This window comes from Dermacentor variabilis, chromosome 3 (assembly GCF_050947875.1).
Source record: "Dermacentor variabilis isolate Ectoservices chromosome 3, ASM5094787v1, whole genome shotgun sequence".
NCBI classification, from domain to species: Eukaryota; Metazoa; Arthropoda; class Arachnida; order Ixodida; family Ixodidae; genus Dermacentor; species Dermacentor variabilis.
In genome coordinates, this window is record NC_134570.1 from 58,097,189 (window position 1) to 58,241,367 (window position 144,179).

The 144,179-nt window shown below is 47.5% G+C and overlaps 3 protein-coding genes and 2 pseudogenes across 3 annotated transcripts; 4 read left to right on the forward strand and 1 right to left on the reverse strand.

Moving 5' to 3' along the window:
- The first annotated feature begins 28,609 nt into the window (after window positions 1-28,609).
- LOC142574532 (uncharacterized) lies at window positions 28,610-32,683 on the forward strand. Its single transcript, XM_075683593.1, has one exon. The coding sequence runs from the start codon at window positions 28,610-28,612 to the stop codon at window positions 32,681-32,683; it is 4,074 nt and encodes a 1,357-aa protein (XP_075539708.1).
- Window positions 32,684-59,131: 26,448 nt separating this feature from the next.
- l(2)gl (LLGL domain-containing protein l(2)gl) lies at window positions 59,132-117,288 on the forward strand. Its single transcript, XM_075685265.1, has 23 exons — window positions 59,132-59,273; window positions 63,646-63,744; window positions 72,775-72,872; window positions 73,684-73,765; window positions 74,520-74,632; window positions 74,999-75,139; window positions 75,721-75,877; window positions 76,981-77,104; window positions 77,768-77,822; window positions 78,780-78,934; window positions 80,964-81,181; window positions 83,891-84,121; window positions 87,617-87,769; window positions 88,831-89,006; window positions 89,426-89,514; window positions 89,930-90,077; window positions 96,956-97,152; window positions 99,021-99,137; window positions 103,355-103,506; window positions 105,653-105,879; window positions 110,409-110,825; window positions 112,073-112,282; window positions 114,011-117,288. Exons 2-23 carry the CDS (start codon window positions 63,661-63,663, stop codon window positions 114,027-114,029), a joined length of 3,363 nt encoding a protein of 1,120 aa, XP_075541380.1. The 5' UTR covers window positions 59,132-59,273; window positions 63,646-63,660; the 3' UTR covers window positions 114,030-117,288.
- A 5,290-nt stretch (window positions 117,289-122,578) lies between these two features.
- Window positions 122,579-123,718, reverse strand: LOC142575701 (protein D3-like). Its single transcript, XM_075685266.1, has one exon. The coding sequence runs from the start codon at window positions 123,424-123,426 to the stop codon at window positions 122,773-122,775; it is 654 nt and encodes a 217-aa protein (XP_075541381.1). The 5' UTR covers window positions 123,427-123,718; the 3' UTR covers window positions 122,579-122,772.
- A 15,118-nt stretch (window positions 123,719-138,836) lies between these two features.
- Window positions 138,837-139,985, forward strand: LOC142574533 (putative ATP-dependent RNA helicase DDX5 pseudogene; annotated as a pseudogene).
- A 2,197-nt stretch (window positions 139,986-142,182) lies between these two features.
- On the forward strand, window positions 142,183-143,595 carry LOC142573969 (putative ATP-dependent RNA helicase DDX5 pseudogene; annotated as a pseudogene).
- Window positions 143,596-144,179: the final 584 nt, after the last annotated feature.

Below are 144,179 nucleotides of genomic sequence, written 5' to 3' on the forward strand. Positions count from 1 at the left end.
TACAGTTGATGCGCGAATACCTATAGATCATCAGCGTGAACGCTACCATAGACTTATGAGCTGGTATTCTCGCACCTCTGCAAAGGCGTGGATGACGAACAGGCCGATTTCTGACCCTGAGGTACTGCGGCTGGCTCGTGCGTCCAGCAAGAGGCAAAATGGCAGTTCTTTCATTGAAAGGGTTTTAATAGAAGATGGCACAGAGAGCGGAGCGGGGCGAGATATCGAAAGAATTTTTTGGAACTGGTTCTCAGATGCATTTTCATCGGAAAAGATTTACAATGCAGAGCTCTTGAGTGGAGAAATTTCGGACTTTTGCGCTAACCTACCTCAAGTGGAAGATACAGAAGGCCAGAACTTATTGTCTCCAACAAATTTGCAAGAGGTTTTTGACGTTATACGATCTATGAACAGCGGATGAACACCCGGTCCAGATGGCTTACCAGTCGAATTTTACCGATCTTGCTGGGAGGAAGTAGGCAATGCCTTAGTGTCGCTCCCGGAAGGTATTCCTAAATCGTTTAATCGGGGCCGCGTAATGCTCTTGCCAAAGCCAGACTCCAGCCTTGCAGAACCCCATCCTGGAGGCCTATAACGCTGCTCAACACAGACTATAAAATATTGACAACCCTTCTTGTAAATCGCATGAAGATATTATTGCCGAAAATAGTCAGTGTACATCAAACATGTTCCGTGCCGGGTCGGAGTATATTTTCATCTCTCAACTTAACACGTGATATCATACAATACACAACAGCGCGTGAAGCTTCAGGAGTATTAGTTAGCTTGGACCAAGCCAAAGCGTTCGACCGCTTAGAACACCAGTACTTATTTGAGGTTTTACGATGCTGCAACTTCCCTGAAGAGTTTGTAGACATCCTGCGGATGTTGTATTCGCGAACAACAGCTGAACTACAGCTTTACAGCATTTTAACACCTAGATTTGATGTGACAAGGGGAGTGCGGCAGGGTTGTCCTTTGTCACCCATATTGTTTGTGCTTCGATTGACCCGTTGTTAAGGCGGTTTAGCGAGAGCCCGCTGTTTGGATCGCACCGCTGGTACGATCTGTTGGGAACTCGGCGCTGACGCCCGTGGTTGTACCTGGGTCGCAAGCCCCAAGGGTAGCGTTGGCCTGGCGGCCTGGGGTACAACTGGAAGCATCCGAAGGTCCCGGCAAAGCATGAGTCGACTGGTAACAACAAAACAACTTGTTTATTTTAACATCGCAAAGAGTTGGCGGTCAGGTTGACCGAAGTAGAGAGACGGGAGAGCACTTTATTCAACAGAAGAAATCGGAGCCCTCCTTTTGGCGTCCGGGGGCAGCTGTTTTTATACTCTCGCAGTTGAGGGCAAGAAGGAACCCCTTAATAGACGAGCACGTGAATGTACAATGGGCTAATGGTGACGCACACTGTCGTAGCGCTGCCGGTCGGGCACAATGACTGTAATGAGAGGGTGATCCCTGCTTTCGCATCGCCTGGTTCGGGCACAATGACTGGAAGGAGAGGGTGCCCCTGCTGTCGCATCGCCTGGTTCAGGCACAATGACTGGAAGGAGAGGGTGATCCTTTGCGGTCGCATCGCCGCAGTCGCGCCTGGAAACACCTGGCGGGGAGCGTTGCGGCGACTACGATCGGGCCAAAATGTCTGCCGCCCCGCCGCAGTCGCGCCGGCAAAACCACGTGTCGCAGGCGAAACGCAACAGACCGCCCCGCCGGGGAAAGGAGATCCCGATGGACAGGGGACTGCATCCGCTGTCCGGAGGGATGTCGCTCGATGATGCTCATAACCGAAGTCGGGCGTCCCTCGACGTTTCTTGAGCGCAGCGCACAGAGAAGGCCTCGTTCTCTCGTTCAGGTTCGCACGGGACACTGCAAAGTGACTTCGGGAGAGTTCACATTTTTGTTCTCGTTCCCGGCAAGCGTTAGAACTACGCTGAAACTCAACCGCTCAGTCAGCAAGCACGGCACAACCCTCACTAAGCCCTACCAGGCTCTTTCCCCTTTTTATACCACTGCCTAGTTCCTTACAGTAGTCTAGCATCACTCAGAACGCGTCCACAAATTGAAAAATTGCACTAGAAAGCATATCATCACTTTGAAACACGAAACAAAAGCAATATGTTAAAAAAAATCCTGCCTCAGGAAGAAAAACATCAGTAACAAACAATTTTGAGGCTGATTCCTACGTTAGGGGCTTCGACTTAAGCCATCGGCGTTACCGTTGAGACTCCCCTTTTTGTAACGCACCTCAAAGGAATATTGTTGTAAAGCGAGGCTCCAGCGCAGGAGGCGGCCATTTTTGGGAGAGATGGTCTGCAGCCATTGGAGAGGGCAGTGATCCGTCTCAATGATAAACCTCGAGCCGGCTAGATAGCATGACAATTTCTGAACGGCCCACACGAGACATGCACACTCTTTCTCGGTGGCGCTATACGCCTGCTCACGACTGGTCAGCTTACGACTAGCATACAGGACGGGGTGTTCTACTTCTCCCTTTTCCCGTTGGCACAGTACAACGCCCATGCCTCGCTCACTAGCATCGCACTGAACAATGAACCCTTTTGTATAGTCTGGCGATCGTAGCACAGGCTGGTTTGTTAGGGCACTCTTTAGGGCGCTAAAAGCTCTTTCCTTTGTCTCGTCCCAGACGACTGTTTGAGGCTCTGTCTTTCTTAGAGCATCCGTCAGGGGAGCCGCGATATCAGAGTACCTAGGGATGTACCTCTGATAGTAGCCGGCGACACCTAAGAACGACCGAATATCGGTTTTTGTGCGCGGTTGCGGAAAGTCTCGCACAGCGGCCACTTTTATTTCAGAGGGGCGGCGACGACCCTGACCAATCACGTGACCGAGGTAGACAACCTCGGCCTGTGCTAACTGGCACTTAGGAGCCTTGACTGTCAAGCCCGCTTCGCGCAGGCGGGTTAGCACTGCCCGCAAGTGTGTCATATGCTCAGACCAGGATGCGGAGAATATCGCTACGTCGTCTAGATACGGTAAAGCGAATTCTTGCTGTCCCCGCAACACTTTATCCATGAGGCTTGAAAAACAGTATGGCGCGTTCTTCAAACCAAAACTCAACACTTTAGGACGGAATGTTCCCATTGGTGAAATGAACGCCGCATACCTACTAGCCTCTTCTGTAAGTGGAACCTGCCAATAACCCCTGACAAGATCTAGGGTGGAAATAAACTGAGCGCTACTAACTTTCTCAAGGCGCTCCTCGATGTTAGGGATCGGATAAATTTGATCCTTAGTGATGGAATTAAGCCTGCGGTAGTCGACGCAAGGACGAGGTTCCTTGCCCGGTACCTCAACTAAAATCAAAGGGGAGGTATAATCACTCTCACCTGCCTCAATAACACCGAGCTGTAGCATTTTCTTTACCTCAGCCTCCATAATATCGCTCTGGCGGGGTGACACCCGGTACGCCTTGGATCGTACTGGCTCTGGGGAGGTAAGTTCTATGTCATGAGTAAGGACAGAAGTCCTACCAGGCCTCTCAGAGAACAGACCTTGAAACTCTTGTAATAGCTGGTGTAGTTCGGTTTTCTGCTCGGGCGACAGCGGTGCTTTACTGATAAGGTCACTAATGACTTGACCGGTGTCTTCCCTGTTCGTCACTGAGCCTAGTCCCGGAAGCTCGACCGAAAGCTCTTCAGGAACGTTTACCATCATGCACACCACTGCTTCCCTTTGTCTATAAGGTTTGAGCAGATTACAGTGGTAAACTTGCTGTGCTTTCCGCTTTCCTGGCAGACTTACCACGTAGTTAACGTCCGACAGTTTCTGAACAATTCGTGCTGGGCCCTCCCACTGCACGTCTAGTTTGTTGTTTAGCGATGTGCGCAATATCATGACCTCATCGCCCACCTCAAAACGACGGGCCCTGGCTGTCCGATCATAATAAACCTTGGCCCTCTGCTGGGCCTTTGTCATTGCTTCACCTGACAACTCCTGTGCCCTTCTTAAGCGTTCGAGGAGCTTAAGTACGTACTCCACCACGACTGGGTCGTCGCCCCTGCCTTCCCATGATTCTCGAAGCATGCGAAGCGGAGACCGAAGCGAGCGACCGTACACCAGTTCAGCTGGCGAAAACCCCGTAGCCGCATGCGGCGCGGTCCTTAATGCAAACATCACCCCAGGCAGACACAGCTCCCAGTCAGTTTGATGTTCAAAACACAAGGCTCTCAACACGCGCTTCATGACGGAGTGGAGCTTCTCAACGGAATTCGACTGTGGGTGGTACACTGAGCTGTGTAGCAGCTTTACCCCACACCTTTCGAGAAAAGTTGTCGTCAAAGCGCTAGTAAACACTGTGCCCTGATCTGATTGGATTTCCGCAGGAAAACCAACCCGCGCAAATATGGACAGTAGTGCATTGACTATCTCAACTGAGCTGAGTTCTTTAAGCGGCACTGCTTCAGGGAACTTTGTCGCTGGGCAGATCACAGTCAAAATGTGTCTGTACCCCGTGGCTGTTACCGGCAGAGGTCCCACTGTATCAATAACGAGCCGTCTAAAAGGCTCCGTTATGATAGGTACCAATTTCAACGGCGCCCTTGATTTGTCCCCTGGTTTGCCCACCCGCTGACAAGTGTCACATGTCCTCACGAAATGGTCTGCGTCCCGAAAACACCCTGGCCAATAGTACTCTTGCAAGAGACGGTCCTTAGTTTTCTTAACTCCTAGGTGTCCGGACCACGAACCCCCGTGTGACAAGCGCAACAGATCTTGACGATAGCATTGAGGCACGATCAGCTGATCGAACTCCACTCCTCTGCGGTCTAGATACTTCCGGTACAGGACTCCACCTCTTTCCACAAAACGCGCAGTTTTCCTGGCGATACCTTCTTTGACATTGCAGCGCACGTTTTCCAGGCTGCCATCCTTTTTTTGCTCGGCTATCAAAGCCGACCGGCTGACTTTTAGCAACCTATCAAGTCCGTCTGACGTAGGCGCGATGAGCAAATCAGTAGATAGCTCTTCTAACTTTCCCGTGTCGGGCATTTCCTCTCCAGTATCTGGCGCCTTCAACGCTACAGACTCAATTTGATTCAGTTCGGGCGTGCTCTGAATATCAGCTTGCTGCGCCTCTGACCCTTTTTCGTTGTTTGATAACGTCGGCCCCGCAACTACCGCCTTTGCAGCGAGCTCCCGAACCTTCGATCTGGTTAAGGCCTGAACACTAGCTTCACCAAACAAAAGCCCCTTCTCGCGCAGGAGGTGATCGGACCTGTTTGAAAATAGGTACGGGTACTGGGGTGGCAGCATAGATGACACTGCCGCCTCCGTCTCAAGCGCTCCGAAAGGTCCTTCAATAAGCACTTTTGCTACCGGCAGACACACGCTATGAGCTTCCACGGCTTGCTTGATCCATGCGCACTCGCCCGTGAACATATGGGGTTCTACGTAAGACGGGTGAACTACATCCATCGTAGCTGCGGAATCGCGAAGCACTCGGCACTCTTTCCCGTTCACGAGGAGGTCTCGCATGTAAGGCTCGAGAAGCTTCATGTTCTCGTCAGTGCTGCCTATTGAAAAAAACACAACTTTTGGTGTTGTTTCCGGACACTGCGCCGAAAAGTGACCCGGCTTCTGGCACGTATAACAAACGCGCGCTCGCCTCATCTCGAACCGCTTTCTGCGTTCGGCTTCGGCTGCCGCCGTCTCCTTAGGTTTGGTCGGACACTGCGCCGAAAAGTGATCCGGCTTCTGGCACGTATAACACACGCGCGCTTGCCTCATCTCGAACCGCTTTCTGCGTTCGGCTTCGGCTGCCGCCGTCTCCTTACGTTCTGTCGGACTGCTTTCACTCGCATCCGCACTACGTGTGTCCCCCTTTAATCTCATGGGCGTGAACTTCGGCCTCTCAAACTTCGAGCCAAATTCACCCTTTTGACCGTCCTTAGCTCCGCGAGCCCGACGCGTCACAAACTCCTCGGCTAGCTCAGCGGCTTTAGCCACCGTACAAACGTCTGGCCTATCCAAGACCCAGTATCGCACGTTCTCCGGTAACCGACTATAAAACTGTTCTAGCCCGAAACACTGCAGAACTTTATCGTGGTCACCAAACGCTTTCTCTTCTTTGAGCCACTCCTGCATGTTCGACATAAGCCTATACGCAAACTCTGTATATGACTCACTTCTGCCTTTCTCATTTTCCCGAAACTTCCGACGGAACGCCTCCGCAGACAGCCGGTACTTTTTTAGCAGACTCGATTTTACTTTGTCGAAATCCTCTGCCTCCTCTCTATCCAAGCGAGCGACTACGTCGGCCGCCTCGCCGGGTAACAAAGTGAGCAAGCGCTGTGGCCACGTTTCCCGAGAGAACCCCTGCTTCTCGCACGTTCGCTCAAAGTTAACCAGGAACAAACCAATGTCCTCTCCAAGCTTAAACGGCCGCATCAGGTCAGTCATTTTGAACAATACTCGTTCTCCTGCACCGTGTGCCTGACTTCCATTACGAGCGCGTTCCATCTCTACCTCGAGACGCTTCATTTCCAAAGCGTGTTGACGGTCACGCTCTTGTTTTTCTTTTTGTTCTTTAAGTTCGCGCTCTTCTTTTTCTTTTTGCTCTTTAAGTTCGCGCTCCTGTCTTTTTGCAGTCTCCCTCTCTTCAATGGTCTCAAGGCATTCCGACAGCTCGTCATCCTCAGCCTCTAACTCAAGAATAGCCTTTATCAGTTCTGGTTTTCTGAGTTTGTCCGAGACATCCAGACCCAACTCTCTTGCAAGCTCCAACAATTTCGGTTTGCGCAACGACTTCAAATCCATGGCTGCTCTGAATGCTGCTTTCTCTACTGCTTACTATTGTCTTGCCGCAAACTAACCCGGCAGCAACGACAACCACAATTACCAGCTCTGTTTCTGACACTAACAAAAGCCTGGCAAAGCTCAGAAGAAGAAAGTCCCGCACTCACCAAACCTCGCAGCCAAGAGGCCAGCGCAGTCGTTCCGCTGCAGGCAACCAGTCATCACACAGGGCTCGTTGCACTGCTCCCGGATCGTCGTTGAGCTGCTCAGCATACAGTCAACTGCATCTCTTCGCTGCTGGCCTCCGTTGTCGCGATCTCACCGCTGGCAGACAGTTGTTTGAAGTCGGAGGCGATCCCACCGCTGCCACCAGATGTTTGGATCGCACCGCTGGTACGATCTGTTGGGAACTCGGCGCTGACGCCCGTGGTTGTACCTGGGTCGCAAGCCCCAAGGGTAGCGTTGGCCTGGCGGCCTGGGGTACAACTGGAAGCATCCGAAGGTCCCGGCAAAGCATGAGTCGACTGGTAACAACAAAACAACTTGTTTATTTTAACATCGCAAAGAGTTGGCGGTCAGGTTGACCGAAGTAGAGAGACGGGAGAGCACTTTATTCAACAGAAGAAATCGGAGCCCTCCTTTTGGCGTCCGGGGGCAGCTGTTTTTATACTCTCGCAGTTGAGGGCAAGAAGGAACCCCTTAATAGACGAGCACGTGAATGTACAATGGGCTAATGGTGACGCACACTGTCGTAGCGCTGCCGGTCGGGCACAATGACTGTAATGAGAGGGTGATCCCTGCTTTCGCATCGCCTGGTTCGGGCACAATGACTGGAAGGAGAGGGTGCCCCTGCTGTCGCATCGCCTGGTTCAGGCACAATGACTGGAAGGAGAGGGTGATCCTTTGCGGTCGCATCGCCGCAGTCGCGCCTGGAAACACCTGGCGGGGAGCGTTGCGGCGACGACGATCGGGCCAAAATGTCTGCCGCCCCGCCGCAGTCGCGCCGGCAAAACCACGTGTCGCAGGCGAAACGCAACACCGCTCGTAAGAGGTCCTCCTATGCCGGGAACCGGGTGCATAAAAGTATCAGCGTATGCGGATGACATCACTTCGTTTTTACGGGATGGGGACAGTCTTGTAGAGGTGTTTCGTATTTATAATCAATATGCTTTAATGTCAGGGGGCAAAATAAATATGAGAAATTGTGACTGTGTCGCCACTGCCGCTGGCAGAAAGGGCTTTCTTCATTAAGAACGTATTGTGCAGTAAACTGTGGTTTGCTGCTAGGGTAGCTCTCCCGCCGTCACCAACAGTACGAGTAGTAAACTCACTTGTTTTCTCATGGTTCTGGCTAAACAAGTCGCAATACGTAGCGCAGCAATTTTTGCGTCTGCCGAAATCCAGCGGAGGATGGAGCTTGCCGTGCATAGTTACATTCGGTAGGCTTTTGTGCACTAAGAGTACATGTGATCTACTTGATGATGATGAGTACCCTGGTAGGCCACTGCTCCTTTATTGGCTGGGCCATTACCGTCGAACGCTTATGCCGCAATGTACACGCAAATTGCTTCCGACGGCGGTGACGCAAGCACCGCAGTATGCGGCCGCTGCGCGCTTGCAAAGCCAGCTTGTACAACTAAGAATTACAAAGTGGCGTGCGACACCAGTTTCCAGGCTTTGTGAAATGTTCTGTGAGACAGCTGTACCTCCACGGACAGCTACTACACAAACATGGACAGCCGTGCTCTCACCTGATTTGCCCTCTCAAGTGAAGGATTTTCATTGGCAATATCAGCGGGGCATTACACCTACAAGAGACAGGCTTGAACGCTGGCATATGGTAGCGAATGATAAATGCATATAACAGAGACCAACGCGCATGTAGTAAAGGACTGCGTTGTAGCATGCACCTTCTGAAAGCTAGTTGCAAGAATGTTCGGAATACCCATCGTGCGGCCACCACAGCGCCGAGATCGGTTTGCGAGTCTCGTCTACTACAGCGCTAGCTACGTTTTGTGGTGCTTCCGCAACATCGCAGAGCGATCTCGGCAGTCAGATAGAGCAATGTACCCAAGAATGCGAAAACTACGGGTGATAGTATGGGGTCATCTTGAAGAACAGTTGTTCAAACTCGGTGAAGCCGAGTTTCTTCGCCGCTGGTCTACGCGGTACATAACCGTCTCCCGAGGCAAAGTCTTTCTACAGCCAGAATAATGCTCAATTCTGTTGCCCGAGTTCAGACTGTATCTGTATGTGCCCCGGGTACCTTTCATAAATTCGAGGCTGACAATTATGCTTTTGCGTGGACGCTGTAATGAGTTTTGTTGTTGTTGTTGTTGTTGTTGTTGTTGTTGTTGTTGTCGTCGTCGTCGTCGTCGTCGTCGTCGTCGTCGTCGTTGTTGTTGTTGTTGTTGTTGTTGTTGTTGTTGTTGTTGTTGTTGTTGTTGTTGTTGTTGTTGTTGTTGTTGTTGTTGTTGTTGTTGTTGTTGTTGTTGTTGTTGTTGTGTGGCAAAGCCAGAGTCAAGCAGACACCATTTATTATTTCGCTTGCTAATCTGTTCTGTTTACATCAAGTATGATGTATTACATGTGCTGTACCTTATATTGTACTTTTCGTTCATACCACAGTTGTAAGCGTGCCTACGGGTGAATAAATTTCCTTGTCAGCAAGCCATCGCCGGTCGCAAAATATTGCGGACCATGAAATCTGAGAAAAGCCTAATATCTCCGCAGCCTCGCAACGCAGCCTCATATTTGCATGTCGGGTCGCGACTAGAATATGTTAACATTGACGTGTAAAGTTTTTCTGGCTACTGTTACAGGCTGCTCGGGATTTGAACGCTTTCTGACATCCCGTATAGTCCGTAAACTTTTGGGGCCGGGCGTACGTAATCGTATACGGAACGCCACGGCGAAAATTCGCCTGGAGTGTCCACATGATTCTTGTCGCAATAAAATCGTTCGCGTTGCCGACAGCATTGGAAAGGTTGCGAAAGGTGAATCGAAATCCTAAGCGGTGGCACGTGACAGCTGGCTTTGCTGGCAAGGAGAGAAATAGATACGTTGCAGAAGTACTTGTTCGCAGAAAGAGAGAAAAAAAAAGTGGAGTGTGACAGAGTGAAGGGGGACGAGAAGTGGCGATGCAAGAAAAAAAAAAACAATGAAAGGGTGGAAAGCGGGTAGCAGGAAATTGCTATTTATGTACGCGCGTGGCACACAGAAATACGTAATCTTCTAAGTGTATGCGTCTGAAGCCGCTGCAGCGCGGTCGTTTGTCGCGGAAAGACGACGCGCCGACATAGCATTTTTTTTTTTTTGTATGTGCAGAGTTGACAAGAGCAACGCGCTTACGTCGAGAAATAGACACGCGATGACGCGCGTTAGTGCCTTATTATTATTATTATTTATTTATTTTAGTCTCGCCTTGAGTAACTCTGGAAGCTTTCACATTTCGAGATATACCACGTTTTTCTTGGCAGAGAAAAAATTGTGCGAAAATTTAGGCGTATCGTACTTCTCTTTTTTTTTTCAAAAATCATAAATGGGAACCTAGTTCTAAGGTGACGGGAAGGTAAACGAGCTGAAATGTGTAGACAAGAAAAGAAGTAAGGTTGCTTTTAAACGGCGAGAGAATTATGACTTCCGATTACAGCAAGTTTCCGTGACTCTTGCACATGCAGCCACTGATCTATAGGTAAAACTAGCGCAATTAGAGTCTATGGGCCCTACCTATGCAACGAGTCGGAAAAAATAAGGGGAACCGAGGGGCGTAATTTTCTTTTTTGTTTGTTTTGTTCACAACAATCATATGAATCATAAATAAAGTGAAATATGTCTTTTTCTTCCATCTTCATTTTCATTTTCCCATGTTTCAACGATACATTCACAATCTAAAACACAGTTAATGTCTCTCTATGCTTTTCCTTGATATTACTGTGTGTTGGTTTCGTGCGGCTCTTACTAGAAACCGAAAAAAAAAGAAAGCGTCCAGCCTCTCGGTTCACCTGGTTCTTCTCGTTCCCTCGCGAATAACGCACCTATCCTGCGACGACGCGCCCCTTTTGGTGCACACATATTTACACTCCGACCAGCGCAGCCTCGCGAGATGGCGTTTCGAAGGAGATGCTCCCTCAATGCGCATTTCGTTTGCAGACCTCGCTCGCAGGAGGCTTTCGTGTCCCGTCACCCGTGCGTACCTCGATCGAGTCCGGAACGAAGTCTACATCATACGCTATAAAGAAAGTCGAGCCCGACGCATAGATGCCCTCTCCTTCCTCACAACTAGGCTCTCTTTCCCTGCATGCTTCGTTTTTCTTTCCCCTCCATCCTCCTCCTCCTTTTCGCTTTTCTTTAACGTGTGTCGTCAGCGCAGCAGGAGCGGCATTCGCGAGCAGCTGTTCGACCCCTGGGTACGGAAACCTTCGCCTTCTCCTTCTGCTTTAGCCTTAAGTTTTGTTTATTTCTTCATTGTGTATACCTACATGGCAGATACATATACACGCACGGCATACGAGACGTGCTACCGAAGACGCTGCAAACAAGTGTAGGCCCTGTTCGCCGATTTCGCTCTCCCCGCCAACGGCGTGTTGCCGACGGTGAAGCGATTGCACTGCTAAGCAAGAAAGAGGTCGCGGGTTCGATTCGCCACCCGCTGCGACCGCGTTTCGAGGAGGGAGGAAATGTGAAACGCACGCACACACGCACATACACACAAACACACACACACACACACAGACACACACACAGAGAGTGTGTGTTTAATGACCGCAAGGCGAGATATCTCAGCCGTGCTACGTATTATTGCTCGCCTATCATTTCTTTTTTTTCAGTTACATCCAAAACTCTACATCCAAAACTCATGTCACGACCACATTACTTAGCACATTGATCACCAGCGTAAAGCTAGGACACGCGCGCATGCAACGTACGCGAACGTTCTTTTGCAGTAAATCTTGCTACGAACATCGAAAGAATGGAGAGAACTTCCCGCTGACTTCGTATCCGTTGATGTTTGCGAGAATTTTTCGAAAAGCACATTAGCTTATGTTTGTATAAAAGTGCGCGTTTCAATGAAATAATGTTAGTTTCTTTTTTATACTACCTATGATGTGTTTTGATGCTGTGTTCAACAAACCCTCAGGTATACCACTGCTTAATTATCAAATAATGTGTGTAATCTTATTCCTTCTGTAACTCGTCTAATGTCAAAGGGCTCTGAGAGGCACATAAACAAAGTTAAAATACCTGCTGCTACAGAAGGAGGTGATTTAAACAACACGAAGGAAACACGAAAACTGAATTTCAAAAATGGCGTTCACGTCCTCCTGTAATGACCAACAAATAAATGTCAGGCCAGGAGCTGCCGGACAGTGATGACATCCGATTCGCGCGCCAATGAACTGCAGGGCTCATAATGCGCCGGACATCGGTACTCGTTTAACCGTGGCCTGCGAAATCGCAACGTCGCAAATTTGTTCGTGGGTACAGTCTCGGAGGCCACGGTTAAACATGGCGTCACGCTGATGGATAGATTGGTCAGCGGTTTCTCGGTGTACTAGCGCGATCCACACTGGTTTCGGAATCGGCCGAGAATCAAGATGATATATGTATATCACATTTGTACAGACAAATTTTGCACGAAGAATTTATCATATGAATCTCTTACAAACAACTAAATATACCTACATGGATGAGCAAGCATTTATCATATGAATCTCTTCCAAACAACTAAAGATCCCTACCTGGGTGAGCAAGCATCCTAATTAATGGCAATGTCCAAGAGTAAAGGCTCCAGGAGAACAAAATCTCTGGAAGGAAAATATTATCAGGATGAGTGACTGGACAAGTTGGTGATCCATAATCGTAAGTGTACAGTGCGAAGACTAAAGGTGGACAAGATAAGTCACAAGGACAAGCGCAGACTACCGATTGGACTCTTATTATACCAGGTTGTCTAAACGATGTTTTAAAAATGGCTGAACGGCTGTTCTTTTTCCTCTTCTCCTGCAGCGAAGCTGTTAATGCGACAAGATGCGGCGAAGAATGGTTGCTTCATAACATCCGCTCAAACCATCGGCTCCTCCCAATGTCGAATAAGATATGTTAAGGGAACCACTCTATTTAGCTCTAGACCTCAAGAAAATCGAAATGGAGGAATATCGGGGGCGACAGCTATTCAAAGCTACAAATGCGGAGTGTGGGCTGATTGGGCGATGGTGAGTGGGCTAATTAGCCACGTTGAAGACAATTACCAAAATAGTAATTATATTTTCGAGCTTTATAGCGTTGGGTATTATTCACCGGTAAATAGTGAACCAAGACAAAACTTGGCAAACCAGGTAAATCGTTTTTTTACCGAAAATATGATGGAGAATTTTCAGAACTCTGAGTGGTGGTATGGGGACGCTGCGAGAATTTATTGAATTCGGGCTAATTGGGTTTCTAAATGCTTGTCGGGGTAGTCAATGGTTTGCCGGTCGCGGACTGTTAAGCGTATCGGGATGAAACGACATAGAAATAAGAGCTTGCTCAGAAACGGGAACCTGCTGGAGAAACCTTAAAGCTGTAGCCGTCTTTAGGAACGCCTTTAGAAAATGCTAATTGCCATCGGCGCCCTAACATGCTTATTCGTAGTAGTAGTAGTAACTGTTGTTGTTGTTGTTGTTGTTGTCGTCGTCGTCTTCGTCGTCGTCGTCGTCGTCGCGGTAGTACGAAGAACGGAGGCCAGCGTTCGCAAACGTCGAGTCCCCTGTCTTCGTCAGCGCCGTGTAGGTGTCGCTGCGCGTACACCTGCGGAGGCGGCTCGTTCGCAAGGTGGTCGCTGCTGCTGCCCTGCTGCTGCGTTCGCCCGATGCCCTGGCACCCTGCACTTCCCCCTTCTGGGAACGCGCACGATGGCGGAACGGCGCAGCTGCTGCACGCGTTCTCTGCGGGATCCTCGTCGCCGACAACGGTTCCGTCAGTTCCGACGGCCCTTCCACGGGTCTCACGGCGTGAGCTATACGGTTTTGTGGGCTCGCTGCCAAAAACCTTTTCTTCGAGTCAATGCAGATGGCGTCGGTGGCAAAGGGCTATAGTACAGTTCGTACCGGCTGTGATTATGTGTCTGTGATCTATCTATCTATCTATCTATCTATCTATCTATCTATCTATCTATCTATCTATCTATCTATCTATCTATCTATCTATCTATCTCTGCTTGCTTGTCTATTTACGACCCCCTCCCCTCTTCCCCAGTGTAAGATAGCAAACCGGATTTTCCCTTGACGTTAACCAGCCTGTCTTTCCCCTTTGGTATGTGCGTTTCTCTCTCTATGCTGCCGCAGGGCTTCGGTGCAGAGAGAAAAAGGGATTTTGTTTACAGGAAAGGCATAAGCGCCGGTTTGAGCTGGAGTGCTGTAGCCTTCATTAATCTGCACTGGGGAAGAGAGAAGGAAAGCTCAAGCATACTTGATGAATGACGACGAGGAAAAAAAGGAAGTGGTGGATGCGCATGTGCGTACACTGCATAACCGCCCAACCAAATCCGCTCGGCCAGTACCGTGGCATGCCGGATCTGCAATAACGCCTTCGTTGTCCGCCTCGCAGTTGTAGCATCGAGTTGTGGGCCGAGGTCAGGGCCCTCCTACAGTGGCAGTCCGCCGCCGATGGTTAGTAAACCGTTCCGCGTACGTCCCTCGAGCGCTTCCACTGGACGGTCACATAATACGTGTTCTAGAGTTTCAGTCGTCTGTCAGCGCTCGCCGTCAAGAGTACGCGATCGGTCGATGAGACGTTCCTATAGGGACGGGTGAAACTTCTCCTCTGGGGGCATGCATAGTTACCCTGTTACGTTCGGCGTTGTACGTTCGGCACGAAGAGATGACTCATAAGGAGTTATGGCGGGGGAAGGGGAAGAGAGAGGGTTGATGGACGAGCTTCCTTCCTCGGTTTCCAGCACAGACAATGACGCCTGTGTGCGTCATTGTGAGTCTTGCGAGCAGACGACAGTGGCGCGGAGATCCATTTGAGGCTGTGGGGGAGGGCTACAAATGGATTGGGAACATTGGATGCAGCGGCCTGAGTTATCGATCCTCTTTCTTCGGAAACTAGAACACCACTACGACGAAACATAAACTACGAAAAGGACGCACAAACCTGCACTCAAGCTTCCCAATGGTGATATGTACCAGATAGCCCAACTACTGCGCTGTCCAACCCGCTTTTCTCCGACCTCAGGTTTCTAAAAAAAAGATCCATTTTAGCTTGTAGGTTTTTGCGGTATACTGATTCGCGAACGTCGATAGATCGTATCGTCATACAGACAGTCTGAATTGCCACACAATCACAGTAATATAGGTAAATGTAAAAGAAGCGAAAGGGGGTCAAGTTTGTACAGACGCATAGACCTGCTCCAAGAGATGACGGCATACAGAGAGCTACCTACCGTTGCTTACCGCAAAACCTCCTGGATCTGGCAGGCGTGCGTTGTTATATTAGTCCTGATCCTTTCGTAGTCGTACACGAAAACAAGCTAAGCCGCAGATTACTGCGGCCACAGACTCATGCGGCTCAACGAGAAATTGCATGTGCATATATATATATATATATATATATATATATATATATATATATATATATATATATATATATATATATATATATATATATATATATATATATATATATAGATATATATGTGTGTGTGTGTGTGTGTGTGTGTGTGTGTGTGTGTCATCATCATCATCATCATCAGCCTGGTTACGCCCACTGCAGGGCAAAGGCCTCTCCCATACTTCTCCAACAACCTCGGTCATGTACTAATTGTGGCCATGCCGTCCCTGCAAACTTCTTAATCTCATCCGCCCACCTAACTTTCTGCTGCCCCCTGCTACGCTTCCCTTCCCTTGGGATCCAGTCCGTAACCCTTAATGACCATCGGTTATCTTCCCTCCTCATTACATGTCCTGCCCATGCCCATTTCTTTTTCTTGATTTCAACTAAGATGTCATTAACTCGCGTTTGTTCCCTCACCCAATCTGCTCTTTTCTTATCCCTTAACGTTACACCTATCATTCTTCTTTCCATAGCTCGTTGTGTCGTCCTCAATTTGAGTAGAACCCTTTTAGTAAGCCTCCAGGTTTCTGCCCCGTAGGTGAGTACTGGTAAGACACAGCTATTATATACTTTTCTCTTGAGGGATAATGGCAACCTGCTGTTCATGATTTGGGAATGCCTGCCAAACGCACCCCAGCCCATTCTTATTCTTCGGATTATTTCCGTCTCATGATCCGGATCCGCCGTCACTACCTGCCCTAAGTAGATGTATTCCCTTACGACTTCCAGTGCCTCGCTGCCTATTGTAAATTGCTGTTCTCTCCCGAGACTGTTAAGCATTACTTTAGTTTTCTGCAGATTAATTTTTAGACCCACTCTTCTGCTTTGCCTCTCCAGGTCAGTGAGCATGCATTGCAATTGGTCCCCTGAGTTACTAAGCAAGGCAATATCATCAGCGAATCGCAAGTTACTAAGGTATTCTCCATTAACTTTTATCCCCAATTCTTCCCAATCCAGGTCTCTGAATACCTCCTGTAAACACGCTGTGAATAGCATTGGAGATATCGTATCTCCCTGCCTGACGCCTTTCTTTATTGTGATTTTGTTGCTTGCTTTATGGAGGACTACGGTGGCTGTGGAGCCGCTATAGATATCTTCCAGTATTTTTACATATGGCTCATCTACATCCTGATTCCGTAACGCCTCCATGACTGCTGAGGTTTCGACTGAATCAAACGCTTTCTCGTAATCAATGAAAGCTATATATAAGGGTTGGTTATATTCTGCACATTTCTCTATCACTTGATTGATAGTGTGAATGTGGTCTATTGTTGAGTAGCCTTTACGGAATCCTGCCTGGTCCTTTGGTTGACAGAAGTCTAAGGTGTTCCTGATTCTATTTACAATTACCTTAGTAAATACTTTGTAGGCAACAGACAGTAAGCTGATCGGTCTATAATTTTTCAAGTCTTTGGCGTCCCCTTTCTTATGGATTAGGATTATTGTGTGTGTGTGTGTGTGTGTGTGTGTGTGTGTGTGTGTGTGTGTGTGTGTGTGTGTGTGTGTGTGTGTGTGTGTGTGTGTGTGTGTGTGTGTGTGTGTGTGTGTGTGTGTGTGTGTGTGTGTGTGTGTGTGTGTGTGTGTGTGTGTGTGTGTGTGTAAACTTCAAGCAAAGGTTCTGTAGGTCCGGTGCATAGGTAGTTCAAGAGACGAAGGAGCAGACTTACGAAAATTTAATGTTCTTACGGCCTTCGTCAGAATTCATTCTGACGAAGGCCGTAAAAGGTAAAACATTAAAAATGATATTTTCGTAAGTGTGCTCCTTCGTTCCTTCAACAAACTACGTATATATACATACATATTAAATTCTGCCATGCGCCTGCGTGCTAGCGACGTCACAGGTTACTTGTTTACCAACATGAAGCTTGTCCGCACATTCATCTTCGTAACAAAGGGCTGACATACATATGACGTCTGCCTGTCTAACGTCTGTACGTTTTCAACCGTCTCTTGTCTGTTGCCACTTTGTTGTCAATATGAATAGGCAGACGATCGAAACCCCATCCACCTATACCGAGCACTCGAAATACCTCTGAGGATCAGCAAATCCTTGCTGCAGTTCTTGCAAAAGCGGCGCTTCGTACAGGACGTATACGGCTACTGACGTCGTATATACGAACGCGAACGTACGTTACGGATTACTACAGCGTGACGCCTACGTGACGCACTGCCAGCGTTACACCACGTGTTTCAAGCTGACTGCCCCGAACATACTTGGAGATCTTTTCACGGGGAGCGTCTGGCGCGCGCACTGAGTGTCATTTGAAATTTGGGGTCCAATTGCGAATGAGCCTTGACGTTTTCTAATTGTATCTGTAACTGTAGTCCGTAGCTAAGCGCCACCTTTTTCTAACTGCAGCAGCCAATGCACGGTACGATATACTATACGGTGGATACGTGCACGAAAGAGGCACACTGCCGGCGCAATCGGTGTTTAACGACTCCGGCAACTCGACAACACTGCGCAGAATTTCTTTGTCTATATATAATTTTTTAAACAGCCCAATGGGAGTCGGCTGCCGTGCAAGGCTGATCCCAAGATCTCGTTCACAGGCTGTATATTTCTCCCTCTTAAGTGCGAACTCCTCTCAGGAGTTCAAAGAACAACTCCAAAAAGAATGTCACGTCTTCGTAGTTCCTCCGGGCGAGCTCCCGCCGCTGAGGAGTAACGCGCGCATTGTTCCCGGTGTCCCCCTTATACGTGACTATACACGGTAGTATCGGGCTACGTCGGGCCTCGGTACGAGCAACAACACAGCAGGCCACGGGACGAGTGTCAGGACGTCGCAGTTGTATAGTGCGACCACGTGATCAACCTTCTGCCTCGTGACGTCGCGGCACGCACAGCTCCCGAGAGACGAAACCAAAACCGGTTCGTTAAAAAGATATTATAACTAAAATATTTAGGGCCCTCCAATTCAAGCCAATATACCTGGGTAGGGGGGGTAGGACCATCATTTACCCTAGTGAAACGTTCCGTACGCTATTACAATTATTCAATATGTTTCCGTATAATTCTTACGGAATCTATATGGATTCCGTATAAATTCCGTAAAGCTTCCGTGAGAATCACACCGAAATATAGGAACGCATACGGAACGTTTCAATAGGGAATTAACGCAAAGAAAACAAAGGAAGTTCGAAAACGTCGTATCAGCTGTCCTTCGAAAATCCAACGCCACAGTCCGCAGAATTAAGCAGGACAGGCCGCTTATTAGCCGGCAAATACGGTACACGTAGAGAAAGCGCACGCGCACCGCGTGCGGACTCGTACGTGTCGTCAGCTGGCAGCGCCGGCGCATGGAGGACGCGTCGCCGGCTCTCCTGTGTGTGTACGTATACAGGGTCTGCGTTGCGGGGAATCCGCGAGTATAGCGGCAACGCGCGAGCGTGCGGGCGGACTTCCCGAAACCGCGGCGCCGTTCGCCGCGCAGCGGCTGCTCGCCACTTGCACGACACTTCGTTGGAAACGGGTTTCGCGTGCCGGCCGACTTGCTTCTAATACCGTGCAGCACCGTCCAAATCTATGCGGTGGGTTTCACAACCGATGAGGGGGGGGGGGGGGGGGGAGGGTTTCCGCGCATTCAGCTTGCATGGTTCCACACGCCTGTCCGTCTCCCGTTAGGCGTAATTCTCCAGCAAGTCAGTAAGTGAGTAACAGGAGTGACAAAGCGACAAAGGTAACGAGCTGTTCAAGTTTTGTGCCAGTTTCCCTCAAGCATCCTGTCCAATTCTATACGTAAGCCACACGCTGTAACGAAAAATAATACAAGCTGTTATCGCGCGCGTCACCTTGTATCTCATCTTGTCGCTAACCTATACCAGCATTTGTTACGCTACGAAGCAGCACTTCTAGCCGCGTTGTAGATTATACCAGCGCAGCAAACAACTTTTCCGGGAATCCGCAACGTAGGGGATGTTCAGAACGTGACGCCCACAACATGCTTCTGGCTCTGCAATCGATACCACGCGCTTCGAGATCCGTTTCCGCTACTCTGAGGCAGCCGTCGCCGGGGCTGGAATTTAGCAACTCGGTACTTTCAGGCAGATGACAATTTATCGATTTCAGTGCAACAGTGATAAACAGTGGGAAAACAAGGAAACCCTGAGCCCGGAGAGAACGTTTATAGAAGAGCTGTAACGCGATCGATTGAACCTCCGCTTGAAGTCGATAAAAAAACAACGTCTTTCTGAGCATGTTGGGGGTTTGATGTGCCAAAGCTACGATCGGGTTTTGAGGCACGACGTTGTAGGGAAAAATCGTCTGTTGGGCAGTCATTACAGCAACAGGCTTCTGTGCTAAGGTCCTCTTTCCGGATCCGGCCGCCGGATAATTGTATTGACTTACTTAATCTAAAAAAAAACTGGCAGTATCGCCTAGGGCGAACCATTGATAGCGATAGCACGGTGCTTTCACTACGCGGACGTGTTATATATATATATATATATATATATATATATATATATATATATATATATATATATAATTATTTATATATACGCGGGTTGCGACATGTCGCCGCGACGACGCAGCACGCAAGGCGACCACCACTGCTGCGCAGAAAGAACAGCGCCCTGGTAGCAACCAGGCGTCTCACCACGCTGACGGCGTCGTCTGGAGCGCACCATCAGTGGCGTTGCAGGCATATCGCGCATCGATGGCGCACGATATGGGACAGACGGGAAACCGCGAGAGTTGGTCGGCAGCTAGTGAAACTATTGGGCAACGCTACCCCCGACGTTCGCTGCCAAAGCTTTCCCCTCAAACCAGTTACACAGCAGCCCGGCAGGAACGCTAGCGTGCGTGTAACGTGCGCGCGCGGTGAGTATGTGCTCGTGCCGGCAGCGGAAGGCAAGACGCTACACTTGCTCCGCCATCGAGGCGACTTGCGAACCTCGAGAGCGAACGCACGGCAACGGCGACGCCTCGAGCGTCCGTGTTATTTGCTATCGCAGTATATAGCAAATGTTCAAACGATAGCTTTAAGGGCCCCGTTGCACAGAAAATCCGGCGTTGACCGTGCGTTGACCGTGAGCGAAAATGTTCTACCAATAACAGCACGCGGCGCATCGCGTTTCTGCCAATCACAGAGCGGCGCGCGCCACTCGGTTCCTTGAAGCACCACCAGATGGTGCTCGCCTCGGCGCATTCGCGGCAGCAGCGGCGCAGTCCGCCCGGGGGGAGTACAAAAAAGAAAAGAAGCAGAAAGCTCGCCTTCATAAACGGCGTTCGTCGCAAGCGCCACGCTTTACCACATAACCTGGGAGTGTAAACGTAACTACGCATTCCACCAACACAAAACCCCCGAGTGCGGAGCAGTGGGAGAGCCGGCTCACCAGCTGCGAGCTCGCCGCCCAAAGGGCAATGGTGCAGCACGCAAGCGAAGCAGCGCGGCTCAGTGGAGCCCTGGACTAGGGGCCCAACCCTGCTAAGAAGGTCAAGCGTCTGCAGCGACGAAGACCGAACGCTAAACCCTTAATGGACCAAATAAAGTTTTCTCTCTCTCTCTCTCTCTCTCTCTCTCTCTCTCTCTCTCTCTCTCTCCGGTTAAGATTGCGGTTGCATGAACTGCAGTTGCCGGGACGCGTGAGAAGCAGTCGGAGGAACCCTTGAATGCTATAGCGTTCTACCATAGGTTCAACTCTTAAAGGCGAAGCTTAAGTGCCGCCCAAGTTTATTACCTCACAAAATAAAAAGAGTTTCAGCAAGGACACGTGTCAGCGAAAGTGCACTCGAACGTATATGCATGCTATCTTGCGCCACCACAGTAGTTGCTCAAGTTGCATTGGAATGTTTGGTCAAATTGTTTCTTCAGGGAATGAGAGAAACACGAATTTTACACAAAATTCAAAGCTCGTACTCTCTTGGGCGTATAGACGTTAAATTATCATAACTCAAATGCAAACTAATGCAAAAAAACAAGGTGTTTTTCAGCTAAAATTGCATTTGACTTTGCGAAATCTGCTGGACAACATGACAGCTAATGCTGCGAACACAGGTCGGCGACAACCTAAGAATTCAGCACAAGCTACATAAAAAAAAAAAAAAAAAAAGCCGGCACACCTGCCTTTCACCTCCGAAAGCGAGCCGAGCCAGCTGGAATCCGCTCACAGCTCAATGACCTTGATCTGCTAATATAAATAACAGGCTGATTGGCAAATAAACCCTCGTTGTTTCAAGCTAAAATGTTATACCTATATTCTGAGAACTGACATCAAGACCGGCCATAAAATTTGCCCCAGCGTTGGTTTCACCCTAAAACTGGTGACACAAGGACATGGGCGCGAAACGGCTGTTTTTTAAAGCGGGATAATCGTTTGACGTCACATAAGCAAGCGAACCTATCTGGCTGTCGCAAGCACGCGTGCCTACTGGCAAATAAATTTTCTTTTCATATTTGCAAATTTTGTTTGAGTTGAACAGCGTACATTAAAGCCTTTTCTTTGTTAGCTTGTTGGCAGCTTATAGAAAATTTATATAACAGCTGTCATTGTGAAACATGCATTGGTCAAGGCTTAGCAGTGCAGGAAATGTTACCAAGATAACCATTCGTACTGTTCGTTCGTAAACGTTAAGTTGGTAGAGCATACGTGTTATATGCCGGCGGATTCCGTTTAGCTTAATTTATATGGCGACCTTTATCCACCATGCTTAAGAAAACGTTACCTCGGTAAGAGACGCATACGTGATAACGGGTTTGTGGATCGGCAAGTTCGAAATATGAGGCGTTTTGGCAAAGCAATGAATAAAGGTTACCTTGCTAATCTCGACTACAGGTTACCATGGCTAATATTATTCTCAAAACTGTAGCAAAAGTTACCTTGGTAAAGGCGTAACATGAAATCGGGTTTGGGGATTTGGATGACGAAATAACAAAGACTTACCAAAGTGGTGCAGAAATGTTATTTTGCCGACAGTGTCCAGACAGCATGCTAACGGGAAACGAGAACACTTTCATCGAGCCACTAGTACAAAGGATAGAGCTGCAGAGGAGCATCATGCTATACCTTCCGGTGGATGACATGTTTGTTTTTTTTTTTTTTTCCTTCCGTAAAACTTGCGAATTTCCGCACAATTCATTTGCCTTAGTGCGCTAGCTTTCGTTTACTATTTGTTAGGGAACGCGATCATTTTCATAAAAATAGACGCGACTACGAGTTTGCGCCCTTCGATGCTAAAATAGTAAATGTTTAGCAAAGTACAGCATGATAATAATAATATTTGGGGTTTTACGTGCCAAAACCACTTTCTGATTATGAGGCACGCCGTAGTGGAGGACTCCGCAAATTTTAACCACCTGGGGTTCTTTAACGTGCGCCTAAATCTAAGCACACGGGTGTTTTCGCCCCCATCGAAATGCGACTGCCGTGGCCGGGATTCGATCCCGCGACCTCGTGCTCAGCAGCCCAACACCATAGCCACTGAGCAACCACGGCGGGTTGTACCGCATGAGGGTCACTTTATTAACCGTGACTAAGTAACCATTTATTTATTTATTTATTTATTTATTTATTTATTTATTTATTTATCACCACCTCAAGGGCCCCATCAAAGGGACGTTAGATGAGGGGTGGGCACTAAAAAACAAAAGGACCGGAATCGATGGCAGTGATGTCTTTGTCTGTCGTAACCCTTACTTACAGCGCCTCGTAGCAAAGGTTATCTCGGTGACAGTGTAACGCGTCGCTACAGACAGGCCAACACGTATCTCTTCACTCGGGTCATCTCCACGCTTTCGCAGCACTGCGCGCACACTTATCCAAAAGGGAGCGCGCGTTTATAAAGCGCGAGCCTTTAGCGAGAAAGGTCGATCGGGGGTTACGCCGCAGCGGTGCCTCGCGCGCGGTTTCGTGGAAATGCAGCTGCGCGCATCGCATGCGTTGACGGGCCGGCTCGCCCAGGAGCGGACCGCCGTCGGCGTGCGTGCAACGCGACCAAATAAAATGGGATCCGGCCCGCGCTGGACTGGCCTCCGCCGCGCGGGGTCGAGAAACTGGCTCCGTTATCGCCGCGCCGCTGACGCGTCCGAATGCGAGTTCGATCGCTCTGTAGCCACACGGAACTTTTTTTTTTTTTTCTCTTTCTCACGCGGCAAGAAGCGCATTGCGCCGATCGGTGGCAACGCTATACGCGCGCGTGCGGGATGTGCGTGTGTGCGCGCAGTTGGAATTTTAGTTCCGTTCTGGGAATTACTCATCGGCTGTGCGTTAAACAAAAGAGACGCGGATATCGAAGAAACGCGCCGCGTCCACCGCTACGGAGGCGACGACGTCTGGAGCCACGGATTGCGTGTGTGCAAAAGGAGGCATTGGTGTGTGGAAGCGCGAGCGCCGTGCTTCGTGCAAACGCTCTCGTGCAAAAGGTGTCCGTGGAAGCGCGCCTTGATGTAGCGTTGAAGAGCTCGCAGCAGCTCAAGCTTAACATGAACTGCGGCAAACTAATAATTCATTAATGTATATATCGCCATCGTACGCGTGGTGCAAGGCACATTTACGCGGAAAGTAGAATAAATGCTGAAGTAAAAGAATATATAATACCGTTTAGAACTACGATATGACGACCGTGCACATTTTAATGCACGTTGCACTCCATCTTTCTTTTTTTTTTTTTTTAGCTAGAGCGCAGCTCTTAGGCGCCCATTCCTGTGACGAGCATCGGCGTTTGCCGTTGTGACCGAGCGAACGAACACAGTGAAAGATGAAAGCGAACGCGGTACGCAGCGAGAGATGAAAGACGACGACGAGGAAAGCGGAGGAAGAGGGCATGGCGAAAGCTTGAGAAGTAAAGCCCCTTAAAGGGACACTAAAGGTTACTATTAAGTCAACGTGGACTGTTGAAATACCATCACAGAAACCTCGAAACGCTTGTTTCGTGCCAAGGAGAGACTTATTTTAAGAGAAAATGCGTTCTGAAGCGTCCGCGTACCTCTAGCGCAGTTCAAATTGCCCGCCCTCCGATCGAGGAGCACTGACATCATGGTCTCATAGTGACGTTGCGCCATCGGTGAGTAGAACGGCGTCCGCAGACGGCGCTACGGCTTTTCTGCGCAAAACGCGAACGCGCGGCCAGAAACAGAGCCAAGACAGAGCCGACAGCAGAGCGAAAGCGGGAGTATGGTGGCTAGCGGAAGGAGAAACGAATTACGTCCCACATTACGTCCCACGGCACACGGAGAGTCCGTTTTCGTTAAACTATAGGCTGCGTCGAGCTCGCAGCGTGGTCGGCGTGGTCTATGAGAAGCGATGAGCCTTTTCGCACTCGCAACAGGGCATAAAAATGTGCGAATCGGCGCAAAACTCGGCCTAGAAACGTGCTTCGCCACAGCCAGGGCTCAATACGACCCAAGCTGGCACGACCCAGATGTCGTTTCCCGCACCGCCACCAGGCGCCGCTACTATACCTCAAACTCCAGCGCAAGACGCCCATAAGCTGGTACTTCATTCTATGACGCTAACTTCGACGTTCGTCGCAATGGACCCTGACACCGACAGATTGGCTCGCGATGGTGGGCTCAACTTCAGCGATTTGAGCACCGACGAGCGCGACCTGCTTCTGAGGGCTCGCACTGCCGGCGTCGTTGCGTACTACGACGGCGGCCTCGACACCGGCTCTCCGGAGCGGGAAAGCAACGAGGGCTTCCCACGACATCACATGGACGTGGCATTCTCGCTGCTTGTTCCAAATGAAAGTTTCGCGAGCCAGCAGAACCCTCACAGCACGACGCGATAACGAAACTACTGAAACTCCAAAGCGTGCGCGGCGCAGAGTCGAGCGCGCAGAGTCGAGCGAAAACGAAACCTTTCGAACACCCATATTACTGAAGGGCAACGTCAAATTGTTATTTTTTCTTAGAATCGAATAGACGTCGACAAGTAGCATTTTTTTCCGTCTTATAATCAAATGAAATGATAATTTTAATACGAGTAGTTGAGTATTAGTAACACAAATTATGAGGAGTCCTTTCGTCATCGGGCTAGTACCGGAATGTCGCTGGGGGGTCTCAAATCGTGTCATGCATTTACCTCAATTTCTCGGTTACTAAAGCTCTGTTCGCGATTATATTGACGCCTTAGACCTTCTAGAACATTGCTCTACCACTTTAACTTGAGTTTCTGGTAACCTTTAGTGTCCCTTTAAACTTCGTAAATTAGCGACACTCTCCTCCTCCGCCTTTGCTCCTCTTCGTTTCTCCTCTCTTTTACGCTCCCTCCTCGACCGTGGCGCCTCCTACAGTGCTCGAGCGTAGCAACGGCGCCAACATGCGCTCCTCGCCACTCCGTAGACGCTTCTCGAGCAAAGATGGCGCTGATGCACGGCGCGAAGGACCACGTGATGCTATTAGGCCAATAGCGACGCGGCGTCGGCCAGAGCGCGCGAGGAGGAGGCGGCATCCTTCAAAGCGTGGCACTACTTTACGAAGTTTAAGGGGTTTTATTGAGAAGAAAAGCGTAGTGCGGCGACGATGACTCGGAGGTGGCGCCAGAGTAGCGCGCGTCGTCTGTATGGAAACAAAGCGCTGCATGAGCGGAGATCTGTCTGCGGCGGCCACTGTGAATCGCGCCCGCGCGTCACCCACGCGCCGCCTCTCGACATCTCTCGGTTAGCGAGGCAGTCGCGCCTCACATCGTTCCGTTTGCAACGAGCCGCACGAGCCAGATTGTCCGCGCCAGCCAATATATCGCTAAGTGAAAACGCGTATATAGCTGTGCTCAAATTTCGCACTAGGGAACATCGCAATCGTCGATGATTTTTTCCATTCTTTTTTTTTACAAGTTAACTCGCAAAAGATTACGCGAAGCATTGGCCCTTAATGGAAAGTCGGGACGAATAGGCCGAACTGGGTGTGAGGGCTGTAGTTTGCTTTCGCGAAAATCGACGTCAATTTGGTCTGTAGACTGTTGTGTCGTCACAGGCGACGAAAAACGCCTGTGACGTGCGTTACAGTTACTATACCGCGAGCAGAGAAGAAAATGAAGGCTACAGCATCAACACGCCAAGCTATATATAGCACGCAATGTTATACGTCTGTGCCTGCGCCAAGGAAAGTTGTTTTTTACAAGAAACAAAAATACGTCGTCGTCGTCGTCGTTGTTGTTGTTAATTTCTTTCATTTGTTTTCTCCGCGTGGATGGGAATGTTGTGGTGAAAGTGGTATTGAAACAAAACACAGATTTTCCACGTTAGCAGAGCGTATACCCGTCGGTAATGAGAACCGACTTGAAAAGCGATGCCTTTGAGCTTTGCCTTCGGGTTTACTTAGGACATATGTGCGCGAGAGTGTCCGAGAACTCGCGATGTCGAATATCCCAAAATACGATAAATCATCCTGCCGCCGCAAGCCTGACTTCTCATTGCAAGAGCGTAGGTTAGGGCGTGTTGGCGCGTTGCGACAGCAACGTTTGTTCTACATGGTCCAGAATAACCGTAATGCCGCTCTTATCACGGCACCTGTTGTATATCCTCCATTCTGGAGCCAGGGTCCCCCTCCCCAAGCGGCGCCAGACAGTTGTTAAACCCCCGCGCTGCGGGCCACCGACGAAGTGGCAAGGAGAACTTCTTCTCAGAGGCGCCGGACACTTGATACCCCTCAAACTACGTGCCTTACTGGCGGGCGCGACGTATACCAACGAACTGGCGGTGCGGTGGTGCGTTCCAAGAGTGGAGGTGGTGGTGATAACTTTATTGCACACAGGGGAGTTGCGGACACGCAGGTCCTTGGGCCCCCGCACGGCCCCACTGCACTCAAGCGTTCATGTCCCGGAGGCTCATGACCCTGGCAGCCCGGCCTGTGGCGATGGCTTTGGTGCGTGCGTGGTGCAAGAATGCTTGTGTGGCATGGTGTATTATGTCTTTCTCCTTCTCAGTACTCTCTCCCATTTCCTATACCTTCTAGTGAAAAATAAAGCAGTCTTCTTGATGCGCTCGAAGCGAAAGGACGTCTGTCGTTTTTCCATAAGCTCAAAGTTCTCCGTCTCTTATTCCACAACATTTTTTGGTGCCGAAACCCGGGAATAGGGACGTCAAAAGATGGACATCGACAGAGTCAAGCGAAAAAGGGCCGTGGCGCGATCATCTACAACCAAGCTGATCAATGAAGTATCCACCATGGACGACAGCGCATCAATCGGTGAGCTGGAAGAAAAGCTAAATCTTCTTACTCTTAAAGAAGACTCACTGAAAGAGCTAGATCGGGAGATAGAAAAAGGCGTTGAAGATGAAGCTTTCGAAGAGGAAATTGCATGCTCCGAAATGTACAGAGAAAAGATCATCGTGGCGAAAACAAAGGTACAACGCATGCTACGCGACTTTAGCTGCACAAATGTTTCATCAGATCGCACACTAAACTCCTCAGATCAAAGAGAATCTAGCGCAAACGATTCGCAAATACGCCCCACCGTTAAGCTGCCAAAGCTCGAAATCAACAAATTCAACGGAGAGCTTCGAGAGTGGCAAGGGTTCTGGAGTCAGTTTGAGTCGACTATCAACGCTAACCAGAATCTCTCAAACGTAGACAAATTCAAGTACCTCAACAGCTACTTGACAGGAAAGGCGGCGGCTGCGGTAGCAGGACTTGACTTGTCGGAAGGCAACTACGATGTCGCTCTCTCGCTATTGAAGGAGAGGTTCGGCAGAAAGGAAGTTATTATAGAAGACCACATGTCACGGCTGCTTAACATCAAGCCAGTGCGTGACTCACGGAATCTCGGTCAACTGCGCAGCCTCGTCGACGAAGTAGAGACAGGTGTACGCAGCCTCACTTCTTTAGGCGTGAGTGTTGGCACTTATGGAACTTTGTTACTGACCGTAATAAAGAAAGCGGTGCCTGCCGACCTTCGTCTGGAATACCAACGAAAAAACGAGGCTACGAACGAGGGAAGTGAGCTGGAGGAGTTCCTGCGTTTTTTGAGAAAAGAGGTTGCGACGCGGGAGATCATACAGCGGGCCGAAGCTCCGAGAGACAACAGTGCCGAATTGGTAAAGGAAAGGCGCAACAGCAACACTAAAGCGGCGAACATGCCTACTGCAGCGGCACTGCACACCACGATCAAGGACAGCACAGCATGTCTATTTTGTAATTCGAACGGCCATGAGACCGGCAACTGCAACGCAAAGATGTCTGTGGCGGATAAGAGAGAGGTGCTGAAGCGTGACAGTCGATGTTTCCGGTGTACAACAAAAGGGCACGAGGCAAGAGAATGCCGTAAAGCTAAGTGGCTCAGGTGTGCGCATTGCAAGGGCAGACATTTAACGACAATGTGCGACCCTGACTTCAGGAGACGCCGCGACACTGATGAAGGGGATGCATCTTCGTCGACGGTGATTGAGCAAGCCACGGTGTTGAAGTCCTCATTAGGCACGGGAGATGACTTGATGTGCACTGGAGAGCAGCAGTTTCTCCTGCAGACAGCGCGAGCTTGGACAGAGGGTCCACATGAACGTACGCTTGTCCGGCTTCTCCTGGACGGTGGCAGTCAGCGAACCTTCATCCATCGCAACCTATCCGAAAAGCTGCAGTTAAAAGTGCTGGGAGAAGAGGAACTTAAAATATTTGCCTTTGGTGAGACATCAGCCACCACACGCACAAAAACGCGTCGAGTGGAGCTGTGGCTCGGAAGCCAGTACGACGGAAAAGGGGTGCGAGTGGAAGCGCTGGAGGTTCCTTGCATCTGTGCAGATATCATGGCTGCTCCATCAAATTCTGTTCTACTTCAACTTTCAAAATTTCACTTCCAAGTCGCAGACGCCTCGCGGGGCGACGAAAGCGAAAATATTGACCTTTTGATTGGCGCTGATCATTACTGGGAAATTGTCACGGGATCCACTAAGCGTCTCAGCTCCAAATTGATGGCGGTGGAGACTGTATTCGGATGGACAGTCCAGGGCCAGGTCGGCACAAGGAAGTCAACAGGAGTCTGCTCCTCGGCTGCTGGCGTGATGCGGATAGGAGTGAGTGAACAAATTTACAAGGAAATATCAGCACAGCTAAAGTCTTTCTGGGAGCTCGAGCACATCGGTATCAAGGAACATGAGCCAGTTCGTCACGAGGACGCAGTCCTTCAGCACTATAAAGAAACCGTCAACTTTGAGAATGGCCGCTATAAGGTGTCGTTCCCTTGGAATTCGATGGTTTACGAGCTTGGCGACAACTACGAGTGCGCAGCAAGGCGTCTTAAAGCACAGACAAAGCGACTCTTGGAAGGAGATTCGTTGATTAGGGAATACGACGCCTGCATAAGAGACTACATAGAAAAGGGCTATGCAGAGCCAGCCAGCAAGGATTACGGCACGTCGGAAGGTCCGGTGTACTATATGCCACATCAGGCAGTTGTTCGTCGCGAAAGCCAGACGACAAAACTGAGGGTAGTATTTGATGCATCATCAAGTGCCAAAAATCGCCTCTCACTGAACAATGTTTTGGAAAGTGGCCCAAACCTAAACCCAGAGCTCATTGATCTGCTGATCAATTTCCGCACTTACAACATTGCCATCGTTGCGGATATTGAAAAGGCCTTTCTCCAAATATCACTATCAGAGGGCGATCGGAACGCTGTGCAGTTTCTCTGGTACGCTATGACGCCAAAGAAAGGGGAAGAGCTTCCAGCTGTGGTGACCTATCGCATGACTCGCGTGCCGTTCGGGGTCACGTCGAGCCCATTTCTCTTGGCTGCAACGTTGCAACATCATCTTGAAGGCCTGCCGGAACGGTATGCTGAAACTGCAGGTATTCTGCGCAAGCATCTTTACGTGGACGACCTTGTAACTGGGGTTGACAGCATTGACAAGGGTAAAGTCTTGTGCCAGGAATCCAAAGATATATTGTCTCAAGCAGGGATGCGGCTACACAAGTGGATGTCGAACGACCGCGATCTCGTCAACTTCTTAGAGAATGGCAATGTGGAGAGAACGAACGCTGATGCTGGATATGCTGCAGCTACAAAGGTATTGGGAGTTGGTTGGAATGCTCAGACTGACCACTTTGAATACAACCTAACTTCACTCATCGACTTCCTCTCCGCAAGAGCCGACAACAAGAGATTTGTGCTGCAGGTCTCGGCAAGAATTTTCGACCCTTTTGGATTTATTGCTCCCACCACATTGTGCGTAAAGGTAATGTTCCAGAAGTTGTGGGAGTTGGGAATTGGTTGGGACGATCCTTTGCCTGAAACCTTGCAGCCTGAGTGGGACTGCTGGTGTAGGGAGCTTCCACGCATCGAAGGAGTGTCTATTCCAAGACTGATAGCGGCAGACTTTAGAAACGATGATACGGAGAAAGTGGTGCATGTTTTCTGTGACGCAAGCCCGAAGGCCTATGGTGCTGTCGCATATATTGTGACCAAGTCTCCGTTCGGACTAACAAATGTCAGCTTGGTCATGGCTAAATCAAGAGTGGCCCCTTTGAAACGCCTCTCGCTACCCCGATTGGAGCTGATGGGAGCCCTTATTGGCGCGCGACTATGCCACTACGTTACCAAGGCCTTGGATCTGAAGAACGTTGCTACCATCCTCTGGACTGACTCTACAGTAGCTATGTACTGGATCAAGGGAAACGCTGCCAGATGGAAGCCCTTCGTGGCAAATCGAGTCTCAGAGTTGCAGGCGCTGACAGATCCCAGGGATTGGAGACACTGCCCAGGCTCAGACAACCCCGCTGACCTAATCACCCGCGGCATTCTCCCATCGGCCCTGCGGGAAAGCGAACTGTGGTGGAAAGGACCCCGTTGGCTTCAGGAGGATGACACGTGTTGGCCAACGATAAGTGAGCCGAGCTCGAAGGTTGGGGAGTGCCAAATGGAAGAGCGAAAGGTGACGGTGATGCCCATAGTATCATCGTCATCCATGGCAATTTTCAATGTTGAGAACTATAGTTCATTCAGCAGAGTCGTGCGAGTAACCGCGTGGGTCCGCCGCTTTGTCGACAACTGCCACAACAAAGAAGGAAGGACGATCGGCCCATTACGAGCTGAAGAAATAATCAGCGCCGAAAGATACTGGTTGGCTAGAGCTCAACGAGATGCGTTCAGCGACGACATTTCAAACCTGAAGAATCAAAGACCGCTGCACAAGAGCTCTCCTGTTATGCCTTTCAACCCATACTTCGACAAAGAGGGCCTCATGCGAGTTGGTGGACGCTTGCAATTCAGTGATAACAACGAAGAGACTAAGCATCCCATCGTTCTCCCTGGCAATCACCCCCTCACGTCACTGCTCATACGGAAGGAACATTTGAGAATGCTGCACGCGGGCGTACGCGATACTCTAGCACAGCTGCGAGAATCGTATTGGATTATCCGAGGACGTCAGGCCGTAAAGAAAATTATCAAGCAGTGCCTCGTCTGTCACAGGCAAAGTTGCCCTCCCGCTACGGAACCAGTAGCACCACTTCCAGCTGACAGAGTGACAAAGGGAAACCCGTTCGACATCGTTGGCATCGATTTTGCAGGGCCCTTGATTTGTCAACAGTCCCGCGACAGCAAAAAATGCTACATCGCTATTTTCACCTGTGCTGTGACACGTGCCGTCCACCTTGAGCTTGTCAGCGGCCTGTCGGCTACAGCCTTCCTGTTGGCCTTTAAACGCTTTGTGGCACGCCGTGGAATTTGCTCGACGGTGTATTCGGACAACGCGCTCACATTCAAGCGTGCAGCCAGGGATCTAAAGGCAATGTTCATGCTGTTGCAGGTCGAGGAATTGCAGTCATACTTCGCCGGAAACCAGATCAGATGGAAGTTTATTGTTGAACGGGCAGCTTGGTGGGGTGGATTCTGGGAGCGGATGGTGCGATCTGTGAAAGTAGCATTGCGAAAGGTGTTAGGTCGGAGCAGCTTGAGTTTCGAAGAACTGACCACCGTTCTTTATGAGGTGGAGGCCGTGATCAACTCACGCCCTTTGACTTTCATATATGATGATGCTCAAGAGCCAGAACCACTGTCACCGGCTCATTTCCTTGTCGGAAGAAAGTTGACGACCCTTCCTCCACACCTGCTGCCGGACGAAATTCCTGGCGGTGGCATGCATCTCTCACGACGCTGGAAGTACCGGACTGCCATGGCCGACAGTTTCTGGAGACGGTGGCGGAAAGAGTACTTATTGGAGCTCAGATCGGCACATATGTGCCGACCAACGACATCGAGTGATCTGAAGAAAGGCGCATTGGTGCTCCTGAGGGAAGACCGCTTGAAACGCCACATGTGGAAGACCGCCAGAATTAAGGAAACATTTAAGGGTAGAGACGGCAGGGTGCGGTCCTGCAAACTGGTATTAAGTGGGGGAACTGAGGTGAAGCGACCGATACAGCTGCTGTATCCCTTGGAGATTGTAGAGCAATGAGCTCAATAATAGTTCGCTCATCCGGGGGAGGTTGTTGTATATCCTCCATTCTGGAGCCAGGGTCCCCCTCCCCAAGCGGCGCCAGACAGTTGTTAAACCCCCGCGCTGCGGGCCACCGACGAAGTGGCAAGGAGAACTTCTTCTCAGAGGCGCCGGACACTTGATACCCCTCAAACTACGTGCCTTACTGGCGGGCGCGACGTATACCAACGAACTGGCGGTGCGGTGGTGCGTTCCAAGAGTGGAGGTGGTGGTGATAACTTTATTGCACACAGGGGAGTTGCGGACACGCAGGTCCTTGGGCCCCCGCACGGCCCCACTGCACTCAAGCGTTCATGTCCCGGAGGCTCATGACCCTGGCAGCCCGGCCTGTGGCGATGGCTTTGGTGCGTGCGTGGTGCAAGAATGCTTGTGTGGCATGGTGTATTATGTCTTTCTCCTTCTCAGTACTCTCTCCCATTTCCTATACCTTCTAGTGAAAAATAAAGCAGTCTTCTTGATGCGCTCGAAGCGAAAGGACGTCTGTCGTTTTTCCATAAGCTCAAAGTTCTCCGTCTCTTATTCCACAACAGCACCACTTGACGTCTGGAGACCGGAGTGATATCTGGAGCTGCACGCGTGCCAACTAAAATAAAACGTCGCGCATCTGGCGATATACACGGAGGGGTTGTCGAAAATATACGACAGCGAACGTCGCGAAATGCGATAAACGATTCTTTTCTCGCCGTATTAGCCCGGGCGTCATGTCTAGACGAGCAAGTTTCCTTTTGCCATTGTATTGACGATTGGCCAGTAATCGAACGAATTATTCAAAATGAGGAGCGCAAATAAACTCTTAGGACTGATACAACGGAAGCGATGCGGAAAGGAGAAGTTCCGTGATAGTATAATACCCCTGTCAGCAAGTGCAAGACAAGAACAATTAGAGATCGCTGGGAGAGACCTTGGTCCTGCAGTGGGCATAGAGAGATGATGATGACGACGACGAAGACGACACCAGCAATAAGGAAATACATCGGCAATCATTAACTGAAAAACGCGGGAGAGAAGAAAGAAACATGGGGATCCAAATGCATGCACCTGTTGGAATATGATGTGAAGAGAAGCGCAGCAGAACTGATAGTTGGGCGAGTCGGTACGAATTCATAGTAAAATATTTAGATCGTGCTTGTGTGTCTTCCTTCACTGTGTCCTTGTGAATTGTGCGCGCTAAACATTTTACTATGAATGAAGAGAAACTTTTGTAAAGTGGATAGTGTCATAAAACAAGATACGATGCGTACAATTGTCTTTATTATCATCCTGCGCAACGTTCAATCTGATGCAATGTTTATGCACCACACTCGTCGCAAATTTAACGCCATTCAACGTTTATGTTTATCCACATCACGGTTCACAGGGTATTATTAAAAGCAAGGGGCAGTTTCCATGCGAATCCACGTCGACACAACGTACGACTCTTGTCGACGGTATCAGCTTCTCATACAATTGAGCAATCTCGGAGGAAACGATCCTGGGATCACGGCCTACGCAGCCTTGCACGCGAAAGGTCATAAAAGCCTTTCTGCGGTCCTTGAAGGCTATTGGAATGTACGAACGCCTGTCACAGCGGACACTCGTCTGCGAATGTGTTCACAATGGCTGACTCTTTCTTATTTTTCTTCCCTTTCCTTCTTTTATATTCTTTCGCATTCCGCAAATGTAGGGTAGCCAACCGTGTACATCCTTGGTTAACTCCCCCCCCCCCCTACATTTCCCTCGTCATTTCTCTATCTCTCTTTGTCGAGGGAAGAATTGTGGGGAGAGGTGTGCACTGAGACAGATGTACGGCGCTGAATACAGTAGGCAACGTGGACTGTCGTACGCCAATTTTATTCCCACGTTTTTGGCTTTTAGCGGAAATCGGAGCGAGAGCACATTCTCTATGAATGATGTCCAAAACATGCAGGCGATGACGTGTTTACGGCTCCGCAATTGCTTCCGGTGCAAAAAGCCCGCGGAAGCATCGCCTTCTAGATCTGTTTCTGTTATTCCGAAGCAGCGATCTCTGGGCGCTTTGGTTTGGACAGCTCCTATTCGGCAAGGCAATAGCAGACATGGACCGCAAAGTCTGGGAGGGTTCGCAAGGAGAACTGCTTTTGAAAAATTACCTAGTCAATCGTCGTGCCGTCATCTTCGTCATCGGGTAAGTTGTACGAGTGCAGTTCGTTTCTTTATATTTTTTTTAAAAGGCAACGTACTCCGGCGATTTTTCAATATCCACTGATATTAATAGAATTTTGAATATATATTCTCTTTTGCATTCTGATTAACTGAGCCTGGCTATATGGCTGTAAGTCATTTAGTTTTCATGAAAATGAATTTTAAAGCTTGGTTACGTTCCCGACTCATGGCTTTCTGCTGGCCACTCTATGTTTGTGACGTCAGAGTCTACACCACCACAGTCGCTGAAATCGTCGCTGAAATCGTCGCTTAAGTCGCCGCTGTCTAGTTTGCAAACTCTGTAAAAGTTCCCTGTGTCGTCGGGAGACGTCCTCAGCTTTGCTTCTTTAGCGTTAGCGCCCCGTGTACTGCGTGTTTAGCATGGTTTCTGCGTGTTTACATTATGGTAGTGTAGGGTCTGACGTCACTGACTCTTCATGACGTCACACGAAGCAGCTATCCGTTTCGGTTTCGGCATTTCGTTTATTGGTTACTTAAAATTCTTGATGAATTTCTAAGCAGATTGCGCCGCCCTGTATACTGGTGACAAGACTGTCAATGACATTTGAAAATGACAATATCCTAATATGGTTAAAGAAACGCCGAAGTTGCCCTTTAACGGGCAGGCCGTTTAGCTGGGAGCCAGCGGCGCTGGCTGTTCGTTGGGCAGGACCATTGTTCGCTGTCGAAGCTGAGCCCACGCTGCCTCGCTGTTGGGCTCGACGGGCAGAATGCCAGGAGCGTCGCAATTTACGGAGGGCGGGACCACAGGCATCCTCTGTACGGGCGGGGCCCCCTCACGGCACGTGAAATGGGCTACGAAGAGTTGTGCAAGAACTGCGATCGGATCACTGACACCGCCTGGGCGCAGATAGCTTCGCCAGAAAGATGGTTGGACACAGCGCACAGCGCACACTGTGGCCGAGATAACGACGAAGAACAGGGGTTTGGTGGGTCATGCAGTGGTGCAGGACAGATATATGGGGTTGTTGGTTAGGGAGATAGAATTAATGCCGAAGGAAGGGGAGAAAATGCAGATCATTAGCTGGGGATATGACATCAGGAAATTTGCACTCATAGCATGAGGTTGACCGACGCGTGCAGAGAAGGCGCAACTGAAGATATCGTTGAAAGACAACGTCTGAGCAACGCAAATTGTATGGGCGAAAGGAAGAAGTAATGCACACACAAAGGCTCCTCGCGCGCCTTCTTTTCACCCATGTATTCTGGGTACCATCCCTAACGTCGAACCAACTATGTATGTCGGTTCTATGTTGAGGTGCTGTCTATGACGACTCTCTCAACTGGTGACACGCACACACGCACACGCGCACACACGCAGTGTTTTCAACTACGCATTATCAAACCACAGGTCCCGAGAGGAGCTCATTTTACAAGGACACCAGTTATCATGTCCAAAAAATAAAAAAAAATAAAAACGGAGGCATCCAATTTTACCGCTTCACGACTTTCATGAGCTATATATGTGGATAATGCCATATAACATAAGCTTGCTCGCAGCGCTAATTTATGCACTAGTAATCCAGTCTTGAGAAAGTCACTATCAACCCTGGCATCGCTACGCAAGGATTAAGGCCTTCCGTATATCTGCGACGGTTGGCCAAGTCGCTTAAAATTCTTCGCCAGCCTCTTGACTGCGCAAACCTTCCTCAATAGTGGAGCGTTAGCGCAATAAACCTTCCTCACTGGCCACTTGCGAAATACCAGCAGCTTGCCATTGATGCAATAATTTCTTCACTTTAATCCGTCAGAAACCGTGGCGCACATATTATGGAGGGGGGGGGGGGAGGAAGGGCGATGTCCAGGTTACGGAGGCGAAAGGGCTCGTTACTTATCAATATGATTAGCTCGGCTTCACAAGAGAAACACTACATCTGGGAAGCGTACTAGGTCCTATCCCTTCTCCTCCAAGGCAACGTTGAAGTTTAAATTTTCTATTCTAATTTGTTCAGAACATCGTCTTGATTGACAAGCTGTAGCCTACATACATAAACGCCAGAACCTTTGTTTCACCCCTATATACATACGACGATCATATATCTTCTTGCCCTTCTTTTCTTTTTTTTTTCTGCCCTCCTCCTCCTATAAGGCGTTTCTGTCCCCGATCCCCTTCCGTATGCATAGGCGCATGTAGGCGCCTACATACCACACGGGTATATACGCCGGCATGGTAGGGTCCAATCTTTCGAGTCCTCTGCAGCGATTATCCGGATGGTCCCAGTGCTTTTCTGTCGCTTTTCGGATGATCGACAATTGAGAGATGGCAGCGGGCGCCCGCTCCTGAAAAACGAATTAAACTACACCAAATTTGGCGAGGTTTGTTGCATTTAAAAGAAAAACTTAAAATCTAGTGACTGTTGGTTTCTAACTTTTGCTTCAGGTCGTCAATTTTTTGTTAAGATTTGGCAAAAATCGAAAATTTACAAAAAACGAAACGATCAAGTTTATAACTCCGTAACTCAGCAACGAAAAATGATACCACAATTCTGTGAATTGCATCTGATACTAAATCTAAAGCGGAAAAAAACTGATGTGTTACACATGAATTCAAAAAAAATTAAGTAATATGGAAATGCGGCTTTAGTAGAACCTTTGTAAACAACGTAACAAATTTGCGTTAGTTATAAAATGACGTATCGAATTTGTCCGCTTTCAATGTTCTCATGGATTCCGCTTGCAGAACCTCGATATCAATTCTTGATGCAGAGCTATTAATTTGTAAACTTCGTGCTTATATTTCTTTCTAATTTTCAAAATTTTGAAAATTCATTTAACAAAATCCAGGCCCCAAATCGAAATTCTGCTTCCAACAGTGACTAGAATTTAACTTTCTCTCTCAAATGCAATAAACTGCATTAAAATCGGTCCAAAGGTTATCTCAGAAAAGCTTCTTTTGCGTTTTACATGTATTTGAATGGGCCACGTCGGAGTTCGGCCCGAGCTAAAGCTTCCTCTTAAGCCCTTGGCCAGATGTTAAGTCGAGTTTTAAGGCTATCCAGGCCTCACTTTAGTTTTTAAACAGCACGGGCCTGGACTGTAGGCTCTGAGCAGACAAAATTGCTTGCTTTTATGTTTTACATCCTCCTTCTCTCGTCGTCGTCACCCATCATGCCCCTCGTGCCTGCCTCTTTCTTTTGCCCTTCCCCTTCCCCGAGCACAGAGTAGCTGGCTAGAGCAATGTACCTCACGCCGACCTCTCTGAATTTCGTTAAATATCACGCTCTTTCTCACCATAGTGACGTTAAAAGGACTTCACAAAAACTACGTGATATTGCATAGTTAGGTTAGTCGAAGCTCGTTCCTTCCGACCCATTCGACCTATTCGACCTATTCGAGCAGTGACATTTACACGCCGGCTGTCACCCGTACTTTTCAATGGATACAACGTCCTCCAAATTGTCTCACCCGCCATGGCTGTTCAGTAGCTATGGTGTTAGGCTGCTGGGCACGAGGTCGCGGGATCGAATCCCGGCCACGGTGGCCGCATTTCGGTGGGGGGTGAAATGCGAAAACACCCGTACACTTCGATTTAGGTGCACGTTAAAGAACCCCAGGTGGTCGAAATTTCCGGAGTCCTCCACTACGGCGTGCCTCATTATGAGAAAGTGGTTTTGGCACGTAAAACCCCATAATTAACTTTTTTTAATTGTCTCCTTCCAAGTGACGCAAGCAGATGTTTGCCGCCTAACACGAGCTTGTCCAGAAAGCGGAGAGCTGCCGTCTGTTTCCGCAAAGCAGGCCTCCCCTACAGTGCCGCGTCTGGCCGTGATCGCTTGGTAAACCACCTCGAATGTCACAGAACATTGCTCGAATTCACACACGACACAAGCCTTCCCACACAGCTACACAGAGCGCGTACAAAAAAAAAAAAAAAAAAGCGGCTTATTGCAAGCCTTCATCGAAGTAAAAAGAAAATTCATACTGTTTGATTAACCTTTTGAGCAGTCTCACGTACGGTTTAATTTAGCTCGCGGTTGGACCACGGTTTTTTACCCCAATATTTGAAATACAACTCGTACATCAACTATATAATATGCTACACTTATATAGAACGGCCCCCTACCACGGCGCCAAAGCAAATCTACACGGACCCACAGACAGTTTCAAGAAACCAAATTAAGGGAGAGAGAGAGAGAGAGAGAGAGAGAAACTTTATTGCAATTGTAAAGATTTGAAGGAGGGGTGGTCGGAGCCTCTCAGTCCAGGGCCCCACTGGCCTCTGCCGCCTGCCTGACCTGGCTAATTAAGGACTTTTGTCCTGCCAGGTCGGAGCGGGCGAGCTGTGCCTCCCACTGCTCCATTGTCCTACTGGTATTTAGCCTATGAGGGTGCTTAGTGCACTCCCAGGTTATGTGTATTAGGGTAGGTATGCCACCGCACCAAGGACAGTTGGCCCTATAACGAGTGGGATACATGGCGTTTAGCAATGTTAAATGGGGGAACACCCCGGTCTGTATTTTACGCCAATCGGCGGCCTCTTCCCCGTTAAGTTGTCGGTGGGGCGGCGGGTATTAAGGGAACATTCTTTAGTAAAGTCGAATAGATGCGTTGCTCTAGCATGGTCGAACGGGAAGACGGGGTTCACCGTTTCGAAATATTTGAGACGCAACTAGAGCAACGAATACTTATTTGCGCAGCACAAGCTCCTTGTATCCCGAGCTAATAAGTTTTCCATCAGCATGTACGGCGCATGCATTCTAATTCGGAGATGTAGAAATAATCAGTCTTCGAAGCCTGTGCGTGTAAACAACGAGACAAAGCAAAGAATGGATTCACTTTACTAAACGTAAACGTGTTCACGTATAATATTGTTTCTTACTTTTCCTCAAATTGATTCACCTTGAAACATTCGCTCGTTTTGAGCGCAGGTGCGTGTGAAAACAGAAGTGTTGGACGAGACCGACGGGTACGGGCTGCAGCTGGTCTTTATCCGTGTTCTTCCACGTATTCCCCAAGGCTCGATTAATTAACACCTTCAACTAGCGGTCCCCTCCCAGTGTACCCGCCCTCTGCGCCAAGTTATGATGGCTGCGTGATACACCTACCTCCTCCAAGCTGCCTATTATACCCACCGCTACATATGCATAAACCATTAACTATATACGCAAGCGATAAACGCATTTACTCATTAGGGAAAACACTAAAAAAAAAAGTGTGTTCTACCCTACGAGTCGCAATATAATGAGCATATATATATGCAGCGACGAAAGCGACCGAGAAAAGAAAACAAAGCAACTTATTATCGATCTAAGAAATCCAGGCGAGACTGGAGAGGCGACGAAAGGCAGGAAATAAACGCTCTGTATAACAGGACGGCCACCTTGAGGTCCTGGAATGCCGCTAAATACAAGTATGAAAGGCTGCAGATTCGCTCCCTCTTTTTTTCGTCATCTTCTTAGAAGTATCGCGTTTTTTTTTTCTTACGTTGTTGTTGCGTTTCAATAGATGTGTTACAAAGAAAGCCACAGTTCTTAACGCAAAAATTTCGGGTAAGAATTATTATTATTATTATTATTATTATTATTATTATTATTATTATTATTATTATTATTACTACTATTATTATTATTATTATTATTATTATTATTATTATTATTATTATTATTATTATTATTATTATTATTATTATTATTATTATTATTATTATTATTATTATTATTTGTTGCTGTAGTTACTGCCACCGTATACGGCTGAGCAGCGATACCTCGTCCCTTGCCAATTTCGACGTCCATACACACACGACCGAGTCCTCAGCATCCTTAGCATCTCTCCACGTTCCGATTCTTCAACTTCTTATATATCGAGTGGCGTCGCTGACCGACGTCGGTGCCTGATCGGCGTCGGCGAGCCTCTTCCTTTCTTCCTTCCTTCTGTCTTTCCTTCCTCTCTCCTATCTTACCCCTTTCCTCCGGTTTATGGGCAAGCAAACCAGGCGCGTGTCTGGTTTAAGTCGTATGACTTTCTTTCTCCGGCGAAGTAACACTTGTCACAGCACAATACTATCTATCTATCTATCTATCTATCTATCTATCTATCTATCTATCTATCTATCTATCTATCTATCTATCTATCTATCTATCCCTGAGAACACACCGCGTCCTTACAGCCTTATTTTCATAAGCCGCCCGGCTTCTTTTGGAAGTTCCGCAACAGGCGCAATTAAACACCTCCGACGGGTGATCTATGCGCTGGGCGGCGGGAAAGGATTTGGGCGCGGGCGCTTAATTAAGGGCGTCTTCGTATGCACACACACGCGCAGGCGTCGTGTCGGGCCGCATTAAAGGCGCCCGTTATCGAGTCCCCGAAGTAGGGCGTGTGCTTGTGTGCGCACGGCGGGGTCGGTTGGGAGAGAAACGGCGGGCCGAACTTCGGTGTGCGTTGCGGAGGTTGGCACGCTTAATTAGAGCAAGCCTCGCCCTCACACCCGCACGCATTATACTATACCCGCCGCCGACGCCACAAAGCCCGCGATCTATGCCCGCGCTCTGCGCGTTGTACGTGTATACACAGCAGTCCTCCGACGGCAACCACTGTGCGGTCTGTACTCTGTCTGACCGGCGCGCAGAAAAAAAAAAAAAAAAGAAGCCACGCTGGCGAAACGCGAGACAGGGAGCTGGAAACTCGCGTCGTGTCGTTTTACACGCGTTCCGGAGGCACGCATGGCTGTAGCGCTGGGCGACAAAACGGACGTGATGTGCGTGCGTGCGCATAAACTTTACGGTACCTACGAGTGGTGCGAGCGGCCATTACTCACCGTGTATAGGCGTCTCGTCTGTCGCTATAGGTTCTGTCGATGTCACTGCGGCAGCGCAGTGACGGTGGCCTGAGGAAAAACAGAAAACGTCCAGCTCTCAACTGACGACTGCATGGCGCCGCTAGCGCAATGCGCGAGACCCATATACGACTCGGCAGCCACTACAGTTGAATGACGAAGAAGAGAATAAGAAAAAGAATTACCGAAGAACCAGTCTCGCGTTGGCTGTCGGCGGTAATGTGATCAGAACCAAAGCAATGTAGTAGTGACACGGCGATGACTCAATTAAAATCTCTAGGGGTCATTCCGAGACTTTCGTTGGTTTGGCTATACGCGATATACATGGCACTCGCTTGCCAAGGTTGCCCACGAGTGTCCTGACGACGAGCAACCTGACGTCATTAGCAACCATGACGACGACTGCACGACGACGATGCAGTGACGGTGATGGAATGACGAAGGAATGACATCAATCGAATAACATAGGATGTATAAAGACGATGACACGACGACAATAAGATGACGAAGTTGAAACGATGACGCTGGTATAACGACGCTGGCGTGATGACGACGGAATGAGGACCGTGGGACGACGACGGCGTGACGGCGACGGTATAATGACAAGCGGATGACCAAGCTGAAGTGAAGACGTTGTCACGACTACATGACGATGACAGTATGACAACAAATGCATGGCAGCAGCTGTGTGGCGACGACGTAGTGGCAATGATTGGATCACAATGGAGGCATGAGGGAATGACGAACAATTAAAGACATCAATGGAGTGACGAAGGTTGCATGACGACAGTAGGATGCCGTTTCTGAAGCGATGACGATAGCAATATGACAGCGTGACGATAAGGGCATGACGAGGGTCGGATGACGAAGTAAGAATGACGACGACTGAACGGCCACGACGACATCACGACGACGCAATGACGACGATAGCAGGATGACGGTAGGACGACGAGTGTATGAAAATAGCGTGACGATGACTGTATCACGAAGTCTACTTGACGACGATGGAATGACCACGACGGCCTCCTCACGAGGGTAGTTTGACAACGAATGCGTGACTACTGTAGGACTACAGTGGTATGGCGACGGTGGCATGACGAGAGTCGAACGACAAAGCTCGAAGGACGGTGGTGCAACAACATCGACGGCGTCTCAACTACGAGGACCAAGCTATATAGATAGATAGATAGATAGATAGATAGATAGATAGATAGATAGATAGATAGATAGATAGACAGACAGATAGATAGATAGATAGATAGATAGATAGATAGATAGATAGATAGATAGATAGATAGATAGATAGATAGATAGATAGATAGATAGATAGATAGATAGGCTCAAAGCGCCTGAAGTAGGCAATAAATGCTAGTTGCACTAACAAGGTGGCTATTTGTGCAAATTGGAACAGTTAAGACATGACGGTGAATAGTGCACTATGCGAGCAAGGGACATTTAATATAGTGGGGTCCTGTATAAAATAACATAACCGAATTACAGAAGAAACACGAAGGAGCACGAACGGCACTGTGTCCTCGTTTCCTTCGTGTTTCTCGTGTCCCTTGTTCGCGTAGTGCGCATTGCTATCGCAATAAAAGAAAATTACCACAGAACTCTATCTGCTTTCATTTTTTTGCGCTTGGTTTGCGACGCGGCATAACGCCATAATGGAGCTAACGTAATGCATTTGTGTTCTGCTGGGAGAGCCTCCAGCCCACATATTTAGGTAGGAATCCTGGTCCGCCGGGTCTGGCGAGGAATAACAAAATTATGTTGATCTCATACACGGTGGGACTAGATGGGTGTATGCAAAACTTTCATGAGTTACAGCATAACAAAATGGCGCACAATGACAAGAGACGCGTTGCCATTTTCAGTACGAGCGCAGCCCTCAGTCACCTTTGGTGGAACTAGCATGCCAATCAAGCAGAACATTTATTCATCGTAGAACATACTGACCACAACATGCTCGACCTCGCAGAAACACGCCACACCGCCACACGATGAGAGACGCGCAGCGTGCTTCGGCAACGAACTCATCCCGTAACATCCGTCTTCATCGTCGGATAGAAGATGCCGCTGACTGACTCTTAATGCGGTAGCAATTATATGGACACTCCAGGAGCATTCATGCCGTCGCGGTCGGCGTCGCTGTGAGGTTCCGCATAAAATCCAAGGGCGATAAAAGCGTCGCCGCGCGCCGCATGCTGTATGTGCGAGTGAAAGCGCGTGAGGGTGAGCCGGCGAACGCAGTTCAACCTCGCGTGCGCGAGCGAGGAATGCGGCCCAGGGGGGCTATTCTGTAAGAGTCCACCTAGTGGACTGTCCATTTCGGCCGCTGCTGATTGGCTGGGGCCGCCCGTCTCCTCCTCTCTCGTACAGCTGCATCCAATCAGCAGTGGCCGAAATGGACAGTCCACTAGGTGGACTCTTACAGAATAGGCCCCCTGATGCGTGCCCTCTCCTGTCGCGCGCGAGGCAGCGGGGTCAGCCGAGGGAGGAGGGGCGTTCTTCTCCGGCGGCTGCTAGGGTGCCTCGATGTCCTCCTCGCCTGCCGCTCCGCACAGAGTGGAGACAACCGCGGCGTCCACTACGGCGGTGGCCAGGCGAATCGCGGACGGGACGCGTTTCCGGCGCTTGTGTGTCTTGAAAGCGATCTGCGACGTGGCCAAAGCGCGCGCCCGCGCGGGCCTCATCTTCAAAGCGATCTGCGATGCTCGCAGAGTCCGCGTAGTGCCGGTAGCTTCGTATGCGCTGTGCTTTCGATGTTTAGTTCGCGTTGAAGCGAGAGATGCATGAAGGTCAATTCGCTTGCTGCTGCCGCAGTTTCTCACTCCAGAATTTTCCCAGCGAGTTTCCGCCCTGATCGAGCGAAATGTGTTCACGTTTACATGTGCGCGCGTGACACCGTGCTGATTAATTTAGTTAAAATACGTTGGCGGGCTAGTTCGTTTGAATCCATGATAGAATGTGTAAGCGCGACTGAACAAGGAATTAGAATAAAGCAGACACACAATGGCAGCGCTGTTTCTAGGTGTCTGTTTCTTTCAACGTCCTCGTTGAGTCACGCTTACACATTCTATCATTGTTAATTTAGTTAGCAGGCGAATGTTTACGAGTTTATACGGCCGATAAAATGAATTAACATGACAAGCTGGGCGAGTTGGTGACAACACATTTCTAGGGGTGGGCAGAGCAACCCGGATGAAGGACAAAAGGAAGTGCAAGATACGAGCGTATCGTGCACTTCCTTTTGTCCTTCGTCCGGGTCCGGGTTGCGCTGTCCGCCCCTAGTAATATGACCGATAATACCACTACCCTTACTTCGTAGAGCTATCCACCAATTTGCTATCGCAATCGGTGCTTCGCCTTTCGGACGGAACTGCGAATTTTTTCCATGACACGTAAATTGTTGATGTGCGACACGGCCAACCGGCCAAGCGTCTCAAAGCACTGGCTTGAACGAGGGAGATGATTAACGGTGCTTATTAAGCTTTTGAGGCGTCTGCATCTGTGGCATAATGGCTATAACATCCGGCTTCTGTGCTGCGAGTACCGGACTTGAAACCCTCTGTCGGAAACGTAATATTTCACTGTGTAACTTGAGGCAAAGTTTCCGTCAGTTGTGGAAGCGTGGCGAGTTGGCTTCGGCGAGCATCTTCGCAGTCGACAGCGGTTAGGTTACATTTCTGACGTGCCGGTGAGACCTTCGACTTGTCGTTTCGGAACGCTCTCGCGAGCAGCCGTTGTCTTCGACTGGTCGAAAGAGAGCACGCCCCTTGGTTGGGCTGGCTTTTATAGAGCGCAGCTCTTTGGCGCCCGTTCCTGCGTTTCGCGCCGCCGTTGACCCTCGCCGTCGGCCTCGCCGTAACCAAGGTAATCAACTGCGCGCTGCGCATAGGTGCGTGCGCTCCTGCAGCCATCTCTAGCGCACGGCGCGAGTCTTGCTCTCCCCTTTTGCTTTTTTTCTTTTCTTAAAGCGCAGTTGTATAGCTGTACCTCTGCACTCCGCATGCTTCCATCTTTCCACATGCTTTCCACATGCTTTTCATCTGTGCTTCCCATCGCGGTGAAAATAAATTAGTAGTCGTCTTCATTTTCTTTGGACCCGCCGTGGTTGCTCAGTGGCTATGGTGTTGGGCTGCTGAGCACGAGGTCGGGGGATCGAATCCCGGCCAAGGCGGCCGCATTTCGCTGGGGGCGAAATGCGAAAACACCCGTGTGCTTAGATTTAAGTGCACGTTAAAGAACCCCAGGTGGTCGAAATTTCCTGAGTCCTCCACTACGGCGGGCCTCATAATCAGAAAGTGGTTCTGGCACGTAAAACCCCATAATTTAATTTATTAAATTTCCTTGGATCTATAAAACCATGGAGAAACAAATTCTATGGTAAAACGGGCGAGTTCTAGAATCTCGCTCTTTCTGATTTCATTCTACGGAAACTTCCTTCGTAAATCTCTGTAACGCGTGACACGATGCGCTCCATAGGAATACATGAGGTACGATTGGGGTATATATGGAATGCTTTGATTGCGTATGACTACGGAGATTTATGATTATGAATACATACATATATATATATATATATATATATATATATATATATATATATATGTGTGTGTGTGTGTGTGTGTGTGTGTGTGTGTGTGTGTGTGTGTGTGTGTGTGTGTGTGCAGTGAGTACTAAGATGTACCAAGGTTAATGAAATACTAGTAAGGTTAATTATGATGAAATTAATGAAGCTTAAGTAAAACTCCTTCGAACTAATAAATGATAACAAAGCGTAATAGAGCTTAATTGACTAACCTAATCAGGATTGATTAATGGTGATAAGATGATGTAAGCCTAATTTCTGTTGATCGACATTAAATTAATTAAGTATGCTTAAGATAACATAAGTATAATTAAGATTATTCTAAGGTTGCATTAATTTCGCCCAATAAGGTGAATTCCGACTAGTTATAGGTACACCAATAAGGTCATTGCAATATTTGCAGCATATTGCGTCATCCTTGAAGCGGTGAGCCGCGGTGTGCGTAATTCGGCTACTAATCATCATCTGCATGAGTGCAAGGTGAGCGACTGGAAATAATGCCTACGCACTATTTGACAAGTCCCACTAGGAAGTTTGCGTAGTAATATTAAATTTTCCTTCGCTGTATTATGTGTAATGTTCTTCATATTCGTTCCAGCATAGTGTCTGTTTAATAGTGTGTACATGTACGTTATCTGTGTAGCTATACCACATAGTCTAGTACCTGTGTATATGCTTTCGTCATTTCTTGTACATATAGTAAATACACTTTTTTCTAAAGAGTATACTCGCGGATAAATTTCTGTGTCAACGAAGAGCAAGCTATGGAGGCAAAGCGCGCACACGACCAAACTACATACACGCTTGCCGGTGCGCGTAAGATCCTACGCATGCGCAGAAGGTGCGGGATAGATTGTACGCGTCGAAGCGCGGCGCGAGCATAGCTATCTTATCGAGACAAATATCTGTGCTCTGGCTGCCTCACAAGATTTGCCGTGGTTGAACGCGGTTAAACCAAGTTTGTCAAGCGATAGCATGGTTTTGCTTGCTTTGGAAAAGAACACAGACGCTGCTCGGCGCCGTCAGCAACTATACCGCATCTACAATCGCACCACAAGACAACACGCAGACGCAACTCGGCGCGGCAGCAGCAGCGAGCGAGTTGACCTTCATGCTGCGTCTCGCTTCAACGCGAACTAAGCGTCGAAAGCACAGCGCATACGAAGCTACCAGCACTCGGCGCACTTTGTACACATTGCAGATCGCCTTGAAGAGATGGACACCCACGCAGCGGACGCCGGTATAGTGGCAGGCTAAGTCCCAGTTTGACCTTGGCTGAGCTTCAAGGTCAGATTTACGGAACCGAGTGTTCTGGGTTGGTACCTGGAGTCATAGAGTTTCTCACTATAACACCTAGAGGGTAATCTGGCGCCACCGTCTATGGGAGTTTCTTAAGGGGGGCCATGCCGTCATGGGAATGACGGTATATGTGTCTGCGAGGCTCGTGTTGGCTGGTGTTGTAAGACGCTTCGTCTAAAACGTGGCTATGGCTACGCAAATAATGCGCTCTCAAAGTAAAATCTTCATAAAATGCTTCCATTCACGCATATTACATCTTTACTCACCCACAATGCATGACCAAGCGAAGAAAAGCAAGAACAGACGACCAATTGTTTCAAAGCGAGCGCGAACCTTGTCGTCTGTCCTCCAACTTTAGCGGCACGCTGATACTTTTTACGTAACATGTAGTCGTACACACAATAACAAGTTCTCATAGTTAAACAAAACATGTTTTCGCGTAATAATAAAGCTAGAACAGCTTTTCACGTGCTGTTTTAGTAGAAAGTGAATCATCGTGACAGACGGAACGGTGTCTGCCAAGCGCGTCTTTCAAGGTGTCCTGTCTCTACGAGAACGATGCCAATCCGAAGTCACTATATACCGGCATTCCCATGCATACCACAGCGCAGCAGCGCCAGATTTCCCTCTAGGTAAATACGAAACGTTGTCTACCAAGGCGAAAATAAATAGCCAAGTGAACGCGCGCTGGCGCGCATCTTGTTGGTTCAGACCGCGGTGAACGCAAGGCGCGCGGGTGCGTCCGCCGCAAGCGTACGTGTAGTTTGGCTTCAAAAGAGAGCTCCGGAAATAAGTCGCGCATTTTCAGCCGCACTAGTTTAAGCGAAGGAAGTGAAAACATATAAGCACATCATTTACAACAGTTAATTAAGACAAAACACTATTTCGTGTTTAACTTCAAATCCCGGCCGCATGTGGATGGGGCCGAAGTGCCCTGTGCAATGGGGCCACATAATTTAATCCGGTGTCCACCACTACGGCGTGGCTCATAACCAAATTGTCGTTTTTGCACGTAAAACCCTGGAATTCATTCATTCATTCATTCATTCATTCATTCATTCATTCATTCATTCATTCATTCATTCAGTGTTGAAGCACGGCCGCTGGATTGAAGTTTACTTATTTGGCGGTGTTTCCCTTCCGCGTCTGGGGAAGCGCGAAACCATTGCACGTGAAAGCTGCCTCGATTCAGCGTCTGTTCCGAGCATAGAGGAAGGAAAAAGTTAGGAGATAGCATTACGTCACGCAGCCAACCTTGGCGTCGGCTGCTACAGGACGGCTGCCAGAACGCACAGGCTGCAGGGAATTGGCGACTCCGCGTGCAGCAACTGCGCCGATACGGAGACGCTCGACCACTTGCTACTTCGCTGCCCTGCCTTCGATGTGGAGCGCACGGACTTGTGTACAGTCTATCGGCGACTGGGACTGACTTACGATACGGCGACCGCGCTGCTATTCCCTGCAGCCCACTTGTCCATCGTGAAGCATGCTCTCTCGGCACTGCTAGACTACTGCAATGCGACGCACTTGAGAGCGCGGCTGTGAGCCCCGCACTCACATTCTTTTTTCCCCCTTCCCACGTTCGTCCAGTCTTTCTCTCCTTCATCCTTTTCTTCCCATTCCCCCTTCCCCGTGCAGTGCTGTTGAGGTGTCCTCCTGTGAGAGACAGTTACGGCGCTGCACTCATCTCTTCCGTTTCCTTTCCAAAAATCACTTCGCACACACACACCTTGGCAAGCGAACACTCCGGGGCTGCCAGACCCTTTGCTCAGTGTCGGCCCAACACGGCACCTCTTGCGTTGGGAATCACGGAGCAAGAATCGAGCTTTGCCGGGTCGTATGGTGCCCGGTGGTTTTTAATCAATGCGCGCTTGTTCGGGAGCCCTGCCGCAGTGCTGCATGCAGAGGGGAAGCGGGAGTGCTAAAATTTACCGCGCGTGCTGACGCGACTATCACGTATTGGGCCGACACGCTTGGCTTCAATCGCGTTGCGCGATGCTCCCTCCTAACTTTTTTCCTCCCTCCATGGTTCCGAGAAACCAAATGCGTGTAAAGTTCTGCCGGACCACTTGGCGCGGTAACACATCTGCAGAATCCACCTCCCCACTCTACCCACCATCCGGAGCTTTCCTTTAATTTGGTAGGGAGAGTTGTCCGCGAGTATAGTAGTATAGTCATGACCATGATTTGTTTCTTTCGCGTTGTAGTGCAGTTAAAGGCCAATTTAGCGAAGTAATTGATAGGACCCAGCAATTATATTGTTAAGTCGCGAACTTCGTCGAATCGAAACGCTTGTTGAAACACCGGTGCGAATGAAACACTTCATCCAAAAGCAAGATAAAAGATGAATGAATACAAAGAAAGGGACAAAATAATTTTTAGCCTGCGTACACGCATTTATTGCAGACGGCGCTCGTAGACCGCGTCTTCTATTCATGCTTTCGTCGCCTGAACTGAAATCCGACCGAAATATCTATATTTCAAGCATATCCCTTCCCTCCACACCCCCCCCCCCTCCCTAAACACACACACACACACTACGGAAAACGGCCTCAATGTTTGGCTTCTCTGAGATCTACTGCGTTCAGCGCATTGGAGGCTTCAACTTCCAATTTACCGTAAAAAGCATGGCTTCCACGACTGTATTCGTCGATGCTAGCTGCCTTGTCTTCGGTGGCGAGCTTTGTCCTGTCGTTCCCGCCGGCCCACACGTGGCCAACGTAGCCTGCCATTTCTTCCCGTCCTTTGATCCTAAAGCTGGAGTGTATTGCGATCGGGGGGTCGAGGATGAGGAAGGGACTCTTGGAGTCTATGAAGAGGAGACGAAAAGCTTATTGCAGATAAGTAGCGAAGCCGAACAGCGCACCAGACCGACGGAGCGGCTGGTGACAGCTCTCTCCCTAACAATGGGCCGGCTCTGCCTTAAATCCCTTTGGGTGTGCCCTCGTCGGCAGGTCCAGGCAGGAGCGGTGCTGACGTCAACCGCATCGCTTTTCTCTTTCGTCGCGGGAGAAGTTCAAGCTGCTTACCACCGGTCTCCAGGGCAAAGGGGGCAGCAGTTCTGTGGAATTCTGAAGGCTGCCAGTGGGTTCATCGGGGTGCTCTGTGCCCTCGGACTCCTCAGTTCGACCCACGGGAAGGGTTCGGCAGTTTCCTGGAACTTTGCAGGTTGTCACAAGGGCAAACACTTCAGAAGAACGAGGGGCGGGGAGGGAAAGCACCCGTTGCCTCGATGATAGGCGCGCAGTGCCGCACAACAAGTGGTAGCTCCCGTGTTTTCTTACCAGCACAGGTGAAGCGAGTTTGCCTATAGTTCTACTTTGAAAGAGAGCCGCGACAGTTGAAGCTTATCACAGCTCAAGTCCTTTTTGATCAGTCATTGGTATTTGAATATAAAAGCTCGAAGTTATTGCCTAAACTGTTACCTTTGGCTGCGTGCTGATATCATGATGTGCCATAAAATAAAAAAAAGAAGGCGTTTAGGCTTCCTTCTGAAACTAGTGACAGAAAGGCATGCGTCCAACGATATCCGTACGGCTAAATTAAGCGCCCTAAATAGCTCGGAGTGGGAAGAAAACGCTTCGTACATTCTCCGCTTTTCGTTAACGTTACTTCTTGCCTATGGTAAGATGATAGCGGTTCGGCGTCACTTTTGAGACGGCATCTCCACCCCAGCGAATTTTAAAAAAAAAACCTCCTTGCTCCGAACCAAGTCCTCGCCCAGGACATGTCACCATACGGCAAGGTTCTGTCGGTCAACGCAGGTTCTATCGCGGTTTAGAACTTGCGCCGTCGGTGCGGTTCCAGCGACCACTACCGTGCACAGCGGACCGCACCCTTCCGTGGCCGTTGTGGCAGAGACGGCCACGACAGCGATGGAGGTGACCGCCCTTGTCGGCGTTGCGGGGAAGGTCACCCTACGGTCGCGTGCCCTGTGCGGCGCTTGTACTCGGACGCTGCTGCTGGAGCATTTACGTCCCTATACCGCCGGCGTCAGCTGCGGCCGCGACTGTGTGGGCGGCGCTGTGGCCGAAGACATCCTCTTCGCATCAGCCGACGACGACAAATGACAAAGGCAAGCAGCTCGGGCAATCACAGCACACAATGTTCGCCAGCCTCTTCGACCGACGACAAAGAATCGCGTCCTATTGTCGAGGTGTCCTCGTCCGCTGCCACTCTCAAGACGCCATGTTCGCCGGCTTCCCAAGCAGGAAAGAACCCGCACGTTATGGCCGATGGAGCTTCCACCTCGGCTGCCATCATCAGCGTTCCTGATCGCACCGAGGATTTAAACATCGGGGAAAGACCTGACCCTGTGCCGTACACGCTGATACTCCAACGAAATTTACTGTGGCTTCACCTGCCTCAATTGCTTCGCCTCCAACGCAGCGTCCGATTTGTGGCTCTTCTGCAAGAGCTGTTGCACCGTTAGGTTGCGATGGCATAGATCCTGCAACAAAACCACTCTACCGAGATAATCTTCATCAGAAAACAGCTTCAGTCTCGGAGTTGGCAGTAGCGTTAGACTCTCGCCAAGCCTACATGGATTCGACGTAGAAATGGCGGTCCCACGAAAAGTAGCGCGTGCCCACAAGTCGGCCTCTGGCTCGGACGGCGTCCCGGATTGCCGCACTGAGTTACAGTGACGCAAGAAACCTCGGCCTTCTTTGGGAGGGTCCAAGTGTGCCTTGGGACGTGTGTAGTACATGTCCCCCTTGGACTTGTTCCCGGGGTGCCGACTTGAACAACATGACCAGGTCAGTTTGGTGAAGCTTTTATAACTTAATATGGCTGACACCCTGAATGTTAGTTCTTTATGAACGCACAGGTGTCCCGAAGTCCTTTGAAAACAAGCCGGAATTATCAGTGCGGCCCGCGTTAAGAATTCTGACATTCAGTGTTTGCAAGAGGCTATATCAGTGTGGCAGACTTTGCACGTATTTGTCGTGTATGTACCGGGGTAGAGTCTGGGATGGAGCCTGTGCCGAATCCCGTTGATTTCGCGGCCACGGGAGCACTTCCTGTTAGTTCGCCACCTATAGTAACACAAGTGTTATTCTTCACTCCCTGTAGCGCATTTTCAAAACATTGTGCGTACGACCATGCAAGTGAATCGTGGCACCCAAGGATCTCACAAAATGTTTAGTCGACTGCCTCAGGTTCCACCTGAGGTGGCTCACCGTCTTTGTGCACTGCCGTCAGCTGCATGGTGAGGTGTAGCCGGTATTGCCTTACGTGAAGCGTGGCTCGGCCCCAGGGCCGGACTGGTTGCCCGATGGGCTTTATTTAACCTTTCTGGGATGATATTGGTGCCCCTTTCACGTCTGTTATTTGCCGCTGCTTTGAGAACTTTGATATCCCGGTCTGTTTTCGCGACGCTGGCTTTGTGCTAATACCCAAGCATGATCTATCATCAGTTCGTCCACAGGAAAGGAGACCAATCACGCTTCTCAACGTTGATTACAAAACCTTTACAGCTTTTCTTTCACCCGACGCTTGGGAAGCCCGACGCCTTCCTTAATGGGACACCATCAGGCATGCTCGGTCCTTGGCAGAGAGATACGCAATTTCTCGTTCGCTAAGCGTGACATAATGACTTGCACGCTGACCAGATCAGCACGTGGCCTCTTGGTTTTACTTGGTAAAATAAAGGCATTCGATCGCTTGCCTGCAACATAGCTACATATTTAGTGTACTGATGGCGTTTGGCTTTTCGTCAAATTTTGTCAAGCTTCTAAAGAATGCCTGCTCAAATATTCGAAGCACATTGTTTTTTGATGGATGTGAAAGTCCATCATTTCCCGTTACCCGTGGGGTTCGTCAAGGGTTAATTCCCTCTTTTTCCAGTACTCCTTGCGCTAGGGCTTGAGCCATTTCCGCGCTCAATACTGAAAGACCCTCTCATGCGCGGTCTGCCACGTACTACCTGGTAGCGGTATTGTGAAGCTGACAGCCTTCCCCGATGACATCACATTGCATCTCGGGAACGAACACAGCTTATCCCATAGCCTTCGAATTCCCACTGACTATGCGCTGGGGACAAAGAATATATAGGCAGGTCCAAAAGATTGGAATCCATGTGAAGCGAAGTGTCAGTCAAGCGCTGTGTATTAAATCCCGTACAACTTAAAATTTTAATCTTATGCAGCGTGCAAGCTGGTGCAATGACCGTAGTCATCCACCAGAAAGGTCACAACTTGACTCTAACGCCATTTTTTTATGTTTGTGCCCTACGCCACTCGCAAGCTATGCTGAAATGAGAACACTAAAGCAGGCTGATGCTTATGTGTGAGCTGGACGTCTACGCAGAGACGTCATGCACAAGGGCGAAAGCAACATGTATATAGGTTCGTCGAAGGGTGAATGGTGACGACGTGTATATATGTGCAGAGAAGTATGACGCATATCCTGGTAGATTTAAGGATTGTGGACTTCTTGTGCCACAGTAACACATACCAATTCTTTAGGATTGGCCATTAATGGGCGCACATCTGATGGTTTTAAGCATGGGATAGGCCAAATGAAAAAAAAATAGCGAAGAAAGAAATAAACGAAATTGTTTAATACCATGCGGTATTCCATTACAAGAGATAAGTGTGGTTTCGCGCTTGCGTAACTTCCACTTTTGTTTTGTTTTTTCGTGCTGTTATGTTGAAACGCAGGCTTAATTTACCATATTTAAAGAGAAAAATGATTTCTTCTGCATCAGTAAATTACCTCTCTCGGACACCAAAAACACCACTCTTACTACGATAAGATGCTTGGTAAACCAGAAAATGCGCAAGAACGAAAGACGGGTGGCGCCGCCTCCTTGAAGTTCCCGCACCTGGTCGCTCTGACGTCATGGATTTTGATGGCGTCTTCTAGGGCCTACTTAATTATGTAGCGGTACAGATGGAATACATTGTGTTCTAAAGGAACCAAATATTAAACATGGCAAGTTTCGGGAACCTTTAATCAGCCAACGCTCAAACGCGAAAACATAATTTGGAATCCCTGACGTCACACTGACGTCAGGGATTTTCTTGTGTCCGTTGTTTTGCGCTAAACGAAGTATTTATGGATCCGCACCAACTAGCCCGCCAACACATTGTGACGAACCGGCGTCGGGGTGTCGGCGCGAAATTCAAATACTGATACTTCGACCTTCAGTTTCTCATCTAATAATCATACTACTGTTTTGAAATGACTGCCTGCAGCGTTCTCAAACAATACTTTATTAGTCTAAACTGATTGGTTGCTTCGCTTTAGTGTCCCTTTAAGCCTCGGATCACTGCCTCACTGTTCCGGTGCTTCTGAGTCCCGCGTTCTGTGCATGGCGTTCCAGTTTTCGCGCTACCTCGGATTTCTGACGCGGCTCCCTTTTCTACGCACTTCGACGCGTTCTCGGAGAAAAAAAATAGAGATGAAAGAAATAACGAAAGCAAGAAAACGGCGCTTGCAAGCGCACACTCATTCTTCTGTAACCGCAGGCGCGCATATGTCGTCCGATTGACCGTGGTTTTAGCGACGGAGGTAAAACGAGCGTACCAAGACACGCAAACCAAGGAACTAAAGAACGAGCTAACGTGACCGTGCAACAGAGCGTGTAAAAATCGAGAAACAACGCCGACGGGCCAATGGCAGTTCGCGGCAGGAAAGAGGCGGTTTCCGAGCCGACTGACTGGCTTCAAGACAGCGGCGATCGCATCCGCTGGTGCGGATAAGAGAAGCAAAGGAGCCAATGTAGCGCGAAAAAGAAAAAAAAAAAAAAAAGAAGACCGTAGGCGTGGGAGAGCAGGAGACGAGGTCTCCTTCACGGTAGCCTTCGTTTCCGACGGAGCAGCAGTTTGCCTCAACTACGTCACACCGCAACGCGAAAAGAAGTCGCCCGTTCCTGTCTGCGCGTTTGAAGCGGGTCACGTGAACAGCAGCCGGGGCGTCGGTTTCAGTTCATTGCCGATGATGGGGACCGGCGGCGGAACCTGCTATTCTCCGCGACTCTCCGCTGTTCACTGCGGCGTGCGATGAGCTCTGTGTACAGGGTGTGTATACGTACAACAGCGGACGCGTTCGTATCGCAACATGTGCGCCAACCGCTGCGTGGTGTACGCGGCGTTTTCATTTCCGATGCCCCCGCCGACGCGCTGAGGGCGTGGACGCTTACAGCGCCGGTTTGGCTACGCGGGATTAGAAGCGACGGAGCGACGGGTTTCCTGTTGGGAGGCCGCGCAGTTGGATCAGGTGGCGGAAAGTGCCACGGAGGAGGATTTAATAGGTTGAGATGTGCCGGGCTGCCAGCGGATTCCGGAGTGCAGAATGACCCTTTATGAAATAAACCTGCCCCCTAAAATATTTTATTTAACACCCTTTGTTGTTTATTTTGTCCCGCAACGATAGCCGCGTAATCCTCGCTTCCGTTTCCTTTCTTTAGCACCCTGATTTTCTTGCTTTCCTGTCAGGAACCCTATTTTACGCTGATACGCTCATTCCGTTCGTGACCTGAAAGTATCGGAGGCGCGACTTTAAAAAAAAAAAAGAAACAAACAAAAAGTAAAAGAGAAGAAAGGCAATGCGCCCGAGATCGATAGTGACGATTACCGTTGCGGGACATGATAAGCACCAAAGAGCGCAAGCATTTCTAAGAGTACACGGGCACACGGGCACATTAGTTATGGCACTTTAGTTAGTACTAAAGTGCCATACATTGTACACGTATACTTTAAGGTACCATTAGGGGCACATCGACACCACGTCTCGATCAAGGGCGATGAGGCGCACACTGCTTACATTAATCGTATCCACCACGAAGAAGACAACAATCATAGCGCAAATCATAGCGTTCGTTATGAGCCAATGAGCGTTATGAGCGTTTTGCCAAGCATGATCTACCAGTGACCAGGGTGCACCGGCACACACACACACACACACACACACACACACACACACACACACACACACACACACACACACACACACACACACACACACACACACACACACACACGACATTTTCTACGAAGTTGGCTGGCGAGAACATATGCCGAAAGACAAGGTAAATGTTTGAATGGGCAGCTTACAGTGCTCAAAAGTTAAGTTGGTCGAAGGCCCATCGCGGTGTGCGCCAGCGTCGGACTTCAACGCTCATTCTCGTCGGCTCACCAGCGAAGCTTAAGCAGCGATATTGGTCAATCCTTGGTGAGGGAGACCAAAGCGGGCGTACCTGCAGCGCTGACAGCCCCTAGCTTCTTCCGGGCCGGCGTCGACTAGGCACGTGGACCCTTATGATGATGAGCGCGACAGTTACGACGTTCTCCGCAGCAGGCGATTTCTTGCCGTCCAGACTGACGAACTATTGTTTCAGAACTCGATTTCCGGTAGCGTTATACTGTAATAGGTTTATTGTTGGAAGAGAAAAATGAAAGTAAAAGTTCCATTTCTTTTAACTTCGCGCCGAAACCTATCTAAAGCGCCGGTACGCTGACGTCGCGAATGTCGAAGTATTTTATTTATTTTTTAGTATTTGGGCGGTTGTTGCTTACTTAAAGACCTGGAAGCTTGCTAAGTTAAAGTAGCTGTCTCGTTTAGAATATATTACGTATTTACCGATGAACAGTTAACTAAAGGCCCGAGCTAGCGCGCGCCGTCAAAACCCACGACATCCCGACGAGCTGTCGCGAGAACTTCGAGGAGACGTCGCCACTCGTTTTTCGTTCTTGCGCCCTTTCCGGCTTACCATATGAGCCTCTTCACACCGATGAGAGTGCGTCATTATTTCGCATTGCGAAAAACGAAAATAATTTGTTATTACGGTTCAAAATTATTTTTCGCTTTGGAGGTCACTTTCACCTTTCCAACCATCTTTCACTATTGAGCCCTGAATACCTTTGTTCAAAGCGGTGAAGACTGAAGAATGAGCGCAGCGTCAATGTGATACGTTCGCCTTCGTGTTAGCCACGTTACTGTATGCTCACCCTCGCTCCTTTCTTTACAAACACGCAGGAGGATGCATGCACCTGTATATACACGTCATGGTCATGTGACCTGCCCTTCGTTCCTGCACACGTTTGAACCTTATTTCATTGGGCCTTCTTTATTTTAACCTTCATCATAGAACGTTATCATCATGTCGGTTAGAAACTTAATTGAGAGCCGGGTCGACAAAGGCCCTCACTCATGTCTTCATTTGTTCCTTTCCTGTCCTGCCTCAGCACAACCCATCTTGTGCCTGCAGAATTCCTAATGTCATCGCCCTGTATAAACTATTTTGCCACTCCTGACCACGTTTTCCTTCTCTGGTGCCTATAATTGTGCCTTTAATCCCTCTATGCACAACATGTTTAACTTTTCGGCTTTCCCCCTCAGCTCTTCGAATGCGCCGTGAAGAATACCTCTGTGATTTACTTAAAATTATATAACAATAAACAATCTAATGCGTAATAAGAAAAAAGAAATGACGGGAATCGGAGAAAAGAAAGCATAGCTGTGACGGCTGTTGCTGTCTACGCGCGCTCCTTGAATTGTGTGCAGCGCATTGTGTGGAAATTAACGCGCGATTAATTATGGCGAGTCTTGCATTTGCATAAGCATGCCGGAAACAAGCGCGGACGGGCCAAGGCCCTTGACCTTCCCAGGCCAGCGCACCAAGAGAAGCTGAGTTGATGTGGAGCAAGTTCACGTCAAGACGCGCCCCGCCACCGAGTTACAGCCCGATAAAACCTCAAGATATACAAATCGCTCTTTCTCCAAACAAGCAAAAATGTGGGCAGACAGCCTGAAGCGCACAGTTAAAATAAACAAGCAAGATATGCCAAGTTTATGGGCGCCCGAACGGCAAGTCAGCGCGCGCGAGCTCGCTCGAAATCTCCGCATCAACTTTACGTCGGCACGCAGACAAGTTTATACCGAGTTTCTCTTCGTGAGCCTGCCTTTTCTACATTTTCTCCTTTTGCCTGTTAGCGCGCCCGGTAGCTGTCCTGAGCACGGGACGAGTTTCCCGTTATGGGCTCTGCGGTTCGCCAGCGACACCGCAAATATTTATGGAGCCAGACCCGGCACGGGCAAAACGGAACGGGCCGCATCCGCGTCGCCTTTGCCACGCCCGCGTTCACCTCTTTTTTTCGTTACTTTTTATTTTCTTCTTATGCGCCGCGCATTTCGCTCCGCCGAGCGCCGCGCCGGTTATTACGAACAGGGCTTGCAAAACGCTCCATGCCCCTCAGTGCACTCGCTTCGAGACGACGGCGCGAGGTTGCACAGGCTGAAAATCGGACGGTCTCGAAGCGCGAATCCTCACATTTCGTGCCCGAAGGCTGGTAACAATAAACACCCAGAAAAAACTGAAAGCTTGGGTGCGCGCACGAGTCAATGGCCTATTCAAGCGATGCGCCCCTGGGCGGTGACGTCATGCAGCCGAGATAGAAAGTAGTCCGCCCTGCTCCGCGTTCTGCTTTTGTCCGCTTTTAAGGCAGGTTCGGCGTATATGCGGCTATACGAGCGTGTGTTGTAAGGTAAACGGCCAGCGTTGACTAATTTTTCTTGCCTCTGAGTTCCGAAGGACCGAAATTCTTCAGGCGCGTATGAATACAGCGTCCCGTCTCGCGCAGGTACGCGCTGTGTGGACACATGCGTTGAGTGTCTTGCCGTTTGTGTGTGTGTTGCCGGTTCGCTTGAAGTGTTGGAGAGTCCGTCATAGGATGTTTACACTTTGAAGAGCATTCACTGTGAGTAAGCTACCGTTTTGCTCTTGCGAGCTCCCGTTGCTGCGGCCAGTTGATCAAACTTTGCCTTGGCCGGCGCTACTCCGCGCGGAGTTGTCACGTAAACACAAATGTCGCTCAGTGCAACGTTAGGCCTAACCTATAAAACCGGCCTTCAGGTGCAGCCGCTCTCTCCGTTGCACTGCCCGCTGACCGCTCCTTCGGGATCTTGGCTGCGGTAGCTCGCGATTTTTTTTTTTCTTTGGCTCGTCAACCGCTTCGGATGACTTTGCCTGAACAATACGCGTTTTTCTAATCATGAAACACAGTGTTTTTGTCAGTCTTTTTATTCAGCGTGCCGTCACTTGTCAGTGCCTGAGCGCCCAGGCGAAGTATCAACAAAGCAAGAAAAAGAGCCCACGATGGAGGCTGGTTTGTCATAAGCGATGTCAACGCCCAACTCGGGAGAGATCGCGCAAGCTAGGAAAAAGGCGTGACAAGCTTGGAAGCTTTCGCAGGAACTTTGATGTGCTTACCAATGTTGCGAAAATAACAGATAAAACACCGTGCAACGTCTTCGTGGGCGTTTTCGACTTTTTTTTTTCGTTCTATGGGCGGCTGCTTTGCTATGAAATCGGACATCGGCCGTCTCGCTAGGCGCTGGCTGAGCTGTCACGATTCCCACTTTTTATTCTTTCGTTCTTTTGTTCAGACACGTTCAGCGGCAGAAAATACTTAGTTCATCTGTCTCGCAAATGCGCGATCGCGCTCCTGTAGGCGCCGCCGATTGTGCTGTTTTTGTCCGACAAACTTTTCAATAAAGACTAGGACTTTCTGCTAGCCGCCTCAGCCTGCATACCGCGTGGTTCTTTTTTTTTTTTCTTCTTTAATCTCTTGTTGTACCGCATGTACTACGCGCTCTGTAGGAGTCGGGGGGGGGGGGGGGTATGAGCGTGGCGTGTCATTTGACAACAGCGTTTTAGGAATTGCAGGACGCCGTGCAGGCTTTTTCGTTTTGTTTCTTCAGTCCGCCGTGCCTATGTAAAGGCCGTGCGGTTTCGCGCGACGCAGGGAGAGGACGCGCTTGGCAGTGCCCCGCGGCGCATTGTTTAGCGTGGTGTGCAGATCGCGCACGCCGCTGCGCCTTGACATTGACGCTTTCCGATTCGGTGTCGACTTGCAGCTGAGTTCGCACGGTCTCCCATTCAAGGACGGTCGTTGCGGCTGGTGGCCGACATTGTTAACCTGAGAACGTTGTCTGGTTCACCGCACTGTCGTCTGCTGTTCGTCGTCTGTCGCCTGCAGTGAAATGAGAACGTTCGTTCTTGGGACTTTTTCTTTCTTTCAAAATTTGGCCTCTCAATCTCTCTCTCTGACACACACGCGCAATCTTTCTTACTTTTGCTTTGTACTGAAAGCACACACCTCTATGTACTCTTTTTTTTTTTTTTCGTTGCGTTAGCGACGTCGCCCTTTGACTGCTTTACGAGAAAGCTCACGCCTTGCTCTCTAGCGATGCGAAATTTTGCAGGCAGACGAGACAAAGGCGGCGTCAGCGAAAGCTGCCGTAAAATCCGGCTCGTATTCATGTCTAGAGCATACCTGACACCGCGTGAAATATATATAAAATCTCGCATCAAGCGTCGCCTTTGAATTTGCCGACTTGGTACAACGAGTAGAATATTAAGCATGGTTATGTACGTTGTAGTGCGTAGTCCAAAATGCCTCACAAGCAATCGCCAAACAGTTTCAGAAAACAACTTGACTTCCTTCCTTGTCGATGTGTTTGAGTATGTTATCAGAGGGGGATGTTTAAAAAAGATATTTAAAATAACACTCAGTAGTTTAAACATTACATAACACTGCATTCTTGGGGCAGATTGTGTGATTACCAATATTTGCCTGTGGACCAGCTTCTTGCATTAGGTTGAAGAAGCTCTCGTTAAAAAGGGGCATTGTCGAATAAAACAAATTACTGTTAGATGAGCTGCAGAAAGAGACCACAGCTTAAACGTAGGAATCGTGCCATTCCGTACAGTACCAAGGCTTTTATAACAAAAGTGAATGAATTGAACCTCTTAACACTTCTGGACCATAAATGAAAGTTATTCATTTTAAATGTGTAACAGTGCAAACGAACAAGGGTACTAGGCAGATAAAGCGAGATGGAGTGCCTACCCAGAGTATCAAAAGTTGGGCTGGGTAGCGGGACCATGATGTTTTAATTTGCATTGCTTTTTGTCCAAATATGTCCTGACAGCAATTCTGTCAGGTCACGCTGAAACCAAGTTTAGGTTGCGCATTACTGCATAAAGTATGCAAGTGCCTCGCACAGTCACTAGTTAAAAGGTATTTTATCTTGATGCAGGCGTGTTCTAACTTCAAAGCCCAAACACCATTCCAAATCAAGGAAAATGAAAGAAAACATCTTTTCATATTCATTTCTAGTTTTAATTTTAAAGAAGTGTTAATTAGGGAAAAAAATTAATGGCTATAGTAATTACTAAGTAATTTGTTTGCTTCACTATATGCGATTGATAACTGGCTCCAGAACATTGACAATGCTACTATAAGCTTTGTACTAAAAGCTTTGCATAAGGTTTCCTGCACTTAAATAAGAACCTTTGAGGCATCAAACTCGGCACAACAAAAATGATGCTATGGGCTTTGTGAGGTTAACTGTGAAATTAGCACCTGAATTGCAAGCTAATGTTAACAGTGCCGGAGGCACAGGCACAGGGTTGCAAATAATTGGTCTCTCTTCCTATAGGCACATTAACATTTGTGGTGTCATGCCACTTTAGGAAACTTCACTGGGCGTATTTTGTTCTCCGAATGGAAATGTCAGTGTTGCCGAGGTAACTGAGTTATCCTGGTTGTGGATAGATTTCTCTTTGAACTTGAGCATAAAAAGTAATGGCCACTTTTTATTGACAACCCGAGTTGGAAATGTAAAAAAAAGTAGAGTTCAAGCTATTTCGGGGAGGGGAGGGGTGCTGCTGTGAGCTGCTGTGGTGGCCCTGTCCGAGCTTCTCATACATTTAGTGTCAGAATAAGCAAAGCCACTGGGAGCATGAACTTTGCCCATCTCTGAAGGAGTATTTTTTAAAAGATTCTTGAATGTTCCAGTTTTTCTTTTTGCCCCCTGTCATAGTCTTGCATAAACCTGCATTTAAGGTATCACCATGATTGGCCGCTCGGGGTATGATAAGAAATAGAACAATTGGGGGCAAAGAATACCTACAAATAATGAGCAATGGGGTGCCTTGTGTCATGCTGATGAGACTCTTAGGTATTAAAAAACTGTGACAGCTTGCCTTCCTCTCTAGAGCTTGGGAGGGCTGTACAAAGCATGAAACTGGTGAGACATCCCCGATGCTGCTGCTGTTAAACTTCTATTGCTGAAACACATTTGTGAGTCGAGAAAAATTCATACTCCTTTACCTTTATTTCTTGCCACCGAGAATGCAATTAAGCAAAATAAAATGTTGTCTGAGCTACACCCCGACTAATATAATAATGATTAATTAGTAATTAATTTTTTAGCTATCCACAACTGTAAACTTGCTTTAGTCTAACAAAAGCACCCCTGTTGGCTATGCATTATGTCTCCCGCGCTTAAATCGGAATTCTGACCTATCGAACTCGACGTAGCATATTTTATATCTTGGGCATTACAGGGTTAAACCCGTCATGGCTATGCTTCCATTGATGCAAGGTGCACTCATGGGCAGAGTCGCCTTGTGGCATGCCAGTTGGAAGAAGGCAGCGAACAACATGTTCAAGGTGTATTTATGCTGTTCTTGAAAGATGTTAAATGTGTTTATGCTGAATCGCAAAGTATTTCATACATGCACTTTTCTATGCGAGATACATTTTTGAGTTGTTTTTCTTCCACTCTTCTTTAGCAATGAAGTTTGCTTCAAATATAGCTGGTCCCTAGTATAATAATTTATACTTTCTGTGTGTACATGGTTAACCCTTTACTTTCCTGAGAACATTTTCTTGTCTGCGATCACAGTTCTTAATGCTTTTAGCAACAGGCAGTAGGCACATGTGAGAAATGTTTCGCTACGTCCTCGCCTCACTGTCGCTCGCATGTGAAGAGTTAACGGTCTAGCCATGCCAGAATTAGCACCTGGAGTGCTGCAGATAAGGGACACCTTGCTGTGGCTATCTGTCGCATGCCTGTGTGAAGTTGGAGTGCTCTCAAAAGGTTGGGTTACCATGGCTTCAGCTCTCCGCTTTTATTTTTCATGCATAGTTGTCAAATGCTCTAACGTCAGTTTTTGAGTTTGTCTTTGAGTCATGCAGTTTTACTTTTTATGTGTCGCCGGAAGCTTTTATGCGTGGTTTTTAGTGGTCGACTCAAAAAGTGTTTGCCCTCAACACGCAGGCCTGAATAGTGAAGATGCTCAAGTTCATCACAAAGAAGTCCCAGCACGTCAGTGCTGAGAGGCTCAAGGTGCAGCGGGAGCTGTTTGCCTTCAACAAGGTAAGAATGTAAAATTTAATCTTGTAGTGGCTGCTAAGTATACAGGCACAAGGAGTCATTAAATCCATGAAGGGACACTAAGGAGGCTTAGTAAGTTAACATGTATTAAATTAGGCCATTCTGCAATAGCAAAATGGCCATTTGCTGTGACATAGTTACTAGAACGAACACGGTTATGGAAAAAAAGTGGGACAGGACATAGCGCTCTGTCCTGTCCCACTTTTTTTCTATAATCTTGTTCGTGCTAGTAACTATGTCACAGCAACTGAATTGATGCCAACTAGCTCAAGTTTCTGCATCAAAATAGCCACTTGTACCATGAGCGAAGGCTTGGTAAGCTAAAATACGTCAAAGTTCAAAAGACAGGTGGCGATATGATCCTGAAGTTCCAACAACAGTTTGTGATGGCATTGTAGATATTGACAATGTCTATTCTGGCCCAGTTATTATTTTTTTTTGCAATAACATGTTTAAAAGGAACTGCACATTTAACCTAGCAGGTTTTCCTGCACATTTCCTCCGCCGAAACAGCCTAAATGTGGAAACTGTTCTGAAATTTGTGACGTCATGCTGACGTACTGACGTTGATGTCTCGTTGCAAAAATTTGGAAAGGGGAACATTGGCCTTCATATTTTTCTGCAATGATCAACGTTTTCTCCACCAAATGAGGCAGAATGAGGTTTCGAAATGATCGATACCACCCTAACTGATACAGTGTCACTCTTTGGTGCCTCTTTAATTCTGGTGCTCTGTGCCAAGAAGTAGCCCATTTACCGGGAGGAAGGCATTTGAAGGAAGCACATCTCTTGGAAGACAGTTATTTGCCTGAAAGAATGGGTGAAGATATTTCATCCATGTTTTGAAAAACAGCACATGAATTCCCAAAACAATGTGTTGTTTTGGGGCTGTATACTCAGTCAAATAATTTTGGGGGTTATTGTCACCTTAGGGTGACGTGGTGTTTCAGTGTGATGCCTCACTAGAGTGATCAGCGTTCTCAGCGTGCACTGATAGCGGTAACCTTGAAAGTGATCTACTAGAAATGTTGCATCTGAGGGCTGCTCACTAAGTGTCCACCTAGTGGATATGTCCATTTTGTCTGCTGCTGAAGTGCTGATTGGCTGGGGGTGCCCGTCTCCTTCTGACATGTACCTCAGCCCAGCCAATTGGAACTTGGCAGCTGCAGATGAAATGAGCATTGTCTACTAGGTGGACACTTACAGAACAGTGCTCCTTGATGATGTTTTTCTGGGCGTTGCACCCTCATTTAGTTCGGGGTTCGTACAGGGAGGGTGCCACACGCGACAGAAATTGTAGCTCCATTTGCTTTCATGTTCAGATTCAAGACAATTACATTTCTGTTACTAGTGGTTTACTGCTATTTACCAATTGTAATTAGAAAATGGGGCATCGCCAAGAGTTGGTGACAGTCCAGTCCATTGTTCACACCATCTCGCTCACTCCCATGAAAAGCCAGGTTATCAGTCAAAGTGCTGCTTCAGGAATTTTGGAGATTATATATATGTCACTTTGGCTTGGCTTGATATTTGGCTGTCGCATGCACTTTAGGTTTGGTGCTATCTGCTTTCCTGGAATCAAAGGTATGCTGTAAACTTTCAACCAGACAGAGCTAGGTTAAGTCTGTGACCTACACATCGTAAACTACCGGTTAGCTGTTATGCAACATTTTATTGTTATTTGCTTGGTGGCTGCATGAATGAAGTCAATAGTATTCTTTTAAACAGTATTCAAGGAGTCATAACCTTGTAGTCACTCATTTACTCATAAAATGCATATACTTGTAACTACTGCCAAGTGCACAGTCATAACCTTGTAGTCACTCATTTACTCATAAAATGCATATACTTGTAACTACTGCCAAGTGCATGTCTAGGCAAAACACCCATGTTTTTTTTTTTTTGGCTGCCACTTACTCAAATGGTTTGCAGTCAAAAGTCTTTCTTTCTGCGCTCTTACTCACTTCGCTGTTATTTAACCGCTAATAACTACTTTTTGGCCCGAAACGGCTGGAGAGGTGAAGTTCTGCTGGTGGTAAAAGGGCAGTCGTACCAATCTCGCGGCCAGTCGTTCGGCAGCAGACGGGATCGTGACGTGACGCTGCCTCATATACACATGGTTACGACGTTCCTAGTGGTCAGAGGCAGCAGGAGCAGAAAAAAAAAAAAAAAAGAATTGGAAGGCAGTTGCACGAGCGATGAGACAGCCTCCCTACTGCTTTCTTGGCGTTGGCAGGCTGCCCAGTCAGCTTCTTGCCTCCATGAAGGCCGCAAGCAAGAATGCCTAATTGCTGCGTCGCAGAGAAGTAACCCGATTTTCCAGTGCCCTAGTGCTGCACATGTTGGGCCAGGAATCAAAGGTCACGTGGCTGCGGGAGGTCTTGGTGAGGGCGTCACTGGCGTTCTTTATGCACCCTCTCTCTCTCTCCACTCTTGTCTTGCTATCAATGTTTTTTTTCTGCAATTGCTGGGATCAGCTTGTGAGGGGATGTTTGAGCTAGCTAGCCAGCTTTGGCATATCTTTATGACCACCCTGGCATTTTTTTGTTATCCTGTACTGCTTCTGATAATGTATCTCTGAGTATTTTTTTCCTTCTGATCCTTGAGCAAACATAACAGAACACAAACAAGACAAAAGGGGGAAAAAATGTGTTCAGGGTCAAAGGGCGTAGCCACGTTATTCAAATTGTTTTTCTGTTTCCTCTGCGACTGCTTTTCACTGGATTCTGATAATGTGTGGGTGGCCTGCGCTGTGGGCGACAGGTGCCAAGGAAAAGGATGTTTGAACTAGCTAGTTGCAGTCAAGAGGGGTGGAGAATTATGTGAAGCAATGAGATTATGAGACTTAGATGAAACATTGGGTTTCTGAATGCTGGAAGTTTGTAGTAGGTTTAATTTACACAGGACAGGGAGCAAATGGAGGTCCCTCGTAGCGTCTTGTTATCCTGCAACAAGCTTAAAATGTAGAGGTGATGACTTTTGCATAGTAGTATTTGTTATTTCTCTGTTTTTGTACAGGATGAACTTTCTTGCTTGTTCAGTCAGAAATCGGTATGAACAAAAATATATTACTGCTCATTAAATTCAGCACTCTAGCCACCTTACAGAATTATAATACAGGACCTGGAATTAGAAAAATTGGAGGACGTTTAAGCTTCGCCTTTCAGAGTGGAATGCTGCTGCATTCGCATTTGCATTTGCATTCATTGCATTTGCATACTGTATGAATATGCACGATGGCAAGCTTTTTGGTAGAAACATGGCCTCTTGCGTGGGTCGCAATGCGGTGGAGGCGAGTGCCATCTGGAGGTGTTGCAAGGAATTGGGCGCATTGCTTTATGACGTTTGAGATTTGCGCATGCCGCACGCTCAAAATCTCGAAGGCCATGGCCGCTCTATGTATGGTAGAAATGTTGGAAAAGGGGTTTGTGTTTTGAGTTTTTGCATAGCAGAATTACGTTTTCTCATGTATTCAAATTACAATCTGACACTATCATGTCTGTAGGTTGTGCGTAAGTTGTACTTTATGATTTTTCTGACGTCTTTTATCTTGAGAAATTCAGTTAGTTCAGTAACTTCCTTGCGCTTGATGGAGTACCTGCATGGTGGTTGGGTATGCATGGTTCGAAATGCTTTTTGCTGAAACGACAGCCAACGCTGGATGCGGGACGTTGATGCCGGATTTTCTACGACACAGGGCCCTTAACGCTATGTTGTTAAAAGTCGTGACGTGGTCATCTGCTATAGCACACAGCGTGGCAACCGATATGCGTATGGGTAGAACTTGCTTTGTCAGGCTAAAATTGACGAGGAGGAGGCATGTTGTGTTATCGGCAGCGGTTACAATGGAGTGGGGCACAGTGATATTGCGCATCAAAAGTACATCAAAAACAGGTGTGACACCGTAATCACCATCAGGCACAGGGAAAGATGACCCTAAATCGATGAAAATCAGGGATTTAGGTGGCCGGCAGAAGACGGCGATTGTATTAAAGTTGTTCAGGAGTTCGGCACGGATAGGCGGGAGAAGAGGAAGTTTGAGACAAAGGGTACCGGCGGAACAGTCGACCAGAGTGGAATGTGCTGTAAGAAATTCTAGTCCGAGGATAAGGTCATGAGGACACTTGGTCAGCACTATGGAAAGAACAGGAAGGTGTCGGCCGGCGGTGTTTATACGGGAAATGCACATTCCAGTGATGGCAACAATACTGCCATTGGCGAAGCGTGTGGCTCAAATAATAGCAAGCGTGAAACAGAAAAATAACCACTATTAACAAAATAAATTTGGAGGACTCATAAGGTTCGCCTTTAAGAGTGGAATGCGATAGCATTCAAAGATCCCTGAGTGCTTCTCATGCTTCCCGGCAATTGCAGCTTATGTAACTTTAATGTTCTCCGGGAAACGCTGGTGGTGAATGCTAAGCACGAAGGCGAGCTTTATGGTTCTTTTTTTGATTGTGTCCAAGGAATCGAGGGGGCCGCACTGCTCCTACTAAGACAGACCTCAAACGGCAGCTGGAAAACGCTAATGCGTTAAAAGGCATTTGTGTTTGAGTTTCCACGTAACAGAATTATGTTTTCTTGTATATTCAAATTACAATCTGACACTATCATGTCTTTAGGTTGTATGCAAGTCGCACTTTACGATTTTTCTACGTCTTTTACTTTGAGAAATTCAATTATTTCAGTAATTTCCTTGCGCCACATAGAGGGCCTGCATGGTTGGGTATGCGGGGTTCGAAAGTCTTTTTGCTGAAATGACGGTCGATGCTGGATGCGGGACGTTTATGCCGGATTTTCTGCGACACAAGGTTTATGTGCTTGCAACTCAACTTTGAAATGCCAACGTCGCTGATACTTTGTGCTGTGGTTAGTGCCTGCATTTCGTGAGTTACTGGTTACACAAAGTTATGTTAATGGCACCTTTTAAGAACCTAGGTTGTTTGAAGAATGGCACATAAGAGATGCTAGTACTAAATGTTTTCTTTATGCTACCAGTGCTGCAGCATCTTAGACTTCTTATGGGCCTCCTACTCACCAGGTTTGGTCATTGCAAACAGCCAACTATGGTGCATAGATAATCCATTGACAATCGTGACTGCCAGATACTACATTAATGCACACTGTGAAAACAGTTTCAAATTAAAATGGCAGCCCGTGCACCCTTTTGAAGGAGCTTTGCTTCCCAGCAGAGACATGTCACATAGAAGATGCGCTTGCAACACAGGTTGTCAGCAACATCATCAATAATAAGTGACTTCTGTAAATCATCCCATACAAAATGCACAGAACTACCAATAGAAGTGTGCCCTGCAGCAAGAAAAGAAACACACACAAAAAAAAAGGGGGCAAGGCTCGTGATGTATATGTGATGCAGTTCCACGACCATGGTATGGGAGAAGGCAAGAAAGAATGTCGCTTACAGACGCCAGTAGAAGCAAGTGGAGGTTGTGTCTAACTTGGCAGTGAGGCTCACCTCCTGACAGCATGGTGACATGACAATTCAGTCTCTCCCATTTCTTGTAATAATGTACCAACTTAAAAAAAAATAGTGTTGTAGAACACGCCCTAGCAGGTGTCTTACTATTTCCATTGAAGTATCACAAAAATTGCTCGTAGGGCCAGTAAAGGGGCTGTTATGTAACAGCCATGATGTTGGCTGCCTACTTTTTTTTTTCTATTTGGTGTTCCATAACACTCCAAAGGTTGGCACAAGTTGTGCTTCTTGGTAAAAAAAGTTTCCATGCTGAAGTTCTGATTGACTGCGGAATGACTGGAGTTTGCTAGCGAAAAATGTGATACTCTTTGTTATTGCTTTGCCAGAATGATTATTGATTATCTTAGCTTCATTACGTACGAGTGTCAATAAAGCCCATGATGACAGATACTTGACAAGCGAGTGCAGATTGTGTCAAGAAGTAAAGATGTAGCCCTTGGTTGAGTCACTTTTGTCTGCGAGCTCATTTGTGTGGATATTGTTACTACTGCTCAGAACTACGGCTATTGAATTTTCTTTCTTTTCACTTTTGTCTTGCATGCTGAGCCGATAGCAGAATATTTTCTGTAACACCAACTCAGGGGGCCAAGTAATTGGGTTTAAACAAGATCAAGCTACATTCAGCTGACATAGAAAGTCATAAAACCACTGTCATAATCGTCACAAAGCATTGAAGTTGCTACAATGCTGCTGTAAATACACTTGGGAAATTTCAAGCTCCAGGGAGTAAATTAACTATGATGCGACAGCTGCTGACAAAATTTTATGGCTCAATTTCATATCGGCGTAGCAGTCAGCCCTAAGCAGCATGAGTCACCTCAGGCAGCGGCAAGGAGTGCGTAGGCTTTCTTTGTTTTGCTTTCATCTTGGGTGCGTGTTGCATCCTCGCGCAGGTGTTGCAGCTGCGGCCTCTCGCTGTGGCAGGTGTTCGCTGGGTCACACGCGGCTGAGCTGCTTTATGCGCCACTGTTATATAGGGATCCTCTTATGGCTAGGGAGCTTGGTTCTTGTTGTGACAGATTTACGCAAGCAGCGCTTTGCTCAATAACTGTGACGTTTTAAGTCCAGCAGGAACAAATACCAGATAACCGTGAATGAAAGAAAGCTTGCGAGCCGAGCAAGAAGGGCAGCTAAGGACGCTGGGCTCCTAGACTAAAGGGACCACCCACTGCAGAGCGGAGTAGCTACCTGCGCTTGCATGCTGTTTTGCATAACGTTTATTCTCTTTCTTTGCTCGGTGTCTGTTTCGTGTTTGCTTGCCATCATCATCACATACCGTACTAGAGGAGAGTAGTAAATTATGCAGTGAACAGTTAGGCCTTCATAGCGTTTCTCATAACGAACGTGTCATCAGTGCTAATGCTTTGGTGCCATCTGGTTACTGGTAATGAAACCACATTTACGGCTCGGCACCACCTCCACAGCCCCAGCAGCATCAAGACAAACAGCTGGTCTCGGTAATGGCGACAAAACATACATGATCTTTTGCCCTCAGTGTGAGATGAGACTAAGCAGTGACAGATTTTACTGTTTCATTGCTGCTTTCAGCGCATAGAGCCAGTAACAAGTGCAACTTTGGATTGAAGCCGGCTGTCTGGGCGCTTCCATATTGCTACGTCGTTGTTAGGGTGGCTATTACGGTCACCGGCACTAATCACCACAGTGATCCTGGTATGCAGCGTACATGCGCAAAAGGCCTAACATGTCGCATATCGCTGTACCATATCATGTACTAAGCAAAAATGAAACTTTTCAATTCCATCACTAATCAGACTGTTACACTTGGAACTATATTTCGCTGCCCAAGGATATTACCTGTATACACTTTCTATCTTCGGCAATGCTTCAAGGTACTCGTGAGATGGAGTACAGTGTGTTTTTCAAAGAACTGAGTCGGTGCAAGCGCAGTCCTTCTCTTCTTTTGATTCCGCTCGCGTTCTAGAAGTCTTCGTCGTCGTCATCTTGGTTCAGAATAGATAGGGATGCAACAATGCTTGGCATGGCAAATGCAGTGCATTGCATTTCACTTATGTCCTGTGTTTTCCTTATTTGCATGCACGCTCTCATAATGGAAGCTGTATGCTATATTTACTGAAAGAATACTTTTAAAAAATGTTTTTCTCATGAAAAGCGCCTGTTTCAATCCTGGTCGGTTTCCTCGACCGCACACTCGCATACGAGTGTTTCATGTAAACAAACTTTTGCGACATGTTTAGTCCCATTTACTTTCTGAACAGAGCTATGACTTAGTAAACTTCAATGTATAAGGAGTGGTATCTGAAGTGTGCGTTAAAGCAAGAAAGATGCAGTTTCCTGGCGCTGCATGGTCGCTTGCTGAAACTCTATTCAAGCACATTGCCACCTCTCCTTTTCTTCACCTTTGTGTGCTCAATATCTGAGCCACAGTGAGAACTCCGGAAGCAGGTTTAAGGTTATAAATGCTGCTGTGTTATAGTGTTTCAACGCATTGATTCCACCTAGTAAAAAACTAAATTTTTCAATTCCTGTATATAACAATCTTTATTTCCACATTGCACACATGTGCGCACAAGGTATGTGGCATATTCTTTTAAATTATAGCAGCACGATTTCAAACACTGTATCAATGTCAAGTGCACAAAATAAACCCACTCTGACCAGGTTTGTATTGCCATTTTCCATGTGTTCAGAAGAAGTATAAATTATCTTTTCTTTTTTCTGTGAACAATGGCAACAATTGTCCAGCTGTTAACTGCGTTATGCATGTTTTTCTGTTCCCTTTTTCAAATATTTTTTTTTTCATTTCAGTCCTCTGCTTCCTTGTTGACTTTCTTTTAATATACTTTGTCAAACTTGATCATAAATGTTGTCATCATTCTTGTTTTTTTATTTTTCAAATTTATTTGCATTTTATGACATGACCTATAAAAACCTGCTATTTCTAGTTCTGTACTATGCCATTCTTTTTTTGGCCATTATAACCAGTGACACGTTAAGAACACCATGGCAAGTATTCCTCAGAGGAAGCATGTACATATGCGGCATCGAATGATGGATTACCTCGGTCTATAGGCCCCTATCTCTTTTTTGTTGTTCATTGTATTCATGTCCCCACCAAGTCACCATTCCACCACCAGATGTTTCCGTGTCTCGTGGCTGTGTTTTCCCAAGCAAGTCATGTACGCAATTTTTTGTCTGACTAGAAGATCTTTGGGGCTGTATTTTGCATGAAAGGAACCCTGAAACACCACCAGCTTACAAAAATTTTTTATAAGCTCTGTGTTCCTGGGCCCTAGACATGAACAAAGAACCTGTACAAACGGCTCCTTAAAGCATTTTTACTCTCACCTGAATGTTTACTATAGTCTATTAATAAATATGAAACAGCACACTCAAAACCAAACAGAGCTTTATGTGCGTGGCATTTGGTCTCATTAGCAAAAGCATCGAAACCTGCCTTCTTGTTCCTTCCTCTCTTCTTTTTTTATAACCTATTAAATAATTATTTTCAAATTTTTTCCCCAAATTCTCAACAGACTGCCTGCCATGGATTCCCTCACTGCCCTACAGCGTTGGCCTGGGACCCATTCCTGGAGCTTTTTGCCATTGGGACCAAGACAGGGTCACTCAGAGTGTATCCTTAAAAGTGTTGCTACAGCCACTGGTTGACACAGATATGGAGCTTGTCTTGCATTCAGTTTGCAAAATTTCATTCAAGTTTGTCTGATTATTCTCGCATTTAGTGTGCTTCAATTGCAGCATATGTTAACCACTGCTATTTTGCACACTCCTCCTATGTAACTTTCATTTACGAAGCATTTGTTTCCTCTCTGAAAATAAAGGAGTAGGCAAGCTAGGAATGCGATTGCAGTTCGTTCTTTACGGTAATGTCTGTAGTCATTGGGTGTACATTACAACGTAGTGTATATGAAATTACAACACTGAACTGCATCTATATGTACCAGCTACAGAACTATCTTCACATATGTGCTGCGACTGCAGGTTTTCTTTTTGTGCCCGCACGACGAGTGATGCATTGGAGCTGTTGCCTCCGCATACCTAGATGGGCAGTAAGTCGTATACCTAGCTGCCGGAAGTTCTAACTGAAACCAGTACTTGTATAATAAAGGCTATTTAATACACGATCATGAATGCTCTTGAAAACTCCCAATTTTTCGGGGTTTGCCAGGAAATTGCAGCAGTGATGCTGCTGGTCAGTGGCTATGGCAGTGTGTTTTCGTCTGGTGTAGCCAATAGTCCGTTGCAGGGTGGTCTGTTAAGAGTGCAATTTGTTGCTTTAATAAAATACGCAGAACAAACTAAGGCTGAAATATGGTCCATTATATCCGAAAGTTGTACGCGGGCCTGTGGTAACGGGCGTAGACTGTACTGCTAGTTGAGCTTCCTGATTTGATGTGATGGTGTGCCCTTGACACTGCCACCAGATATGGCGCTCCCGGTGTCGAATATGTGGTCGAACATGATGCCAGCAGCCCCGTGATAGAGCTGCACTTTGTGCCTAAGCAGGTGAGCTCATTGCACACATGGTTTTCCTTACTTTTCATATAAATTTGTGGGTTTATTGTCCAAAGCTGGTGGTGGAAAGAATGCCAACGCTAGGTTAAACAGTGCCTGGCTAGAATAGTTACACTTGAAATGAGAAATACATAACTTTTAGTAAAACAAGAGGTTTGCTTTGCCAAAGAAGTTAATTGTCGATAAATTTTTAGGAATTAGTTGCAGCAATATAGAACAACATAACTTGGAAACTTGTGTTGTTCTTGCGTAGAATGAGGATAGATTGACAAAAATGCCTTAAAAGTCAGTCGCATCACATAACAATGCCCTTTTGATCATGGATAAAGTTAAGAGAGGCCATTTGTCTTCAGTAATGGCTCTCCCCACCAATGGGTTACTTTTCTCTGCCAGTCGAGCACTGAGGACATTGTAGCAAACAACCCAGCATAGGTTAATGCTGACAGTGCTCCATTAGCACTCGATGCTACCCGGTACCTGCCTGATTTTAGTCAAGCATACTCGAAAAGCATTGTCTTGTCTCAATCCACTTATACATTTGCAATAGCCTTAACTACAGAGGCATTTCTTGAGTTTCTTTAGGCTTTGTCCACATTACACTGCTTCCTGTAAAATGATGTTTAACTAATTTTTTCTGACAGAGAAAACTGTTTCATGCTCTAAGTTAACTGGAAGGCATCAGTACGTTGGAGAAGCAGCCCAGGGATGTCCCTTCTTGATTGGTTCATGTCAACTTTGGTTGTAGGGACGGCTGATCACCCTTCTGGAGAACAACACACTCCACCTGTGGGAGATCAACATGAAGGGTGGTGAGGACTCTGTGCTCGAGCATGTCGAGTCCTGCACCGTGGACTCCAAGTGAGTACTTCCTCTACAATGCTGTCCTTCTAGTCTTCTTTCTAGTCTTCAGGGCGTGTAGTGACAGCAGCACTGCACGAAGCACTTCTCAAAAACATTAAAGGTGTTCACATACAGAACATAAAGATATGGAATTATATTGTTGCAAGGCTTCTGAAACACTTTTTCTAGGTAATGGAAGAGTGGCCATGCTATTAAAGGACGTTGTGTCAGGAATCACCTGCCGCAACATTTTTTTCCAATGCTTCAAGTATGGGCACTGATGCGCATCTTTGTCTCTCTTTTGGAGAGAGAAAGCTTTGGATCCAAGATAGCCTAATTGCAAGTTTGCGCAAGCTAAGCGTCCTTACTCTTTGCCCTGCACAGGCTTCGCATCTTCACCTGTTCCGTCCAGTCCTCCGGAGATCACCTGTACCTGGGTACCGAAGGAGGCGACATCCACTTGCTGGACATCAAGTCATTCCAGATGACTGACACCATCATCTACCAAGATCTCGTCACTCAGAAGTGAGCATCTGTCCATTTGGTGCCTTGATAGAAGGGCACATAATGCTGGCTGTATATGCACAGGGCTGCCGTCGGCTTAGGTAGGTAATACCTCATAGGACTTACAGTGGCTGAAACCTGGTGGGATGTATGGAAATCTGGCAGCATTAATTTGCCGCAAAATGTTGCTTCATGCATATTTTCGATTGTAAGGCATAGACACTTCCCCTGACTTCGAATAATCCTGCATCATGAATGCATCATGTTGTAGCAAAACTCGTTCTTCACTTGCCTTCAGCTTAAGGGAGGCAAATGGAAGGGTGGTTGCAATGGTGAACAGGCATTAGCATGCCCCTTTCTCTCCATTTTCTTCCTTCTGTGTCTAGTGTTCTCTACCGTGGCGGTGTTCATTGTAACATGAAGCCATCCGCCTTTTTTGGCTGTTCTGTGTTTATGTTTTCTGCCGTAGCTTCAGAAGGCATTAGAGGTTATTGTCGGCTATAAGAGAAAGCTTCTGGTGCATTGACTGTCTTGTTCACGTTCTGGCAAAATAAAGCGAGGGTTGACACGATCTGGAGCCTCACGGTGCGGTTGTGTTGCAGCGTTCCTGAAGACTACAAGATCAACCCTGGCGGTGTAGAGGCGATCGCAGAGCACCCTTCAGACCCAAACAAGATGGTCATCGGCTATTCAAGAGGCCTTATGGTGCTGTGGGATAACGAGTCGCTCAATGCCGACCAGACTTACATCTGCAACAAGGTGAATTGTTGGCGGTTGTGGCAGTTGAATAGTATACAGTACAAAGCAATAAAAGCCAGGAGACTAACCCTGACATCTGAATACTGGGTAGAAATGCAATAAACAATTCTTAACATTAATTCTCAATCATGCTGAACTGGTAAATAATTTGCATTGCATTTGAGCTAGCCAGCGCTCCTGTATGCATATGCCTGATTTATTTTGGGGGTGCTGCACAAGGTCATACTGGCATATGTTGAAGTAAGACAGCACTGTGAATTATACATGGAAATATTTTTAGAAAAGGAATTGTTAATGAAGTAGAAGAGTGGTGAGGTGCAAGAGGAGCAGAGATTGACTTAAGCAAAGTACATTGTTATTTTTGTTTTGTGGCCATGCTTATATGTATGATAAATGCAGCACACTGTGTCTCCTATGACAATGTTCTCAGTTTGCCATTTCACTGTGACATTAAGTATCTCGATATTAATATAGAAAATGCTAATTTGACGTCTTGAATGCCTCTGAATGTGGTTTTTCGTATTAATGCGCTAGTTAGTACAGTGAAGGAAAAGCTTGTTAGTGTACTTCATATCTGTCTGCTACAGTGCAGACCAGTTATAATCATTTTGATGAAAATATAGGAAAATCCGTCCATTACAGTTGTGCATCCCCAGTACATCACATTCAAGCATTTTGTTTCTCGTTTTTTTTGTATACAGGACAATGTAGTACACAGTAGCCATCTTAACTGTGATGTTGAACACCTCTGGTGGTCGCAATTCACAGCCCTCCACTGTAGCACTCTTCATAGCTCAAACCTCAGCTTAGCTCTGAGATTTTAAACCTCGTGAGTTGTCACGAAATGGTACAATAGCCGTCATTACAGACAATCATCATTATAAGTGGACCACCCTGCGTGTCTCTGCATGGTCTGTTTACAAGATGGCAAGTAATATGTTAACCTGGCTTGTTTCTTTAGGAACATTTTGATTCTGAAAAAAGAAATGGGGTAGAGAGAGAGAGAAAAAAACTTCAAACTGCAGCTTCATGAGATACCGGCTCACTGCAGAGTTCATTTCAGAACATTGTGCTGACTTTTCTTGTTGGGTTGTTGCACCCAGGATCTCCACTCAGTGGCATGGCATGGAAGTGGCACCAAATTCATGAGTGCCCACAATGACTGCAGCTATTTCGTTTGGAGTATCAACAGCTCTAAGGCCATTGAATCTGTGGAACAGTGTTATGGTGAGTTTCCACGAAGACCTCTTGCAATCCTGTAAGGCTGTTGGCAGCAGAGCATCATTCTTGTCCTTGACAAACTGGAAGCTAGCTATTCGTAATGCTGGGCCGCATATATTGAGGCGCTGTGTCCCATGAGACCAATCTGCATGATCCGCATTAGTCCAAAAATTAAATTGCAAACAGGGTTGATGACGTGCAAAGTTTCTGGCACCTTCCATTTCTCCCATGCATCATTACTTTTCTAATTTACCATGAACTGTGGATAACGTTCAAGGCACCCAAATTCCAATCATGACAGGTTCTTATGGAATGTTATTTATGTGTAGCTCTCACTCGACAATACTTTTTAAATGAATGTTCTTACTTGAAAAAGAAAGGACGTACTGATGGCCCTCCCTGAATGATACCTAAGTGAGTCAAGAGCTCCGTGGCAGCCATGAGCATGAGTACCAATGTGCTTAAACATAGATTGTGGCTGCTTCATGTAATGCATGCTTGAGAATGTGTTCTTGCTGCAGAATGGGCTGGTCGTACATTTGTGCAGCGACAGGTGCAGCAGTTATGCTGTGCTATGCGTAGAAATGTGCAAAAGGTTTTAAGACTTGATGACAAATCAAGAGTGACTGTGCTGCCATGGAGTGTCTTAGAATGTGAACCTTTTTATAGGTCCCTACCCTTGCAAAGCCATCAACAAGATCCTGTGGAAGCGGACCACTGGGAAGTGAGTGTTTCCGAACATTTCAAAACGCATTTCATTTGCAAAAACAAGGGCTGGTCTGGCAGAAACAAGTACCATATTTACTTGCACAATGAAGGCACCTTTCTTTTTTTCCCCATAGTTCGCACTAAGATGGGGGGTGCGCTCATTATACGGGGGGAAAATTTCAAACAATTTTTTTTTTTCTGTGGCCATCTTTAATAAGAAGGACGCACGCTATGATATGGCATCCGACACGCTAAAACGGCAGTTTTATCCGGGGTGTTTTTCTGTGACGTAGCACTGGATTGGACGCACGGTGTGATTCAGTTGCCGCGCTGAAAATGGCAGCCCAATTGTACTATGTGTCTCCAAATTTTGTTTCATGCCAAGCTTCCAATCCACTGCTATGGCACAACACAACACCTTGGATTTGGCACTACAGCAAGGCAAAACACCTTGAATTCGGCTGCCATTCTGGCATTTTGGACGCTGTATCAGACACCGTATCAGACGCGGAATCGTAGTGTCTCCTACTTCATAATCTTTATGCAAGAAAAAATAACTTTCTTTTTGATTGGAATAATGGGGGATACGTGGACTACTCAAGTGCATTCATCATTCGAGCAAATATGGCATGCCAGTACTTCACGTACAAATTCCAAAGGCTTTCAAACTGATGGTCTATGAATGAGCGAGTGCTGCTGCACAGGCAACTTTCATTCCCATTGACATGACTGTCTACATCATGGCCATCATGCATATTGAGTTGAAGGAATGGTACAGGTTCATAAGCCTAACGTTTTGAAGGGCTTCAAATGGTGGAAGAATGTATCGTACGACTTATTTCTCCTCCATGAACTGTAGCCCTTGCAGTATTCTTGGAAAGAACACTCAGCTTGTAAAGGGAGCAGCTTAGGGATGTGTTCGGTTCTGTTGTTGTCGTCCTCCTAAAATACACGTCCCTGCTTTCTGCTAAAGGGACGACTTCATCATCTTCTCGGGTGGCATGCCACGAGCCAACTATGGTGATCGGCACACAGTCTCGGTGAAGCACGGGGAGACTTCCAAAGTGCTGGATCTCACTTCCAAAGTGGTCGATTTCTTCATCGTGGATAAGGAGGCAGATGACCCTGGTGAGTAAAAAAAAATAAAGAAATGTGCAGCACCCATTGATAATGATCAGCGTAAGCGAATAGCCCGATGCTTCCATCAAGCAATTCACCTTAACAAAGGAGTGATGTGCTTAAAGGTGTATATTTGTGGCAGTGAAGTTATCTAGGCAGTGCTTGTTACGGTGTATCCATTAGCCGGCACATCTATAGCAGATGTATAGGTCAACAGCATGTGCATCTCAAAAAGCTATAACAGTTGGCGTTACGCGACGAATGCGCCCCACAACCGTGCACCCTTTGTGCTGGCGCCTTTGTATTGGCGGCAAAAGTCCAACCTCCCGACCAGGAAAATGGGGGCAAAAATGGGCTGAAGAAACCCATTTCCCTTGAAACCTGCCTTCACCCTTTCACTTTGAGAACTTAATTCCTGCTAGTGGCTGCATTCTTGCTGCACTGTTATAGTACCCAACCATCTAGATCGGAATAACCTTGCTACTATTCCATTCCCTAATCGCCTATGGAAAAGGTATTTCAAACAGTCACAAAATCGTATTCCTGTAGAATCTGGGGATGGTTTATGGTGTGATTGTTTAGTCTCGGATTTAGATAAGCACCTGGAACTATCAAGGCTTTTGGTATATAACAAACTAATAATAAATTGGCATTTTCATCCAAAGGATAGTGTTCTGACTATGCAAGGATGTGCAAATTTTTCGGGCACCTTTTGGAAGCTTTAATGCGCTGTGTAGAGCCTGTAATGGCATTGCCACGGCGCTGTCCGTAAGGAGCGGTGCCAGTGAAGTACATACATTTCAGATTGTGAGCAATAATATTGTTTTGAACTTTTTGATAGACTGAGGAGATCTAAGATAAGGCACGCGCTGTGAATGAAATGCCTCATTACCTCTTTTCATGCACTCCAGTTGTAGAAGAAATTGAGGAATAATTCATTCAAGAAGACAGTACCTTGTCTTAGCAACATTAGCGGCTGAATATTGTAGCATCTACCTTGCATATATGGCACAGGTAAACACGTGGCATACATATACAGTCAAACCCTACTATATTGAACTTGTTTATATAGAATTATTCCTTATATTGAAGAATGATTTAACGCCATGAGGTTACCATGAGAATAAATAGTAAGAAATATGCTTACATCAAACGAAAATTGGAGCTACTACAAATATTTCCAAGCATGAAACAGTGCGAAACTGTGCTGGAAGTTGGCTTTCCGGCGTAGCGGCTATCCGCATTGCCAACACCTTCTCGGAAAACATGGTTTATCACGGCTGCGCCTGCGCAGCTCTACCGTGCAGCTGCGCCACGGGTGGGTACACCCCTACAAAAACTGACCCTGGTCTGCCCTGCAACACTCGCTTACACAGCCAATCAGTTTCTTGTCTTTCCTGAATTAGTGAGGCTTGTGGAGATTCATGCCATCATTTCGTTGTGTCATTATTCCATGTGTTCGAGTTTTTTTGCGGGATGCTAGCATGTAGTGGCAGAATCTGGCGTTCACCATGAAGTTGGAAATTATCGAGTTGAGCGCAAAGAGAAGCAAACTCTGATGTTGCCAACATTATGCATTCGTGCTGAAGCTGCAGCTTTGTGCAGGCGTTGCCTTTAGTCGTGCTTTCTTCTTTGTCAGACAGAAAAGGCTCTTGTCAAATTGTATGCAGCTACGTCTTGGCATTGGAAGATCAGCCTTGGGTGTCATGATCAACATGGAGAACAGAAGTTTTGCAACTTTCTCATCCAAATAAGGCAGCATAACATTGTCTCAACTGCAGGGTGGATGATTTTGGAAACTGCTACAGCTTTTGTGTTGCCAGCAGTGTAGGATGTAGCATAAAATCTGACTGACTGTACGTTTCGGCGGTTTTTCAGCAACAGATGACAGTTTTCCAAACTGGGAAGTAACACCACTTAAAAAATATATATATATTCCTGCTAACTCGCCTTACGCTTGTTTTGGTCAGAGATCTTAGGCTGTGAGAGATGCCTGTCATGTGCTGATATAGTGGTTGGTTTCGGGTTGACCTTGCAGAGACTGCAGAGCCTGTGGCCCTGGTGATTTTGGCCGAGGAAGAGCTGGTGGTGGTGGACTTGTCTTCAGATGACTGGCCCAGCTTTGCGCTGCCCTGCCTATCGAGCCTGCACTCCTCGGCCATCACATGCACAAACCACTTCTGCAACGTGCCCCAGGACGTCTGGGACAAGCTGCTTGACATGGGCCGCAAGCAGACGCTCCAGTGCTCAACAAAGGTGAGTAGGCCATTGTTGTACAGCGATGACTGTTCAGAGTACAGTGAAATCTCGATATAATGAACTTTAGGGGACCATGGGAAATTGTTCGTTATTCTGAAAGGTTGTTATAGTGAAAACCCCAAAATTAACCATTCTGCCCATCAACTCATCAGTTGTCACTGTATTACTATCCCTGAAAACATCGCTGTTGGCTCTCAGCCTGCGCTGTTGCTATTTCCCATAGATTCTGCTGCCACGCACCACCGAAGCACCGTATAGTAAGAGTGGTGCGTGTAAAAGAGAGGCTGACACTGAGAAAACCACCAACAAAGAGAAAGCCGCATGTCACCTCCAAAGTGTAATGCTTCTTTTTGTTTGTTTGTGTTTCAAATTCCTTGTGGTGGATGCTTGGACTGTTCAAAAGTGCAAGTGCGTGTAAACAACACCGACCAGACCGTGCAAAGGCACCCCGTGTGTGTAGCTGGTACGCTGCAGAAAGAAGAGCGAAGGAAAGAAAAGTGAAAAAAGGAAGAGATGCCCCTCTGTTGCTAGGCGACAGTTGTCTGGGTGGAGCATGCACTTGCAAAACCTGATGCAGTGTTGCCTTTAGAATAATAATAAACATAATAAAAATGTTCCCTCTCATCTTTCCACGTTTTTCTCCTGAGGTGCCGTCTCAAGTTTCTGAACCCACGCGTCGCAGGTCCACTTTCTGCACCTTGTTATCTGTTAGCCTACTGTTCTGGCTGCCATGAAGGATACGCGGAAATCTAAGAATCCCCAGAATATTAATTCGTTGTACTGAGGCATTGCAGATTGAATAACTGTTGTTCTGGAAAGTTCAGTATTCTGAAGTTCGTAGTACTGAAATATCCTTATATTGAAACTATATGTACTTGGCAGGGAATGTCTGAAAAGTTTGTTAATCTGAAAGTTTGTTAAGGTGGTGTTTGTAGTAGCAAGGTCTCACTGTATGTCCTCTAGCCTTTGTGCAGTCTGTTGTGGGCATATCAGTGTTTTCTTGGCTAAGAAGTCGCCATGAAATACAAATATTTGTGCTCACCTGGGATTTGATTCTTGGTTCAGTGTGGAGCCATTGTGCCGCAATCGTCATCGTAACCGTCATGTTGTCATTGTTAGGCCAGCTATGGCTGTTTTGAGTAGCACTTAAGGATTTTCTTAAAGTGACTGTCTTTAATTGCTTACATTCAATAGCAAGTTTTACCTAATGCTTCTAGTGTTTCATGAAACCTCTTGTGTGTCATATGTGCCTCCAAGATGTGTATTCGTGTAAAATTTAACTTGTAATAGGAAGTTATACCCGTGCTCTGTCATCTTATCTGAAGCCTTTTGGATGTCGTATGTCTTGTCAAGCTAAGATACATTTACAACAACATAAAAAAAAAGGTGTAGATAGATGCAAAGATGTGCACTAGAATCTTGGGGACAACTGCTGTCATTTGCCAAGTTTGTGCTAGATGACAGCACGATACTGTTCTACAGCAAATACAGAGTAGTGCGAAGTACAGTCTGCGCTTGTTAGAACGAACCTGTGTGCAACAGAATTTCTGATATAACGGACCATATTTCAGCCTTAGTTTGTTCTACCTATTTTATTAATGCAACGAAGTTTGCTTTTAATGGACTGTGCTACAATGGACTATTGGCTACAGCGGACGAAATTAACAGCAATCTGTGTCAAAATCGGGTGTATAAAACAGACTTTTGCCATGTCGGCATGGGCTGGCAGCTGACTTGCAAGGGTCAGTCAACGATCACGGCTCAATATCTTGCGCGTGAGGGAAAAAGGGAGGATTCTACTCTGGTTGTTGCTGTTAACGGCGCAGCCACCGTATCTTGAAAGCGATCTGCAATGTGGACAAAGTGCACCCAGTGCCGATAGCTTCATATGCACTGTGCTTTCAACGTTTAGTTCGCGTTGAAGCAAGATACAGCACGGAGGTCAATTCGCTCGCTGCTGCTGCGCTTATCTTGCTTAATTTGTTATTGCACTCGATGCTTCGCCTTCCGGCCAAAACTGCGACTTTTGTTTGTTTTTTACTTTGGATGTTTGTCACTCACTCTTTGCAATAAAGTTGTTGGACATCGCGACCAAAGTTTCGGAAGTGAGGTGTCTCGGATATTACGGACTTTGGATAAAATGGACATTTTTTTGTCGGATTATCAGGGTCTGTTGTAACGAGAGTCGACTGTATCTGTGCTTTGCTAGTAGGAGTTTGTCATTCGGCATCTAGAAGGGTGATTGGGGAGCAAGAAAGGCATGCATGGCTGCAGCGCTGCAAGCAAGAGAGACCTGAACTTTTCAATCGCCGTTTTACAGAGAGTCCCTAGTTTCATGTTACTTTAATATTGTTTCTAGCAAAAGTCACTTGACATTGGCCTATTTTGTTAGCAGTCAGGTGCTAACTTATATCTGCATCGCATAGGTGTTTCGAATTCCACATGGCAAGGTGACTGTCTGATAGAACAAGGAATGTTGCTGAAGCCGACGTTGTCTTCAGCGACATTTCATGTTCTACCACTGTCGATTACTTCAAGCCTCCACCTTTCTGTGAACTCCTCTCTGGTTTTGGAAACAAGGTAAAAGGTCCAAAAGTTAGGCAGAGGCTTTAAGCGAATAAATGTGGCCGAACATGCGACGCCCAAGCACTCGCTGTATCGACACATCTTCACTGCGTCTGAGGGACGTCCTGCATTCCTTTGCAGCCCTGGCCACTGGTGGGTGGCCGTGTGACGGCTGAGAAGCCAAGTCAGCATGACCTGCTGGTGACCGGCCACGAAGATGGCTCCGTGCGCTTCTGGGATGCCTCTGGGTCGTGCTTGCGGCAGCTGCTGACTCTCAGAACAGCGCGCCTCTTTGGGGCAGGGGATGGCCCCTCGAGCTTCCATGCTGCACAGGACGAGGAGGAGGAAGAGGAGTGGCTGCATTTCCACAAAGTGAGTGTGCTCCGCATAACACGAGACTATTCTTTAAGGGAAACTGTAAATCAGTTTAAAGTGTTCTTTCAAAACTCCCATTTTCATTAATATTGCAGCTTTACTATTGCAACTTGGGTTTTTGGAACCGAAAATCAGCTCAAAATTCAAATTTTCAATTTTATTTTCCACGTTCCTGATGCGTTTCGCGCCTAACTCTAAAATTTCGTTTACAAGATACCACGTAGTTCCGTTATCGGGATCTAAAGATGCGAATCCGCAAGCCTTGCCCGTTAAACACTCCCTATACATGGGCCGATCCCGAAGATAGTGAAATGCCAGGCCGACCGTTGGCGGAGTTGCAGTTTCCATTAAGGGGCCCACATACACAGCTTCGCTGGTCATCCTTCACAGAGTGAAAGGGCACTTTTTTTGTTTTGTAGAAGGGTAATTTATGAAAATAGCTCAAAAGATTTTTTTCTTTTTATGCCCCTTCGAATTTTGCACTGTGGAAGCTGTTGCTCTGTAAGAGCATGGCTTTTGAAGTGAGACCTCGATTTAAGATAACGTTTTGATGCATCAGCTCTGCAGACATCCACGAGGTAGAGAAGGATTCATGAAAGGAAAAATTGGCATCCAGTCTCGAGTACTGTGATTGTTTCAAAGGCAACCCATGTGGATTGAACACTTATTAGGTTTCCTTTCCAACTTCGCGCTACCCTTGGTGGATGAATACTTTCCCTTTCATACCGTATTTACTCGAATCTAGGCCGGCCTTGATTCTAAGCCGACCCCCCAATGTCCGAAGCCAGAAAAAAATTAAAAAACTTACCTCGAATGTAGGCCGAACAAAAAAGTGAGGACAGCGTTCACAAAATGAAAACAGTATTTATTTACTATGAACATGCCGAGCTCACTAAGTCATCATTGCTGCTAGCCTCGTACGCTTGCAGACGCGCGCAAGCACGCATGCACAGACAGTGCGGCATGGCTCCAACATGTCGAAACGGGGCACGATCTTGGCGAACAACTCAACTCTGTTATTGCACGCTTATCTTCCTTATCGCTATCGTCTCGTTGCGGCACATGCAAAAGGCGTCTCCCATTGCCCCTCCAATGACGGACGTTTTTTCATCGATGCTGAAGTCCTGCCTGGCTTGAATGTTTGATGATGCCTTCGCTGCTAGCACAACTTTTTGTTTGTGGCATCGCCTGTTTGGTGCCATTACGATAACATCATGCCGCACGCCAATACTTAGCCACCACACCGATACGACACAGGCCAAATGGCAACGTCGCTCATGTACTTCGGTTGGCTACTAGCGTGGCTAGTAGCAGCTGCGATACTGGCTTTTCTAGATGGCGCTAGTTATTCATCGTATTTATCATTTTCAATTTCAAACTGGCGCGTTTTTTAAAATCCTCGAATCTAAGCCGACCCTAGAGGTGGGTATATGATTATTTGAAAAAAAAAAAAAAAAACTATCGGCCTAGATACGAACAAGTACGGTAAATCTTCTTGGTTCTTGGAGACGAAGGGTTTCTTCGGCTTGGTCAACTTGCTTTGTTAAAATTGGGAACAATTGTGTGTCGTTGCCCATGCTGCGAAATTTAGGAGACCTCTGTATTATGTAACATTTTCTTTCTGCCCGTGGCTGTTTCCTTTGTGAACTGTCTTTATAACTGTTGATTGTTTGCAGTGTGGGCCTTTTGATTTCTATTTGTAGCTTTTTGAGTCTGTTATCGGGTCTCTTACTTTAGGAGCCAGTTGTTGACCTTCATTATTTCGACACATTCTGTTAACAGTCTATTAAGCTTCCCGTTAGTCCACATTGTGGACTTTGGCAAAACTGATTTGCCATATTTGTTGGCCCTACATGTCAAGTCGTCGACTACGCTCTGTGATCTGCGAACCTTCTTGGTTAACTCAGATTGGCTCAGCCTCTCCGGAAAGGTGTTAGTCATTTGTTTTATCTCTAGATTTTTCTTTAAAAGGGGCCCTGAACCACTTTTTATCGAAGTGCAGAAAGGCATCTGAAGTGAAAATAGGCTATTTCAGAAATACTTTGCGGCAAAAAGTACTTCAATGCGTTCAGCAGAAGTGGCGTTATTGGCAGTCAAACACGGCCTCTGCTGTTCTCCTTTTCCTTTTCCAATGCCTTGCACTGTGAAGGCTATGGCGCAGTGGTGCAAGCCCACAACTCTTCCTTCTCGATGTCACCGTGGCGCGCAGTTCAAGTTTCATTTTGTATATTTACATAGACGCCACGACTTCCGCCTTTGGTGCCTACGACGCGCTAAGCACAAGCCAAATGCGGTTGTTCTCAGCAAGGTGCAGTGCGCTTAGCCAGTGGACTCGTGGCGGCACCTTGCGGTGGCCGTGGTATCTACGCCATGTGGCCAACCGCAGCTTGATGTCAGCTATCAGCCAGTAGCAGCCACCTAAGGGAATGATGAAATATTGCATCCGATGACAAAATAGTGCGTGTAGAAGAGAGTGAGGACAGGCCCTTCTGTTGAAAAGAGAGCATTTGAGAGAAAGGTGACTTCGTGATCAGCTTGCCAGCGCCACGCACTGTGTACAACAGCAAAACTTGGCTGAGATGTTCACAGCTGCGCCCGCAGACTATGTTATTCGCCAAGCCCGAGGGTTGGTTCGGGCCCCTTTGGTAAATGCGAAGCTTTCCTTCCGAAAAACCGTTGTAGTTTTGGGCGGGTGACAAGTCTTCCTCCCATAAAATAGCATTTCGTGATTGCTTCATATGCTAGTGGCAGTAAAGAGAAATGTAAAATTAACTGAAATTGATAAGAGCAGATTTCTGGAATTGTGAACATGCTTGTCTGGCTGCAAGCTGAGGCTTTTTGTAAGCCAGAAAGGAAGCAAAAGTTAAGTTTGGGTGGGGATACTGCCACTGAGATTCCTATTGCCAGCTCCCCCGTGTGACGCCTTAGGTTTCCAGCAGTGTCCCCTCGTTGCTAGCTGATTGTACATTGATAAAAAAGGACAACATTGCTTTCAGAAGTAAGCATAGACTCTACTGGAGAGCTTGTTGAAATTCCTTGTGCATAAAAACGCCCACATACTAACAACATATAATTCCATCTAATGCGACACTGATTTCATTGGTGGCACCATGGTGCATTTGTGAAATTCAACAAGGAAAAGTTTCAATTTCATTTCCTGCACTAATAATTAATATATTTATCTAATGACAAAATGCAGAAAAGAGATTTTTTGTAGATAATGTACCATTCTAAATTGATTTTATTTTTCTCTCTGTGTGTCCTCCTATTAGTTGATAGGATGTGCATGTACAGCTGTGTGAGGCTGTTCTGAAATGGGCCAGAAGCACTGGAATTGGTGGCATGGCCACACAAGTTTTATAGCATGTCTTTGGATGCATTTTCATATCAACTGAGAATGAGAAGCATTTCTGGAGATGATGTGTGGTTTCACAGGCACACCAACCGCAGCTTTCTCGCATGTCAGTAATGCAAACATTCGTTTGCACGCAGGTGGGCACATTTGACCCGTACAGTGACGACCCCCGCCTGGCGGTGAAGAAGGTCCTCTTCTGCCTGCAAACAGGGCGCCTTGTGGTGGCCGGCACCGCAGGTCAAGTGGTCTGCTTCAGCTTCGATCCGGAAGAGTCTGAAGCCACTCCTGAGGTCAGTAGGCATTGCCACGAGCCAGTGTGATGCCGGCACTACTCCTAACACTGTTTCATTGCTGCCAGCAGTGCAGGTCGTGTATTGGTGTGGCTTTCTTGCAAGCAGTGCCTTCAGATGCCCTCAGTTATTTGGTAAAAATTCACACAAGCTTCGTTATTTGGATGCTGTAAAACACACCATTCGATTTCTCGGTATGGGTCCCACTACTCACTGTAGGCGACTAAATAGACAGCAAAGTGTATGTCGGCTATCTTAAGTGCAGTTCCAGTTCTGATGAAGCCGGTAAAAAAGACAGCTTTTCGTAGACAGCGTCAGGAAATGATGCAGGGCTACTTCGTTGTCCAGACAAGACATCGGTTGAGCAGAGTACTTCGAAACTTGACGGGAAGGCTGACTTACAGGCAAACAAAGTAAAGCTTTATGCATCTAATGTAAGCTACTTTGTGTTTTTTCATAGGTTCCCAAACACAGTGTTAGAGTACAGCTATAATAGCTGCTTTCTTTGTCTTGTGAACGCTATATGGCATCATGTTCCAGAGACGTCTTCGAAATGCATTTCGTTGCCTGGGCTCGGAGCTGTATTCCTAGCATTTAAAATAGGCTGTCTTCGATGCTGGTCAGAAGTGGAACACATCCTCACTCTGCTTTCTCGATGGTAGGCACCGACTTTGCTGTTGCACTGAGCAAGAGAAGCATATGTGGGGAGGTCGTTTGGCAATATCTCCTCAACATTTAAGTAGTGAAAGGTCATTATGGCTACAGTTTGATTGTGTGATCTGTGCAATAATGCAAGAGGCGTAGATTTAACATGATAAAATGTGGGCAAAAACCTCGTGTTTAGCGTGGGTTATTGTGGCATGCGACTTTGTAGTGCTCGTACTCGTGTGTGCAATGTGATGTGCTGCGCCTTCCTCTTCTCTTGTTTTTATTTTCGTGCGGTTGGGAGCGGTGTCTTATTCAGAACACAACGGCTAGCCCGTTTCTCTTTCTGTCCACATCGTGTTTACATATGTTGACATGGTTAATAATAATAACAACAACAACAATCCCTCCTGCAGGCTGTGCAGCTGAATTTTGTGGGCGACCGTGACAGCTTTGTGTGGAAGGGCCATGATGCTCTGCAAGTGAAGAACTGCGCTGCCAAGTCCGAGGCTGGCTTCCACCCAGACCTTGTGCTGCAGCTAGCGCCACCTGCTGGAGTTACTGCCCTGGCACTGCACTCCAAGTGGGGCCTGTAAGTGCGAAAGGCGTGCGTTTCTCTTTGCCAAATATGACAGCCGCATGTGGATAGGGCTGTACTGTAAAGACCTCCATATGCTATACCTCCCCCACCCCCACCCGCTACGACATAGTTCTCAAAAATTTTTCTCTCAGATATAAGCTTGCAATAAGTAGTTGCTCATAGCTAATATCGGATATAATGAAGGTATTTTCATATAAGGTGCGACTTCATTGTTGCGAGACTCAAATGTATGTTACACTTCAGGACATCGCCACTGCTGATAGAAAATAGTGTTCGCCTTGTTTGGCTGTATTGAGCACAGTCCTGTGAATACTTGCGAATGTTTTAAGGAAAACAGCATACGCTTTTGTCAAGTTGTGTCTGCCAAATTATGGCCACACGACGTGTTTGGTGCCTTCTTTCTTTTGCAGTATTGCCGCTGGAACAGCCCATGGGTTCGGTGTCCTGGACTTTGTACAGAAGAAAGTGGTTGTCTCGAAGTGCACGCTGAACCCGCACGGTAGGTGTCGTTTTGCTCTGAGAGGAGCTGTTCCTATATTGAACACCTGAGAGAGCCGTCTTTGCATATTCTGGCATTTCATTTCACTATTTTTGAACAGCTTCTTTTCTCTTATGAATGCGAAGCAGAGCCGCGAATGAGAAGAGCCAAATAGGGGCTTGTTTTTTGCTAGCCACAAACCATATGAAGCCAAGGAAAGCATAGGGGGAAGCTATTTCTTTTTTAAATTGAGTTATAGAGATGATAAGGTATAAGAAAGTAAGGTATAATACCTTAGAAGGTTATAATATCTTAATAAGGTTATACCTTAGAAAACACAGCCTCTGGCTCTGGCCAGTAATCATAAGAAATATAATTTGAAATGTATTCTGTATTCACACCTTTCTTGTTACGATTTATTTTTGTGTTTACGCAGACCTGGCCGCATCAGGCGATATGATGTCCCGCCGGAAGTCCTTCAAGAAGTCCTTGCGTGAGTCATTCCGTCGTCTGCGCAAGGGTCGTTCCCAGAGAGGCCGGAAGGACAAGTCCATGACTAAATCGCCAGAGAGCCGGAGGCCCAGGTGCGTCATTAAGCAGCATGCAACATGCGCAAGGATTTTGACTGTCTAATTGCATGACATGTTCCTGCATTAGTTGTAAGCACTAAAATAGGGAGTTCTGAATTTAATTTGCTTTGATTTGGGAGCCTGACTCATTGTGAAAACCGAAATAAGGTTCATTGGCTTGTCTCCTATATTTGTGTGTTGTACCTGGAAGCTTAAGGCCAGGCCCAGCTAGTTCACTTAAAGGCCAACTGCAATGAAATTTTGGTTCGCATAAAAAGTGTGTGCTTCACAAAATGTTTGCAAAAAAATCGATGTTTTTCATACCAAAACTGAAAAAATATGCCGCCATTATCACTCGCCAGAAGTGACATACTATTTAGACTGGAGAACCAATGCCTTAGTCGTCTGCTTCCCTTGCTTGTATATGGTTCCCGTGTATCAGCGAACAGGTCGCACATGTCTGCTAGCCACTAAGTTACAGTCGAAACTCGCGGGACGCGCGAAAAATTTCGTTGAAGTGAAAATTTCGTTGTGGCAAAATTTGCCCCAAAACACTGTAAAATTTGACTACACACTCGCAAACATAATTTATTTCCAAAAAAAAAGTCTGTCATCTTTGTTTGCCTCCGTCCTTTGGTCATCATAGCCGTGGTGCGATGTTCGCACTCAGTCAGCAGCTGCATTGCGACATCGTCATCGTGGGTGCCAATGAAATTACATATGACGTCAAAAGCGTCCATTACATCCAGTGCACGAGGCGGGGCCGATGCATCTTGTGCATCACTTTCATCATCTGACGACGCGTCGTTACGGCGGACCTCTTCGTCGTTCAACTCTTCATGAACAATTACGTCCGCGTCAACGGCAGTGTACTCATCTATGATGACGTCCGTTGGTACATTTCCGGTGTCTCGAAGTGCTGCCCACGCCGCCATAACTTCTGTAGAGGGTGGCTGCACTCCAAAATGGTCGTCTTCCTCGCCCGTTGTCAAGTTGTTCGTCATTTTAGCCTCAGGCATAAAGCCCGTGGCGCAAGGCAATATTCAATTATGCTGCGCTGGGTCGCCGCTTCTGCTGATTGGTATTTTCTTGGCACGCATGTCGAGGAATCATGTAAACAACGCCTTCTCAAGATCCTCGTGTGCAGCTTGAGTCAACTTCTTCCGTTTGGCGGACGCCCCCGAAGAAAGAGCACTGGTGATCATGTCCTTCGACTTCAAAATTGTCGACAGCGTGCTGTTGGAGATGCCGAACTGTGGTGCAACGTCTCCTTTTTTTCTGCTGCTCGAAGCCTCGCTGATGATTCGCGCCTTCACTTCCAAGGAAAGAAACTTCCGCTTTGTTGCCGTGCTGGCCGAGCGCACAAGCACAAATGAAAATCTGCGTCACCGCGTTGCTCCAGCGATTGCGTGACCTAGGATGCATACGGATTCGCTATGGCTCCCGCTTGGCAGAGTGGGCCGGCGTCTTGTCGCAAGGCGGCTAGCCACATCGTCATCATCACCAAACAATGGTGCCCCTCCATGAGTTTGTTTATTGGCGACGGTGCAGTGGCCGCACATTTTCGGTGTACCTAAGCGGCGTGGGTGTTCGAAAAATTGCAGACGATTGGGGTTATGTTTATTTTATCTCAAAACAAATTTTAAAGCCCAGCTCAACCGAGCAAAAATTTCGTTGAAGTGAAAACAAGCCCGAAAAATTGTTCATTGTGGCGAGAACTTTTTTGCATTGACTTCTATGGCTAGCTGACGGGGAATTGGAAATATTTCGTTGAAGTGGCGTTTGTTGTAGCGGGGTTCGACTGTAGTTTATTCGGCTTGCTGCTTCATGCGCAGTGCCCATGCTGTTTCATGCCTACAATGCAAAATATTCTCTGTATCAGGCCGTTTTTCTATATCTGGTTGTCTATAGAGCCTCGATGCATTCCGGCTCCACTCGGAGATGAAGAGCGCGTTGGGTTGACCAAGCTAAAAGCAAGGATATAAGCCTCGTGCACCGCCTATAGAGGCGCCACTGAAAACCACCTAGCGGACGCTTCCAACAGTACACGCGGGAGCAGTAGCAGACGACAACCCTTTGCAGCAAGGATGGCTGAAGTTTGCGGCTGCGATTTCTCCTTTGTTCGGGTGCCAGGCTGCTTCTTCTGCAGTGACAGCTGTAGGGGAGATGGTGACCTCTGTGCGAGCGGGTATGAACATGATGTTACCGGTGTTTGGGACAACATAGTCCACATACGTGCAAGGTGTGTCCCGCAGACAAACGCCGTGAACCCCATTTACATGACGTGGAGCTCATGTTCACTAGCCGATAAATTTTGTTGAGTGATGCGATCTCTCGATGGTTTTTTTTATTCTACCCTTGCTGCAATGCTGCTTCTGTACCTGAATAATAAGCACCTGTTGTTAGAGCAGACTTATATCAAACAAATCCGCACGGTGCAATCTCTGCATATGCCGTTGTGATTTTTCTGCCGATGAATACATGTGACATCGCCGATTAAGTGCAGTCAAAGTTGCCTCAAGAAGAGCAATTGCCAATTTATTGATGGAAACGCGTACACTAGCCAACGAAGTCACCAAACACACGGGTTAATAAAAGCGCGTGTTAGTGCTGTACCACCGATGCAATTCTGCTGCATACGGCGATGAACTACCATTCCTGCTACAGTTTGTGCAATTTTAAATTCCCCAAGGGAGCTGCTTGGAAACGTACAAAGCTAAAGACTGACTAACTTTTCAGTACTTTTTTATATTACTAGAGAGAGGTGCCACATGATATATTTAAAGGCAGAGCAGCGCCAGTCAAAGTAGATGAGCGCTGGCGGCAAGGCCTGGTTTAGTCGTCTGCAGCGAAAGTATAAGAAAGAATTCAGTGGAGTACAAAACTCACATGCAAGAAGGGACTACGTTGTGAAACAAACAAATCACTCGGCGTGTTAAGTTTGTTCAGGCAGCATCGAGATGTGATGACTTCCCAAATGGGACGCTTACTTTCAGCGAGAAATGAAACAAAATTACCATATGCAGCAGCTATTAGCAATTCTCGCCCTGAACTACCTATTTTCTAAACACATTTCCAAAAACGCAAACAATATCTAAGATGCCCTCGGGCGAAAAGAATAAAGCTGTTAAAGAAGCACTTCCTTGGTATCATTCCGATAAGACACAGCGTGACTTATACCCTTTACAAACAAAGCAGGGTGAAAACTTCGCAGCTCAAAAGAATCGACAAGAGTTATGCATGGAGAAACTAGCAACAGTTAAACATGTGCAAAGCCACGCATAAAATAGATGTAAAAACATCAAGTGTGTGACAGCTGGTGCGAGGATTTACCGTGCCACATGAAACCAACAATTTCAGTTCTTGCAAACTTCAGTAGCTTTAACATACAACGTAATGTGCTCGTGCAGTCGTGCTGCCTAGCTGGCGCAAAGCGGTAAAGAAGTGGAAAACAATATAAGCGGCAAACAGCATTCCGAACTTCAGCGAAATGCCTTTAAAGGGACATTAAAGGTTACTATTAAGTGAACGTGGACTGTTGAAATACCATCCCAGAAACCTCGAAACGCTTGTTTCGTGCCAAGGAGAGACTAATGAGAAAATGCGTTCTGAAGCGTCCGCGTACCTCTAGCGCAGTTCAAATCGCCCGCCCTCCGATTGAGGAGCACTGACATCATGGTCTCATAGTGACGTTGCACCATCGGTGAGTAGAACGGCGTCAGCAGACGGCGCTACGGCTTTTCTGCGCAAAACGCAAACACGCGGCCAGAAACAGAGCCAAGACAGAGCCGACAGCAGAGTGAAAGCGGGAGTATGGTGGCTAGCGGAAGTAAAAACGCGCGACCATAAGCTGGTACTTTATTCTATGACGCAAACTTCGACGCTCGTCACAATGGACCCTGACAACTACAGATTGGCTCGCGATGCTGGGCTCAACTTCAGCGATTTGAGCACTGACGAGCGCGACCTGCTGCTGAGGGCTCGCGCTGCCGGCGTCGTTGCGTACTACGACGGTGGCCTCGACACCGGCTCTTCGGAGCGGGAAAGCAGCGAGGGCTTCCCACGACATCACAAGGACGTGGCATTCTCACTGCTTGTTCAAAATGAAAGTTTCGCGAGCCAGCAGAACCCGCACAGCACGACGCGATAACGAAACTACTGAAACTCCAAAGCTTGCGCGGCGTAGAGTCGAGGGCGCAGAGTCGAGCGAAAACGAAACCTTTCGACCACCCATACTACTGAAGGGTAACGTCAAAATGTTATTTTTTCTTAGAATCGAATAGACGTAGACAAGTAGCACTTTCTTCCGTCTTATAATCGAATGAAATGATATTTTAATACGAGTAGTTGAGTATTAGTAACACAAATTATTAGGAGTGCTTTCGTCATCGGGCTAGTACCTGAATGTCGCTGGGGGGTCTCAAATCGTGTCATGCATTTACCTCAATTTCTCGGTTACTAAAGCTCTGTTCGCGATTAGATTGACGCCTTAGACGTTTTTGAACATTGCTCTACCACTTTGACTTGACTTTCTGGTAACCTTTAGTGTCCCTTTAAACCTCATGCTGCACTGCAGAGGAACTTCGTTGCTGCCGCGTCTAACTATGATCGAGTGTAAAAAAACACCGACGAGACAAAGGAAAGGATGAGAACAAGAAATTTCTCTTCGAAGCGACAATCCATTTTTGCTACCGTTGCTCCCGCTGATGAGGCTTTGCCGGGAATGATTAGAACCGCATCGCCGGCACGTTTTCACCGGTATTTGAGCCCCCACCCTGCAACAATTCTTCTTCGACATTCCCTGAAGCTTTGGCCACCCCACAGGTGCGAATGGTGTTGCCTATCTTGCTCTGAAAACGTGAATAAGACAGAGAAGCACGATCAACGACACAACAAACTACGGCGCGCGAGGCCCCTCTCCCGTGTGTTCTGCGCAAGGCCACCACCAGTGGCCCGTCTGTCCGTGTGCACGGCACGTATAGCCCGGTGTAATGCGATCGTAATTTGTGCGCGGTGCAGTTACGTACGTCCGCGAAAATTGGGCACTACACGGTCTAGCGTGGCTGGTGCTGGAATAGAACGTCGTCCGTCTCATGCTGGAGCCACTTGAGCAGAGCGCATCGCGCGTTAGCTTGGCTCACCAGCAGCAGACTGGCGTATAGTTTGGGTTCACTGAGCGAGCATACAGACTCTGCGACTTCGACAAACCAAGCACTGAATGATCAACAGTCATGTACGGTTCTGGGACTTTCGCCATATCCGCGTCACTACCGCTCACCGCCCATCGCATGCATTGTCAGCTTAGGCGCTATTTAAAAGTTGCCGATAAGAAAATTGGACAATTGCCAGCCCTGCGACTTTGCCAAGATTATATTGATAGTATATGCTCAGGTTATGCCATATTTAGTCAAGTCTAGGCCAGCCCTAATTCTAAGCTGGCCCTGAATGTCAAAAAAAAAAAAAGTTACTTGAGTGTAGGTCGAACAAGAAAGTGAGGGCAGCGTTCACAAAATGAAAACAGCATTTATTTAATATGAACATGCTGAGCTGACTCAGCCTCGTCATTGCTGCCAGCCTCGTACGCTTGTGGACATGCGCAAGCTCACGTCTGAGCGCCCACGCATGTGCAGACAGTGTGGCAAGGCTCGTACGCGTGGAAACGCAGCACGATCTCAGTGAACAGCTCCTCTCTGTTATAGTGCCACTTATCTTCCTTATCGCTGTCATCTCCTCGTTGCGGCACACTCAAAAAGCATCTCCTGTTGCCTCCTCCGACGATGGATGTTTCTCTCAACGATGCTGCAGTCCCGCACGGCTTGAACATTTGTCTATGCCTGTGCAGCTAGCACAACGTTTCATTTGAAAGCGGCACTATAGTGGTACAACCACGCCATGCCACACGACAATGTGCTACAGGCCAAAATGACATCATCACCTGTGTACTTCAGTTAGCTACGGGCGCAGCTAGTAGTGGCTGCGATACTGACTTTTCTATTGGCACCAGCTGTGCACCATATTTATTATCATTTTCAATTACAAACTGGGATGTTATTTAATATCCTCGAATCCAAGCCGACCCTAGAGTTTGGTATAAGATTATTTGAAAAAAAAAAAAAGGAAACTAGCTGCCTAGATTCTAATAAATACGGTACATTGCAGCCCGAAGACATTGAACCCACATATAACGAATTATTGTATACACCAAACAGCTGTAAAATACTATTGAAAATTTTTTAAAAAATTTAATATTATAGATCGAATTACCTATATATCGAACTTTTTCTGTAATCCCGTTCAGATTCAATATACAATGAAACTTCGTTAAACCGCAGTGGGCTGGAGCTCTGAAAAAGTACGTACTAAACGGTAGTGCTGTTTAACCGAATAGCATCAGATCGCCCACTTACCTGCCAGTTCAAAAGTAAACTTTTGAACTGGCATGCCAATCTCAACAAAATTGGGCAGGATGCCTTATCTCCTTGTCATTAGAACATGTAGTAAAGTTGATTACCCTAGCACAAAAATAAAAAAAAAAGTCATACATGTACCATTGAGCAAACGAGTGAGTCGCCTTAGGAAAACTTTCATTTTTAAAATGATAAAGGTAGATAAACATATTCTGAATAAATACCTTGAATAAATAAATGTCTATCAGCTTACACCGGCTGGGCCATGCCAATAGAATATAGACTGGATGTCAGCAACCCGGCATCGTCACTGACATATTCAGCGCCTGGATTCAGCTCAACAAAAGACTTACGCTTAATCTGTGTTGCCTTTGCAGCCTTGGAAATTTAGCTGAAATAGGTGTTAGACGAGACCTCAAAAAGCAGGGTAATTTAGAGAGTGCTGCTTACCCTACGTTTTGGTAAAGCGCACAAGGTATTGCGCAGGAGAGGGGAGGAAGAAGGCAGCATGTCTTCTGCCATGGCCAGCCCTGCTTCTCGGCACAACGAGTCTGCCATCGACCCCGGCTCACCCCTGTCGGAGGCCAAACCTGTCGAGCGCCAGGTGGAAGCGCGTTCCACAGATGATGCCCTTTCGTCCATGGTCCGATGTCTCTGCTTCTCCAGCAGCTTCATCCTTCACAGTGAGTCCCGGTGGCTATGTCCTGTCGTTTCTAGTTTTTCTTGTTGTTCTTGTGTGGCCCCCTACATTTACTGGTAGTTGAAAAGAGGAAGTGCTGTTGTAGAGCTACAACAGACCCTTTTAGAAATAAGCTTTTTAAGCAGCTTGATCCGACGCAAGTGAATAGTTTAGGGACTGCTGTTTAGGTTGCCGTAGACGTAGTGCTTGAAATTGCTAAAAAAAAGAAGTTGCCCTTGTCATCACTACTTTCTCTTGTCTGTGTCCTATTTCATACTGTGCATTGCTAATATTTACAGTCACTGACTGATCTTTCAGACCTCGCAGGGACCAAAAAAACCATATTTACTCAATTCTAATGCGCCCTTGATTGTAACCCATACCGATTTATCATGACCAAAAGAAAGTAAAAAAAAAAGCCGCCCTCGATTGTAGCACGCAGCCTTTTACCGTGACTTAATGAAAGACAAGTCTTTTACAGTACCGCACAACTCATTCTTTCATACAGAAATACAACTTTCTGTCATATGGAAAAACAAATATTTACTCCGAATGCTCTAAAATTGCAATAAATAAAAAAAGTTGCAGTTTCGCTCAAAAGACGAAGCATCGATTTCGATGACAAATTAGTAGACTGCTATGCAAAAAGTAAGGTAGTTTTATTGGCCGTACAAATGTCTAAACATTCGCTTACTAGCTAAATTAACAGGTATCGTGTTACGCACACACAAGGAAACATGAACACGTCTCACTCGATGATCACGGAAACTTTTTATCAAAACGCTGGAGTAATGAAGTACGGCGGCAGGAGCGAGTTGTGTGTGGCCTCTCGCTTCAAAGTGAAACCAAGCAGCGAGAACACAGCACGGTGCGCCTAGATGCGTAGGCTCTGTCTCCATCGCAGATCGCTTTCAATATAGGGGCGGTGCAGCCTCCGGAGTAGAACATTTTTTTCTGTTTGCGCCAGTCCCGCATGCAAGTTTCAGGAACTCCCAACGCCCATGATGCAGCCCGATAACCGTCCATCTCCGCACGCGGGATCACTTTCCTTTCAATTGTGGCATCGTGATGAACTCTGCGCCTCTTTGCAGTCGGCACTTTCATGCTGTTAGAGCAAACGCAGAAAACGGGAAGGCTGACGGTGGACTAACCTAAGCACACGCACTACGGCACATAGGGGGAGCTACAGCTGCTGGGCTCAAAGTGCACACGGGGCAGCCATTTTGAAATGCCGACGGCGATATGGTAACGCAATTCTGATGCGCATGCAATTTCGCACCCGTTTTATCTGGAAAAACAGTGTGCATTAGATTCGAGTAAAAAACAGTAGTCAGAAAAATCAAACAGTCCGAAAAACTCGTTCAACCAAAAAAATAAAAATTTATTAGGCTTAAAGTGGCTTAAAAAAAATCGCTATTAATGCTCTGGCTCACACTACGCTTGGAGGTGATGAGACTTGCTTGAATTTGCCAAGAGTGACGTCTCCGTATATACAGTTGACAAGAGCATCACCGCGTTGGCAATTTCCACCAACGGAGTTTGCCACGTGGATTGAAGAAAATTGAAGAAATGAGCAACATTTACGTGTACATGTGCTGTACCTGGTCACAGTATAAGCACCGAAACATCAAATAACTGCACTAGCAGCCATTCAGACTGTGCCTAACATTGTGTTGTGGCGATTTGCGCTCTTCCTCATGGTTACGTTTTCCAGGCTATCCCTTTAAGAAACGTACAACAGGGTGCTGTAGAAAAAAATTAAATAATTCTCAGATTGAATTGGTTGAACATTCACTGTTCGATTCATATTTGTAATTAGAGTACTTGCAAGTTCCTGGTTCTTATCACTTGTCTTTCTTTCTTTCGTTTCAGATGCAGCAACAACACCAACCCTCTGGGCTGGCACCAATGCTGGTGCCATCTTTGTTTACACCCTTGCTTTTCCCCCAAGCGACAAGCGGGACTCCGATCCAGTTCAGTGCACCCTTGGTAAGCCGTTAAAAAAGGTTACTTTGGCACACGAAAGCAAGCTATGCTTTGTGTTTGAAGTAGTTGTGAAGTGCCTTGTCTGAAGCTATTGTGCATCTTGTGTGCCTCCGAGATCTCCGATCGCACAACAGTTTGCTTGACACCTTGCTTGGCGTTTGCACTGTTCAGTGTTATCTCGTCTGAGGCCTCTTGCGTGTAATATGTCTTATCACTCATAAAGAAAGACTGAAGTGTGTGAAGAAAAACCTTGGAGGCAACAGGCTGTCATTTGTCAAGTGCATGCCAGGTGGTTCCACAATCCCGCACTGCAGGAAGCACAAGGTGCTTCGTATCTGCCGCTTGCCTGGTGTAAGCACACAAATGTGCATCTGAAGCAGTGAGTGATGTGTAAAAGTGCATGCTTCAGTGGCTGTGTGTGCGCCTGCACTTGTTATTGTAAGTCCTTTCTATTCGAGATTTATTCAAGGAGCCGTTAGTCTTTTTAGTCACCACATTTTCCCAGAGAATTTTGCATGGTCCCATGTACGTAGAGTCATTGCCTGTGCCGTATTTTCTGGTGGTTGCTGTTTGCATTTTAACGTGAGAGCATTAAGGGTCCCATGTTGCAGAAAATCCGGTGTTGGTGTTGGCATTGGCGGCATTGTCCATTTAGAGAAAAATCATCCCGAACCACGTATCCCGGTTTGTTCTGCAGCGCCGTCTGCTACAGATTCGGAGTAAACCGGAAAAGGCCTAGCGACGATATGGGTGGCGAGCAGTCAGAGGCGATAAAGCTGCCGGGACACCAGAGCATAGCCAGACCACTCTGTCGCTGAGTGGCCGTGTTGCTGTACCGCAGGAAGATCATCTGTACTGTGCGACAGGCAGATCTTGCCGTTTCCCAGCAAGACCGCTGTCAGCCGGCGGTCCACGAACTGCAAATGGCGTGCGGCGAGTTGCTGCGTCGCTAACAGCAACGCGCCTTCAAGAAAAAAAAAGAAGGAAAAAAAAAAAAACAGACATGGGAACTTCTTTTCGTGAACAGGATGTGACAGGCCAGTGTTGCCTGGGTGCGGTGCGTGATAAGGGTACAGAGAAAAAGGGGGGGGGGGTGCTTTTCCACAACGGCACAGAAATTTGCAATTAGCAGTGAAGTTGGGGTGCTCTTGCACCGGTGGGGGTGCTTGCTCAGAATTTGTCAGGTTGTAATTTGAATATGCAAGAAAACATAATTACGTTGCATGGCAACCACAGTGTAGGAATATTATCAGAGGTGTGTGAACGGCGCCCGTCCTAGCATACCGGTTTTGCATTCGCTTCAGGCAGTTTCCGTAAGATGGTGCCCTCCTCTTGGGGCCATCGGTGGACAAGCACAGCGAAAGATGAAAGAGCGAGCGCAAAGCGGGAGATGGAAGGACGCGAGCCCCAAATTGCGGAGACCAATGAGAGCAGCCCCTTCAGTGACATGCTCGTGGGAAACCGGTGTTATGCAGACCCGCCTGACCGCTCGTTTCATACTGTTTGCCTTGTGCTTGCTTCGATTGCCGTGGTGAGAAAGAAACGGGTGAACGGGTTCACAAAATGATTCATACTGCAAGAAACCGTGCGAAAGCAACACACGTATACATACCAGTACAAAGCACAACAGAAGTGCTCGCAACTGCGTGTAACGAACGCGAACGATGGTGTGGTGTCGATGTGGCTTCAATTTTTAGAATGAGCTGGCGGCCCCGAACACAAAGCGCCGCCCCTCGGAGGATGGCCAAAACACACGCAAGTTGTCAGCATGCCCTCGGCACGACCAGGCGCCGCCGTTCGCACACCTCTCATAATATTCCTACGCCATGGTGGAAACTCAAACATAAACCTCGTTTCCAGTTGCCATTCAAAGTTTTTCTTAGTGGCCACGGGCACTAGGTGTGGATACTAGGGGGACCTAGTGAGTGGGTTGTTGTCTTTGACTTAATGAAGTGTGTTGGAGACATGTACTTATGTGTACATGAGTAATTATGAATATTCCAATTATGAATGAGGTAATTATACAAAATTTATGGTGATTGCGATAGTCCATTGTATTTGGACAATTGGATGCACTTGTATCGCATGAAAATTCTATTTTGGAGGAAATGAAAGGTGAAGCAGCCGTTTCACTTCTCCGTGTGCACCTCAACCGTGCCGTGAGGGAAGGAACGCCTGTGTGCGTGACATTTAGACAGAAGCAGATTGCTTCCACTGCTCGCGGATGCCACTAGGAGGAGTCATGACGTCAGCGTTTAGGGCATAAAGTGCCAGAGCGCGCTCTCGTAGTAATTAGCCATGTGACTCAAGACCATGGCAAATGAATGAGAAGGCAATGCAAACGGGGCCCGATAACGCTATTGTGTTCCACTCTTAAGGACAAAGCTTAAGCGTCCTCGAATATTTTTTCAGCTGTTACTGATTTTGAAAAAGGATCTTGCTTGAAAGTTCTCATTTTGTGGCTCCTCGATTCATTCAGACAGATAACAACACTGTAACTGAAGGAGTGGCATAAAGGTGGGTAACAAATATGGCGAATGAGTGTGGGGTATAGGGCGCACCGCCACTGCTGTCTAGGCCGAGTGTTACAGCTTAACGCACCGTAATGAGAGCCCTCAAATTGAAGCGAGAGCTCACAGTTCTCTGCGTGCAGTGGTTCTTATCCCACTTGTCATCACTACTTGAAGTCACTACCATCGCCATGACGCAGACAAGCATGCTCTGCAATTATGCACCTGGAAAGCTAGCAATACCAGCAGAAAGATGATATACAGAACTTTTGCAGCTCTTTGTGTTGTACACAGAGGGAACGTGTTGTGGTAGGAGATATCGACAAGGGCCCCTGCGCCTCTCAGTACGCGTGCTCTGTGAAAAAAAAGCAAATAGAGAGAGAGAGAAAAGAGAAAAAAGGATTGCTTTCACGTTAGTGTTAAAGGAGTACTGACAAAAAGAATTTTTGGATCTTTTCTATGGTGACCAGTAACTAATGACCCTGTAATTAAGACACAAAACTTTGTTCGTTTCAGTGCATGGGGGTTACAGTTAATGCCCAATTCGTTGGACATGCCCAATAATTGGGATGCCTTTGCAGCACCCTGTAGAGCCAGTGCATAGGGATGTTTGAATTTTTAAAGCTGAAACCTTTGGCATATAATTTTCTGACTTTTTCCGTGACTTCAGGTCCAAAATGTCACTTATCAAAGCCACTGCTGCCTCCATCTTGATTACCTCACAGCTTTGAACCAGCGCTTTCGCGCACCAATCTGCTGGCCGCCATAGCCACCACACCAACACTAAGGCTTAGTTGCTTTTGTGTTCATGACCAAGCTTCCTGCTTTTCGAAGCTGTGTTTTTCATTGTCAGAATTTGCTGCTGTCAGCAATGGTGGTGACTTTGGCTTTGTCATCCTTGCAAATTGCTTCAAAGTGCAACAAATATGGCAAGAATCAAGTGTTGTTATGCAGTCAAGCATACTCAGTGTGTTGTGATGAAGCATACCAAGAGCAGAAAGGGGTTACTGTCATGGGACACAGTATGCATTCTTTAATTATACACGCATTTCTGTCACAGTATGAGCACTGACACACCTAATAGGTGCACTGACTGGCCTTCAGAGCTGTTTTGCACGTGCCTGTGGTGATCTGAGCCCTTGGGGACAGCAAACGGCATGCGTTCACTAGAGAGTTTCAGCTTGTCCTGCAATTTGATAAATGCAAACGAACTGAGCATTTTACCATATCAGCGCAGGTGCATACGTGAACGGCCTGCGCAATGCAGCCACCCGGTGGTGCAGAGCTCAACCAGACAAACACAGAGCTAGTATTGCAGTAATCAAGTGTATGTTGCTTTGCTGCTTGCGCAAATTTTCAACAGCTACATGGTTACCGCTGCCGAAAATTTACACCAGCAGTGAAGTAACATACACTTGGTTACTGCAGTATTATGTCTGTGTTTGCCTGGTTGAGCTCTGCACCATCTGGTGGACTGCTCCACATAGTTTAAAATTTAATTTAAATATTTATCAACCTGCGCTTGGCTATTGATATTCTGTAGAGGTGTGTGTGTCCACAGAAATCGAACCCGCAAGTTATTTTGACTTTAAAGTTTTGTGCCACTACTCCTTTAAACTGAATGGGTTGCGCAGGATGGCCAAGTTTGCCTTATTCGGAGGTGAATCACAGTCCTGTGCTTGTTGGAAACATCCCTTATGCTCCCTGCAGGCAAGGAGATCCACCTGAAGCACAAGGCTCCAGTGATATCCATCCACATCATTGATGCCCGTGGCTACCCCATATCGGACCCGTTTGAGGAGGAGCCCAAGGGCCTGGTGCCGCCTCAGAGGGTGCTCATTTGCTCTGAGGAGCAGCTGAAGGTGAGCTTCTGGTGCAGATATTGACAGTGCCACGTTGCAGCTCGAAGGTTTTACACAGTGTAACACCCATTCTGGATCGCTGCATTTCACCGGCTGCTGCATCTTGTGCTGTTTTGCGCAATGTTGGTAGACTCCCACATGATGTACTTCCACTGAATGCATCATATTTCTGGTTTGTTACTGCATCTTACGTTACATTTTGGAGCAGGCGGTGGCATAAATTTTGCTGTTTGGAGATGAAATACAGTTTACTTGCAAACCTAGTGTATCCGGTGGGTGAAAAGGGGAGCCTAATTACACGTGACCAAGCTTCCTAGTTGGACATCATGTTGTGGCTTCCACTAACATGCAAACCATAACATAGTGTTATCGTACAGTTGTTCTTGGCTAGTACATTTTGGGCCCAATAAATGGCTGGAAGTTTCCGGTTGAAAATAATGCTGGTGATACAATCTGTTGTTTCTAAACACTGAATTCAGGTTTTGCCACCATTGTGCACCTAATGTCTCTAATGCCAGCTAAGTTTCTTTAAAACCTGACGTTCACTCTGATACATTTCATTGTTGACATATGAATGCACAGTGAAGATTGCTGGTGTTCATAACAAACTTGTGAGCCTTGCCTGCTTAGTACATCTTTTTTGTTGAAATCATGGGCATAGATTTGGGATTGACACTTCTACTTGTTTGTGTGGTGTTACAGTGCAGTCCACTTATAACGATATCAAAAAGAAAGAAAATGACGATCTCTATAACCGATCATCACTATATGTGGGCTGCCGTAAAGAAAAAGCTGCCGAACATACCTTTGTAGCTCCGAAACCAAATTTGCCACTTGGACTAAAATATAGATTTTGTAAAAAGTAGGCTGTGAAAAAAAAAATTTTATTTATACTTCTAAACAGCATGTCAAGCAATATGTGTGCTGAAACAGTCAGAAATCTTCACTTACTTTCGTTGAAGTTTCAGTTTCAAAACCACGGTGTGCATCGTGTCCAGCTGCTGTGCGAACACTGTCGGCAATAATTTGGTGTGCATGAAATCAATGAGCGAATTGTTTGATGACAGTGCACTTTGGGCGAACATCGGGGTCGTCGTCAGAGATGGGCCATTGTCAATCTCGTTGCCTCCGCCGCACAACACCGCCGTGTGTCGCGATAGCGATAGCCCCGTCGGAGATCTCTTCGCAGAACGATCCAGTGCTATCTGCACTCATAATTTCCTCCATCGAAGTACCACCTGTTTCATCGTCAGTAGCAACGTGGTCCCAGAGCTCGGTAATTTCAGTGGCTTCCACCGTGTTAATTTCACCCATGGGGGCTTTAGCCCTGGTGCAAAAAGCCCGCCTTTCCCGTCGATCGGCATGTCCACTGGTTCCAGCCTTCATGATCGCGGCACTCCCATTATTCAGAATCGTCTATATAATCAACTGCGTGAGCTTCGTACTTGTTTGAGTCTTCTAGTATTTGCAGCTTCGTCTCAGTTGACACAGCTTTGCGCTTTATTGGCGCACCTACCGCTGTTCTTGGGCTGCTTCCAAGGTGCATATCTGCTTTCTCTGAGAGAGAGAGAGAGAGAGAGAGAGAGAGAGAGACTATAGAACAGGCGTGCAAGCACCATTTGCTTTCACTTTTTCTTTTCTCTTCTCTGGAAGCTTGCACGATCTTGGGCAATGCAGACGCCAAGCAGCTCGCGCTAGCGTGTAGCACACTGCGCTGTCTTGCGAGGCTCTCCATAGCTTTTGTAAACTATGCATGGGTGGAACGTGCTGTGCAGTAAAGGCAGCAGGTGCCAACTCGTGTAGGCAAGCGTTTCGCCTCATCTCAGCATCGTTTGTTTAAAGAGAACTTAGCAATGCAAATTTCATGATTGTTCTGCAAAGAAAATGCTTTCCAGAAAACAAACTTTCGATCGTTGTGTCCAATATGCAGTGAATAATGTTTTTCTTTTTTTCTCATAGCCCCAACACATAAGTTGACACTTTTAGATCGACTCATCGTCATGGCTGATATGTTGTTATACGTGGTATCATTATAAGTAGACGGCACTGCACAATTTTAAATGACTGGATTCGGCGCTACATATTGGGAGTGCTGTTTTCATTGTTCACAAGTTTTCTCTACACGTGCGTGTTCTCTGTGTTGCAGGTATTCACACTGCCAAGCTTGAAGCCGTTTGGAAAGCTAAAACTGACGGCACACGAGGGAGCTCGGCTGCGCAAGTCTGCCATAGCACGCTTCCCGAGCCGTAGCGACCCTGCTCGCGTGGAGTACTGCCTGGCGGTGCTCTCAAACTTGGGTGAGGTGGCGCTCCACTCACTCCCCGACCTGCGCCGCCAGATGCTCGAGGGATGCCTGCGCCGTGAGGACATCAAGTGAGTGAGAGTGTGGCCACGTGTGTGACAGTTTTCGCAGCAGTAGCTGTTCTCGGCTCTCGGTGAGCCACAAGACAAGTGGCTTGACAAAATCTGTAGTTTCCCCAGGTGCCTGCTTGCTAAGTGTCCTGCCATCACGTGTGTGTCATAGTCCAATGGCCATGGTGGGTCGCTGCTCATTTCGACGTCGCTAGTTCAGTCCCGGCCGTGGTATTTGCATTCCGATGGCAACGGAATGCAAAAACACTTGTGTACCGTGAAACCCAGGTGGTCAGAACTAAACCGGAGCCCCCCACTACGGCGTGCCCTATAATTGGATCGTGGTTTTGGCACATAAGACCCCCGTAATTAAAACAGAAAAAGTTTTCATTCGAGGAAGCTGAACACTGAACACTGAAAAGCCATACGGGCCATGGGGAAGATGAATGCGAGGGGACACGTCAGGAGTCGGATCGCCTCTGCATGGTTGCTTAACCCTTCGAGGGTCGATTTTTTTTGCCATATGCTACCTCCCAGGGTCAATCTTTTTTATTGCAGATTCCAGTTCTTCTTAGGGAGTTATTTCTAAAAAATTTGCCGTAATCTTTCTAGGGTGACTGTAAAGTGAGAAAAAAATATTTTGCGTTGGTGTATATGTATTCTTCATTCATGAATAACAACAGTAAAAAAAGAAAATAAGCTTATAAGAATTGAAAATTTGATGCATTGTTCTAGTTCAAGGATTTGAAAATGCACACACGACAATATTTCGCAAGATTCAAATGTTCCTGCTGTTGCGCTAATATGTACATCGATAGCGTAATCGAACTGCATAGGTGCGCGCACTCAATAAAACTGTGTGGTTGTGTGCCCGTCAAAAAAGCAAAACGTGTGACAAACTTCCGCTAATCTTATCGCCAACAAGAGGCAATTAGTTTTCTTGAGTCTTAAGAAAAAGAGAAAAGAAGCAACGGAAACGCATGTACGGCGACATTGTTCCTATGCGCACCCCTTTGAGCACTAAACGAGCGAGAAACAAGCAGTCGCCCATTGAGTGATTAGTAACGAGATAGCCATCAGTTTTGCAAGCACAAGAAGCTGAAATCGCCCGCGGAACAAAGCCCAAAATGCCGCCCACACGCCAATGCACGAGCGGTAGTATATAGACGCGTAGGAGCGAACTAGCGTAAAACAAACCATGCAACGAAAACCGAGGGAGGGAGGCGCGCCACACGAATTCACTGTATTCCCACATAATGGCAGCACACGACAGAAAAGAAAAGGTTAGGAAATTGGCGCGCTTATTAAATGTACAGACGGCGCCGTAAATATACGACATCGACCGTTGTGGGCTTCGTTCGCGGCGCCGTATATTTACGTCATTGACCCTCAAAGGGTTAGATATTTCTCTAACACGTTTCATTGTAAACCAAAAAAAGAAAAGAAAGAAAGAACTGTAGTTCAAGAGCATTTCAAATGTTTCCATTGACACTAAGCTGGATTTCATGCGGTATGTTGTAAGCAGTGTCATTACTGTAAACATGGTCTTGTAAGGGAACCTGCTGGAAACGCTTGTATTGAGACACAAAAGTTGTTTTAATAGAAGCAAACATAATCATCTTGTAAGGAATTCATCTAACCTGGACTGAGTAAAAAAAATGCATTTATCACATCACATAAATGAAATTGAACCTCTTCATAACTAAGTCACACTTGACGTGGAAATGCCTTCATTATATGCTATATTTGTCAGAAGCATGTACAGTAGAACCTCGTTGATATGTTCCCGTTAAGTACGTTTTCTCGACGCCAACGTTCGCAATCGAGAACACAAAAAGTAACCCAATAGAGATACGATCATTTTTACCAGTTTATATGTTCCCGGAAAGCAAAATTTTTCGACACAAACATTTAGTGTGTCACCAAACTGTGATCGTATGATATGTTTTCCGGCCGCTGGATCCCATGTAAACAAAATTCGCGAGATGCGCGTGATTGAGAACAGCACATAGCCACCCGTCGCACGTGAAAATGACGGTGAGCGTTTTCTTATTATGGCACCAGCAAATTTCTGGCCCGGGTCGTCGCATGCCGCATTCACAGCTGTCACCGCCAAACCTGTTGGATAAATAAGCATCTTCACTAGGGATGGGCGAATAGTGAATTTGAGGCTCAAAGCACATTCAAAGCAAATAGTGATTTGGTCAAATAATTTCAAATCGAATAGTTTTAATAGTATATATCGCATATTGCAGCAAAACCTCGTGAGATTTCACGGGATCGAAAAAAAAAAATGTCCGAGTCCAATTGAACAGAATGTCGCATTTTCGAGAGTATCCAGAAAAGAATAAGCAAGTGCTTACTATGTCAACCCACTCTTATTAGTAAATTCATGAGAAAATCCTTTTGCTATTTTGCACAAAATCTGTGTTGAAGCTGCAATTCTCTTCATATCGTGACTGATCGGCTCTTGCAGCAGCGACCGAGGGCTTGCAATTTCCTTTGCAGCACAGCCGCGACGCGCGCCATCATGTGTGACACACGTTGCACTAGTGTGCGTTAATCTCAACTATTTCTTCACCAGTGAGCTGATTGCCAACAGGTCACATGTCCATTGTGATGTAGCCTGTGCTCATCCTCGACAGCTTTGCACTGAGTCAAAACAAAACAAACCGTTCGCCGCAATCACTACCGAGGAAGCCGCAGCCGCTATTGACGCGATTATGAACGGTGACTCTGTGGTTGCTAAGGCACCGAGACAGACCGAAACTAATGTTCACTGCATCAACTGCACACAAAACTGCAGTTGCTCTCTATGTGATCGCGGATGGCGACTATGCAGTTTTTTTAAGTATGCGGCCGAAGCACGTATTGAGTATGAAACTACTTTCTGATGCAACTGCTTCGGAAGAAACCGCGGCCGCTATCGACGCGATCACGGATGGCGACTATGCAATTAGGAAAGCCTGCAGCCAACACGGTGTTATGCATGGCGGTAAACGCAAGAATAAAGGCTTTGATGGCATGAATAGGCACGAAACGTTCTGGCGTTTTCAGTTGTGTACTATTTCCGCTGATGGCTATGTACATGCGGACTCTGCCAGTTTGTTTCGGTTGGACGCTAGTGCCGTTTTTGCTCTGTTGCGTCACACATTTCTGGCTCTTTAATGCAAAAACATATAGCCTTTAAAATTGACAGTTGTATGGCAGCCATAACGTTTAAGCATAGCCTCTAATACGTCTATATGTACTGGCCTGCCGTGGCTTCCGGCTGCCTATTCGGGAGTGCCAAGTAATTCAAAGATATTGAATATTTGAATTCAAATTGAAGCAAATAATGAATAAAGAATAATTCAATCGAATATTTGCCAACACTGAACGCCCATCCCTAATCTCCACATATCTGTTTTACAGTGCGTGGTGCATAGTGCCATTGTTAGCGTACCGCGCGCTTTTAATAGGTGATAATTCAAATGCGCCGGCATTCATTGCTGCAAGCGGCGCAATGTGGACATCACCTTTCACTTTGGTGGCAGCCGGCATCGCCCACCAGCTTGATTTCGTTTCGGTTTTCGTCACCATTTTAAAACACCACGCAATAGGAAAACAGCAAAATGCATCTCGGGCCGGAACGATCTGCATGATGATTCACATTACGTAGATGTCAACAATAGTTGAGTCTGTCAAATTTTTTTTAGTTACTTCAGGTCTTACGTTTTCCCGGTTAGTACGTTCGTTCCCCCCCCCTTTTTTTTTCCAAAAACGTGTGAATGAGGTTCTGCACTTGTCACATGCTCACATCAGCCAAAGGCATTCTAGATTTATTTTGCTATATCCAATAATTTGTTATATCCATGTTTGTTATCGAAGTTTGACTATACATAGTTTTAAAGAACACCATAGCTGAAGCTCAGTGTCACTGCCAAGAGTGGAAGCTGCCTCATGTCCATGTTTCAAGCTGTTCGCGAGGTTATCATGCCAACAAGATGATCCAGCAGCAGGTAATGTCAGCAAGCCATGCAGGCAAATCGTTCTGAATGAAACGAAACAAGCATGAAAAAGCAAACATGTGCCCCAGGACATCCTTCAAATAAAAGACATGTTTCTTTGTATTTCTTTAGTTGTACTGGTCCATCTTTAAGGTGAATGAACTAGCCATCACTAGAATAGACGATCTTGCTACTTCCCTTGTTTTTTTTACAGGAGTTGCACCATGCGTTTCGGTTTGTCATAATTTTGGTGATAGGTGCTGTCCAAACCGCACAGAACAGTAGTGTACCGCAACATTGTACTTCATGCATACGTCATCTCTGCTTTCGTCCTGTCCTTTGTGCTGTTTTTACCTCCTTTATCATGAACCAACCAGCCAAATTCAACACAAACCTGCAACGTTCATTTTTTAACACCAAAACAGCTTAGTAGCCTCCCTAAAGCGTGGTTCAACTCCTTGATTCAGCACTAAATGTGTGCATATTCATTATACCTTTTTCTTTCTCTTTTGCTTTGCTATACGTAACTAATACTTCTTTTTTAACCTCACCGTAACCCAGTGGCATCTGCAGCCTTGTGTTCACCAAGGACGGCGAAGGCTTCTACCTGAGCTCGCCGTGCGAGTTTGAGCGCTTCTCCCTGTCTGCCAAGCGGCTTGTGGCCCCCCACTGCCAGGTGGACCTGCCCGAAGGCGTGCGGCCTCAACCCCCACAGCCCCAGGAACCCCAGGTGGGCAAGGAAGAAGAGGCACCAACAGCAAAAGCTCCCGCAGCACCAGCCGCCGAGGGAGGGGAACAGAAGGAAGCCAATGACGAGGCTGCAACAACTAGTGAAGCCAAGTCCGAGGAAGCAATAGAGTCTGCAGAGAAGAAGCCCGAGTTGTCCTCCTCTGCTGCCACATCTCCGACATCACCAAAGGAGGAGTTGTCGGAAGGCGGTGACGACGACAAAGGTGGTCTGGACTCCCCTCCAGACAGGTTTGTGCACGCTCTTGTAGTGGTAGCCCTTGCAGGCACTTGCTAGGCTACAAATGGGCTGGTGAAGGCTGAATGTCCCAAACCATGCTTTGTCATCTTGCTGTTGTGTAGCATTTTAAGATGGCAACAGGAAACTGAAAGGAAATGGAACTGGTTGGTGGGTGACGTCATAATACAGTGCTGCCAGAGCAAAACATGACTCTCACCTTGCAACTGCCTGCAGCAGGGAACGGCAGCGCGTTTGTGGTTATCACCCATTGAAAGTGTGCAGTATGCTTCCAATGACACTTTGCCACACATGATGTGAATCAGATTGATCAAGATGCTTATCACAGTAGGGTTAGGGTGATAGCTGTGAATGCAATATGCAACGGCCTGCGAATTGATTTGCTATTACCAGAAGAGGAAACTCAAGCGTGTTCTGGCATTTTATAATTTGTCACGAGTAGGCACGTACTGCAGGGAAGCTGCTGTGGCAGGTGCCTTCTGCTCTAAATCTCATGTGCCTCGCATCTTTTGTTCACATGGGATCTAGCGGCCGAAAAAGGTATCATAAGATTGCAGTTTGGTGATGTACAGAACGTTGGTGCCAAAATATTGTGTTTTTCAGGAACGTATTATCCAGTAAAAAATAATCGTAACTGTAATGGGTCATTTTTTGTTTTCTCAATCTTAAACGTTGGCACCAGGAAATCGTGCAATGCAGGATCATATCAGCGTGGTACTAATTTTATCACTGAAGCGAGACATATTTTGTGCATCTGAACGAAAAAGGACAAGAAAAAATAAAGAAAAAATTCTCAGTGCAGTTTCCGACTGCATATGAAAGAAAGGCTTTCTTCGTGAATTGTCAACAAATCAAGGCGTTGGAGGCAGCATATGGTTCTTCGAACTGAAGTCACAATTGTAACGGTGTGAATTATGCTCACAAAATATTTTCAAGGCTGTGTTTGTACCATCCAAGGCAAGTGAACTGCATTAGGCAGGATGCTCCAAAGGCGTGGCACAAGGGCCTAACCTCTGCTTGATACGACTCATGGACATTTGCAAAAGTATCAGGAAGAACCATGCTTAGCTGTAGTGCCAAATTGACAAGTCATATGATTAAAGTTGCTGACACTCAAATTTAGAAGCTAAGTTTTAGCGTTGGTTTCTATCCATTTCGGGTATGTGTTGCAAAGCGTCACGATTCCTACAGGAGTTGTCGGACCCATCTCTCTCTCTCTTTGGGATGTTATCCAACCCAGTGGCATCAGCAGCCTGGTGATCACCAAGAACGAGTCCAACTTCACCACCACCACAAGCACAGTGGGTGACCTGAAATCCCTCGAGCTGGAAGACCTGCTGCCTGCTGACCACGAGGAACTGACTGAAAAGCTGCGCTCCGAGTGCAAGATTGAGGTGGTTCGTGAGAAGCGCACCCTCGTCGTCGTTCGGGAGGAGACGCTCGTCAATGGGTAAGCCTTGCTAATGGAGCCTGCCACCCATTTGTAATTTTCCTGCTCTTTCAGCCTCTTAACTGCATAGTCACCATATGTGTAGCTATGTATATATGTACTCAAACCCGCACATAACGCACGGAATTGCGCGCTAAAGAAAAGTTAGTTACCGTATTTACTCGAATGTAACACGATCACGGTTGCAATGCAAGGGCCGAACTTTCCAGTCACGTGAAATTAAAAAATAATAAATAAATAAAACTGCGATTGTAACACAAGATGAACGGAAGAAGAAATGGTATCTTTCTTCAAGAGACCACAATTTGGAAATAAGTTCTCTTAACTTATCGTTGTCTGGGGTGGAGACAGCTTTCCTTGGGCGGTATTCTTGGGCGATCCCATTAGGTCATTGGTGACTCAGCACCGAAAGCGTGCCCAATAAGTTTTTGGCACTGTCCTAAGCTCGCTATCAATGTGAAGAGCACTGTCACACATATCTTTCGTGGGGTTCGGTGCCAGGACGAGCCGAGTCTTGCAAAAGCGAAACTATCCCCATAAGTGATCGCCCGAAAATCGCATCATCTTTGAGCTTGTTTGAGATTAACTGCTTCTTTAGAGGCGGCACAGTCCTTCAATTCGGGGATAGTACCATGTCACCACAAGGTCCACAGAGCCCTTCCGACCAGCCTTGCATTTAAAAAGGGCCTCCCGCTGGCCATGCCATTTATGAATTGTTGACGTTGAGCCACCAACCGCGGTGGAGTTTCCCACCATCTCAGCCATCAAAATTGCTCGTCTCGCAAAGCGATCATTATGTCGAATACAGTAAGTCGCCATAACTTCACGAACATGTGAAAAGCTACAAGGTGCAGCAGCACCGTAATCATTGCACTATAAACAAGCACAGTGAAAGCACAGTGAAAGTGGCATTAATATTAAAAAAGAAACAAGTTTGGTTGGACAACTTGTCTAGGATTGCATTGAGGCTTTGAGGTACAGATTGCTAACATGACACTGAAAACCGCGGTATTTAGGGTGCAGTCCAACCCAGTTATAACAATATTCAAGTGCCACGAAAATTCCATTGTTATAACCGATAACTGTCATAACAGGGTTCCATGAAAACAAAAAACAAAACTGTAGATGGCATAGCTGTTCCAAGAAAAATATAATGGCGGGGAGGCCAGTTCTCCCCACCACCTTCCTCCATCCGCCTTCTGATTGTGTTGACTCGTTTAACCCTGCTTCTTGCACGCTCCAATCACGTGTTGTTTACAAGCCACGGCTGTCTGCATTCAAGAATGGCACTCCTATACCAACTGCAAAGAGGGGTCATGGGCGGCAAGTGATATACAAGCTCCGTTGAGGCATCACCTTGGTGGCCCCAAAAGGAGCCTTTTATACGATGCGGGATGGTTGCTGTGGCAGCATCTCAACTTGAGAAATGCAAAAGAAACGCTGGGACGTGATCGCCACAAGCATCTCGCCGCATACTTCCCACTGGCTTGCATGAGAAAACCGCATGTCCGTCAGCCTTGCTTGCTTTACATGAAGCTTGCTGACATCATTCTCCAAGGCATCCGTGTGCTCCATGTAGCTAGCTGGCAGTCAAAAACTTGGCAGTCGAAGCGTTGAAAGTGCCAACATTGCTTACTCTTGCCTGTTAATAAAACTCGATTGTAATCTGTGCCCATCTCTAATTTTCTGCTCTCCTGCTTTCTCTCTTTTCTTTTTTTCTCAAAACAGGAGCTCTCCTACAAATTGAACCAGCCTTCATCAGCTAGCACCCGCCGCTTGGAACCTTATCGTATTTCACACCATGTGCATTTGTTTTCATTTATTTTGTTTTTATTCCTCTCCACATAATTGTTTTCACATTGCAGCTAGTTCCTCTTAGCAACAGGCATTTCTTTTTATTTAATTTCCCTGTTACTTGTTGGTCTCCTCATTTTTTTTAGCCATTTCTTGCGCACCTTTTTTTTTTTCTTGGTTTAAGGAACAAAGCACAGTCCCACCACCCAACCACACCCACACCCACATCGTGTTAACTTGTGGCTGTGCAACCCTAGGCATGTGGGTGCGTGCACGTCCAGCACTGTAGAAGAGAAATAAGCTGCGAGAGAGAGTGGGAGTTGAGGGGCAGCTGCGTTGTACAGTTGGCTGCAAAAGTTCGTGAAACACAGGATTTGCAACAAGAAGCCAAGTCATCGCGAAACCTGGGCAACGTAGCCTCGTGTCTAACTGCCGCATAAATCCATGTTGGCTGGGGAAACTCGTGGCCCGTAAACTTTCTTGGCCAACTGCGCACCTTTGCATTTCCTTCCGCCTCGCAAGGGAAGGATCAGGAGGAATGTTTCTGTTTTTACACGTTTACTTTGCCGATGATTATACCTCCTTCCCCCACACTTTCCTCGGCACGTGCATTGCCGCTACATGACCGAGAGTGTCTCAAGAAAGCACAGAGGCAGGGGAGAAGAGGTTTTTCCTTGTTTTTACAGTCTGAAGTGCACGATGTGCTGCTTTCTTTTTTTTTTTTTTCTTTGTCACCAAAGAGTACACTGGTGACATCTCTGGTTGGCTAAACTTGTGCAGTGGTGCTTGGATTGGGTGTTGGGTATTCGGAGGCTCAGAAGGAAAAGCGGACTTCGGAGCACTGGCAGAACCACCATTCGAACGAGCGACAGCCCTTGTCTTTGCACATAGTGGCGTGTACTTTTTGACTGTGAATAAGACGAGGCAATCCGTTAATAACCTCTGCCTTCTTCCGAGGGTAGGCTGCCAGGGCTGTGTTTTACCCTTGTTCATGCTGAGCTGGTGAAAACAATATAGGTATCTGGGAAAAGGGTATATGCGGGAAAAGGAGCATGCAACAGCACTGCTGTTTCACATTTTGGTGTGCTAGGACTGCCAGGATACTCGAACCGTGTCGCCCTGATTCGATTGAGTACTGTCAGTATTTCGTCATTCCAAGTTTGGTGGTCGATACTGCAAGCACCGTAAGTGCCTTTACCTTGGCACAAATGCAGCAGCTCTCTGTGTTGTCATGCTTTAGCATGACAGGCACGAGTCTCAATGATGCAAAAAAGATTCTTGCTTCATGTTTCTCGAGGCCACCTTTGTTGAGGCATCTACGTGGGAATAGATCTCGGAGTAGCTCTTCCCACCTTGTATAACTTGGTTACTGTGTGCACAGCTACTACCCTGCTTGTAACTTCTTTCGGGGATAAAATAAACATAAGCCAGACATTTGAAATTGCAGGCAACGAAATGAGGTAGCAGCTGTGGTAGGCCAGATACTGGTCGATTTTGACCTCCAAAACAGCACTCTTCTTCCACTAATAGAAATATTAATGGCCTACGCTCGTATCCAGCCTGCCTTGACCGCAGTCTCCCGTCATTCGTTAGTTCGAACTGTGTTATTTACATTTCATTTGTCTGCAGTAGCGTCTCTAACTGTTGTTCTACTTGATTGACATGACGGAGCGAGTGCTACAATGTTATGTTTAATCGCGCACCGTCAAGAGACGTTGGCACTACATAGAGACAGGTACGTGCTATGCGTTGAGGCCACAGAGCGAGGCTGTGCAAGCTGTTGCACATTTTTGTGCTGCAGTAATTGCTTCTTTGCTTTTATTTATTTGTGGGCCTCCTTTTTCTCGTTTCTCTGATGGAAGAAATGCCTTTGCTTCATCGGCATGTGCAAAAAGAGATTAGAGATTTCTGTGTGAACTTGGGTATGTTGCAGCTTGCTGGAATGCCGTCTGCTTGTGTTCCGAGTGTCTTTTTTTTTGCATTTGCACGGTCGCAATCAAAGCTGCAGCATCCTGCTACGCTGCTAGTAGGGGACAAGCAGCCCAGATTTTTAATTTTTTCTTGATGTCCACGCCTAGTGCGACCACACTTGTGTCAACTTATACTATATGGTATACTAGAAGGACCACATACTGCACTTCATTAGGTGCGTCGCCCCATAGGGGCTGCTCATGGCACGTGTCTTTCTCTGGCCTTGTTTACACTCTCCCGCCTGCACTCCTCAATTTCTACTCAAAGTGACGGCGAAAAGATTTCACGCGGTTGTACTTCTTTCTCACCGCGAGCACAGGGGGCAACTGTGCTTTGTCTCGTCAATTCTGTGCAGCATACAGCCCAAGGCTTTGTGTCTCGTGTCAGCCAGTTGGTATAATGAAAGCCGAATTGTGTGTTCCAGTAAAGGGAGGAGGAGGAAGGCTTGCCCATTGCGCAATACCATGGCACTTCCATAAAGGTCCCGTTGAGTCTTGGTTGTGCGAAGGGCGAGAGCGTAGGAGCCCTTCACCTGGTTCTCTTTTCTGGTTGGTTGACACATTCCGTAATGTTTGCTACACTGCGCGAACTTAGCGAGACTGGGAGCACAGGATGTGCATTTCTTCACTTCGTTTTCCGCCCCGTCTCTCTCAAATCATTCGAAACACTTCTTGTTTTTACTCTTTTTTTGTTTTGTATAGGGGGTAAGGGGACAACAGACAAATCATCTCATAATCAAAAAGTGCCATTTTTCAGCCTTCCAAATAAGAAGAAAAGGTAAAGTGGGGAGAGGAAAAAGGAGCACTTCCTGGCAGTTTTTTTTTTACCTGGCTTTTCTTTTATGAGCAAGTGGCGGTGTTTGCATTTTTTTTTAAAGAAAAGGTCTATACATACTATATATATATATATATATATTAACGTATTTAAGGCTTTTTTTTTAAATTTCCTTGTCCTATGTTTATTGTGCTCGTCACCACAGGTCTTTTTCGCATGTTTATACAGGGCAGCTCTTTTGCTGCACGAGTGTGTTATGAGGGCAGCAGCAGTTCATATGAGAATTCTTCCACAGTACGCCTCGAATTATGCCACGGAAATGCCCATATTGGTGATGGTGGTACCTACAACTGCTATACTGCAACGTGGTGTTTTTTTTTTTTTTTTAATGCTGCAAGACTTTTTCAAGCTGTCTTTTTTTTAATTTTACCGGGCCATTTTCGAAATAAAATTTTTGAAAATTGTAATAGTTGTCATTTATTCACAGGCCGGACTTGATGGGTTCTACACAGAAGTAAAATTGTGAAGTCGGCACTAGCCAGATTTTTCAACGAGAGCTTCTTATTGCAATAGCAATTGTATGGACACTCCAGGCGCATTTTTTGCCGTTGGCGTCGCCGTGACGTTGGTATAATGTCCAAGGGCGATAACGCCGTATGCTGTATGTGCGAGTGAAAGCGCTCGAGGGGAGCAGACGACCGCGGCTCAGTTTGGCGCGCGCAAGGGAAGGAAGCGGAGAGCAAACTCTCCGTGTTCCGTCACGCGAAAGACAGAGGGAGGGAGGGGGTGGGCAGGGGGAATCTTCGTGCTCCGGCGGCAACTGCGTATTTCACGGCTGGGTGGTAGGGGAACACGATCGTAACTCGCGCGCCAAATGTGCAGGAAAGTGGGCGGGCAGACTAGACTACAGGGGCTCTGTGCTAAGTGTGCATGAACTCGCGGCCGGACTGCGGCCGCGATAAATATTCGCCCCGTTCGCTGTGGCGGCATTGCGTTCCTGCATTGCTCGCTGCTGCATCTGCACCATGGTGGCCGCGTTGCGTTCTCCTTCGCGACAAATGCAGCACGCGGATCCGGCTCGCTTCTTGCGCTGTGGGGAAGGTTCAGAAAGGTCTTCGACGCTTCCGATGTTGAGACGCGCGAAACGTCTTGAAGATGATGCACTGCCGGAATTGATCGCTCAAAAATATTGTTCTTGAATACAACTTACCCGTACATCACTTACCTCTGAACGTTGCCTTTGGTTTTCTTGCGCCATCGTGGCATATAGTACTTTTAGTCGACTTGAGAAAGCGTTTGCCAAGCAGATCTTCGTGGGTGAGTGACTGTGCTGTTGCATGCAGCGTCGTATACTGCAGTTTACATGCTTCGTTCGCGTTAGCCGGTCGGCATCGCACTTGCGTGTCGCGCCGCGGTGCACGCTTGCTCTCGGAAAGCTGGGGCAAGAAAGATACGTTCGGCCTTCCTCCACTCGGCGTTGTGTACTGCACAGCCATTGCTCGTGCTCGAGTACGTGTTCGAGCATCGACATTCTTGCGACGGCTCCAATCACGAGCGCAACAGGGGTAACGCACGCCGAATAGTGACGCCCATGGACTCGCAAATGACGAGCGAGCAATGCGCCTGGCTGCCTAGGCGCAACATGGCGCACCCGAGAGATCAGCGGTTGCGTACGGTTCTTCACTGTGCGCCACATCCGCATCGCTACCGCTTTGCCGCCAGGTGCATGCGTCGTCTGCATAGCGCTATTTAATAGCTGCTATGCAGACCAAGCCCAGCGAGCGGCTCGTGCCAGTGGGGCTCTGGAATAGGGGCTCCAACCGTCGTGCCTTATTTTATTTATATGCAATGAAGTTTTTACTCTCTCCCTCTCTAACGACAAAATTAGGCGATTACTAGCTCTGCGGCTTGTTCAAGATTACTCGGAGAGTGTACGCTAGGCATTTACAGTCAATTTTAGCCCAAGTGAAATTCCGTTGCAGTTGGCCTTTAAGCATGAAATGCTTTAAGCTCCCGTTGTTCGCGACCTTCAAGTGACTTTAGCCAAAAGCCAGAGCCGTTATCCGGGCACTCAAACGAAAACATGCGACCAAGTTGCGGGAACAAAACGTGATCATTCGGGTAACCAGTCAAGACCTCATTACATACGCTAGTTACTTCCTAAGCGAGTTGCAAAAAAATAGTGCTTCCGAGTTTTCCTAATGTTTGTTCAAAATATCGCAAGATCTGCGAGTCGATACAGGGCCCTATACACTTGTTTGTCATCTTTTGGCACTGAGTGTTGCGTGTGCTCTTTTCAACGCCAGCGGTCCACGAGTCCCGCGGGCAGCGTCCAAGCCGGTAGCGTCCGGCGTACCGCGGATGGCTGTAATTACAATGGCAGCGGCGGTGCAGCGCAGCAAGCTGGTGTTGCGGCGTTCGTCGCTGGCGACCGATTGCTTAAATGGCATGGAACTTTCGACGACAGCTTCAGAAGACGTGTAAAAGTGTCGCAGATCTACTATTCCGAGCTGTTGCGTATTGTCCAAAAGGTGCGAGCGCTGCAGTTCAGTGCGCATACCAGAAGGCAGTGCTATAGGGATGGTTTTCCACGCCATGGTGGCACGTGTACTTTCAGCTGCTGTACTGCTGCTGTAAGGGACACTGACGAAAAAATGGATTTCGCGTGTATGTTAGTAAAGAATTACTTTTCTATAATACCAAAAACGTCACTTTTACCACGAGAGGCGGCTTGGTAAGCCGTAAAAAGGTGCAAGAAGGAACGACGGGTGGCAACGCCGCCTTCAAGATCCTGCATCAAGGGGGCGCTGTTCTGGACATTGCCAAATTCTGTAATGGCGGCATATTGAACCAATCGGGGGCACCCCGGAAGTCTGCTACGGCCTCTCTTGATTGGCTCGACATGCCACCATTGCCAAATTCAGCGATGTGGCGGAATTCGGCAAACGTGCGTCCAGGGTGATAGCACCCCAGCTCGCCGTGGTGTCGTGGATTTTGACGGGTGTCTTCTAGGACATAGTTAATTGTTTATCGGTAAGCTAATTCTTTTCTGAAGCAGCCAGAGATCGAACATGGTAAGTTTCAAGAACATTTACTGGGCTAACGTCAGCCCAAATAAAAAAAAACAAGAATGGTTTGAAACTCCTGACTGCATGACATTAAAAAAAAAAAAATCAGCTTGAACATCATTTTCTACTTTAATCAGCTTCTTCCAAAATTAATGAAAATAGAGTTTCCGAAGAATACTTTATTAGTCCGAACTGATTTAGGTGCTTCTCTTAGGTGTCGCTTTAGATCGGGATTGTTGGCATTTTGCTTGTCATCTTTTTTTTTTTTTTTTTTTTACAACGTCCATCTGTACTTCGCGTCGTCGCGTCACACACTGCCACGCCGAGCGCCATGCAATGTTGCGCGCACCTTAGTTGGTGTCCATATCAAGTATGTGACTCCTACCCACTAAAGGGCCAAGAAATATATTTTTTCAATTTGTTATGAATAAATTTCAGAATATCAATGCGCACTTAGAGCTGTGGAAGGTGAAAATTGGCAGTTCCCGTTCAGAGAGCTTCCGTTCAAGTTTTTTTTTTTTTTCCGGCTGAGTTTAGTTTCGATACACCCTGACTCATGCACATAAGGATAGCAAGTCGAACCTCAATATAGCGAACACTGTTATAAAAAAGTAAATTCAATGTTTAAGCTTAAACATTAAATTTACTTGTCTCGCCCAATGCGTATATGTTTACTGTAACTTGCTGAAACAGTGTTTACTTTGCAATACTTACGGCATCCTTGAATCTGAGTTGGCACACTTTCCTGTAGCGGGATGGTATGTGCTTGCGAGAATGAACCCAGGAAACCCAGCGTTGCTGCTAGTACATTGTACACGCAGATTGACAGGCAGATAGCTTCCCCTTGCTGGCCATAGGCGTTAAATTTAAATTCTAGAATTTTACGGGCCGAAACCACGATATGATTATAAGGCACGCTGTAGGGGGGGGACTCCGGAATAATTTTTACTACCTGGGGACCTTTAACGTGCACCCAATGCATGGTATGCGGGCGTTCTTCTATTTCGTCCCCATTGAGACGCCGCCGCTGCCGCTGGGATTAGATTCCGCGACCTCGTTCTTAGCAGCGCAACGCGAAGCCACTACGCCAACATGGCCAGTGGCCATGTTGGCTCAGTGGCACAGGCGTTGAATTGTAATGAAGGGAAATGCATTTGAGGTGCATTTCCTCCTTGCCCTCGTACATCTATCGTTTTTCTAATACACTAGCTGTTTATTTTGTTTGTTATAATCTTGGCTGCTTTGTAATCTTGGTTGCTTCCTGGATCTCCGTACGTGTCTCTTCTGTTGGGACTAGGGGTGTTGATAAATTTTGATTATTAATCAATAGCATTGCCCCCTTGTTGGCATTGAGAATAAAAGTGAGTGGATCATAAAATGGAAGTAAGCTAAACCTCGATTTAACGAAGTCGCTGGAACTCAGTTCCGTTAAATCGAGAACACTCGGTCAAATAATGTATAATAAGCCGATATGCAGAATTTGCCTTCATGAGCTTTGCAGGACTATGCAATTGCGCACGAAGGCTTCACAGAGAAGGCAATACCTGTTTCAACTTGGCCGAGACAGAGCGGCTGTAGCCATCTGGTAGAGCTGACGCTGAGCTTAAGGAATTTGAGACATTACAATATGGGCTGTTCCATGAAAGGAAATTGGCCCGCCTTTCACCAGCATGGCAATGTGCATACTGTAGGAATATATAATTCTGGGGTATTTTGAGTGCGGCTTTTCTCTTGTTGCATGCATCTTTTCCCATACTTTGAAAGCTTGAAAGTTGATTTAACATAAATAAGTTTCCCCCAAGACTTCTCTAAATTGGGTGAGACGTTGAGTTTACTTCGTTCCTTCAAGCTTCTCAGTGCATTAGGCTCTGTGGACTGTTGCCGCGGGGGATGGGAAGCACTTCGTTAAATCGAGGTTTGACTATAGATGTGTTGCTGCGGTGCTACGTGTACCTGCCTCAAAGTGCAAAAGGTGACGGTAACGTTCTGAATGGTGCTCATCTCATTCTGAATTTTGCACTAAGCGTTACACATTGAAATGTGCTTTTGACGATGTGTACCCTCCATGAATCAACCTCTGAGGAAGTGCATGCGCTTGGTCGCATTGCTGGCGGCACCTTTTCGAGGATGCGTTTGTCGATAGAAAAGGCACTTCTTCCCTGCTGTTTCTGGGACGTGTGTTGCAGTATGCCGTGATGCATGATGGCGAAGCTCTAATGAAGCTTTACTGTATTGCTTTAATGAGCAATGAAGCACCAATTCAGTCCAACCACAGCGCTTGTGTTCGCTATCTCTATACTGTCCTTACTCTCTGTGGCGCCATTACGCCAGCAACGGACCCCTACGAGCTACCCCAACTTTCAGTACTTTTGAAAGCTCTAATGATGCGTCGCATGCAAAAATTCTGGCAGTGTCGCGCGACTCTACAAATGCATTGTGCTGCGCCCTCAGTCTCCTGCGATTCGTGGTCGCAGCCAGTCTGGGCCAATCGGGGCCGTGATCCGATTTAAGCGTGCAATGGCGTCTTCGCGAAAAATAACGAGACTAGCATGAGTATACTGAAATAAAACATTTCGCAGCATAAGGCCGATTCATTTCGACGTGTTTCTTTCGGCAACCAGGTCTACGATGATGTACACTGCTATTGCCACATACCCAGAAAAAACGTACAGACGAAAGGAAAACAGGCGACGTGGGCACTGCTTCTTGTTTGAAAATTTTATCGTACCAACTCGGCTCTACCAACGGTATTTCGAGTGTATTACACAGTTCAGCGACGGCCGTGGTCGCACAACGTACGCCCGGCGGTTCAGCTGATGCGCCTCGCGGCACCGCAGCATACTCGCCGCGCACTTGAAGGTGTCCTGCGACGCCGACTTCCACTCAGGCGTTCTCGACGTAATAGAAGCATCCCGCTACGGGCGTCTTCGTGGCCAGTTTCTCGGAGAAGTCGGCGACCCTGTAGCTGGGCCTCTCCTTGGGCTTCATCTCCTCCTTGCTCAGGTGCGCCCCGTCCTGACAGTACACCAGAAGCACGTACCGGTGGGGTCCCGACCCTTTGGGAGGGTTCGGACCGTTGTACGGCATGGCGACGTCTCCGTCGTGAAAGCGCTCGCTGCTCGGCGCGTTGAGCACCATCCAGTGGAGCCAGCTCCGCTTCACGGGCTGCTTCCGGCTGGGCGCGTCCGGATCCACCATGAGCAGCGAGTACGGAGAGCCGCACCTGAGGTAGCCCCTCAGCCAAACCTGCGGAGCGTTCTTCGTCTGTTCGAGCGTGTACGTCTTGTTGAGTTCGGACACGAGCACGCCGGCGTAGTTCACGTCGAGGAGCGCGTGCGGCGCGTCGGGCAGGGACAGGTCGCTTGTGAGGCCGGAGTCCTTCCACAGGTAAAGGTCGGGCAAAGCGATGCCTCCCGACATGGGCTCCGCCTTCTTGGCCCCGCTGCTGGAGCCTTCCTTGGCCGCTTCTTGGCAACTGGGCCGCCACAGAGTAGCTACCAGGAGCAGCAGAGTCCAGAGCTTGATCTGCAGCGTCATAGTCGACCGCGTGCGCGTCCTCCCGCCAGACGAGAAAGACGTGGACTGCCGTTGCTGCTGTACACGGCGTACGTACAGCGGAAGTCATGTGACGTAGGTGTACGAGCTGCAAGGAAACGGGAGACCATGGCGGACCAGCCACGTCCTGTACCTTCACTTCCTGTCTTGTTGCGGTCGAGTACGTAACGGGGCACTGCAGAGCTTGATAGGCGATTCTTTTGTCCGGTGTCAGTGTTGAGTTCGCCATCCATTATTCTTTGTCCTGCTTGCACGTCCGCACTCCGAGCGCTGGTTTTTTTTCCCCTGTAAGCAATGCTGCATGGTAATGGCACGGCTCTTTGCTTTTAGTTCCAGTGATGACCGGACAGGCGGCGCAAATGACGGCAGGAACCTCTGTCAGGTTAGAACTGCCTTAATCTTGAACACGGTAACATCACCGCAAAGTAGAACAATAGGTTAATGTAAATGAATTCTTTAACAACATCTTAGACCGTGTCGCAGGTTTCTTCAGACGAATAAAAGAGTTCTGTACCGTTTAACCGAAAGCAACCTGTCCCGTCGGCTAAGCGGTTGCGACGTTTGGCTCTTCTGCTGCTAAATCAGTCTTGACAAAATCACTGGAACATCCACCGATTGTAAACCTCCAGTCACTGAACTTCTAAGTTCAAATGGTTTTAGACGGGACTAGCTAGCGTTTTGCCCAGCTTCATAGCTGAGCCGATTTCAGACCGTCAAAAATGAACTCGCGGTTATGGCGATAAGCGAATTAAGCCGCTGCGATCCCTCTATAGCTTTAACAGGGTCCCACCGGTTCAGTGAGCGGCTTCGATGTCCCTACTGTGCGCCTGTTGAGCAAATAGGACTTGGGGCACAGCTAAATCATTAACCTACCGAGTACAGCACACGACACCATTTCCGAAGCTATGCTGAAGTTACGGCTCGCCCTTCTGAGCACGGCATCTGCATCGCAGCGGTGGGAGCTTTGCACGCCGCTGTGTAGCTAAAATCTTGCAAGCATACCGGTTATAATTTGTCAGTGTCGGTGCATATTTTTTACCTGTTGGTGCTGTTTTATCTTTTGTATCACGTTACATTTACGTTTACGCTGCCCTTTAGTGGGTTTAATGGATCAATTACTCATAGGCTTAATTACTCTCTCGCAAAAAAAGGCTTTTCTACTTAAAACACCCGAACAGTGAGTGCATTAATGTGCATTACATCCTTCATCTGGAAAGGTGTTAACACCGTTTAAGGGATGCGTATTATAATCATGCTTTAAAGAAGGGTGAATTTCGCACGATTTCATTCTTCGAACTTTCTTTTCATGCTTACATCTCTCGATTGCGGGACAGCCATTTTTTTTTTATTATAACCTCCTCGGTGTAGGCCGGTGGCATCGTGCGAGCTGTCTTAAGAGGAAGCTTTAGCTCGGGCCCAACTCCGACGCGACCTATTCAAATACATGTAAAACGCAAAAACGTTTTGCTGAGATAACCTCTGGACCGATTTTGATGAAATTTGTCGCATTTGAAAGAGAAAGTTAAATTCTAGTGACTGTTGGAAGCGGAATTTCGATTTAGGGCTTGAATTTTCTTAAAACGATTTTCAAATATTTGACCGTTTGAAAAAAATAGAAGCACGAAGTTTACAAATTCATAGCTTTGCATCAAGAACTGATATCGCGATTCTGTAAACGGCATCCATTAGATCATTCAAAGCGGACAAATTCAATGTCATTTTACATCTTACGTGAATTTGTTACGTTGGTTACAACGGTTTTGCAAAAGTTGTATTTCTCTATGATTAAATTTTTTTATATTCATTTGTAACATATCAATTTTGTCCGCTTTAGATGTACTATTAGATGCAATTCCCAGAAATGTATTATCATTTTTAGTGGTTAAGTTACAGAGTTGTAAACTTGATAGTTTCGTTTTTTGAAAATTTTCGATTTTTGCCAATTTTTAATAAAAAATTGACGATCTAACTCAAAAATTCGAAACCAACAGTCACTAGATTTTAAGTTTGTCTTTTAAATGCAACAAACCTCGTCAAATTAGGTGCAGTGGTTGCCGAGAAAAACGAATTCTCCTTTTACATGTATTTAGATAGGAGCACTCGAGCTAAAGCTTCCTCTTAATTGCCGCGCCCACTGGTGGACGTCACGTGATCTGCCGAGTTTTGCACGCGCGGCACATGCTGAAACGGTGAAGGGAGCGGCAGCGCAGAACGTTCGCTTTGGGACAAGCACGTGCGCTCCCCGCTGCCGGCGCCGCACATTACGCCAGCGTTGTGACGGCGATGTGTTTGCGGTCATTGAATGAACTCTGTTCACCTGCGCTTTTTTTGGGCGCGTGACACCACATTTATTTACTTCGTACGCAAGTGTTTACTGCACTTTATGCTGCCCGCAAAACTACGAGCCTTACTTCGTCTGATACAAATTTGCTGCCGCTGTCAATGCTTCACCTTTCGGGGCGACAATGCGAAATTTCTTTCTTTTTTTTTCTTTTTGCGAACTCCTTACAGCACGTGACGTTATCTATAGGAAATAAAATATACACATACGTATCTAGAGAGCGCAGAGCGTTTTAGGCGCGCACCCTGCAATAGAGCACTTATCGTTGAGAAAGATAGGACTCGCCTTTGCTTACTTCAAAGCATTCTTCGTCTTCGCTCGCTGCGTACTGTTTTCCAAGCCAGGTTGTTTACTCATTCGTTTGCATATTTTTGTGTGTTTGTTTTTTTGTTAGAAGGCGCCGAAATCCAAGGTTGAGGCACGTGGAAGAGCGCCTTCCACGGGCGGCGTCAACCCTTTTCTGGGCCGAACCGAGCCGTAGGCGTCGTTTTAGATGTTTCGGTACACGCAGTTTCCGCCCTGTATGGAGGCCATCGATTGCACGGGCTGATCGGCCGCGACGCGGAAGACGCGGTAACTTCCACGGAGCGATCGTTATCCTCTTGGAAAGCGGCGCGGGTCACACGTCTTTGCGTGGCAAAGAAAGTGCAGGTCGGGGCGCGTATATAACAAACAGGGCGCACGCATGAGATCGGTCTGGCTGGTACGATTCCACGCGATGCCATCGGCACTTGGGTGTGGCGCGCTTGCGAAATGTCTCTCTTCGTTGCGACTTTTCGTTACGATGTTCGCGGCTGTATCTGCGAAGTCGCGGGTTAAGGCCGCTCTCGCGATTCGTTTGCGGCGCAGGCGTTATGTGCGCACCTCGGTGCGCGAAAACAATTCCGCTCGCTAATGTTTTCGATGCGTCACTGCACGGGTGTCCGATTAGCTGTGTAGTGAGTGGTTCACAGGGATGCAAACGGAGACAAAGTGATCGCAGACCTGTTTCGCTGATCTGCGTTCCATCACTTAAACCCGATTGAGTGATACTCGGCGAAGCGAGTACGCGCCCACAATGTTTCTACAGGATTTTGTATGGCGAGGCCGGCTTCTTCTGGCGAAGAAAGTCCAGTGTTGGAACTGGGGACGCTTGCGTACCAGCTTTTACCTCTGGATCGAGCAAGATTATTTGCTGGGCTAGCTAGTTGCACGGTGCCTAGGCATGATGTAAAGCAGCGCAAGACATGAGGAATAAAAGTAGAGTATAGATTAACACTACGATCCTCTCTCTCTCAGTACCCCCCCCCCCTCATTTTTTATTTGAGCTGTTTTGCATCATGTTTTATCTCTCGGTAAGCGGCAGTAGCACGTTTTGAAGCCACGGCATCTTACAGCGGAAGCTCAACCACGAGGCTATACCGCATCGTCTGCGGCAAAAAGGGGGCCTCTCGATGTGTCGCCTGCCAAGCAAGTCTACTGCATACAGTTGCAATGGGAGCCAGTCACGTGGTCTCAGAACGGGAACCGCGCGACGCGTTGCTCAAAGGGTTAGGCATGCTGGTGCGATGACGCACACGTTCTCAAATGAGCCAGCGTGCGTTACCCCGACTTCATCGACGTGGTTTTTGGGGCGAGCGGCCTTCTACCTTTCACATCTCAGCTTCATACTAATAATCGGACAATGTAGCAAATATCCAGCAGAGGCATCTAATATTTCTTCAACGTAAAGAAAGAGGACTTTTGACAGTACCATGAACGTTAATATCACGTAATTATAGCCAAAGTCTCTTGATAACTTGAAATTGTCGCCACTCTTCGAACTCTGCCGCCGCCGCGCGACCTCCTCGCCCCTTGCGCGTCCCCTCCGTGGGAACCGATATCGTGCCCGTTTTCCTTCACGACGACTGGTCTCCCTGCCGTTACCCTAGGAAGCACGTGGATCTTGCGTTCTGCTTGCGTTTTTCGTTGTCGCCATTTTTCTCCTTTGCTCGGCGCAGCAAGCGTCGCACGATGTGTTTCCTGCGGTGTTGTGCTAGCGCTGTGGCGTGCTGCAGCTCGTGTAACTGCAGCAAGAAGCCTGAGAATGGCTATGCAGTGTTCATGACACCAACTGCGCAACATTGGCCGAAAGAACTTTGTTTATTGCTCCTAGGAAATCATCTCCAAATACTGTATTTTAAAAAAATTATTACGGCCTGCTCATCAGCGTTCTTGCTGCGCCAATTTGTACGTTGCAAAAAAAAAAAAAAAAAAATTGGGTTGTCCTCAGTATGCTGAATATTCTGCTGGGACTCTATCGCCTTGCACGTCGTCAACTGTTATTCAGTCGGAAATGCAGCACTATATGTTCTGCTTTCCGCTGTGAACAAATTATGTGCGAAGATACACCCTCGCGATCACGCTTTTCGTGACTGTTATAGGATCCGTTGCCTGTTTTACTGAAAACCCAAATAGTTGCTCGTAGAGGAGATTTCTTTACATGCAGCTTACTTCAATACATGCGTCAGTCACTTAGATACAATGATTGCAGGACCTGAAAGAAATTAATGGCAAGTATACCCGTGGTATTGCGGGTGATGAGCGGTAGCTAGTCCACACTACGTTTTTTCAGTTCTTGAATTTGCTTTGAATTGCGCTATACAACGCATGCATGAGTGTGTGACGGTTATGGTTTGGTTTTTCTCACAGGCAATGTGCAGGGGGTGTCCACATGATCGCGCATGCTTGTTTGCATTGAAATTAACGCAACCGTCCTATTCAGTTTAGAGACCACAGCGCAAAAGCTACTTTCACATTGAGTAGACAAACGCATGGGAGGACGATGCACTCGCGACTAATTCATTATAAGAAGGCACGCTGAATATAATACCTACGGAGCTCACGCGCGAACAGGCAAGAAAACAAAAGGGCAAACGCAGAGGGATGTACCACAGGTAATACGAGATCAGATGCACAAAGTGAAACGTCTTATCATGCGACAGAAAAAAAAAATATCTGGAGTGTAAAGCTCGCCTCAAAGCTAATTTAAACCAGTGCGCCCCATCCATACGGCTTTGAGAAGAAACCATCCTCCTCATAAACGTTACCTTCAGCATTCTCAATGCTGTTGTCACCATTTTTCAACATTTTCTGCACCACTGGGGCGCGCAACTGGCCCAATATCATGCGCCTCCACCGAATGCTGCGGCCCGTCCGCGGGAGCCAAGGGGGGGGGGGGGGGGAAGCGTGCCGTGCGCAGCGCTCGCAGCCGGCGCGCGAGGAGAATCGAGGAGGAGAGCGCTGCGGGGAGGAGAGTACCGCCACTTTCAAGTATATAAGGGGGCTTTTAACTGAAGCTATCTCAGCCTTTATATGAGGTGTTGAATGTCCAACTGAAACAACTCGTGGACATCCAGGGAGTGTTGGTGGCTTGTACGGTTTGGATTTAGTATGGTATTGAATGCCTGATTAGGATACTGAAAGACGTGAGCGCGTTACGGGTAACAGTCTACATAAAAGACGGGCGAAGGGAAATACGGCAGAACAATGTATGTCGACGGTAATACGATTATCATTCAAGCGATGTAGTGACGTGCACACTATTGCTTAAGTAGCGTTTATGCGAGACCTGTAGCGGTCATTCGAGACCTCCGTTGCTTCGGCTACACGCGACATATAGACTGTCGCACGTAGCCGCCTACGTCGTTCGCTTGGTTGCGCCGCCGGCGCTGGCCGCAGGAACGGGCGCCTAAGAGCTGTTACGTTTCGCCTCCGACGTGCGGTATAGCCGGCGCGGATGCAACGGACGCCGGGGCTTCGTTCAAAGCGGCGAATATTTTGGCCAGTTCAGTGCTGCCGCAACGCCTCCTGCCAAGCGCGCCCAGGCATGTTTCAATGCCACGTGTCTTCGTGTGTGCGTGTGTGTGTGTGTGTGCATGTTGGTGCCCACGCTTGTCAAAGCGCGGCAGCCGGGGAGAGGAGCTCCCCAACGGTGAAGCGAGGAGGTCTGACCGGCGCCGGCCCGGCGGATACGTCACTTCTTGTCACAACGTGTCCGTGCGCCGCCGTCACGTGCGCCTCATCCGAGCCTTTCCTTGCCCTCGACTCCGAGAGTGTAAAAGCAGCTGCCCCCGGACGCCAAGAGAGAGGCTTCGATTTCTTCCGTCGAGTAACGTGGTCTCCCGTTTCTCCACTTCGGTCGACCTGACCGGCCGCTCTTTTGCGATGCTAGAATAAACAAGTTGTTCTGTTAGCAGTCGACTCATCCTTTGCCAGGACCTTCGGATGCTTCCAGCTGTGCCCCAGGCCGCCAGGCCAACGCTACCCTTGGGGCTTGCGACCCAGTTGCAACAGAGCCTAGGAGTTGCACTCTTTAAAAAAGTCCACCGACGAATACGGTACTGTCTAATGCGAACTTCTAGCGCAGCTGCTGTTTTGAATTCGCGATACATGGCGGCAAATAAATTGATTCTGAACGACAGCGTCCTATCGGCGCCGGCGCTGAGCCTCTGATCGGGCAGCTATAGTTTATCAGCTGTGGCAGACCACCGGTTGCTTCGCTCATTGTTCAGAAAGAACTGGCTGACACGATTTTGTGTTATAATTATATTTTCGCGTGGTAGTGACAGCGAAGAACGACACAGTGTCGAAACTGTGAGTTGCAAATTTAACTCTTTATTGGGCAAAATTATGCGCAGCAAGACAAGTAACACTCAAACACAACGATAGCGGCGATCAGAGTCGATGTAATCTGAGGGTGAAGCGCGTCGGCTTTTATATGTGGCTCGTCGAAACCTCCAGTGTAATCGCCTGTTCTCGCGTGGCTTCCAGAAAGCACTACACAATTCGCTTCGCGCATACTATCAGATTACAAAAAGCTTTGGTAACAACATCCAACGGATAGAACTATCGTTAACATTCAGGATACTTATGATGCATGCAGGCACGTCCTGCGTTGAGGGATAACATTGAACATTTGTTAGCCGGTGAAAATTAGTGACTAAAGAAAGATAAAGAAGTGACCAGACGACGCGCGATGCTCTGGCGCCATCTCTTAGCGATCCTCGCAGAACGATCCGCGTTGCTCTTTCATCCTTCGCTGTTGTGCTCGTTCGTTCGGTTACACCGCCGCCGCCGCCGACGAGCGCCGCAGGAACGGGCACCTAGGAGCTACGCTCTAAAAGGCATGCGTGATGTGACTACTGTGGAATGGCACTCCTTGTAATATTGGATTTGATGTGTACCGTACTAGGGACTTCGTACATGACTAAATGTGATTTATACATGACAGTCTGTTTCGTCACAGCTCACATAGGCCGCAGAAGTTGTGTTTTGGACGTTAACTTTTGTTTATTGGTGCTGAAGAAGGCAACTTCAAGTATTGTAGTGTAGCCAACTTCCTCTAGAACCAAAGCAATTTTTATGGATGTTCTGCAAATACACATATTATTCTGAGTGTAGTTCGGGTATTATCGCGATAGCAATTATATGTACACTCCAAGAGCATTTCTGCCGTCGGCGTCACCGTGATGTTCCACATAACGTCAAAGAACTATCGACAACCTCGTCGCCGCGCGCCGTATGCTGTATGTGCGAGTGAAACCTTGCGAGGGTGAGCGGACGATGGTGGTACAATCTCGCGCGCAAGGGAGGAAAACGGGGAAGAAGCGTGCCATCTTCCGTCGCGCGCAAGGCACGGGAGGGAGGGAGGGAGCGTTCTACTCCGGCGGCTGCTGCGCATGGCGCGGCCGCATGGGCGCTCTCTTGAAAGCGATCTGCGATGAGGACAGAGTGTAGTTGCGAAGCGCTAATAGTTTCTTGTGCGCTGTGTTTTCACCGCTTAGTTCGCGTTCAAGCGAGACGCAGCACGAAGGTCAATTTGCTCGCTGCCGCAGCGAGCAAATTCAATTTGCTTGTGCGTGCGTGACACCACGCTTGCTAATTTAGTTGGTATAATCGAATGGTTACAAGCTTATGGGCCGATAAAACTGCCATCCTTCGTATAGCTGCCTACTAATTTACTATCTCAATCGATGCTTCGCGTTTCCTGCGAAACTGCGACTTTTTTCTTATGCCACATCAACCGATTAATTGTGATTAAATCATTAATCGAAAAATTAAATGGGAAAGTTAGGATTGCCTCGCACAAGGCCCTACTGGCAATAAAAATAACTTCCAGCGCTAGTCGAGTAGGTGCCGCCGTGTTACAGTTGACCTGCCGAGGGGGGTGAGCCCCTCCTTTAAGCCTGAAGGGGGCGGGGCGGTGCTCCCCGTGACTTCAAACACTGGACAAAGAGTTTAAGGCACTGTTGACAAACGTATCGAAATAATAGAGGTCAACCATTCGCGACCGGTTGAATTTAGAAATATCCTTTTCGTCCCTGAATTTCTTCCTTTAGGCAGACATATTCTGCTTGGCATATTTAGTGTGAAAAAGCTCTCAGAAGCGTGATACATCATCATCATCATCAGCCTGGTTACGCCCACTGCAGGGCAAAGGCCTCTCCCATACTTCTCCAACAACCCCGGTCATGTACTAATTGTGGCCATGCCATGCCTGCAAACTTCTTTATCTCATCCGCCCACCTAACTTTCTGCCGCCCCCTGCTACGCTTCCCTTCCCTTGGGATCCAGTCCGTAACCCTTAATGACCATAAGCGTGATAAGCAGAATATTAGGTGTTGATTGTATCATATGAAACGTGATACAATCAACACCTAATATTCTTTGAAAAACCTGCAGCTTTCCTTCATTTTATATCTCGGAGACTGAGAAAAGTTGGATTTCATTTCCGTCAAACGTTATGTTTTCTTTTGTAAAGTTCAAACAAAGAAATATAGCTGCACCAAATAATGTGCTAATCAGAGGTGCTGATACCTTCTAAGTCGCCGTTCTCGTTGAGTTTTTTGATATTCGTAGGCCAAGTCCCTTGGAAGGACCTTCAGTTTCCTTTTTATCTAGCGAACAGGTTGGGCACACGTGCGAGTTCAATTAATCTTCTTTGTTTTTACTGATGAATAATCTAGACGCTCCTGACCGTTCTAGGGTTTTGTATCACATTTTCAGCGAAATGACAGTCCCGAATGAGTAAGTATGCCGAAAAACAACAAAAATGCTATGTTCCTAGAAAACGCGTCAGGAAACACATGAAACGAATTGAGTACTCCCTATGTGAATTTTTTTGTACCAAGAGAAGGGAAACGCAATCGAGGACAACAGAAGACTATGTGGCGCGATGAAATTAGGAAATTCGCGGGCGCTAGTTGGAATCGGTTGGGGCAGGACATGGGTAACTGGAGATCTCAGGGAGAGGCCTTCGTCCTGCAGTGGACATAAAACAGGCTGCTGCTGCTGCTGCTGCTGCTGCTGCTGATGATGATGATGAATGTTAATTTTACAACCACTGAGCCCTGGTGGCGTCAAATTCGCAAACCGAAAAATGAGCTATTATGTGAAACGGGAAAATCACTTCGCTCGTATTTTTTCTTGAGCTGCTATTCAGAAGAAGAAGAAGAAACTGAATGGTCCGGCCGTTTTTGTTGTGGTGGCCTCAGGTGGCGGCTCGAATTCCTTGGACTCGGGCGGCATCTTCGGCTTGCCGAACGGCTCAGAGCTGGTCTTCCAACTCCGAACTTTTGAGAGCCGCTTCCCAGCGGCGGCGACCCCGATGGAGAAGGTCCCCGGCGGCCACCGCAGCTGGGGCGGCGTCGGGAAGAAGCGAGCTCGACGCTTCCTGTACTCTGGTATTAAAGTGTACTAAAGTGATACGAAGAACGTTACTGCTACTATTGATTTTCTTAACTTGATTTTTGCGCAGAAAAATGGTTCTATTGCACCATTGGACCTAAACTTATGGCAGTTGCCTCAAAAATATATGCTTGCTTCACGTCGCAAGCTTAACTCTTTCTATTTGTTTCATGAATTTTGTGGGTCGTTTTCTGTAATGTCGTCAGTTGGCACCATGAGCGTTTGGCACCATGGCAGCCGAATGGGATATAAAAAATCGCTGACCGAAACAATTGCCTAGGTGCTTCGATGCAGGCCCCTGTCGTTTCAAAAGCAACAATGACTAAAGGTTCTTCTACAACTTTTCTGTTTTTACTCATCGAAACTGCTAACATATCGCGACAGTAAGAGTCGATGATACTATTTTCCATAAGTAGCACCGAGCCTTATGCTAAGCCCTTGAAAACAAAGAAAAGAAGAGAAGGGTTAAAGCACAGTTATTTCCGCAATGAGGAAGGCCCGAGTTTTGTTAGCCACAAGAACGTGAAGTCAGCAGATAATGAAGCCAAGGGGGAATCATTGGGAAAATTATATGCAGTTTTACGCGGAAGCGTAACAGCCCAGCTCTTCAAATCGGCGGTGCTTGTCTGAGGCCTCCCAGCATTCTATACGACACTAAATGTGTTCTTCTATCATTAAAGTTGCTCATACTTTGTCTTACATTCTTCACAAAGTTATTCCTCGGAATTTTGAGAATGACAGCCGACAAATAAATGTGATGAAACAAAACACCGACAACGCATGCCTTCCTTCTCAGACTGAAATATTAAAAGTGCGAAACAATAACGAAAGATCCGCCCACGCAAGAGGCCGCGTTTCTACCAGAAAGCTCGCCTTCATGCATAGGGTTTGCCGCCAGCGTTTCCCTGTAAACATTACGGTTAGAAAAGCTGCAGTTGCCGCAATGCGTGAGAAGCAGTTGGGGATCATTGAATGCTATCGCTTTTCACTTTTAAAGGCGAAGCTTAAGCGTCCTATTCTTGCCTCTATATATATAACTCTCTATATATAACTCTCTATATATAACTTCAGGGCAGCGATACAGACGCGGTCAACTTACGCGCAAGTGTGACTAGCTCATGAAATCGGCGGTGTCTGTTGAAGCCGCGAAACAAGCGACAGGGAAAAGGCGCCTGGAGGTGCAGAGAGTCACGCCAGGTGGAATGTACGAAGGAGCGCATTGAGCGCCCGGCAAAGTAACGCCACCTAGAGGAACGTGTAGGTAACGTTGAGCGAAATGGGAATGGAGAAACGAGGCGAAGCGTCGCGGAGGGGAAAGGTAGGTGGAGGAGCGCTGGGTTGACCTTCTCTGGCAGCTGCTACGGGTTTTCTTTCCGATGCATACGTACCGGGTTCGTCTCGCGATATCGCGCGCCGTACGATATTTGTGCCAGTGAAGCGCGTGACGGTGAGCCGGCGACGGCGGCTCAATCTCGCGTGCGCAAGCGGAGGAAGCGCACCGTATTCCGTCGCACGCATGGTACCGGGGGAGGGGAGGGCGGGGCGGTGTTGTACTGCGGCCGCGCATTGTCGCGCGGGCTTTAGCTTGAAAGCGATCTGCTTTGGTGGCGCAGCCTAGGTGGGCGGACGGCTCGTAGCTTTACGTGCGCTATGTTGTCACCGCTCAGTTTGCGTTTCAACCTTTGATTTGGACAATCCCTTGACGTTGCCTCATGCGGCGCATCGCAGTTAAGGAACTTCAAGTGAGACCCATCATATGTAGACTCATAATAAATCACCACCACAGCGGGGACATGTCGCCTTGTTCGCACACACAGCAGTACGTGCCCGATTTTGACATTTACGGCACTGTAATGGCCTAAGGAAGTATGGACGGACAGGATGTCTCGCATATACCACTTTCACGTGTATTGGTAACTTGTTTCCCTCAAAAATGACCTTTAAGCTGATCGACCGTCCAAAACGCTGTATGTCTGTGACATGGACAGTTGATGAGATCAACATTGGCAGATTGCATTATCAATATATTTATCCACATCGTCGATCACGCCGGTGGTGGTGCTGCCTCCATGTACGATGAATGAGTGGAAAAGTATATTTCATAGCTGAGTAACAGCTTTCAGTGTCGAGGATGGTTCGCGTGGACACAACAACAATGTGTTTCCTCTGGGAATAATAAGAATCTCTCTGATTTGCCCTGGAGCCAGCCTCCCGAGACAGGCAGTTAGAGTTTGCCTACTGAGGGAATTGAGGTTGCCTGAGGCAGCGGCGGGGATTTAGGCTATTGCATACGTTTGCTATGAGGGCGGCTTATTGTAGTCAAGCTCACTCACGCTTGAAGTCCTACGAAGGTTCCTCATCAACTGGCGGTTTGTGGCCTCGGTATACCCACCGTCGGATTTCATGTCGTGCTCGTCAGAGCAGCTTGGTGACCTTGGCAGTGCCACATTCAGATGGTCGGGCGCAGCAGACCGACTTGCATCTTGGAGGCCAGCACTCAACCATGGCGGCAGAAGTGGCGGAACATAGAGTTTCTAAATAAATACCCTAGAGGGAAATGTGGCGCTAGTGTCTACGGGGACTCTCATGAGCGTTGCCTCAACCTACATGGGAATGATGGGAAGCACAGGCTTCGGATTGACTTCGATCTTTAGACTAGCGGCGTTTGGTTGCGGCGCAGTAAACGAAGCTATACTCAAATATTATCGCGTAAAATCTAATATTATTTATGCAGTATGTTATATAATCTACAACACGCTACATAAACTTTGTATGACTTCGAGATGGAAGCATGGTTTACTATGGTTATCACCTGGACACACCAGGGTGTGCATTCTTGTGCGCTTCTGTTCCCGATTTAACGCCAGAGAATAATTATTTATTTATTTTTGCAACAGCAATAACAACCGTGCCTGTACTTATATAAATATACTCGTCAAGTATTTACGGAAATAAAAAGTTTGTATCCTCGCAACATGGACCCAAACCTCCATGCGAATAGGAGACAGGCTAGGGCAGAGTTTTACGAAAAGACGATGGGACATCGGGACAATACAGTCTATACCGATGCGTCCCTATACTCACAAGCACACAAAAACAACGCGGCAGCGGTAGTAGTAAATAATCAAGGAGAATTAATCACAAGACTCACGGCCGAGGTGGCTAACATAACCGAGGCAGAGGAAATTGCTGTCGCACTGGCAGCGGAAGAAGGTTATAGAACAGGAATATCACTCAATATTCTAACAGATTCACAAGAGGCGTGCTGGAGCTATATAAGAGGCAGAATTAGTAACACGGCGCTCAAGATCCTCAGCAGAGTTCCAATCGCTGAGGGACAACCCACACATAACATTATCTGGATACCAAGCAACGCAGGAATCAGGGGCAACGAAGGGGCAGACACCCTAGCTCGAGGGATGACCAGCCGAGCAGGAACGTCAACCGCCCCAGAGGGGCCACAGATCAACTGCGGGAACAGCTATTCAGAGCTATTAAACCTCTATAAGGGGCTAAGATATCAATATCCCCCACCACATAAAGCATTAACAAAGGAGGAGGCCGCAGGATGGCGGAGACTGCAAACGGGCTCCTTCCCAAACTTACACATACTAAGTAGGATGTTCCCCACGCAGTATAGCGCAACCTGTCCGTGGTGTGGAGCTAAACCAAGATTATACCACATTACATGGGAGTGTACAAGAAACCAGGCATTAAACAAACACAAAACACCAAGTGCGGAGCAATGGGAGAGCTAGCTCACAAGCCGCGAGCTAGAGGCTCAAAGAGCTCTAATAGCGCACGCGTGCGAGGCGGCCCGGCTCAGTGGAGCCCTGGACTAGGGGCCCATCCATGGCTGAAGAGGACCCAAGCTTCAAGAATGAAGACTTCGGCCTCGACCCGCTAAAACCTTAAAAGAGTCAATAAAGTTTTCCATTCCATTCCATTTCATTGTGAGAAAGTGTTGCGCCCATGAGCGGAATGCTACAAGTGTCATCTGCTACGACGCCTGCTCGCTGCAAACGCGAGACTTTTCTCGCAGACGAAACGCACTTGCGAACTTTCTCGCTCTTTCGAAAGGCTGCGCCGGCTTTCATGATTGCTGAACGTCTTCAAGTACTTTTAAGCACATCTGCTGCAGTGCTAGCTAGGACGCTAGTGGCCTCCTACGAGTATGCTTCATCATATTTTATATTGACGTACCGCTTCCGAAGCGTTAAGGCGTGGCTTTGCACGTAACAATTTTGCGACACTAGACTACAGCCAGGAAGCAACAACCTTTCCTACCACAAGTAAGTTTCTGTTCTCAAAGTCCTAAACCACGCATTTCAATGAGCACATAAACGAACAATGCATAACGAAGCCCTAAATAAAATTTGATTGTCAAGCCACTAGAAGTACAACTGTCTTGTATTAGTAGTGCCTTCTTTTTCTTATTCTGAAGTTTCATAAAGCACGTAACGCTACAGCGCCAACCTAACACACTTAACAAACCAAGGTCCAAACGCTCAAAACATTATCTTTCAACGTTTACAATGCCGACGCTTTCTCGTCAGGGCTTCGACACCACACCGCGACACAAACATCGCCCAGTCGCTGGCCCAGCGCGCTATCACCACTTCGAACAACATAACAAAGGCAGAGAGCTTTGCGTTGCACTTTCCCACTGCAGGTTATAGCAATTGCGCTGGTAGCGAAACCAAAACTGCCAAAAAATACTTGTAGACTTGGTCGCCAGTCAACAGAATGCCAATCCGAAGCCTGTACTTCCCATCATTCCCATGATGGTTGAACGATCGCAGCGCCAGATTTACCTCTAGGTATACTAATATGGAACTCTATGGGGCGGAACATCCGTCATTGCTTTTGATACTGCACCCGCCACGGAGGCGTTGGTACGCACAAATTTAATTGAAAAACCAAAGCGAAGCAGGAATAGCAGCTGATCAAGAACTCGTCTTATTTTCCTTTACCCTTCTTGGTAGAGATTCCCATTAAACTTAAACGCGAGACACAGGTCCCTTTAACGCCGACATGCATCGGGAAATGGGCTCTGCCGTAATATTTCTTTCTTTCTTTTCTCAAGCATTTAAAGTCTGTTCCAATAAAGTATTTTGCTTTTGCGATCTTTGCTTTTTACTTTTCAACAATTAGATGCAGACGTACATTCTTGGCCGATTGTTGACCACTTAGCGGGTATGCGCCACCGTCTGTGACGTCATCATCATCAACAACAACACTCCAACAACGACCGCCGAGCCCTAACGCCGCCGACGCCAGGAGTGACAAAGTCTCGTGTGACCAAAGCGAGGAAAACATCCCGTTGAAGGCGAGGAACGAAATTATGTGGTTCAGGAATCCACCTCTGCATGTAAGAAGAGCCGTTGGCGACTTCCGCGACAATAAGATTCGTGAAGCGCGGTATGGAGGCAATGCCCACCGGAACAGCCAGGTTGGATGGTTCCTTCGTAAGCCTGACTGGAAAAAGATCCAGTTGCAGCCACTCGAGAAGAACCTGTACGAGGAACACCCGGCCACGACAAGCCGGTCGATGGCCAAACTGAATGCCTACAGAAACGTCAACGGCATATCGGTGAAAGGGAACAACGTCCCGAAGCCCATCCTTGCTCTGGAAGAGTCCAACTTCCCGGACTTCATCGTCAAGAGCATCGAGGCGTCACGTGACCACGCTTCGCCCACGTGCATCGAGGCACACTGCTGGCCCATCGCACTCACGTGCAGGAACTTTCTGGGCATCACGGAGACGGGATCACACAAGTCGCTTGTCTACCTCGTGCCCGCAGTAATCCATGTCAGTCGGCAGCCGCCCCTGCAACAGGGAGACGGACCCATCGCCGTCATGTTGGTTCCGACACGAGAGCTGGCCAAGCAGATTCATAACGTAGCCTTAGAATTGTGTGAGTTTACCGCATTGCTAAGCGTGTGCGCCTCGAGCGGGGAGCCCAAGGAAAGTCAGTACGAGGAGCTGAAGAAGGGATGCCACATCTTCGTGGCCACGCCTCGACGCCTCATCGACTTCCTCGAAGAAGGCAAGCTGAATCTGCACCGCTGCACGTACCTCGTGCTGGAAGATGTAGACCGTATGCTGAAAATGGGTTTCAAGCCGCATGTCCTCAAGGTTGCCGAGCTCTGCCGGCCGGACCACCAGACGATAATGTGGATCACATCCTGGCGCAAAGAGCTCAAGCCCTTTGTCGAGGGCCTGCTCTACGACCGCATCGAAATCGAGTTCAGGACGGCGCAGCTACCCGCTGAAGATAGCGTGGAGATGACCGTCGACGTATGCCAGGAGGAAGAGAAGGAAACGGAGCTAGCCGAGCTCTTAGACGACGTCCTCAAAGAGAAGTCAATGAAAGCAGTTGTGTTCACCGACACGAAGAGGAAAGTCGACGAGATTGCGTGGAAGCTGCGACTCCGGGGCTGGTCTGCCATCGGCCTTCACGGCATGAAGACGAAAGAGGAGCGCGACTAGATCGTTTCCATGTTCCGGACTCGTACGTCAAGCGTGCTCGTGACGACGGACAAGGTCGCGCAGGACTTGCTCCTCGAGAACGTGCGTCTGGTGGTGAACTACGACTGCCCGGACTGCTCGGAGGTCTACACGCGCAGGTCGAGCCACGTCGCGCGTTCAGGCGAACCAGGCCTGGTTCACACGTTCGTCACTCCGACCCAGCAGCTGTATGCCACAAAACTGATAGCAATTCTGGAGGATGCCAAGCAGCCCGTTAAACCGGAGCTGTACAATACGGCAAAGAAAGCTCGTTCTAAACGACGACGCGTTTGACACCGGCGCTCGGGGAGGTGCCCGGGGTGACGGCGGCCCAAGGAAGGAACTCGGTGTCGTGAAGAAAGCTTTTAAAGTTGCCTGCCTTTGCTTAACTGGTGCAAGAGGCAGCAGCCTGTTTACTAGACTATGCGAAGTGAAAATTATATAACTGTATATAAACTTCAGTCTATTGATTTTAATTGTAATGTTTATGATCTGTATTAACATTGACGCCATATGTAGTAGACATTTATACAGGTATCATTATTACAAGATCGGAATTACTTTCACAGCAAACCTCTGTAGCGACTATTTTGCAACCATTAAATCCTAAAGTCTGACTATTTTCTCCCGTCTGCTATACAAATTGTTGACAATTATGAGACGCGGGAAAACAACCAACGTTTTCGAAGCAATGCCGAAACAAAATGGGTAATTAAACATTATTTCCCGTGCAGCGACGGAGACCTGCACCCGCCGCGGTTGCTTAGTGGCTATGCTGTTGGGCTCCAAAGCACGAGGTCGCGGGATCAAATCCCGGGCACGGCGGCCGCATTACGAAAGGATGGGGGGGGGGGGGGGGTAGAGGTATTTACACTGCCTCCAGTGTAAATGCCGTGTAAATAGTTTCTGTTGTTTGTGTCTTTCCACACGTAACAATATCTCTACCAAGTCAAGTCTCTCGTCAGACCGACCGAAACATCTACGGGATTCATTCACCGGAGGAATTCTACCATCTGGTAACATATGTGCCGCACTTGTACTCCCGATCACTGCTTCTTTGGCTCGGCGATTTTCTGAAAGCAATGAGAAGAGCTTCAAACTTCTGTAGCTGCCTCCAGAAAAATGAAGTACTTGAGCCGTTTTGAGTTTGCTGCTCTTGCTGAAGAACTCCAAGGCTTTTACTGCATCGCAAATTTCAAGCAAGCGGGCATCTCTTGGTACGAGATGTGGTGCAACGAAACTGGGGACACCCGCCGTGGTTGCTCAGTGGCTATGGTGTAGGGCTGCTGAGTACGAGGTCGCGGGATGGAATAGCAGTGCGTATGCGTGCACGGCGTGGGTATCTTGTCATAGGAATTCGGTGATGGTAGCGCACTCATAGTAACCTTCAGACGCCCCTTTTCGACGATGAGATGTTGCTTTTAGCTTTCGGATACCATGTGTGTGCGCTGTAATACATTTCTTGGCTGTATCTGTAGCTCGCGCTTCCTATTTCCACGCACGCTCCGTTGGCCACAGATCTTTCAGCTTTGTTGCCAACATGCGTATTAAGCATATCACGTAGGACGTTTGATCTCATTCTCAAGAAATGAAGTGTTTGCTGCGACGGTTTAGCTCATCCACTGATTTTTACTTACTAGCGAACATCATGCTAGATTTTATTCATGTAAATCACGACGTTTTCATTTCAACCAGCATCCCACGGCATGAGAAGGGCGGGCGGTTCTCGGTCCCTTTAACAGAAACATTCAGCGTTAAATGGGCTCTGCTGTGAATTTTCTTCCTTTATCTCTTTTATCGAGCAATTAAAGTCTGTTCCGATAACGTCTTTTGCTTTTCCGACCTCATTATATTTGTTTTTCAAGATTTAGATGTAGATGTAAATTCTTGGTCTATTGTTACCACTCAGTGGGTATGCGCCGCAGACTATGACGTCATCATCATCAACACCAACGCTCCAACGACGACCGCCGGGCCCGTACGCCGCCGACGCCGAAATCATCGAAGACATCCTGTTGAAGGCGGTGAACGAAATGATGTGGTTCTGGCCACCACCACCGCGTCTAGCGAGACCCCAAGGAGACTTTCTCTACAATAAGTTGTATAGTGTGCGTAATTCAGCCAATAACTACCGGAACAGCCAGGTTGGGTGGTTTTTACGCAAGCCCGACTGGACAAAGATCAGGCTGCAGCCGTTGGAGAAGAACCTGTACGAGGAACACCCGGCCACGACAAGCCGGTCGATGGCCAAAGTGAACGCCTACAGAAATGTCAACGGTATATCGGTGAAAGGTAACAACGTCCCGAAGCCCATCCTTGCTCTGGAAGAGTCCAACTTCCCGGACTTCATTGTCAAGAGCATCGAGGCCTCACGTGACCACGCTTCGCCCACGTGCATCGAGGCACACTGCTGGCCCATCGCCCTCACGTGCAGGAACTTTCTGGGCATCGCGGAAACGGGATCACACAAGACGCTCGCCTACCTCCTGCCGGCAGTCATCCACGTCAGTCGGCAGCCGCCCCTGCAACAGGGAGATGGGCCCATCGCTGTCGTGCTGGCTCCGACACGAGTGCTGGCCAAGCAGATTCAAAACGTAGCCTTAGAATTCGGTGAACACGCCGCATTGCGCAGCGTCTGCGCCTCGAGCGGTGAGCCCAAGGAAGGTCAGTACGAGGAGCTGAAGAAGGGCTGCCACATCTGCGTGGCCACGCCTCGACGCCTCATCGACTTCCTCGAAGAAGGCAAGCTGAATCTGCACCGTTGCACGTACCTCGTGTTGGACGAGGTAGACCGCATGCTGGCAATTGGTTTCAATCGCCATGTCCTCAAGATTGCCGAGCTCTGCCGGCCGGACCACCAGACGATAATGTGGGTCACATCCTGGCAAAACGAGCTCAGGCCCTTTGTCGACGATCTGCTCTACGACTACATCGAAATCGAGTTCGGAATGACACAGCTGCCCGCTGAAAACAGCGTGGAAATGACCGCCGACGTGTGCCAAGAGGCAGAGAAGGAAGCGAGGCTGGCCCAGCTCTTGGACGACGTGCTCAAGGAGAAGTCAAACAAAGCCGTTGTCTTCGCCGACACGAAGAGGAAGGCAGACGAGCTTGCGTGGCAACTGCGACTCCGTGGCTGGTCCGCCATCGGCCTTCACGGCATGAAGACGAAAAAAGAGCGCGACTGGATCGTTTCCATGTTCCGGACTGGTGCGTCAAGCGTGCTCGTGACGACGGACAAGGTCGCGCAGGACTTGCTCCTCGAGAACGTGCGTCTGGTGGTGAACTACGACTGCCCGGACTGCTCGGAGCTCTACGCGCGCAGGTCGAGCCACGTCGCGCGTTCAGGTGAACCAGGCCTGGTTCACACGTTCATCATTCCGACCCAGCAGCTGTATGCCGCAGAACTGATAGCAATTTTGGAGGAGGCCAAGCAGCCCGTTAAACCCGAGCTGTACGATAAGGCAAAGAAAGCTCGTGCTAAACAGTGACGCGTTTAACACCGGCGGTCGACGAGGTGCCCGGGGTGACGGCGGCCCAAGGAATGAACTCGGTGTCTTGAAGAAAACCTTTAAAATTGCCAGCCTTTGCTCAACTGGTGCTAGAGGCAGTAGTCTTTCTGCTTAGTTTATGCGAAGTGAAAATAATGTTACAGCATATAAACAATATGCATATAAGCATATATTTGTTTTAAGTGTAATTTTTATTATCTCTAATCATAGAAAGATTGTGTACTAATGTGAATAACAAAATTTAAATAAAAAATTTGCGCTGAAGTCGGTTGGAGTTTTCTCACAAAATAATTTATCGGGCTAGGGGAGTTCTAGCACGCTCTTTAGACGCGCTAGAGGAAAAAAACTTCGCGGTACATGCCAGTGCTGCCACGAAAGATGAAGTTAAATATTTCTGTAGTCGTTGCAGTGATACTACACTTTTGGTAAAAAAAGAGTCTACAATGGCCTCCAGTTAGGAGGTCCTGGTAGCTCCTCAGGATTAAATAAAGTTCGTTGTCTGTCTGTCTGTCTGTCTGTCTGTCTGTCTGTCTGTCTGTCTGCTCCGTCCTTTACGTCCACAAAATCCCCACAACAAAAAAGAGCGAAAAATTGCAACATAGATCTCATTAACTCGCGTTTGTTCCCTCACCCAATCTGCCCTTTTCTTATCCTTTAACTATACACC

What these genes read in the sequence shown, in the direction of transcription:
- LOC142575701 (XM_075685266.1), bottom strand. Translation starts at nt 123,426, where the DNA reads ATGACGCTGCAGATCAAGCTCTGGACTCTGCTGCTCCTGGTAGCTACT.
- LOC142574532 (XM_075683593.1), top strand. Translation starts at nt 28,610, where the DNA reads ATGTGCGACCCTGACTTCAGGAGACGCCGCGACACTGATGAAGGGGAT.